The sequence below is a fragment of the Solea senegalensis genome, linkage group LG13 (assembly GCF_019176455.1).
Source record: "Solea senegalensis isolate Sse05_10M linkage group LG13, IFAPA_SoseM_1, whole genome shotgun sequence".
Taxonomy (NCBI): Eukaryota; Metazoa; Chordata; class Actinopteri; order Pleuronectiformes; family Soleidae; genus Solea; species Solea senegalensis.
Window position 1 is genome coordinate 17,239,732 of NC_058033.1, and position 113,383 is coordinate 17,353,114.

At 38.9% G+C, this 113,383-nt stretch overlaps 22 protein-coding genes across 27 annotated transcripts; 7 read left to right on the top strand and 15 right to left on the bottom strand.

Moving 5' to 3' along the window:
* Positions 1–7,456: 7,456 nt before the first annotated feature.
* waif2 (Wnt-activated inhibitory factor 2) lies at positions 7,457–9,536 on the top strand. Its single transcript, XM_044042668.1, has one exon. It carries the CDS (start codon positions 7,593–7,595, stop codon positions 8,766–8,768), a length of 1,176 nt encoding a protein of 391 aa, XP_043898603.1. The 5' UTR covers positions 7,457–7,592; the 3' UTR covers positions 8,769–9,536.
* An 11,489-nt stretch (positions 9,537–21,025) lies between these two features.
* Positions 21,026–21,271, top strand: LOC122780178 (cytochrome c oxidase assembly factor 4 homolog, mitochondrial). Its single transcript, XM_044043021.1, has one exon. It carries the CDS (start codon positions 21,026–21,028, stop codon positions 21,269–21,271), a length of 246 nt encoding a protein of 81 aa, XP_043898956.1.
* A 77-nt stretch (positions 21,272–21,348) lies between these two features.
* Positions 21,349–23,666, top strand: LOC122780174 (olfactory receptor 24-like). 2 transcript variants are annotated; one of them, XM_044043016.1, is made up of 2 exons: positions 21,349–22,140; positions 22,270–23,666. In XM_044043016.1, exon 2 carries the CDS (start codon positions 22,335–22,337, stop codon positions 23,289–23,291), a length of 957 nt encoding a protein of 318 aa, XP_043898951.1. In that variant the 5' UTR covers positions 21,349–22,140; positions 22,270–22,334; the 3' UTR covers positions 23,292–23,666. The 2 variants fall into 2 exon arrangements, with proteins under 2 accessions (XP_043898951.1, XP_043898950.1); XM_044043015.1 differs by having other exon boundaries at positions 21,349–22,089.
* Positions 23,667–25,309: 1,643 nt separating this feature from the next.
* Positions 25,310–26,619, top strand: LOC122780173 (olfactory receptor 1M1-like). The gene is made up of 2 exons (XM_044043014.1): positions 25,310–25,349; positions 25,477–26,619. Exon 2 carries the CDS (start codon positions 25,511–25,513, stop codon positions 26,519–26,521), a length of 1,011 nt encoding a protein of 336 aa, XP_043898949.1. The 5' UTR covers positions 25,310–25,349; positions 25,477–25,510; the 3' UTR covers positions 26,522–26,619.
* An 860-nt stretch (positions 26,620–27,479) lies between these two features.
* LOC122780177 (olfactory receptor 24-like) lies at positions 27,480–28,814 on the top strand. Its single transcript, XM_044043019.1, has one exon. The coding sequence runs from the start codon at positions 27,845–27,847 to the stop codon at positions 28,799–28,801; it is 957 nt and encodes a 318-aa protein (XP_043898954.1). The 5' UTR covers positions 27,480–27,844; the 3' UTR covers positions 28,802–28,814.
* Positions 28,815–29,477: 663 nt separating this feature from the next.
* Positions 29,478–31,503, top strand: LOC122780176 (olfactory receptor 5B2-like). 2 transcript variants are annotated; one of them, XM_044043018.1, is made up of 2 exons: positions 29,478–30,126; positions 30,256–31,503. In XM_044043018.1, exon 2 carries the CDS (start codon positions 30,321–30,323, stop codon positions 31,275–31,277), a length of 957 nt encoding a protein of 318 aa, XP_043898953.1. In that variant the 5' UTR covers positions 29,478–30,126; positions 30,256–30,320; the 3' UTR covers positions 31,278–31,503. The 2 variants fall into 2 exon arrangements, with proteins under 2 accessions (XP_043898953.1, XP_043898952.1); XM_044043017.1 differs by having other exon boundaries at positions 29,478–30,075.
* A 3,937-nt stretch (positions 31,504–35,440) lies between these two features.
* On the top strand, positions 35,441–38,958 carry LOC122779577 (olfactory receptor 1M1-like). Of its 2 annotated transcripts, none has more exons than XM_044042061.1 (2): positions 35,441–35,499; positions 35,586–38,958. In XM_044042061.1, exon 2 carries the CDS (start codon positions 35,622–35,624, stop codon positions 36,600–36,602), a length of 981 nt encoding a protein of 326 aa, XP_043897996.1. In that variant the 5' UTR covers positions 35,441–35,499; positions 35,586–35,621; the 3' UTR covers positions 36,603–38,958. The 2 variants fall into 2 exon arrangements, with proteins under 2 accessions (XP_043897996.1, XP_043897995.1); XM_044042060.1 differs by having other exon boundaries at positions 35,449–35,499; positions 35,582–38,958.
* Positions 38,959–39,021: 63 nt separating this feature from the next.
* On the bottom strand, positions 39,022–40,552 carry LOC122779578 (olfactory receptor 1361-like). Its single transcript, XM_044042062.1, has one exon. It carries the CDS (start codon positions 40,478–40,480, stop codon positions 39,509–39,511), a length of 972 nt encoding a protein of 323 aa, XP_043897997.1. The 5' UTR covers positions 40,481–40,552; the 3' UTR covers positions 39,022–39,508.
* Positions 40,553–42,897: 2,345 nt separating this feature from the next.
* On the bottom strand, positions 42,898–44,603 carry LOC122779569 (olfactory receptor 146-like). The gene has a single exon (XM_044042051.1). The coding sequence runs from the start codon at positions 44,494–44,496 to the stop codon at positions 43,510–43,512; it is 987 nt and encodes a 328-aa protein (XP_043897986.1). The 5' UTR covers positions 44,497–44,603; the 3' UTR covers positions 42,898–43,509.
* Positions 44,604–47,078: 2,475 nt separating this feature from the next.
* On the bottom strand, positions 47,079–48,171 carry LOC122779576 (olfactory receptor 150-like). Its single transcript, XM_044042059.1, has one exon. The coding sequence runs from the start codon at positions 48,112–48,114 to the stop codon at positions 47,131–47,133; it is 984 nt and encodes a 327-aa protein (XP_043897994.1). The 5' UTR covers positions 48,115–48,171; the 3' UTR covers positions 47,079–47,130.
* A 1,041-nt stretch (positions 48,172–49,212) lies between these two features.
* LOC122779568 (olfactory receptor 6C4-like) lies at positions 49,213–53,902 on the bottom strand. 2 transcript variants are annotated; one of them, XM_044042050.1, is made up of 2 exons: positions 53,000–53,902; positions 49,213–49,803 (listed from the first exon to the last, which is right to left on the bottom strand). In XM_044042050.1, exons 1-2 carry the CDS (start codon positions 53,810–53,812, stop codon positions 49,633–49,635), a joined length of 984 nt encoding a protein of 327 aa, XP_043897985.1. In that variant the 5' UTR covers positions 53,813–53,902; the 3' UTR covers positions 49,213–49,632. The 2 variants fall into 2 exon arrangements, with proteins under 2 accessions (XP_043897985.1, XP_043897984.1); XM_044042049.1 differs by lacking the exon at positions 53,000–53,902 and having other exon boundaries at positions 49,213–50,676.
* Positions 52,657–72,757, bottom strand: LOC122779573 (olfactory receptor 146-like). 2 transcript variants are annotated; one of them, XM_044042055.1, is made up of 2 exons: positions 71,678–72,757; positions 52,657–52,867 (listed from the first exon to the last, which is right to left on the bottom strand). In XM_044042055.1, exons 1-2 carry the CDS (start codon positions 72,620–72,622, stop codon positions 52,829–52,831), a joined length of 984 nt encoding a protein of 327 aa, XP_043897990.1. In that variant the 5' UTR covers positions 72,623–72,757; the 3' UTR covers positions 52,657–52,828. The 2 variants fall into 2 exon arrangements, with proteins under 2 accessions (XP_043897990.1, XP_043897989.1); XM_044042054.1 differs by lacking the exon at positions 52,657–52,867 and adding an exon at positions 62,287–62,406 and having other exon boundaries at positions 71,709–72,746.
* On the bottom strand, positions 55,450–57,027 carry LOC122779565 (olfactory receptor 1571-like). Its single transcript, XM_044042046.1, has one exon. It carries the CDS (start codon positions 56,914–56,916, stop codon positions 55,813–55,815), a length of 1,104 nt encoding a protein of 367 aa, XP_043897981.1. The 5' UTR covers positions 56,917–57,027; the 3' UTR covers positions 55,450–55,812.
* LOC122779570 (olfactory receptor 6C4-like) lies at positions 58,959–63,406 on the bottom strand. Its single transcript, XM_044042052.1, has 2 exons — positions 62,781–63,406; positions 58,959–59,777 (listed from the first exon to the last, which is right to left on the bottom strand). Exons 1-2 carry the CDS (start codon positions 63,318–63,320, stop codon positions 59,334–59,336), a joined length of 984 nt encoding a protein of 327 aa, XP_043897987.1. The 5' UTR covers positions 63,321–63,406; the 3' UTR covers positions 58,959–59,333.
* On the bottom strand, positions 66,233–67,294 carry LOC122779580 (olfactory receptor 51I1-like). The gene has a single exon (XM_044042064.1). It carries the CDS (start codon positions 67,209–67,211, stop codon positions 66,291–66,293), a length of 921 nt encoding a protein of 306 aa, XP_043897999.1. The 5' UTR covers positions 67,212–67,294; the 3' UTR covers positions 66,233–66,290.
* On the bottom strand, positions 70,382–88,548 carry LOC122779571 (olfactory receptor 6C4-like). The gene is made up of 2 exons (XM_044042053.1): positions 87,794–88,548; positions 70,382–70,676 (listed from the first exon to the last, which is right to left on the bottom strand). The coding sequence occupies exons 1-2, from the start codon at positions 88,456–88,458 to the stop codon at positions 70,550–70,552; spliced, it is 792 nt and encodes a 263-aa protein (XP_043897988.1). The 5' UTR covers positions 88,459–88,548; the 3' UTR covers positions 70,382–70,549.
* Positions 76,024–97,652, bottom strand: LOC122779575 (olfactory receptor 6C4-like). Its single transcript, XM_044042058.1, has 2 exons — positions 96,782–97,652; positions 76,024–76,204 (listed from the first exon to the last, which is right to left on the bottom strand). The coding sequence occupies exons 1-2, from the start codon at positions 97,590–97,592 to the stop codon at positions 76,032–76,034; spliced, it is 984 nt and encodes a 327-aa protein (XP_043897993.1). The 5' UTR covers positions 97,593–97,652; the 3' UTR covers positions 76,024–76,031.
* On the bottom strand, positions 79,179–96,622 carry LOC122779564 (olfactory receptor 6C4-like). Its single transcript, XM_044042044.1, has 2 exons — positions 95,719–96,622; positions 79,179–80,022 (listed from the first exon to the last, which is right to left on the bottom strand). Exons 1-2 carry the CDS (start codon positions 96,373–96,375, stop codon positions 79,579–79,581), a joined length of 1,101 nt encoding a protein of 366 aa, XP_043897979.1. The 5' UTR covers positions 96,376–96,622; the 3' UTR covers positions 79,179–79,578.
* LOC122779566 (olfactory receptor 8G1-like) lies at positions 82,169–83,651 on the bottom strand. Its single transcript, XM_044042047.1, has one exon. The coding sequence runs from the start codon at positions 83,559–83,561 to the stop codon at positions 82,581–82,583; it is 981 nt and encodes a 326-aa protein (XP_043897982.1). The 5' UTR covers positions 83,562–83,651; the 3' UTR covers positions 82,169–82,580.
* Positions 92,488–93,543, bottom strand: LOC122779574 (olfactory receptor 6C4-like). Its single transcript, XM_044042056.1, has one exon. It carries the CDS (start codon positions 93,480–93,482, stop codon positions 92,499–92,501), a length of 984 nt encoding a protein of 327 aa, XP_043897991.1. The 5' UTR covers positions 93,483–93,543; the 3' UTR covers positions 92,488–92,498.
* A 2,422-nt stretch (positions 97,653–100,074) lies between the features above and the next one.
* LOC122779579 (olfactory receptor 6C4-like) lies at positions 100,075–103,236 on the bottom strand. The gene is made up of 2 exons (XM_044042063.1): positions 101,888–103,236; positions 100,075–100,108 (listed from the first exon to the last, which is right to left on the bottom strand). Exon 1 carries the CDS (start codon positions 103,174–103,176, stop codon positions 102,223–102,225), a length of 954 nt encoding a protein of 317 aa, XP_043897998.1. The 5' UTR covers positions 103,177–103,236; the 3' UTR covers positions 100,075–100,108; positions 101,888–102,222.
* LOC122779567 (olfactory receptor 6C4-like) lies at positions 100,439–101,894 on the bottom strand. The gene has a single exon (XM_044042048.1). It carries the CDS (start codon positions 101,507–101,509, stop codon positions 100,439–100,441), a length of 1,071 nt encoding a protein of 356 aa, XP_043897983.1. The 5' UTR covers positions 101,510–101,894.
* Positions 103,237–113,383: the final 10,147 nt, after the last annotated feature.

Sequence of the window (113,383 nt, forward strand, 5' to 3'; positions counted from 1 at the left end):
ATGTAGGCAGAAACAAATTCAGCCACATTAACCCTTAGTGGATCTGTGGCACAGGTGCACCTGATGGTAAATTGTCGTGGGAATAATACACAACTCCTTATATGGACATCCCGGGGTGTATGGGTATAAGGCACATGTTCAGGCTTTAAAAAAATGCTTCTTATGTGTTGTTGAGACAAAGTTATCATTCATTTTACATCACATGTTTCGCAGTGATAATAAGTAGTAATAATTGTGCAGAAGTCACAAACGAGACCGTTTTTCTTTGCTTTTTGTTCATAAAAACGATAAAAGGTGAACTTTGAACTGTGAGGTATTTCCAAATTTCACAAATTTAATCTGATTTAAACTTTTTGAGTACTTTTTGCTCAGGTGTGTTTATATAGTTGGTGAAAATGAAACAAAGTTTCCTTATAGATTGTGTTCAAAAAAGGATATAAAACACTGTATATACTCTACGTTTCAACATAGTAATAGAACAAAGCAGCCAAAATGCTCTGTGCTCAAAGGGTTTTTTCTAACAGAGAAGTTTATAATATAAATGCACATTTGTTTATCCTGGAGTATCACAAGCCAACAACATTTGGGACTACACTACACACGACATTGTATTTTACAACATTTTTTTAAATCTTTGGTATTTAAACAGCAAATTTAACAGCTGTTATGTTTAATGTGGTAAAATACAGTATGTACATGGGTAAAAGCATATCCAATTGAAATTCTCAAGTGAAGCACAGAATACACCAGAATGCATTTATGTACAGTACTTAGGTAAATGTACAAAGTTAATCTCCAGCACATGTCCTGTGGCATCTTTCACCGCTCACGGTCCCAGAGATCTCGCCTCACACGTCTCACAGCAGCTGCAGCTGCATTCATTATTGAACAGATGAGAGGTGAGAGCACCACGCACACACTCCCTCTGGTCACTGTGTCCTGTGTGCAGAGCATATCAACAGCAGTTTGCCTCTGCTGTGGGCGGAGGTGATGAGCAGCCTCGCTGGTGATGGATGGAGGGGGAGTTCAACTGCTCTGATCACTTAACCCTGCCAAACACGAATACTCTCTCCCACTGTGGCCCTTTCAGCCACAGTGGGAGCTTGCCACTGCTTCATTTTACTACACAGAGCAGAGTCAGGATGTTAATCTTTTTTAAAAAAAACCAACAACAAATAAACGCTGTTCTGGCCCCTTTTTGTAAACTTTTATTCCCTGTAGTTGACTACATTTGCATACATCAAGGAAGGCATTTAACAATTAAGTAGCCAAAGTGTCAACAACGTTGTCACTTGATTATCTGATGACCTCTACAAACTCTGGAACCTAATGCCAATCCTGACCGCAGTCTTTAACTTAAAGCTGTAGTGCCTCATTTTGACACACACATTAAATCCACATGTCTCTCTCTGTGTATTTGTCAGTATCGCTGCGTTTAGTTTGTGTTGCGTGTTAACATTCCCGACACTGCACACAGGAAGCGGTTCGATTGATGTCAAAACGGATGGAGGCAACAGCAACATTGCACTAGTATAGTGAGAGAGCTACAAACAGGTTGGAATATGACTGAAAACACAAAGAAGTGCCAACAAGAAGGGTATTATTCTCATTCAGCAGCTATAAACAGGATAAACACTTCTTGCCCCCGCAAGTTCACGAAGAAAATGCAAATTAACTCAACATTAAAAGCTCAGAATATATAAACAAATTTCCTCTCTAACTTGTTTTAATCTGTAGCTTGTTTGAGTGACAGGGAAAGAGAAAGACGAGTGCAATCTGGTTTCTGCCGTGTCATTTTATAAAGAACAAAGGGAAGTAAATCCTATTTTCCTAAACATATTTCCAGGTCATCCAGCTCTAGGACTCCATTTTTCAGGACTGGTGTCAGACTGGTGTCTCGCCCTGACTCAGGTAGTTCACTTTCCAGGGTGTCACTCACACTCCGTACCAGCAGGAGTGTCTTAACTGTCACTGGGGCTTTGGTGTCATCAGGCAGTGACCGACAGAAGGACAGACAGCAGTCGCCCTGAACATCAGATATCAACCATTTTGTAATCCAATCTAAATCGAGACATCGAAGGCCAAGTATCCATATCGTCTGTATGTTATGTGATCGTTAGAAACATATTTTATGGTCCCAGAAGAGACGTAAACCAATCCAACTGGCTACTGGAGAAGTCGATGCTAACTGCGTGAAAGCATAAGTACGTCTGAGCCTTTAAAATGAATATCTGTTTATCACTCACGATTCCCATGATCAGATTTGTGTACATTCAAGTCCTCAGATCCTAATTTGTCACCACATAAACTCACAAAAATCTTAGGCATTAGGGGAAAAAATGTTTTTTATCTTATGTCATAAAAGTCCTGCACTTTTTTACCTCGGTATCCACATCCACAGACTGTTAAATGGCTGTTTCATATTCCGTGTTTGGTTCATTTTAACATCTGCTCCTAACTTCAAAATTTAAAACTTCTGAAGCCGTAAGAAGCCCAATCAAATAAGTGGAGGCCTAAGCTGAATCACATAAATATGCAATGAATTCAGTGCGCCTCATATCAATCTAGAGAGGAAAGTCTGCGAATATGATCGCCGCCGGTCGCCCAAACTATTGATTTCCAGATCATATTACACTGAGATTGCAAAACCTAAGACTTTCGAGGACTATAGTTTACCAATAGGTGAATTTGATATCTCAGAAGAAGAGTACATGTCCCGGAGCCAAGACGGCAGTGTGAAGAAAGATGGATGAATGCCCTAAAACATTTGAAAACATTCTTCACCTGCGACCCTGACAGGGAATATTAACTTTTTACTACATGAAGGGTAGTTGGAGGGCTATGGTTAATAGAATATTATATCATAGCTATTATATTGTTTAAATAAGTCATTTTTATATTACGTGAACTGAACAAAGTCAAAGTTGTGAACTTATGGAGCCTGGGACACTGGATTTCTCTTACTTTTTATGTTTTATTTTTCCACAAACTTAAGAAAATGCAACAAAATAAGCCGATATAAGTTTGTCTATGGCTGGTGTTGATCTTTGCAAATGGCTGACATATGTTTAATAATAACAAAGGAAAGGACAGCGTTGATTTATTTAAGTAAACATTTATTGGACAACTCTTACGGTGCATTTCTTCCATCTACATTTTTGTGTCTTATTAGTTTTATTTGACAGAGAGCAAGAGCAAGAACAAGAGCCTTCATCTCTGATTAGAAATTAGATTCCACTCGTGCATGTGCTCAATCATAAGTGGTTCCCCTCTTCACTCTATAGTTTACCCACTCATGGGCACACAAAGTGATCAGCAGCCACAGCAAACTCGTGTGACTGAGTGACTTGGCTTTGTGTGGCCGCCTGTGTCTGTCTGGCTGTGGCTCACTCCATTACAAGTCTAAATGACTAATTAATGGTCCCTGGACAGGTGACACCAGCTCCTCAAGATCCATTTACACCCTGATCCCCACAAGGCTCCGCCTGGACTCAACTGCACCTCTTCACTTCTCGTCCACCTCCATCCGCTCGTCTCCTCTCCTCCCCTCCCTCATCTCTTATTCATCCAGTGGCAGAGTACTGCTTAAGAAGCAGCTCTGCGGATAGACAGACAGTTGCACCTGACAAATGGAGGTGCGAGCTGCATCTGGGATGAGAAGAGGAGCGAAATGGAAAAGAGTGATGCACTTGACACGTTGCTTTCTTCAACGGCCTTTTGCAGTCGTTTGTGTGGAGCGAAGATGGATGGATTGATCTCCACCGCAGTATGAGCACAGCGAGCCTCACCACATGCTCTCTGAGTTAGATAGATTGTGTTAGATGCAGTGTGTTTGAGGAGTCCTTCATCTTCTCACCTCTGTAACATTTCATAAGTGAAGGCCACTATCAAACACATACACACTGCAAGGAGGCAGATTAAGGAAGATTTTTCTGTGGATTTACAGTCACAAATGCATTTTCCTCAAACAACAATCACACAGGAAAGTGTGAGTGTGTGTGTATCAGTCCATGATCCTACAGTATATAAATTATTGCTCTCTGTCCTGGAGGAAAGAAAAAAATCTCCACTTTTATTAAAGTCGGTCCTTCACCGCAACAACTGCTAATCTCACATCTTAATCTGAATGTGACATGAATTTTGAGAGACTTACCGATTACAACAGTAATTAAAATGTGACAAAAATGTAACGAAAAATGCGACGTTTACAAAAGGTCTTAGTCTACACACACCCGGCGGATAAACTAATGAGGAAGATGTAAGAAATTGCAGAGAACGTGGAGCTAGTTTGAGGGGGAAAAAGGGGGAGGTGAGCGGTAGAGTTTTGTTGCTCTCTGCAGTGTCACCATTAGATTTCACTAATTCTCCCACAGTGGGGCTTTAAGCACGTTAGCTCAGAGATTATCTGAGATTAAACTATTACTAGGTTTACAACCAAGCCGAGGGATGAAACTGATCGCAACAAGACTAATGAGACCCCCTTCTCCCCCCCCCAAAGAAACCTTTATTTAAAGGTTTATTTAAAAACAAGTTCAAAATGTCTGCTGGCAGTTACACTGTGATTGGGTCAAGGGAGTCCACTGCAGCTGGGATGATCAGGCCTCTTGTACTGGAACCTCCTGTGCAGGACCAATCAGCTCCCAGGATACACACTTACAGTACATGCAGACTTTTATACACACGAGGACAAGGTTCATGGTGGATTTTTAATATTATCTTTATGCAGAGGGATCACCGAGGTGCATGCATTGTTGCTGAGTCATGCTGGGAGATCTTTGTGATACTTTCATGCTTTAAAGACTGTTTCTGGAGTGTATGGTGTGTGTGCTGCATGTGTCCTTTACATGAGTCACATTGGATCATCATAAATCCTAATTCAAGCGTGAGTGTCAGCCGTGCGCCAGCTAAATCCCAGACTGGCTATATTCATAATGTTTGACATATGTTGTCAGTCAATGACGGAAAGTCTTATGTATACAGAGCAATATGGACGAGGTTATATGGATATGGGATGCATGGGGCAGGCTGTGCAATGTGTTGCTGTGTGCGAGCTGCTAAACTAATAAAGAACCACATGTTCCGTTAATAGTTGGTCTCACTAGACTTAAGCCACCGTGAATACATGACAAAAAAAACAAGGTTAATGTATGAGGAATGGTGCAGCGAGGATGAAGCAGGAAAAAAAAAGAAAAATGTGAAAGAGCAGCTTCCAGTGGCCATACAACACCACACACACTGCACAGTACACACCGCTGCTAATTTAACATGTTCACCAGAGCTGTGGGAAATAAACGACAAAACCGACCAAGGAAAAGTGCCCGAGCAAGGTTATTAGCAAATTGTGTGGTCACACACACTCACAGGTTTCGACAGACACACAATACATCCTGTAGTCGGGAGATAGGGATGGGCAGCCTTGAGTAAATCAATTACGAGGTTCAGTGTTAAGTTGAAGGCCACGAGGAGGGCACCATAACATCATCCCTGCCACAGTCTGTGAGTAGCCTCCACCACTAAATCAGCTGTGTGCACGTTTGATCGGGCAGACACCCGTGGAGGAGGTGCAGAGCTGCTGAGAGGAGCAGAGGAGGACTGTGGAGATGTCCTTGTTTGTTTGTTTGGGGGAAAGAAATACTATCCCATATGCCGTCGCAGGCGAAACAGCTTGACATTATTATGGCCCTTTCCTGCTTATCAGGAGCACCAGAAGTGAGGCTGTTCTCCATCATTCTCTATCTCATTCTACCCTTGTTTTCGCAGTGTCTCCGTTTTCTCATTCTCTCCCTCGCTCCAATATCTATATTTATGTTCCCACCAGGGCCATTTCTGTCCATCTGTCCAAGATGGATTCGACAAAAACACTATAGGCCTAAATGTCTCAAACAGTTTCCAATTGTCCTTGAAAAGGAATGTTTGTCCTTTGGGGAAACATACTTACTTGCTGTCTAGAGATCAATTCTCAGATTGTGTGATATAAAAGGCATAGTTCATACTTGTGCTGAAAGTATACATCATTTTGTTTGTCCTTGGCCTGGTTGTTTTCCATGGTTTAGTTCCAATAATGGAATGCTGCAACACATGTTCTCTGGTGTCATGAATAAATTAAATAATCCTTGTTTGAATTGGATAAACAGACAAGTCCTTTTTGCAGCCTCTCCAGTGCTGCTGTGGCTTAATTTGCACACATAAGATATCAAGTGAAAGAATGATCCGCTGTTACAGGTTTTATTGTTGTGGCTGCTCTTACTAGTTCTTGTGTAGCTGCTTCAAATAAATACCATCATTTGATTTTAAATGGTTTCATTGAATGGCCACTGTGGTCCTTTCCTTTCTTTCACGTGTCGTCTGTGGTCCTTTACTCTTGTGTGCACTCTCCATTGTCCTGAATCTTCATCTCTTTGAGCTGCAAATTCATTTTAGAGCTGTCCATGGTGCTGAACCTCCTGAAAACTGACTTTTATGATCGCCGTCTTTAGATATTTTTGTTCCTCCTCGTGTTAGATGTTAGATAAAGACATGCAGATGGCACCATGTCTCACTTATAAAAAGAGATTTTAATCTCTTCTTTCTTTTTTAAATTTTTTTCAATTTGTGGGACATGATAACCGGGAGACTGTCGAAATACTTTTCAGCTTTAAGGTGACATTTAATGATGAAACTGCAGATTGCAACAAAGGGAGGACTTCTGTTTCGTCCCTTTCACAATTGCATCTGGGAACTATGGTGGCCTGTGTGTACCAGACATGATGTCATACTTCTACATTTGAGTTGTAACTTCTAAATGTTCTGGGTGGTTTGTATGTACATGCTGCACCCTCATTGGCTTACTCTCATATAGTTTAACGTGTAAAATGATTGGTTTGCCTTGTTTTCACTGAAGCTATGAAGAGATAAAGTGGAGGCAGTCCTGCTCCACGACACAGTGTAAACCTCTGAGTTGGAAGAGGCCAACTGTGGACATGAAGCAAACACTCATGCTTTGGAAAAGGGATCAATTGGAAAGCGCTGAACAAGCCCCCCCCCAAACCCAATCAACATTTGCCCGCATGCAATTACAAGGAATGATTTACAGCAAACGTCGCAGGCTGCAAATTAAAGCTGCAATTATGGGAAGGAAACACCCGACTCTCGTGGAGTTACATGATCCTATAGTCATGATGAATTATGTTATTTGTGTTCAAACTGTAGAGGGGGAATGGCTTCACTATTACCTCAACACCTCTGAACTATACATGCATTCTTCTTTAAAAATGGGTTAAAAAATATATAATAAAATGTTCATTAATTAGGGTGAACTGAAAGTAGGCTACGTGCACTGCAGCTATCTCTCGCTCTCTCGTTCTCTCTCTGTGCGTGCGTGTGTGTGTGTGAGAGAGAGAGAGGGACAGACAGGGAGAGAGAGAGAGAGACAGGCGTCAGAAATACCACCCACGGTCCCGGAGCGCAGGTCAGCAGCTCTCCACGCAGCCACACTCGGCTGTTGTCTCACCGCCCGGATGCGTAAACATCCCCAAAAGGGAAACTCACCCTTTGTGTCCAAACGGAGACGCAGAGCGCCGTGATGACAGCGCGCGGTGCGTCCGTGCGTTCTGATGGTTCTAAGTAACCGATGCCGGTTTGATTTTGACTTTACAGACCCGAGAGGCGTGTGGTCGGGAGCCGGGCGCACATGCTCTGAGACTAAAATGAGGAGGAAGATGTGGATATTTCACAGTGCCAATAACTATTCGGAGCGCGTTTTCTTCGTGACTTGGAGCCGGTGGTGTTTGTGTTACTGCGCCGCAGTGGCGTGTCTGCTGTTGTCGCCTGTCAGGACGGATGATGTCTGCCTGTCGTCCTGCGTCTGTGCCAGAAACTCGGGGACGGTGACCTGCCGTGAGGGGGAGGACACGGAGGTCCCGGGAGACATACCGGAGTGGACGTCCACGTTAGTAATCACGGGGAGAAACATCTCAACTTTACAGCGCGGCGCGTTCATGACCAACGGCACGGACTTGGAAGTAACGACACTCTTACTGTCCTATAACGGGATACAGGTTATTGAGCCTTACGCGTTCCTGGGGCTGCCCCGGTTGCATTTGCTGGATCTGAGCCACAATCGGCTGGAGACTATCTCAGCCAGAGCTTTCCACGGATTACCTGAGCTGCGCTCTCTTTATCTCAACGACTCAGTGTTACCTGTGGCCACGACGCAGCTGTCTGCTGCCCTCAGCACTCAAAGTTTGAGCAACCTGCACAGACTGGAGTTGGCGGGAAACAGACTGATGTCTATTCCCCTCAGGGCGTTAGATATCTATAATCTCCACGCGTTAGTGCTGGTAAATAACTCCATAGAGACCATCGGGAGGGAAAATATAACAAATCTGTACCAGCAAAAGCGCCTGAGGGTCTACTTGTCCTTGAACCCGTTTCGGTGCAGCTGTGGACTGGACGCGCTCTACTACTGGTTGAAGAACTCGTCCCAGTGCCCAGATGCAAAGCATCTCCTGTGCAGCGAGCCAGAGGCCAAGAGGGGGACTCCAGTGGAGATGCTCCAAGGAGAGGACGTGGACTGTGGGACCGAGAACCTGGAGACAGTGTCTTACGTGTTCCTCGGCATTGTGCTGGCTCTGATCGGGGTGGTGTTCCTGATGGTGCTCTATCTCAACCGGGGAGGCATCAAGCGGTGGCTCAACAACATCAGAGAGGCGTGCAGGGACCAGATGGAGGTGTATCATTACCGCTATGAGCAGGACTCAGACCCGAGACTGGCCAACGTGGCTGTTTGATGTGCAGTAACCTGAGGCCTAAGTACTGCACTCTGGAGGGGACAAAGTTGTCTTTAAGTGTTTTTTAAAAACCAGTTCATTTTGAGCAGCTGGTCCATGAACTGCAAGTGTCATATCTCTCTGTCTCTCTCTCTCTCTGGAACAAGAGCCAAAGACAGTTAAGAGCCCATAACGTGTTCATCTTGTACAAATGAACACTTTAACCTTTAAGCAGTATGTCCTTGTTGAATGTTTGGATAAACTTCAGGAACACACAAGTCAATTAAGTTCATTCTAACTAAAGTTGACAAGTTATGTCAAATTACACCTTCAACAAACTTAACTTTGTCCAAACTTAGTTAATTTGTGTGTTACTTTTTTTTCATTTTAATCGTTTGTACATAGATGTATTGTATTGTATTTAATGCATCATGTTAACTCAGCAGCAGCTTAACTTAGAATTATTTATCTTATTTATTATAAGAGACAAATATAGAGTCCATGTATATATCTGATATGAAAAGATGGAATAAATCAGTGGTATTATTATTATTATTACGACAAACTGCAGCCCATATAAACAGTACAATAGGCTTCATTCAGGGAAAATAAGTGTTTTTTTCTATTGATAATCTTTACAGAGGTAGTGTATACGGCAAAGAACAGATTTTCATCCCTGGAAAAGAGTTTGTTTTCTGTCATTAAAGAGGACAAAAGAGGACGAGACAAACTCTGACCATGCGTGTGATTGTTGTAGACATGACACCGACCAAAACATTAATAAAAGGTCAAATAAAAAAGTGGTGAGTTAGCAGTGTTCTTCACTTATAAGTGCATTTCATCTTCACTGTCAGGGAATGTTAACTTCATGCAGTGCTGTGCCAGACAGGAAATGGTTCCATGTTGTATTTAAAAAATGAAATTGTGAGAAGAGGGAAGAGAGTTCGTTAGTGTGTGCAGTTTTCGACAGGATGTCACATCATCGCCCTCTGTAAATAAATAAATAAATCTCTCTCCGGAAGAGCAGCAGAGACCAGTGGTATAAATCTCATCAGGCCCATAATTACGATAATAAACCCTGGGGATTGATTATTGACCCACGAGTACAGTGTCTCTCTTTGGCCCAGAGCTCTTTGATCATGTTACAGTAACTAAGTGACCTGAGTTATGATCGCAAGAAATGTCAGGATCCAACGTCAAACATGGAAACTGAAAAGGGAAAGTGTGGGAAGTGTGTGTGTGTGTGTGTGATATCTTCAAAAGAAAGGTAAAGAATAGACAGACTTTTGTTTCATCAACCACTGAATGTTTGCCTGTCTTCTTTCCAGCAGTGGTGGAAGCAGGTGTTAACCAAAATCCTTGATTGTGATTTGCTCCCATTCAAACAACAAACAATAATCAAGAGTCAATGAGACAAAATGTGTGGTGATGAAAGATGTCTGTATATCATGTATGATTAACCCAGATTAACCCAGTGTCAAAACAGCATTAACTTCTACACAGCAGGGACTTATACACATTTATAGGAGATACATAAAAGATCAAAATATGCATCAGAAACTTCCCTTTGTGTAGTGTGTGTGTGTATGAGAGACGGCGAGAGATTGAAGTACAACCCAAATGTATGTGACGGAGAAATATTAACACATGACACACTATGCCAGTGAGCAACAATCATTCATTCATTCATTCATTCATTCATTCATTCGTCCCATGTAGCCGACATACTGTATGCCGAAAGGCGGGGTAAGACCCAATACAGGTCGCCAGTCCAAGAAGTTTATTTGCTTATTTTAAATAAATGATGTACACGTAATCATGTGTCCATAATGCATTTTTGTCTCATTTAATCACTGAATATCACAAAACTGATGTTACTTGTTGTGATAAATATAAACACTGTACACAGTAAGATATTAAAAAAAGAGGTGGGGTTTTTTGAGGATTGATTTCCAAACTATGCTGTTCTGAAACGCCTTAAAGGTGAATACATACTTCAGCAGAGCCACAGAAACACCACTGGTTAAATATCACATTTTGTCTCCTCCTTCTTTATCACGATCACACTTTAAATGTTCAAATAATACATCATGTCTAAAAGGTACAGTGTGTGACATTCAGAAATTGAATAAGAGATAAGAGGAGCTCCACGGAACGAGGACGAGGATAAAAGAGAATGGGGGAGAACTTTAAACTGTGTTGGAGAACTTTGAAGTGCGGAGGGCAGCATTGCAGCCTCAGTGTGCAGCCTGACGGAAATTATCATTATTATTTGAAGAAGAATTAAGCAGAATCAGGGGAGTTGCGATGGGGAACTTTGTGCTGCGTTTGACGAGCTGTGATTAAGAACTTTGAACCGTGGAGGACAGCATTACACCTCTCAGTGTACAGCCTGCCAAGGATTATAAGAAGTAGGGTATTATCACTTTAAAATAAAAATCATTTGTAGTCTTTTGTAGCTTTAGAATCAACCCTTTAAACATTTAACAGGTAAGGGCTTTTACAGATGCTGCAAACGTGGTGCCACAGGAGTTAACAAGAGCAGAGAAACAAGCAAATTACTAAACACTGGAAAACTGGGAAGTCTTCAAGAGAGCGAGCCGTGACGTTTACCACGCAGAGGCCTGTAACAGTCTGGCGATGAGTGACTGGAGAACCGGGACATAAGTAGGAGTGCTTGATGATTAGATTGGTAGCAGGTGTGCTCCCGCCGCAGGTGAACTGATTGCATGCAGAGACGAGTGCAGCAGAGGAGGGCGGAGCATGACACGGAGGGATCTCTACTATACAAACAAAAAGATGGATGTAATTCCTTCCCTCATGTGCTTAAGAGAGGGTCAAGTTGACATGAGTCAGATAAAATGACTGTACTTGTTGTAAATGTAAAATCTCCTCTGTGTCTCATCAAATACTGGCTTTTTCAATTTGATTTGGGATGCAAAGAAATGAATCACAAAGGAGACAATGTTCTGTTGTTGGTCAAAACAACTGAATTTGACTTTCAAAGCACTCGGGATTCAACTCCATTGCCCCATTCCCTAGTTTCCACATTTTTCTTCCTCTCTCTGCCATTTTCAATTGCCCCCTCTCCCTCTTCTTCATCCAGGTAAATGACTTTATTCAGCTGAGTGACTTTGTAAAGAATCAAGGACCGGGTTTAAGCTGAGCCCAGCAAAATGGAAGGATGGCCTAAAAAGAAGAGAAAGAGAGAGATAAAGTAAAAGGAGAGCAGAGAAAAGATTCATTAGAGTTCTTTAATTCAGGCACCCGCTGTCCTTGCCTCATTCAAAACGATGACTCATCCTCCTGCTCTATATATGAAAGTCTGGGAAACCAAATCCCAGAAGGATTCTCTCAAACCAATGGGCAAAATATTACATCTAATGTTTAACAGCTGCTGCTATGGAAGAATTCAATCACATTTGACCATATGTACTTTAAAATCACTTTTTTTTTTAAAAGGTTTCCATCTTTCCTCCACAGGGACACGTTTGCCCTGATGTGCTGTCTTGGCAGATAATGTCACACAGTCCATCAACCTCTGATTGAATAGTTATGGTTCCCTTGGTGTTGTAGGCTGGGGTTGCAATGAAGCCACCACGGGTGTGGTCACAAATGTCATTATGTAAATAAATGTTGATGGCCTACACCCAGATGGAATTGGTGTCGCAGGAAGCTGCATTTTTTTTAGGATGTGACTTATAGAGATGAAGTTTGCGGTCCACTGATCTCTGGTTATCGATCGTGGGATGTGTCGCTCCCGCTGTCTAAAGAAAACGGAGAGTGTCTGGCATTGTGAGAGAGGAAAAGGGGCAAGAGGAAGTTAAGAGTCAAATCTGTCTTTAGTGTCGAGAGGGGAACAGTAATGTATGTAGAGGGTTCAAAGATTATCTCTCAATATGAAGAAAACTATGGAGTGAATTCTCCCTCATCGCACATAAAGGGTTTTTTTTTTCACTCAAATTATACATATTCTTCACTTTGAAACACAAATCTTGACCACGCTGCCACGGCAGTTTGACATTTATTGCAGGTCTGAGTCATCATAAACTGAAATTGTTTTTGGATAGAAGGAGACAGCAGCTCTTCATATGATAGAAAATGGTCAACAGCGGACACAACACATATGAATACGAATCGTTTGATGCATCCTTTTTGCTTTCCTTTGTACTGTGCTCACAATGGACTGAACACCGGTGTACCTTCTAATGACCACAACAGGAAGGATTATTGTAGTGGCAACTTAAAACTTTAAAAAGGTAGCTTCCTTGCCACTGTTTCAGGACGTGAAGATTCTGACTTGATTCATCCAAGGAAGGCGAGACTGACGTAAAATTAGCAGTTTATTCCACAAAAGCCATCACAAACAAACAAGCCCCAAAACACTACAGTTATGGTTTGGTTGCTCCTCTTCCTGTTACATCCAAATTTACCTCAATTAATTGTACAGCAGGACAATTAAAGAAGCCTTAAACCATTTTTTTAACCGAAAATAACACAACAAAATACAGATTTTAAGTACTAAATTATTCTTTTTCTTTTAAAGTAAACATTCACACATCTTCCCACTGCCACACTCCCTTGTCCTGATACGTTTCAAGACGTTTCCTTTGTTATAAACTGTTGGTCCTTCAGTCTCCAAACAACTCCTGACCTGCAGCAAAGTCGGGAGCTCACTTCTTTACAAGAGGTCAATTGAATGGAAGACAGCTACGACATGCACTCCCTAGTCAATATTTCTATCTGCATTACAAATCATGGGAACCAATGCACTAAAGTTGGAAAATGTGGCCTCTTCGCACAAAGGCCATGGGGATTTGACCAGGAGCTGCACAGCTGTATCTGATCTATACTTAATTAATTATAATTAAGTCCACCAACCAACCTGCCTGTGTGTTTCTAAGAAGAAATAGTCAGCGCTTATTCTGACATTCTAGCATCTCTGACCTTGTAACATCCAGCACTGTAGGAGAAAATAGCAATTTTTTTTTGCATTTCACATATTAATTTGTGAGGACACCATGTGCACATTTTTGGTTCAATGATTTGGGAAACAATTGTAACCCTAATTTCAGGATGGTGTAGCATCCATCAACATGGACAGTTCCTATACATCCAATTTTATTTCAACTTCCACAGTCACCTTCAATAGGTTTCCCCCTCTGAACACGGTCAAGTAGGAACCACAGGTAAGAAGAATATAAAGAAGACGTTAACCTAAAATGTACACGTTAATATTATTATTACACATAATACATACTGTATATATGTACCTAATCAGCCTGTACCTAAATATACTGTATGATAATAAACTTGACTCCAGAATAGTATTACACAAGGGGATGCTGCTGTACAGGATATGATCCAAGTGTCCAAACCAATCCAACTTTATTTGTAAAGCACTTTAAAACAACCACAGTGGACCAAAGTGCTGTACAGAATAATTACTAAAAGACACAAATAAAAATCACCACGGCAGTTATCAAAATCTAACTATCAGAGGACAAATATTGCCTTAGAGACTTCTTGGATGGGCTTGAAACAAAGCTGTGATCCAAGTCGACAGCTGTAGTCTTGCAGTTCATGTTGACAGTGACCTATTCCCTCATCATCCATCCACTTTTTAAATTAATCTTGTCATCTCTGAACGTAGCAAAACAAATACTGTGGTGTATTGAATCTGTCGCCCGCTGTCTTACTTTGTACATTTTTTGGCACATTTTTACCTCCTAAAGATGGAACTGCTGCCTTTGTCTCTACTATGGCAAACTGCAGGTGTTTGCGAGTGTTGTTATATCTTAAAAAGCCTCACCCATAGTAGTTTTACTCAGTGTTTCCCATAATACTGGGTACTCAGTGCTGAGAGTTTTTTTAATTATGCTTTTATTGGCTACAATGCCTCGTCAAGGACAAGTACAAGTGCAAATCCCTCCATCAATTACTGAAAGAATCATTAAATGAATTAGGAGTTAGTGATGCGAGCATGTCAGCACATTTACTGTATGGTATGATATGAGTAATAATAATTTAATCAGTAAAAAAACACAACATTCAAGTGCTTGTTTCTCTAAACAAAATCGACTCATTTACTCATTACCTAAATGAACAGGGCACCACCTTGACTTCAGTTAAGAGTTTAGCTCTGTATAGTTTATTACAGTTTTTCCCCTTTTTATTACTGAAGCATTTAGACGGCTAATAACAATTACTCATCTAAATTACAAGTGCTAAGCGCTCATTAAATGTAATTCACATCAATCACACGGCCAATGTCTACCGCGGCGCTGCTAATTAGCTGCCAGTGAGTCTGAGCATGTTATTTGTTTGTGAGGGCAGCTTTTCCATTCAGCAACAGCTGACTCAGCACTTTTAATATTTCATGCTGCCCTTCAAGCCGCCGATCGTCTGACGAGTCATCACATCAGACCTCGGAGAGAAAAAACATCTGTTCTGACAAGCTGTCCGTCAATATTCGAGCACAGTCCAGAGCCAACTTGAATTTCTGCACAATGAGACCACTTCTGTCATCAGAAACATTGTGTTTGCACATGGACCCAGCACTAATGCGCAACAAGAGCTGTTAATGTGCACAATTGCACATTTGTGCATCCTTCTTGGCCTTCATCGTATGCATAAACGACCGTCCTGCTGTGGCTGTGTCTCTACAAAACAAATGTTTTGACAGCATGTCAAGCTCCATTTCATCACAATCTATTCACTTACCCCAGTTTTTAACCAACCGTGTTGTTGTTATGTCTTTTGCTGATGCTTTGATAATCGTCTCCTCCTCTTACTATTTACACAGCAGCACCACATTATAATCACCCCAAAGCAAAGTAAAGCAAGTGATGCGTTTAGAGGAACTGGTGCGACAGCTGTGCAGGAGAAAGTTTAATCATAGTTAAAGTTCCACGTCTTAATTTGGCACCAGCTCACTGTAGACTCGAGTGTTTTAACTTCTGATGCCCTTGGAGTGAAAATAATCATAAATCAATGTCAGGATGAGAGAAATGTGCCGCGGGGAGTGTCCCTCCTCAACCATGAATCACTGACAATGTTAGTGGCAACGGAAGAAGCAACTTCAAATGTTCTCTCTCTCTATAAAAGAAACACAAAAAGTTTTAGATTTTGGATAAAACTGTTACTCCACCACATCGACAGCTATTGGCACTCTTTTGTTTAATTTAAACTGAGCTATTGCAGTCTCCTGAGCTAATCATTAAATATAGACTGTAATTGACAAATGTTCTTGAGGATGAAGGGAATAACCTGCTTTGCCTTCTCTGATTCCCCTCTCCACTCAAAATAAAACAAATCTGGAGCCACAAAAACCCATTTGACTCGTAAAAATTATGATAATATCTCATATAGGTTTTATATACAGATATACTATATACAAAACAATGATAGTTTGTTGCATTAAGCACTACAAAAGTAAAACCGTTGACATGTCATTGCTGTTTATAGCCAACCTTTTATAAAGTGGAGAAATAAAACAAAGAATTATGTAGACCTTGTCCTTCCATTGTTACATTAACAGTAACCCACTTTGAAATTAATAAAGCAATATTTGGATTTTATGTAGTTGCCTGTAAATATGTTGATCAAAGATGGACAGGATGTTGTTTTAAACACATGTTTTGTCCAGTTTGGGTCGGTTTTCAACATCACACTTGACGCAGACATTGGATGTGATGCACACAATATTAAAACACTTCTATGGCTTTGACTTTTGTGGCTCTAGAGCCGCAGGTTGCAGACTTACTTAAGAGGTTTTCTCTGCGTTGCATTTGCCCAACCTGGGGTCATAAGTTTGCTTCTGCTCCATATTACAATTTGGCCACGGTCAATTTGCGTTCGTTTAAAAATAGGCTGGCCTCATTGTACAATACAGACGTTAATTATGTCAGGAATGAATTGGTCTTGTGTGACACAATCGTGAGCTTCCCTTTATAATTTACCGTCCAACTACCCCTGTCTGTCCATCAAGTTGTGGAAAATATACATCATGATCTCTAACTCACTTCCTGACCTTCCTTGGACATATAAATGTCATCACATCATCATCATTTTATCCCCATGAACATTGATTTTTGACTGTGTCATAATAAATGTATGTAATTTGAGTTACAGCCATGAATGTGTTTGACCTTCAGCCCCCCCCCCCTCGAGTTGTTCCACTGTTCTGAAAACACAACGACCCGGGAGAGTTCCGCAAATGAGTCCCAGTTGTGGTGGCCGTCACTGGGGAACGGTGTTTGATGATGTTGTGTATAAACAAACAAATCCTTTTACTGTTGAACCATAATTAATCTCTTCCCTTGATCATCAGAAGTGGAGGGGGGTTGGTGGGAACATCAACGTGTCAACGAGATGATACTGTACATTTTTAGACAAACATTCCACTAATGACCCGAACGCTTAATGTTGCACTTGCTCATAAATGTGTCTTTTCATGCTACTAAACTTATAATTTCAAATAAGATATGGTAAGAAAATAGACTTTGTTAAGGATAGAACTTCTCCAGAGACATTATAATATTATAGAGAGAGTGAAGAAACCCAGCAGTTCACAAAATAAGCAAGTACTAGACGTCAGTGGAGAGAAAGAAACTCTTTTAACAGGAAGAAATATCTGACAGAGCCAGACTCCAAGTGTGGAACATCTGCCTCGGCCAGATGGGGCAAAATTATGTAATTTAAAGATGCCAGAGTATGAATTCTATCCATCCATCCATCCATCCATCCATCCATCCATCCATATCCTCAAACTGGAGCAAAATATTTGGAAACTAGGATTCTTCTTTCTTGATTACCGGCTAAACATTGTGTTACTTTATTCATTAAATAAATGTTACAAAAATAAGTTCATCATCATTATTGTTATTATAAGGTTCAGTTCAATCTTTGCCAAAAAACCCAGCATGTAAAGGCATTATTATTATATTAACATTTAATAACAATAAATGTAGTAGCAGTAAATGAAGGTCTATTATCTATCTATCTATCACTTTAAATGCTAAATATAATCCCCTTGACGTATAAACACATTGTAGCAAAGTATTATGAAAGGAATTCAGGATGTTACGTTTGGGTGAGGTGGTTTTCAAAATTGCGAGAGAGTATGAATTATTGCAAAATATTATAAACCTATGTTTGTCTTAAAAACTTCAGCTCTCTTCTCATGAATCGCCATTTATATAATAATAACAATAATAATAATTTCCCCTTTTCAAAGTCCCAACAATATTTAAACACAAATGTATGAAGACACGATAAAGTTTCTGCCAAAATGTGCCCTAAATGTAACTGAAAATGTGTTATACGTACACATATAAACCTTTATTTTGCGGTTGTATTTATGTAATCTCACAGCACTGCCAAAGTGAAGCTTTTCATTTTCAGTGTAAGCCATTTTCTGCCACTGTACAAACATAACTTCTGGGCGTCGTATTAGCTGAAGTCTCCAATTCATTTAATGCATACTCAGCAAGTAAAAACACACACATGTTTAATGGCAATTTAAGCCCACTGTTTGTCACACTTAGCCCACTAATTACAGAAAATGACTTTAGAAAGGGCATTAGGAGGAGGCAGGAGCTGTGATCGCAGCCCTTCGGAGAAGAAGTGACTATTAGACAATTACTGGGTTTACTTTAAGAACACTAATGACTCGTTAGTATCAGTTACACCCTTACCATTACGCTCCAGTTTTAATTGCAGGAGCACAGTATCTCCTAATGGATGCAGATGAGATTAATTAGGCTTAAGTCTGAACAGTAAAAGGTTTGTTTGTTACAGGCAAGGTCATTAACCCACATCCTTTTGGTAATGACACCACAAATAGGGCTCATTAGCAGTGTTCCCGGGAGTCCAAGTGGCAGCAGAGAATCCCTTTGTCTGGGGTCACTATGTCCTGTTTCAAGGATAAAATCTTCCTCGGGGAATACGATTCACTGTCGGAGTCCTATTGTGCTATCAAGTCACTCCATACATGCCAATATTTTTATTACTCTGAAATTCATCTCTCATAATAATTTTATACTCGACATTTTGTAAAATGCAAACCAATATGTCAGAGCTTAAACATCTCATTTAACGCCCACAAAGGGAAGTTTGAGAACATCTCGGAAACTTCTGAACTCCTTTCCCTCGTGACTCTTTGGAAGCAGGAGTAATTTGAAGTCAATGGCAGCCTCACAAACAACCACAACTCCAAGTTTTTAATTATTTTTGCTCCTCGTTGGTGCTAATTAGCCTGATGTTTATGTACAGTAGTAAAAAACGGATTGCTTGTTAAAGACAAGGTCATTAACCCAAAATCTCTGGTGATGGCAACACAAATTAACCTCACTTTAATCATGTTGTTTTGTCCCAGTGTCTCTTTCAAATGCATCTTCAGGGAACATTATGCAACAGACGAGCCATTTGTGGAAACTGTGAGTGCACTGTGGAAAGTTGTTCAGCTACAAAGTGTGCAGCTCTGGAGGAAAAAACAAAACTAGATAGACCACAGGTTTTCTGACCAGAGAGCAATAGTCCATCTACAAATATATATTAGGCCTCTTTGTGAGTTGTCAATTCTTTATTATCTCCGTTATTCCATCTATCCATCCATTGCCAACTGCTTTGTCCTCAATATGAGTGTCACAAGGCTGTTGGTGCCAATGCCAGCTGACATAGGGCAAAAGGCCGGATACACCCTGGACAGGTCACCAGTCCATCGCAGGGCCAAAATATAGAGACAATAAATCATTCACTCAAACTTACTGGCTATTTAGAATGTTCCAATTAACCTCTGTGTGTTTTTGGACATGTGGGACACTGTGTGGCCCTATTCATTAATCTTCATTATATGAATGGGTTTTTGTATGTAAATGTAATTTCTCAAGAGTAGTGATTATTTATAATTTAAAAATAATTCAAAGTATGCACCGAAATTACTGACAGCTTTGGAGTGTCTGATGGGGAATTTTTCAAAAATCATGTGATTATAGATTATTTTGGTTGATATAGACTGATCATTGATGCCTCATTTATACGGTATGTTACAAGTCAAGATCTATTTGTCATTTGTCCACTTCTGTGCTTCACAATATGAAGTCCATGCTATTTTAGATAATACATTTTAACTAATGTGTAGTTGTTGTTTGTTTTGGTTAGTTAGTTTGGGGTTGGTAAATGCTGTAATTTGCAGATTTTTCCATAGCTGCCCTCTTGACTCTGCCTAAATGCAATGATGTAAATCCGTGTGTACATGTATTACACGCAATTGTGATATATTAACAAACATACATCTCTTGGAAATGGTGCTATTCAAAACAGAAGTATGTGTTACAGAAATTGCACTCAAATAGCCAGAAAAGTGATGTACTCTTTTGGTGTTGTTGTCCCTATGTATACTGTGAAATGAGTCGTGATGGTTTGTCCTGTTTGAATTTTAAACGGTTGGGAAACACGGAACAAAATGTCGTCGTCAAAATAAATGCTACTGCTTATGCAAGCGGAACTGATGTATGGTAGTCGGAACTATTTCACTGCTGCGCTTTGGTCCTCGCCTCTAACGTGTCCCCCGTGTAGCGCAGACGGAAGATTCCAAAGTCGAGCAGAAAACGACAAAACTGTGCGAAACAGAGTCGATAAGAGAGGGGGAAACAGAATAAAGAGGTGAGGACAACAGAAAGGACAAAACAGCAACCTGGACCTCTAACATGTACTGTTGTTTTAAGTTTAACCTTTAGTAAGAGACCTATAAAGCGAAGGCTCGGTGAATGACTATCTTATGACGATCTGGAATTACCATTACATATATCTGTGACGTCATTTTGTAGTCGGAATTTTATTGTGACTAGTATGTATTATAATTGCAGTTATGTGACGTCATAACTACAATTGCAGATCAGTAATTGTGTTTTTACGAGTGAGATTCAAACTTCATTTGCCGTTCATGTGTATGTGGGGTTTGTCATTATAGATATGCGTGCAACTGTAGTTCTGACTAATAACAATGGCATCACAGATATCAGTAGTGAGTATCCTGTCTTACGATTATGGCTTTCCATACTAGCTTCAAGTTTGTGTGATTGATACTTAAACTCAATTCTTACATGTTTTTATATATATATATATGTATATATATATATGTATATATACATATATATATATGTATATATACGTACGTATAAGAAGTATGTATATATATATATATATATATATATATATTTACTTCTTCTCATGTTTTCCCTCTACAGACTGTCTGAGTCAACGCTGTGCACAGGATGTCAACCCCTTCACCCCACGATCGCAGCCGCAATGACGATGAGGATGACCCCGTCGAACAGATGATATCACGGACCGGCTGTGCAGAGCTACATTATGCCGTACAAGAGTGCATGGCTGAACACCAGGACTGGCGAGCTTGCCAGAGCCAGGTCAGGACTTTCAAAGACTGCATGATGGATTTCCAAAAAGCCCGCAAAGAACACCTGATGACTCAGCAGTCCACCAAGCCCACAGCCAGCTGAATTCACCAAACACTACCTGATGTGGTTGAAGACTGCACCCAGTTATACCCAATAATTTGTGATGAAAGTAGAGAGCTGGCTATTATGAAATGTGAGTTCTTCACAGACTAATGTCACATTCACATTGTATTTTGGCATAAGGAAATATTGTTTATTGTACATCATTGGTCACTAAAAAATATATTTATTTTTGTTTATCAATAAAACAACTGGTTCTAAATCCTGAATTTGTAATTCAGTGTTTTATAATATTAAGTGATGTCTTTCTTGGACTTGGATGAGATTTAGTGTCTTTCAGAAATTCAGTGTGAGCTGCTGGTCCACTGCTGCCAATAAGTTTGTGTCACTTATCTAAATCCAAAAGAAGGGTTTCAAACACTAAAGTCACAATATAACACATACCATACCAGGGGACAAGTGTGCTCTCACATATATTTCTACTTTATCAAAGACATCATAATACTGAACAATATACTCTAGCTTCACATAGGTAGTTGTTGCATGCTATATTAACGTCCACAGACATAATCTCGGAGCTGTGACCTTTAAATGTCACTCTTTTGTGTGCTGTTAACTTTCACAACAATAATGTTCAGTGCTTTGTACAGTATCTTCATAATAGGTTTGACAATTTAATCTCAGTGGATCTTTCATTCCAGTCACACAGCTTCATTACTATTGTTTACATTTGTTACACTTTTAATTTTATCTCTGGAGATAAGGGAAGAAGGTATATTTTCCACGTTTGCAGGTGAGACAGTCAGTGGAAACTGCTGGTGTTGGTGTCACAAGGAGTGTCATGATCTTCAACAAACCAGGTGTGCTCAAAGTAAAATGAACTCTGCATTGGACTTGATCATCATAATATAGTATGTTCTGATGAGAAAGATGTGGTTATTGTTAAAGTACCTGATTATATGAGCTTGTTTATGATGTTTAGATGATTTATAAGACTAATACAGAAGGTAATGTGATGTATTGTTCTCATCCTTGTTCAGATTAGAGAGTTTTTACATGCTGTGGTTGAGAAGCTGACCTGGAGAACATTCTGTGGAGATCAACTATGTCCTCACACAAGGCAGATTTAAACGAGTCTGTCATCATTCATCCTCCAGGTTTCTATATCATTGGATTTCTGAATTTCCCCAACATCAGTGTCTATATAATCTTTCTAGGAGGCGTCTATGTTGTTTCCGTAGTGTTCAATATTTCATTGATGTGCATTATTGCTTTTGACCAGAGGTTACACTCTCCAAAATTTCTGGCTGTCGCTAACCTTGCAGTGATCGACGTAATCTTGAACACGAGCACGATTCCTGGCATGATCAAGACTTTCCTCCTGAAGGACAACTTTGTTCCATTCAACCTGTGTCTCGCACAAATGTTTTTCCACTATTTTGCACTATCGATGGAATCTTGTGCACTTGCCATACTGGCCTATGACCGGTTGATTGCCATATGTTTTCCTCTGCGTCAGTGTGTTTTCAACACGCTGCCGATCATGTTTGGTATTGTCTGTGTTTTTTGGGGTTATCATCTGGGATTGCTCGCGTACAGCACAATAATCATGACTCGACTGTCTTTTTGCAATTCTGTCAGAGTGTTTAGTTATTTTTGTGACTATGCACCCGTGTTCAGACTGGCATGTAATGATTACACCTTACAGTGGAAGATGGCTTCACTTTCTATTTTAATCCTAATCGGCCCCCTTACTTTTATTCTTTTATCCTATCTCAGCATCCTTGTGACCGTGTTCAGGATGAAATCAGTGGGCAGTCGGATGAAAGCGCTCACCACTTGCATTGAGCACTTGATTCTTGTTGCTGTGTTTTATATCCCTATAATGAGCATTTACTTTCTAGGACTGTTTATAAAAAGCATCGATCCAGACCAGCGTGTGCTGAGTCTGTCTCTGGCCTCTTGCCTCCCCCCCTGCATTAATCCCATTGTATATTCCTTGAAAACAAAGGAGATCAGAAACAGAGCCCTGGCACTCGTCGGGAAAAATCCAAACCCTTGACAACTTCTTGTCCTTTGGTGATTTTTGTTGTTGCCAATGTTGTTATTATTCTGCCTCTGTTTTCCCCATCTAACTGCTGAACAACCAGGCTTTCTGAGCAGTGAAAGTCACTTCTGAAACTTTTCATGGGTGTGTCTTTGTGTTTTAGTCACACTTCAGTCTTGGCATAAAACAAATCACGGAGCATCTTGCCCTTTGCCCTATGTCATATCGGATTGGCTTCAACTCGCCACGATTGTGAAGTGATATTAAAAGGATAGATGACTGTGTATAAAGTATATACTTGGATGTATATGAATGTAATTGTATACTTGTACATTTGACGGGTGGATGGTTGCGTATCCCTCCCTGAAATAAAACATGACAACAATGAAACATAAGGTCTGGTAATTGTGTTCACCTGAGGGTTTTGCATTCTGTAGTTCAACTGTAATATGTGCAAATAAATCTTTGATTTTAGTTGTATTTTCATTCACAAATGAAATGTAACACAAAGTGCTCCAATTCAATTTAAATAAAAAGCACTATAACCCCACACACAATCACACAGGCAATGTGACACACTTCAATATATACACGATTAATACATTAAGGCCAGAATCATTCATAATTTAACAATAATAATAAAAAAAAGGTTTCCCAATGAGGAAATACCAGAGGTAGATTTATAAATGAATGAATATATAATAATAAAATAAATAAATGATTCATTACTATGTTAAATTACCTTGTAGAAAAAGAAATAATTATAAAATATAATAAATAAAGCCAATTTAAAGTAAAAATTCATATAAAAAACTAAACTTATAAATCTAATAAACTAATAAATGAGCAAAAAATAAATGAAGTAGTGATTGAATGAAATTGATTGAAATGATTCCCCCCTCAGATATAAAGGGGGGAAAAATCAACCTCTCCGTCATAGATTAACTTATGTGTTGCTCTACTGTCGTTTAAAAAGATGATTGAATAATTAAAAGTGTATTACTGTACACTTTACTTTACTGTAATTGGGCCCAGGTATGCACGGTACACTGCCCTCGTATACGTTCATCAAGACAGACAGTTTGGTGCACAATAGGAACATGTGACAAGAACTAAATGAAAACCATGAGCATGCAGAGGTCCCATAATCCCAATCTAGTGACCCAGACATGACAAGTACATGAAATAAAAACATTACAAAAACATGCAGTTGTGGAGTCATGTGTTCTTGTAGCTCCTGTTTTTTTGCAGAAGAATGAAGAGAACAACGTGCATTCTGCATCTTATTAGAGTGAAATTTGTCACCTCAGACACCAAAAGGTTTGTCACTGTCCCACTGAGTGTACCATGAAAGGCTTCACACTGTGACTCAGTGTTGTATATCAGCTGTCAGATAAAATTCTGAAGACACATACTTTTTTACTGACAGTAAAAAAAAGACTTATTCAGTTAAAATGGTTACATTTATCTTTACAACATTGTTACATACAGTCGTACACTTTCGACTGTCGCACATTTGGTGTCAATTGAGCCAAAATGTGAGGAGAATTAGTTTTACAGTTTTAATTAAAACACACTGATAGACTGAGGATTTTCAAAAAGGAAGATGGTTGCTGCTGTGCCACCACCAGGACGACTGACCTGTGTTTGCAGCTGAGAAAGTTCAGCATGGGACTGGTTCCATGTGCAATGTTTGCTTTTGATATCGAATTTATGTAAAAATAAATCATAAATATGTATTTTCACATCCATTACTTAAGAAAAGAAAGTGTAAATTGTTGATTCAATGCTTTATCTCCTCTGATCAATGTTACTGTATGTTTTTATTTTGTGTTTTTAACAGAACATTTATTCTTCATTGAGGACAATAACTGGATATGTATTCTAAAGATGAGAGAAGTGCAGTGAGTTAAGGTCCAAATTATAATGAGTAGGCTTTTGCTGAATTACTTTGTGTGTCAGAGTAACTTTTCACCCCTGGAGATCAATTAAAAAAGGTATATAATCCCTCAGTCTGACTTTGCCACTGTACATGGACTGAGATTTAACAGTTGACCCTCAACAGAGCATCAGGTATGGGACAGTCAGATGTTGATCTTACTGAGAATGTATTTTATGTACTACTACATTTCATATGCTCATCCAACATGTGATTTAAAGCTGTTGTCGAGGACTAATGGAAAAACCCCTTTTCACACAGAGGCCATAACTTCAGCGGCCCCTGGAGCTCAACGATGTCTTCTCTCAGGAACTTTCTGAACGACTCCGTCATCGTTCATCCTCCCGGCTTCTACATCATTGGATTTCAGAAGCACCCGTTCATCAGGGTGTACTTCATCTTCCTGGCTTTTGTCTATGTCGTCACAGTGCTGTTTAACACGTTGGTGATCTCCATCATTGTCTTTAATCACTGTTTGCACACTCCAAAGTTCTTGGCCGTGGTCAACCTCGCCGTCATCGACGTGGTCCTGAACACGTGCACCATCCCCAGCATGATCAAGGTGTTCCTCGTCAAAGACAATTTCATCCCGTTCAACCTGTGTTTGGTACAAATGTTTTTCTACTACGCTTTTGCCACGTTGGAGTCGTATGCACTCGCCGTACTTGCGTACGACCGATTGATTGCGATATGTTTCCCTCTGCGTCAGAACTCGATCAACACACTGAGAAACATGTTTTGTATCGTTGTCCTGTCTTGGTGTTTCTCTACGGGAATAACAGCATTTACAATTAGTATCATGACTCGACTGTCGTTTTGTAAATCAGTTGAAGTCTTCAGCTACTTCTGTGACTATGCACCCGTGTTTAGACTCGCCTGCAATGATTACACACTGCAGTGGACTGCGACGTCTGTCCTCAGTGTCCTGCTCCTGGGTGGACCGTTCTCTTTCATTTTTCTGTCTTATGTCAGCATTCTGGTAACCGTGTTTCGGATGAAGTCACTGGCCAGTCGGATGAAGGCTTTGACCACTTGTGTTGAACATGTCATCCTTGTCGCTGTGTTTTACATTCCACTCATTGTCATTTTCATGATAGGCTTTTATCTGGGAGCCATTAACCCCGACCAGCGTGTGCTGAGTCTGTCTCTGGCCTCTTGCCTCCCTCCCTGCATTAACCCCATCGTGTATTCCCTGAAAACACAGGAGATCAAGAACAGAGCCCTGGCACTGTTCAGAAAAAACAGAGTTGACGTGCGACAAAAAGGCAGTTCTTGGAGGGTGGCAAAGAAAAAATCACAGCAATAATGAAGGAACTTTGTGCCCGTGGGAGAATGAACTGTGTGTCATCATTTGCTCGCGTCGTATGCTGTGGTTCAAACTCCACAATCTTTTATACACATATATATATATATATATATATATATATATATATATATATATAATTTTAGCCTGATGTGATTAAGTTACAGTTGCATGTGGATTTCACTAATGTGTGTACCTGTCAGTTTAGCTGTTCACCTCCTTTATGCAAGAACTATAACTGTGGTACATGCTGTATGTCCATATGTGTTAGAACATGTTCAGTTTAAACATGTCTTTTATTTTCCCATACGTTCTTACAGATATAGTTGTTATGAATGAACCCAATGTCTTATAACTGTAAATAAAGCATCATCCCATCAAAATGAATCTCTTTATACAACAAAGGTATACAGGTCATAAAGCTATTTTACTGAACTGCCCCTGTTTTGTGTTCACTGATACAACAATAAAAGGCTAACAATTAAGTCTCTAATGCAGGTTATTCATTTTAAATTCAAATCAATTACAGATGGCAGTAAAATAATATATATATATATATATATATATATATATATATATAATAATAAGTTGCAAATATGTATAAAACAAGCTCTCAAATGCAATCAAATAAACTTTATGTAGTTTGAATGACTACTGAATGATCACTCTAACAGACAGTAGGACTCTGGAATTGTAATAAAGTGTAAGCACAGTGTATATTTCAGGAGCTGACACATGAGACTGCAGTTTTCCTGCACCTCAGTCAATGATTATTTGAGGAGGTCGTTGTTGGCTGCTATATTAACGTCCACAGATATAATCTTGGACCTATGACCTTTAAATATCACTCTTTTGTGTGCTGTTAACTTTCACAACAATAACAATCAGTGTATTGTATCTTCATAATAGGTTTGAGGACAATTTAATCTCAGTGGATCTTTCATTCCAGTCATACAGCTTCATTACTATTGTTTACATTTGTTACACTTTTAATTTTATCTCTGGAGATAAGAGAAGAAGGTATATTGTCCGTGTGCGCAGGTCAGACAGTCAGTGGAAACTGCTGGTGTTGGCGTCACAAGGAGTGTCATGATCTTCAACAAACCAGGTGTGCTCAAAGTAAAATGAACTCTGCATTGGATTGATCATCATAATATAGTATGTTCTGATGAGAAAGATGTGGTTATAGTTAAAGTACCTGATTATATGAGCTTGTTTATGATGTTTAGATGATTTATAAGACTAATACAGAAGGTAATGTGATGTATTGTTTTTACATGCTGTGGTTGAGAAGCTGACCTGGAGAACATTCTGTAGAGATCAACTATGTCCTCACACAAGGCAGATTTAAACGAGTCTGTCATCATTCATCCTCCAGGTTTCTATATCATTGGATTTCTGAATTTCCCCAACATCAGTGTCTATATAATCTTTCTCGGAGGCGTCTATGTTGTTTCCGTAGTGTTCAATATTTCATTGATGTGCATTATTGCTTTTGACCAGAGGTTACACTCTCCAAAATTTCTGGCTGTCGCCAACCTTGCAGTGATCGACGTAATCTTGAACACGAGCACGATTCCTGGCATGATCAAGACTTTCCTCCTGAAGGACAACTTTGTTTCATTCAACCTGTGTCTCGCACAAATGTTTTTCCACTATTTTGCACTCGCGATGGAATCTTATGCACTTGCCATACTGGCCTATGACCGGTTGATTGCGATATGTTTTCCTCTGCGTCGGAGTGTGCTGAACACACGGCCGATCATGTTTGGTATTGTCAGTGTTTTTTGGGGTTATAATCTGGGATTGCTCGGGTACAGCACGATAATCATGACTCGACTGTCTTTTTGCAATTCTGTCAGAGTGTTCAGTTATTTTTGTGACTATGCACCCGTGTTCAGACTGGCATGTAATGATTACACCTTACAGTGGACTGTGGCTTCACTTTCTATGTTACACCTAATTGCCCCCCTTACTTTTATTCTTTTATCCTATCTCAGCATCCTTGTGACCGTGTTCAGGATGAAATCAGTGGGCAGTCGGATGAAAGCTCTCACCACTTGCATTGAACACTTGATTCTTGTCGCTGTGTTTTATATTCCTTTATTCAGCATTTACTTAATAGGACTGTTTATAAAAAGCATCGATCCAGACCAGCGTGTGCTGAGTCTGTCTCTGGCCTCTTGCCTCCCCCCCTGCATTAATCCCATTGTATATTCCTTAAAAACAAAGGAGATCAGAAACAGAGCCCTGGCACTTGTCCGGAAAAACCCAAACCCTTGACAACTATGTACTTGTCCTTCTGTGATTTTTGTTGTTGCCAATGTTATTATTATTATGCCTTATATCATATGTCAATATATACACGATTAATACTTTAAGGCCAGATTCGCTCATACTTTAAACAAAAAAAAGGTTTCCCAATGAGGAGAGTGATTTATAAATAAAGAGATTGATTTATAAATAAATCAATATATAGTAATAATAGAAACAGGGATTTATTACTACAACTTACAGTTGTGGATTTCAGTTTAGCTGTTCACCTCCTTTATGCAAGAACTATAACTGTGGTACATGCTGTATGTCCATATGTGTTAGAACATGTTCAGTTTAAACGTGTCTTTTATTTTCCCATACGTTCTTACAGTTACAGTTGTTATGAATGAACCCAATGTAAAACTCACTCAATAACCACCAATAAATCTAATTGTTGGCTATTACTATCTCCACAGTATATGCACTATTTTACAGTTGTGATGTCCAGTGTGGTTTGTGTTGATCCAACTCTTGTGGAGACTAAAGGGACAGTTCGTGGTTGTTGTTTTTTTTTAATCTTCACCAGCTCAGTCTTGAGAATATTTTTGCTGCTTTAGCTCAATGTTAGACGGCCTTTTTCCAAAAGGAAACTGAAGTTTGTTTCACTATTATTCACCGCTCACTCATCCACAGTGGAGGCCATTGAGAAATTCAGTGTGAGCAGCTGGTCCACTGCTGCCAATAAGGTCGTGTCACTCAGCTCAATCCAAATGAAGTCTTTCAAACACTAAAGTGACAAAATAACACATTATTAATCCCAGTGCTGTGTGGCAGTTATACATACTTACATAGCTTTCCCATATCATATGTAGCCCATGGACTGGACGGGCAGGGGACGAGTGTGCTCTCACATACATTTCTACTTCAGCAAAGACATCATAATACTCAACTATATACTCTACCTTTACTTACAAGGTCGTTGTTGGCTGCTATATTAACGTCCACAGACATAATCTTGGACCTATGACCTTTAAATGTCACTCTTTTGTGTGCTGTTAACTTTCACAACAATAACAATCGGTGTATTGTATCTTCATAAAAGGTTTGAGGACAATTTAATCTCAGTGGATCTTTCATTCCAGTCACACAGCTTCATTACTATTGTTTACATTTGTTACACTTTTAATTTTATCTCTGGAGATAAGAGAAGAAGGTATATTGTCCGTGTGCGCAGGTCAGACAGTCAGTGGAAACTGCTGGTGTTGGCGTCACAAGGAGTGTCATGATCTTCAACAAACCAGGTGTGCTCAAAGTAAAATGAACTCTGCATTGGACTTGATCATCATAATATAGTATGTTCTGATGAGAAAGATGTGGTTATAGTTAAAGTACCTGATTATATGAGCTTGTTTATGATGTTTAGATGATTTATAAGACTAATACAGAAGGTAATGTGATGTATTGTTCTCATCCTTGTTCAGATTAGAGAGTTTTTACATGCTGTGGTTGAGAAGCTGACCTGGAGAACATTCTGTGGAGATCAACTATGTCCTCACACAAGGCAGATTTAAACGAGTCTGTCATCATTCATCCTCCAGGTTTCTATATCATTGGATTTCTGAATTTCCCCAACATCAGTGTCTATATAATCTTTCTCGGAGGCGTCTATGTTGTTTCCGTAGTGTTCAATATTTCATTGATGTGCATTATTGCTTTTGACCAGAGGTTACACTCTCCAAAATTTCTGGCTGTCGCCAACCTTGCAGTGATCGACGTAATCTTGAACACGAGCACGATTCCTGGCATGATCAAGACTTTCCTCCTGAAGGACAACTTTGTTCCATTCAACCTGTGTCTCGCACAAATGTTTTTCCACTATTTTGCACTCACCATGGAATCTTATGCACTTGCCATACTGGCCTATGACCGGTTGATTGCAATATGTTTTCCTCTGCGTCAGTGTGTTTTCAACACGCGGCCGATCATGTTTGGTATTGTCAGTGTGATTTGGGGTTATAATCTGGGATTGCTCGGGTACAGCACGATAATCATGACTCGACTGTCTTTTTGCAATTCTGTCAGAGTGTTTAGTTATTTTTGTGACTATGCACCCGTGTTCAGACTGGCATGTAATGATTACACCTTACAGTGGAGTGTGGCTTCACTTTCTATTTTAAACCTAATGGGCCCCCTTACTTTTATCTTTTTATCCTATCTCAGCATCCTTGTGACCGTGTTCAGGATGAAATCAGTCGGCAGTCGGATGAAAGCTCTCACCACTTGCATTGAACACTTGATTCTTGTTGCTGTGTTTTATATTCCTTTATTCAGCATTTACTTAATAGGACTGTTTATAAAAAGCATCGATCCAGACCAGCGTGTGCTGAGTCTGTCTCTGGCCTCTTGCCTCCCCCCCTGCATTAATCCCATTGTATATTCCTTAAAAACAAAGGAGATCAGAAACAGAGCCCTGGCACTTGTCCGGAAAAACCCAAACCCTTGACAACTATGTACTTGTCCTTCTGTGATTTTTGTTGTTGCCAATGTTATTATTATTCTGCCTATGTTTGGTCTTCATGAACAGAAATGATGTAACATTATCTTCTCTGTCAAGCAATAACACTGTTTCCCTCAACAGTCGAAAAAAAATTGGGGATGCCACCTTTGTTGCTTATCTGTTTACTCTAGCCTTCAACTAGCTCCTTTTTTATTCCACCCTGTGGAATAAAAAAAATGTAATTTATTTATTAGTTTTAGTTTATTTTAAAGTAAAAGTAAACTGACTCTAGCCTTGTGTTGTGTTTGTTTGTTGTATTTGCATCTCTTTTCTTTTGTGTGTACATAGTGGGAGCACAGGTGGGCGGGAAGCATTTATCCCATCTAACAGCTGAACAACCAGTGAAAGTCACCTCTGAAACTTTTCACTGGTGTGTCGTTGTGTTTTTAGTCACACTTCTGTCTTGGCATAAAACAAATCACGGTGCACCGTGCCCTTTGCCCTATGTCATTTGTCACACATGCAACGTGACACATGTCAATATATACACGATTAATACTTTAAAGCCAGAATCAAAAAAAAAAAATACCAGAGTAAGATTTATAAATAAATCAATATATAGTAATACAATAAATTATTTAAAACTACAACTTAAATTTGTGGATTTCACTAATGTGTGTACCTGTCAGTTTAGCTGTTCACCTCCTTTATGCAAGAACTATACCTGTGGTACATGCTGTATGTCCATATGTGTTAGAACATGTTCAGTTTAAACGTGTCTTTTATTTTCCCATACGTTCTTACAGATATAGTTGTTATGAATGAACCCAATGTCTTATAACTGTAAATAAAGCATCATCCCATCAAAATGAATCTCTTTATCAGTTTAGTCTCATACAACAAAAGACATACAGGTCATAAATATCATTCACCGTTGTTTATTCAAGCTATTTTACCAAACTGCCCCTGTCTTTGTGTTCACGTATACAAAAATAAAAGTCTCTGATGCAAGATATTCATTTTAAATCCAAGTCAATTAAAGATGGAGGTTAAAAAGGTCTAGTTTGAATGACTACTGAATGATAAATCTGAAGTGTAAGCACAGTGTATATTTCAGGAGCTGACACATGAACATTACATTAATATGCTCAATTTAAAGTCGCCTGGTTGTCAAACTAATTATTAAAAGAAGAAAGCAAACCTCACACATATCCCTCACCCCATTTGTTGAATGTATGAACATCTGTCTTTTAATGTCTGCTTGAAGATATCGTCATTATTATCATTATTATTGTTATTATTATTATTATTATTATTTTTATTATTATTAGACTCGGAAATAACAGACACATTAAGGCTTCCAGGAGCCATATTATCAGTTGTTTTATCTTTTAAAACCCAGCATTATATCAAAGTGTGGCTTTATGTTCATGACTTAAAATTGTGGTCATTCTAGTTTTGAGACCAAGTAAAGCAAATAAAATACCTCACAGGAGGTTCATTTTAATGTGGGAGTTGGGTTGGAATCAAAGTAAAGAGAGAATATGACGTTGCTATTGCACTCCAGATTCAATAACTCAATTTGAGTATCAATATTTTGAGAAAATGACCTGTTAAGTGTCTGGACTCACTCCGACTTGACATTGAGCACCTCACTGTGTGAGGTACAGTCAAAGGACACAAGGAAGAGAACAATAAAATTCCAGTGTTTCATAAGGCTTTTCTCTGTGAGCCAGTACAAAAGCAGTAACTGTTTTTGGTTCACCCGCATCCCACTGTTGAGCAAATAAACTTCACTTTTCAACATAAATTCATAAATTCAAAGGGGGTCTAACAATGTCAATGGTAACCAGCTTGTAAATCAAATTTACATTAAATGGTTGAGGAGAATTGTGTTATTTGAAGGCCTTCAAAAACGAAGGAAAAGGGTAAAAGTTCTGTCCTAGCTCCACACACAAAGTATTGTACATGTTCACCAATATTTGTTTTAGTTTCGCCAAGTTTTTAATTGTGTTTATTCATAATTGGTGCAACTGGGATGGATTAGTTTGCTGTTTAAACAGAGAAAGCTTTGTTTGTTTGTTTGTTTCAGACAAGGACATTAATCATAACTCTCTGGTGAAGGAGATACATGTTCATGTGGCTCACCTGAGACTGTGTGATGATACAAACACACCTTTGGGGAATAATTATGCCTCTTGCACCGTTTACTATGTGTATCACAAGTTATTAAAATGTTTTGTAAGATCCCTGCAGGTTTATAAACTTTAGGTTTTCCCTCTTTGGAGTTCCAAGCAGAAGAGACCATGCTTTAGCATATTCACAAGGTGTCCCAGTTGATCAACGGCTAGAGTCAAATGTAGGAGCTTCTAAGGAAGATATTTCAGGGGCAAACTTCAAACAGAGGGTGATGAGGTTTATAAAGCCGTTGAATGCAACTTTTAAATGCAAATTAAATGTCAATTCCCGCTTCAACACTGCACTGACAAACCACTGGCAACAAAATGACTGGACTTTGGCCTCAAAGGAAGTCCACTGTGCTTCAACCATGATCTGGGCTCTTATAGCGGAAGTTCCTGTGTGCAGGACCAATCAGCTCCCAGAAGAGCAATCAGTCAATCATGCACACCTGCAGCCAATCACACACACACACACACACATGCAGAGACAGACACAAGGAAAGCAAAGTGTGACCCTGAGGTTGAAACACGTGACCTATTTTATAGTGTTTCAATTTTATATAGTACCCAACCCTTAGCAGTGTTAGGCATCTTACTTTAAAAAAGTAATTAGTTATAATTACAAATTACTTCTCCCAAAAAATAATTGAGTTGGTAACTCAGTTACCACATTGTAAAAATAATTAGTAACTGACATTATTTTTTAGTGCAAAAACGTTGTAATGTTTAATGCTACTGAATTTTATTTTGATACACCGGAAATAGGAAGTACGTCTTGACATGCTAGGATGTAAACAAACAACAACGTGTGGCTAGCAGAAGCTCCCAAGGAAACTGCGTGTATCTGAATGTATTGACGACATAACAAGTCACAACACACGTTACATATACATTCTTTCCTTTTACCTCGGTAAGGGAGAAGTAGTGTCGATATTTCCACTTAAAAAACCGTACGCTTCCCTGGCTCATCGCCATTGTCTCTGTCTTAGAGCACCCGTCCACACAGCCTATCATCATCGCATTTGCAACTGTGTCGTCATCAATCATCTCCACCCCTGCTCTCTCCCGGCAGCTGCGCTTCATTCAACCAAATTGAACTTTACATTCTCAGTAACGGTAACGGCGTTGCAACGATAGGAAAAGTAATTAATTAGATTACTCCGTTACTGAAAAAATAACGCCGTTATACTTAAACGCCTTTATTCCCAACACTGACCCTTAGAGGTAACAGAAAAAGCTTATTTAAATCAATTTATTTTGAGCACATATTAAATAAAAAACAGCAACAGCTGAGCTACAGCCGGTGTTTAACATTTCAGAGTTACTGGCATAAAATCTATGTGTTTGAATAAGTGTATAATCCCTTTCAAAATAAAAGTCACCATCATATAGTTTTTGTTTCCTCAATTTTGAAGTGAAAACTTAGTCTTGTTTATTTATTTCATTTCATTCACAAATAAAATAACAAAAAACTATTTAATACACGCATTTAATTGTCCAAGTTTGAATGAAAAGGAGCAGAAAGAAGTATAATCTTATTTACTCTTTAACCCCTTTATCCTGATTTACATAGTTTATGAAACAAAATGACTATAATATACACAAAATAAAACAAGTAAATAAAAAGTTATTTCATTGTATTTCCATTGAATTTCTAAATGTAATGTTTGATGTAGAAGATTCTTTGTTTTTTTGTTCAGGTTGTTCCATCGACTGATTCCTTTCAGAGAAATGCATTGTTCCATCAGTTTAGTCCTGTATCTTGTTTTGTTTTTTTGTTTGTTTTTTAAAGATTGCTTTCTCTTTTTAAAAATCTTTGCTGGATGTTGATCGGTAAGGGTTTTTTATGTTTCAGTTGCAGAAATAATAGACTTAGCATGCACTTTAACCTCCTCAGTATCAGAATGAGGAAGGGCTCCCTGGAGATTGACGGGGGGCAAGTATATCTACCAAAGAATCACACAAATTACCACCTTTATTGTGCAGCTGCTGCTGCTGCGGCTGCTGGAGTCAACATCATTAAGCTTTCATGGTAACCTGGTAATCAGGTGAGACCTGTTTCAGTGTAATCCTCTGGCTTAAATGTGATACTCTCCTCTATATGTGTATAAGGTGATTTTTCCCTCCAAGTCAGACCGAGGAGCTTTTCCAGATTCCCTGGAGCTCAACGATGTCTTTTCTCAGAAACTTTCTGAACGACTCGGTCATCGTTCATCCTCCCGGCTTCTACATCATTGGATTTCAGAAGCTTCCCTTCATCAGGGTGTACTTCATCTTCCTGGCTTTTGTCTATGTCGTCACAGTGCTGTTTAACATGTTGGTGATCTGCATTATTGTCTTTAATCACTGTTTGCACACTCCAAAGTTCTTGGCCGTGGTCAACCTCGCCGTCATCGACGTGGTCCTGAACACGTGCACCATCCCCAGCATGATCAAGGTGTTCCTCGTCAAAGACAATTTCATCCCGTTCAACCTGTGTTTGGTACAAATGTTTTTCTACTACGCTTTTGCTACGTTGGAGTCGTATGCACTCGCCGTACTTGCGTACGACCGTTTGATTGCGATATGTTTCCCTCTGCGTCAGAACTCGATCAACACACTGCGGAACATGTTTTGTATCGTCGCCCTGTCTTGGTGTTTTTCCACAGGGATTATTGCATTTTCTGCAGGTATAATGACTCGCTTGTCTTTTTGTAATTCAGTCAGAGTGTTCAGCTACTTCTGCGATTATGCACCCGTGTTTAGACTCGCCTGTAATGACTACACGATGCAGTGGTACGTGGCCTCTTTGCTTACGTTCTTGCTCCTTGTGGGGCCGTTCACCTTCATTTTGCTGTCTTACGTCAGCATCCTGGCGACTGTGTTCAGGATGAAGTCGCTGGACAGTCGCGTGAAGGCTTTGGCCACGTGTGTCGAGCATCTGATTCTTGTGGCTGTGTTTTACATTCCTATCATTACCATTTTTACCATTGGGTTTTATCTGCAACTTATTAACCCAGACCAGCGTGTGCTGAGCCTGTCTCTGGCCTCTTGCCTTCCACCCTGCATCAACCCCATTGTGTATTCTTTGAAAACCAAAGAGATCAAAAACAGAGCCCTGGCACTAGTTAAGAAAATATTTGGCACAAACCAACGCAAGAGCAAGCCTTGAAGTATTGTTCAAGTACATATATATATATGTATATGTATACATATATATATATATATATAAACCCAGAAAAACCCTCTCTAAGCGTCGATCCGTTGTCTACCACTTTATCCTCCACATAAGGGTCGCAGGTGATTGAAGCCGACCCTGATTTAGGGCAAGAGTGGCCCGAGTTCTGTGCCTCTGTTTTAGTCATTTCCGCTTAGGTTGAATTAAATGATGCACAGCTCAAAAATATAAACAACAAAATCACCAAAAATGTACAGTTTTTCCTTCTTGAAGGTTTTGTAAACTGTGTGTGTGCTGTGTGCTTTATTTCTGTCTCGATTTGGAGTGTTTACAGTGTTTTGAAAATGTGTTTTTAAATGTGAATATACCTGAACTTGAAAAATGTGTGAACAACTGAGTTTGCTGCATGGCCTAATGTAAGGTTCTGTTGTCGGAGCCATTAAATAACTTGCATTTACAAGAAGGGTAAATCTGTCATTTGAAGACCTATCGGTTTCATCTTGAGCCATAAAAAGTTTAAACGTAAACTTGATTCTTTCTCTGAATTGTGAAATGCTTTTGTAACCTCAACACGAGCAGAGACGAACATTAATTTAATAGTTAATACTACAAATCATCATTTATTCCCATATGAATGACGAATTTCCTTGTGTTTTGCGTTAACTCTAATAATTATGAAATGTTGAATGATATTGACACATGAAAGTGATATGGAAGTCATATGGCTATGGTCTATAGTGCAGTACATTTATATGATGTTTTCTGACAACAGTGCAACAAAATATAATAACAATGTACAATCAGATTGGCTAAATTATATTTGATTTCACTGCACTCTCATAATCCTATTTGATGCAGACACATGACACAGCGCATGACAATAATGGACACAGGCAAGAACATAATAATATGATGAGTGTCTGCCCTCTTGTGGAGTTTTGTACAAAGTACAAATGGCACCACGAGCTACAGCTGTGTAATACCACATGTTTGACATTGCAGTAGCCACTAATTAATCAATTGAAATCATTTCCTTTCCTTTCCTTATTTTTGCCAATACATAATATGTAGCCTAATTATGGTGCAGTTGCCTGTATCATTAATTAAATAAGTATAACATTATTGCAAGGGGGAAAAACAGTACAAACGTGAACACAATTGTTTTTATTGGGTTGAGATAATCAACTATGAATTATACTAACTGATATTCTTGAACAAGCTATTTTATCGTGGCTTTCAGTTTAGCCCATCATCATCATCATCATCATCATATGTCACCAGTGAAAACATGAAGAGACTGTCAGTAATGCAACGATCAACCATCATCACCACTGAAAGGCTGGCAGAGAATGCTCTTTGGCCTAAACTGAAGTCTGGCAGCATCATATGAATTATTTAGAACTATGTAACATGATGAAACTGGGCTGATGTCTTGAGTTTTTGGTTGATTCTTCTATGTTTCATCATCAAATTGTATAATTTATAAATTGCAGTTGTTTTTGCACATTTTATTTTTGTTTTGTTTTCTGATGGAGATAAGATCTCTCAAAATGTAATATGAATAAAGTAGTGTAGGAATAATTATGTGTCTACTGTTTATCACTGTGCTTTCAGGTCACTCTTCTTTATTTACGCTGATTTATAAGGCTCTTCCTGGCTTGGTTTCGTCTCATTTATGTTCTTTGCTGCAAAGAACCGAAAGAGCACTACATTCTTGCGGAATTTATCACTTGATTGTTCCCAGAGTTCTGACTGAATAAATTAGCATTCTATGAGCATTCTCGCTGCCCCCTCTGCTTGAAATACTCTACAAACTGAACTAAAAAAAATGATCTGAAGTCATCACACTTGAAGCTTTTCGCTCCATCTTAAATGTTAGACAACGAGAATCCATTAAACAGTGTCTTTACAGTGCCCTTGTAAAAGAGAGTTTCTGAAACATATAGTGTGACTTATATAATAGTATAAATATTTTGTTTGCTTTCCAATTATGATTTGACCAAGACAGAAAAGCCACCAATACCAGTTTAAATCTTGTGTCTGATCTAAGTTTGTTCTTCCTATATTGTACGATGATTCTGGTGATAGTGAGTGATTATCTTTCTCGTATGAAAACAGCTCTAACATGGAAAGAAGGAAAAATAAATTCCGTTATGCCCCAGTTAAGAAAAGAAGCAAAGCAAGTGTCACAGAAGTCAAAAATCTCTGTCTCATATCGGATTAAACTGTTTAGAGGATTTATCCATTATCATGTATGCACATTGTCCTTTGTATAGGAACTAAATTCCAAGTCATTGAGGGAAACAGTGTCAACCTACTCTGATCTCAAAAATCCAATGCAACAAAACGATCAGTACTTTGATAATTAATAATTACCGCCTATAAGAAATCATTTAAATCCATATATGCAGAGTTAGAGAGAAGACAATGAATCATTTATTCAGCTTTAGGATTGATGGCATGGAAAATGAACTTGACACCACACGAGTATCCACACTATGAGGCTGAGCACGGCGCTTCAACCCACTGACTTTTCATTAAATCTCCACCATGAGATTAAAAAGACTTCCAGTCACACTTAGTAAGGTAATAAGCAAAAATGTAAGCACGCTAACACATATAGTAAAACATTATAGCTGCTAAATGACTGCACATAATTGCTATTTTACCATATTTTACCGGTTAATTGTACGTCATATAACACACTGATTTAGATGTAAAGTAAAGACATAAAATGTGGAAACGTCAAATATTTATCCTCCATAAAACAGTATTCACAGTTCATGTATAGACACAGAGATAGATCTCATAGAAACTAATATCATGGTGCTATTCATCAGAGGACTGCGTGATTTCATGACCATAAGTTTACTTATTTGTCACAGTGCATGAACAAATGGTCACATTGTAATTATTTTGTTGGATTTCCCTCTGATGTTTAGCAGCTTTTTCAAAGATACTTTGATTTCTTGCGTCTGCAGAACGTAAACAATGGGGTTTAACATGGGAGGAAACACAGAGGTCAGAGACAGGTTAATAATCCTGGCATTAGGGTGTATTTTTTCCATCAGTGTAAATGTGACTAACAATGGGATGAAATAGATCGCTACCAGTAAAAGGTGACCGATACAGGTCTTAAAGGCCTTGAGTCCTTCATGAACCGTCGCCACTTTTGCCAAAGTGCAGCCAATATACAGATAGCTTAACAAGATAAAAGCAAGTGGAATCCAGAAGAAAAGAACAGGGTACAAACAACTGAGGACATAATTGGGATAATGGTCATTGCAAGACAGTCGGTATATCTGGCCATGATCACAGAAATAGCTGTTAACAAACGCAGGCGCACAGATAGAAAGTCTCGTAATGAGGCCAACAGCGATGAGAACGGCAATTATAGCAAAAGCCCAGAAAGCAGCGATCAAATACAGCATGAAATTCTGAGTCACTTTCACTTGATAGTGCAGTGGAAAAATAATAGCGATGAGTCTGTCGTAAGCGAGAGCCACCAGGTTGAACGACTGCATACAGAGGCAGGTGTAGCAGAAGAAAAGGAACGTCAAGCAGTCGTTGTAGGGGATGTTAGGATGGTTGAACAGGAAGATGTCAAGGACCTTTGGCACCAGGGCAGAATTACCAAACAGGTCCACAAATGCCAGGTTGAAAACTGCTATATATTTTGGACCTCTCAGATTGTGATCCAAGAATATTACAGCCATTACCGCTGTGTTTCCCACCACTGAAACAACATAGACAAACAGCAGAAAGACAAAGTAATGTTTCACATTTGGGATGCCAGAAAAACCAGTTATGATGAAATAATCAGGATGCCTAAATGTGATGTTCTTCCCCAGAGCCGAGTTGAATAAGTCCATTGTAAAAATTAAAAATCACTGTAGTTCACTAAGAGAAGTATACTCTTCTGTGTGTCAGCACTGTGTGGTCCAGTAGATGGATATAAGGTCTATCTGTCTCTGACAGATCTGTGTTTAGCTTTATCTGGTTGACAGAGGCAGCTCTGGATGAACCAGCCCTCCTCTGTCAATTAGGTTCTACACCTATTCCCCTGTGACAGTTGTTTGGAAGCCACATCATCATCATCATTGTCGTCATCAGATAAGACCATCTTACTTCACTTGCAATGGAAAAATTATGTTTATTTGGGAAAGAAGTAGGCCGACACACATTGAGATGACCTCATCCCAAACAGAAGTCCATTTTCTGCATCATTCAAGCATTGCTGTACTTAAACCCCCCACTACCCCAGCACATCCACCTGTAAGCTCAGATAGGGGGTTCAAAGTATGCTTATTACTCCTTTACGAAGCCCCAGACATGACATGGGGGGGAAAAGAAACTGTGATTTGTGGCCACGAAATATTAATTAGTTCCCACATATTCATGAATAATCTGGAGAGCTGTACAAGTAAAGCAAGCGAAGAGGGCGTAAGCTTTGTGATGGACAGAGACCATAGTGTGATTGAGTTTTATTTTAGGTTGGGAATGAGTTACAAAGATATTCTCAAATGCCAATGTCGTGCCAAGGTTAGTTATCCCCGACAGGATTTGTATCCCCTGCTGCCGGAGTGTGCATGCAATCAGCGAGGCAGGGCCACGTTGCTACCTGTAAAGTAACCTGGCTCTTAATATTCTGTTTAAATGCCTCTCGCTAATAATGATTCCTTGCAACACCAGGCTTTTGACAATATCTTTATTACCTGGTTGCAGTCAGGTCAAGTGATGCTTTGGTAAAACATGGATAACAACACATAACTTACCAAAGTATTTAAGTAGTTATTTTCTTCTCTGTCTTTCTCTATGTGCATATGTGACTATCGAGGGACAGGGGAGAAAAACTACAGGCCAGATCGGAACTGCAGTGTTGTGGTAATTACTCTAAGGTCCACAGGTGGAGACAGAGATTCTGCACTGAGATTCTTCTGCATTCTACACTGCTTTGAAACAACAATAAAACCATTGAGTGGTTTTATTGCAGTGCCAACTGGCGTATCATCGCAAAACGCTCTCACCAGGAGTTTGCCCTGTTTTGTATTATTTGAGCAATAAGTCGTACTTGGATAATATTCAACGTCCTCGTATAACCATCAAAACCAATTATGATGATTGGATATTGTTAGTTCACTGAGAGACGTGGAGAAGTGTGCCCGTCTGTGTCAGCACTGTGTCGTCCAGTAGATGGATATGAGTTCTTTCTTGTGTTGAACTTTATTTGATTTGACAGAGGTAGCTATGGATGGACCATCCCTCCCCTCTCCTCATCAGGTATACCGCTGTGACCATTGTTAGAAGCCACTCATCATCAGACAAGGCCTACTCATCATCACCATCATCGTCATACAAGGCTATTTTACTTAATTTACAGTGTAAATATGATTCTGCAGACTGCCATTCATTGAGTTCAGTAGAGTTGTACAGACTCTACAACCAAAAAAAAACACCCACAACCAAAAATGTGAGTGAGGGTCAAAAATGAGTTGAAGATACTCCAGCCAGCCATCATTAAAACGACAAATAAAGGTAAATAGTTTCATGACTGGGCCTAAAAATGAAATGAGACTCAAACATAAACTGACTTCAAATAACAGTAAAAAAAACACTACCTCTTGCCACACTTCCTTTCTGTTCCGCCAACAATAGCCCAATTTCCATCGGCACCCTGTTGGTCAATAGCACCAATGGCAGCCATGATTCCCCATTTATCCAGGCTTGGGACCGGCACTAGGATACCACTGGATGTGGCCCCTCCAGTGACTGGGTTGGGTTTAATCAATTACAAATTCACCATAAGTGTGAATGGGAGTCTTGTATCTGTGTGTTGGCCTTGTGATAGCCTGGTGAACTGCCTCCCCACCAATGTTAGCTGGGATTAGCTCCAGCTCCCCTACAGCCCTTGAAGAATAAGCTGTGTACATCATGGATGGACATCACTATTAGAGAAAGAAAGCAGCCACTTCTAAAAAGCCTAAAAAACAATAACCTTCCATGCTGTAACTCTAAAAATAGATGTTTATCAGATCAACCTGTGTACTTATAATATATAATAACTGGCCACAATTGGTGTTCAAATTAGTGTCATCATATTGCATAGGATGGACAGCACCTATGCTTGTAGACATTCACACAATGTCTACTGCAAACCAGTGGAGGTTTCAGGTCTTTGAAACAGGGGAAGCAGTTCATTTTAGGCCCAGTTATTGTCCATAAAATTTTACATAAATTCTGCAAAAAACAACTAGACACATGATAATTATGTAAAACTGAAATGCTATAATAGTGATTTTATTTACAATGTACATATGTAGAAATGACCGCAACCCTTGTGTGGAGGATAAAGGGGTAGAACATAGGACTGAGGCAGAAAAGGTGTCACAAGGTCTCAATTCTTGAAATATCACACAATGGTGTCAATACATACATTTATGTAGTCATAATTAAGGGATGCATGGAACATTAATACATATATTCTTAAGTAATGATTAGTGCCATTAAAGATTTTCAACTTTACAGACAGACGCTGGAAAAAATAAAGCCATTTACAGTTACCTATAGTGTTTAATGTTAATTCAAACTGTTATTATGACGATAACAGTAGTTTTATAGATCCTTTAATTATAATATGTGAATTAATAACGTCACTAACCTTAGTAACATGAATAAATGGTAAGTTAAACATTCAATCATGTTTATTCATTCAAAATGAAATTACATTACAAATACAAAATCGCCTTTTTGTATGTCTGACATTTAAAAGATAAAGATCATGAAATATATTCCAAGTGGACTGCATGAAGGACCATTAACAGAGAAAAAAATTAAATAATTTCCTGTATCTAAGTTTTACTATTTTCCTGCTATTGTTCATACTGTTTATAGACAGAAATGGTCATATAAACAGTACTTTCCTCACAGAAATCTTGGATTGTTTTATGATCATTAAAAGCTTTCTCAGTGATGTTTTTATTTCTTGTGTCTGCAGAACATACACAATTGGGTTTAACATAGGAGGAAATACAGAGGTCAAAGAAAGGTTAATAATCCTGCCATTTGGATGAATATTTCTTCCCAAGGTAAATGTGATTAATATTGGAATGAAATAGATGGCCACCAGTGAAATATGACCTGTGCAGGTTTTAAGGGCCTTCACTCTTTCCTGAGCTGTTGCCACTCTAGTCAAAGCAATGACAATACACACGTAAGTACCCAAGATGAAACTCAACGGGAACCAAAGAAGAATAACTATTAGAAATACAGCAAAGACACTTGTGGGTGTTATGTCATTGCAAGCCAGTTGGAATATCTGACCATGGTCACAGAAATAGCTGTTAACAACCACAGAAGACTTACAGAAGGACAGTCTTGTGAGGAGGCCGACTGCCGTGAGGCACACAGCAATGGCAAAGAGCCAAAAAGAAGCAATCAAAGAAAACATGAACCTGTGAGTCACTCTCACTTGATAGTGCAGTGGGTAAGTAATAGCAATCAGTCTGTCATAGGAGAGTGCAATCAGATTAAGAACCTGCATTGACAGGGTGACATAGCAGAAGAAAAGGAATGTCAAGCAGTCGCTGTAGGATATGTGGTTATTGTTAAACAGGAAGAGGTCAAGGACCTTTGGCACCAAAGCAGTGGTACCAAACAGGTCTGTAAAGGCCAGGTTAAAAACTACTATATATTTTGGAGTCCACAGATTACGATCCAAGTAAATTACAGTCATCACAACTGTGTTTCCCACCACTGAAATAACATAAACAAAAAAGAGAAAGATATAGTAATACATGGCATTAGGTATTCCAATGAATCCACTTATTATAAAATATGCAGGACGCACAAAGGTGATGTTTTTGCCAAGAGCGGAGTTGAATAAGTCCATTGTTAAATTTTTGTCAGTGTTCAAATCTCCAACGCACAAGGACTGATGTGGAGAACACCAATGTGCTCTGTTAAAAAGTGAGTTTGTTTCTCTCTTGCTCTGTTTTATTAAAGAAGACATGACAAGCTCCTCTGTTTGTGACAGATACGGTGACGGCCTGATCCCTTGAGTCTACATGCAAGCATCACAAAACTCAATTACCGATTGCAGCTGTTTCAGGTATTCAAAGAGGTCATTGTGCACTTTGAAAACATGTTTTTGTTTGTTTTCTTGTGGATCACAAGAAGAATAGTACAGTAGTAAATGACCATTAACTCAATTTACGTGATAGAAAACATTCTGGACACAATCAAATATAGACAAGACGCACAAATATTAATCATTCAATAGGTTGCCTGACCCAATCCCAGCCTAAACACTATGAACTAAACAATGTATTATTTACCTCCTAATTGTGGTATGATCCTATATTTTCCAAACACATATCAGACCAAAATAAACAAGACTTTAAGTTTCTTAATAGCTGCATTTCTTGGAGATTAATGTCTACCATTTTTGCACAGTTTCAAATGTGTAATGACTATCAAATAAGGAGAGGGACAACCAAAAAAGAAGCTGAAAATCCAGACGTAAATGGGGGCAGTGATGTACTAATACAGATACCAACTGTTGTAAAACACCAAAGTTGATGAAGAAAAAGATCTCACTCCTCGTCACAGCCACAGCCACAGAATCCTTAAGTTTTTGATCCTCTTTGTGAGCGACGCTTTATTTTGTAAGTTTTCTTATCATAGCCTGTTAGCTGATACCTTAGTTCAGATTTATAGCCCCTTTTGTTTTCCTCCTTGGGAGAGATTTTTGTTTGTTAATTTTCACAGCCTTTTAGGAACTCGAATCACTAGGATTGTGTCTTACCTTTTACTAGTTAGATCCGATCATTTAGATTGCGTTTTGTTTTTGATCCCATTGTTAGTTAGTTAAGGATCGCCAATCATTAGGATTGCGCTTTTGAGTTAGCTTTCGTTTTGAAGTGCTTAGAGCCTTGTTTTTCCTACGTTTGGAGAGTTTTCTGTTTTTTATGATAACCATAGTCTGAGTTTGTTTCCTCTTCAGAGTGATTTTTTGTTTCCGCGTTTATAGTTCCGCAACGTTTCTCTTGTAGAGCGTTGCGCTCGCCATTCGTTATAGGTTTTCATAGCCACGCTTTTGTTTTTCCTCAGTAAAGAGGACCTTCCTTGAGATTTGTTAAGAGTGCCAATAAAGACAATTAAAAGGCCTCTGCGTCTGAGTCCTCGCTGTTCCGTCTTGTCAAAAGACATAAAAAGAGAAAATTATCATGTGACTGATGTTAGGTTTTTTCTTAGCGACATATTACAGATGCAATCCAAACTGCTTATGTATATCACTGGAGCAGATGTTATACTGGCAACCATGCTGTGGTCAAGCATGTTCTGATTTGGTGCTGGACTAAGGCAGAAAAGAAGCAAAAAGTCTGTGTTTAGTTTCTGAGTCTGAATCTCAAGGCGCATCCTTGTCAATGTCTACTTTGCTTGAATTAGCTTTTGTTACCTGCAGCATATAGCGTTGGTGTGTAGTCTACTAGTAAACTGCATTTCTTTTCACCATTAACCAAAACATTGTTGCACTATATGTTGTGAATCATCTGCAGAGAAGAAACCACCATGATGTGTGGTTTTAAAACATAATCCATACGTGGACACAACTTGGAGAGTTTCACTGTTTACTTTGGGAGCTCCATATGGAGGAGAACCACTTCCAACGATTCTTTTGCATGACAAGCTCTATACAGAGCTCCCGAAGTAAACAGTGTTGTGTTCGCTGGTGTTATGAACAAAGTCACTTTTTAGGTCAGTGATGAGGCTTGGTGTCTCTTTAATATGTTACTGTAGAATGCATTGATGCAGCATATTATCACTGTTTTGTACGCAGCTATGACACTTTCAACACATTTTATAAAACAATGTGTGTGTAAATGTTGCAGTGTGTAACTATTTATTGAAAATAAATGTCTGTTAGATTCAAACATTGTCAAAATGATTTCACACTAATCTGTCAGCTCCATACAATTCTCACTGTGTTTCTCAGTCTTACAGTGTTTAGATCTCCCTCAGTCAGGTATGATGGCATATCATGACAGAGCCTTACAGATGAAGGACACAACATATGAATGATATTACATACCAAACAGAATCATGATAATAATAATAATAACAATAAGCCACAAAATGGCTTCAATAACCATTAAAGAAAACATTTGATCAGCATATATATTTTATGTTTGTTCTTTCAAAATTAAATGACACTACAAATACAAAATTACCTTTTTGTAAGTCTTAAATCATGAAATATATTCCAAGTGGACTGCATGAAGAGACACTGACAGAACTGAAATAGTTTGTTGTATCTAATGTAACTGCAGTCATCACACAAACACAGGAGGTACAAATAAAATCGGTTAGCAGAAAACTGGTCCTATGACTGTGTTGTACATACCATAAATTTCATCATTGATCTTTTCAAGTGTTAGGTGAGCAATAGCAACAAAAAATACCATTTTTTACCTTTACTGTTACTCTTTATACTGTTTACATTAATATATATAGACAGATATGGTCATCTAATCAGTACTTTCTTCACGGTAATCTTGGATTGTTTTGTGATCTTTAAAAGCTTTCTCAGTGATGTTTTGATTTCTTGTGTCTGCAGAACATAAACAATTGGGTTTAACATGGGAGGAAATACAGAGGACAGAGAAAGGTTAATAATCCTAGAATTTGGGTGAATATTTTGCATGGTAACTGAGATTAATATTGGAATGAAATAGATGGCCACCAGTGAAATATGAGCTGTGCAGGTTTTAAGGGCCTTCAGTCTTTCCTGAGCTGTTGCCACTCTAGTCAAAGCAATGATAATACACACGTAAGTACCCAAGATGAAACTCAACGGAAGCCAAAGAAGAATAACTCTTAGGAATACAGCTAAGACGTATGTGGGTGTTTTGTCATTGCAAGCCTGTCGGTATATCTGACTATAGTCACAGAAATAGCTATTAACTACCACAGAAGACTTACAGAAGGACAGTCTAGTGAGGAGGCCATCTAACAGGAGAGTCACAGTTATGGCAAAGAGCCAAAAAGAACCAATCAAAGAAAACATGAACCTGTGAGTCACTCTCACTTGATAGTGCAGTGGGAAAATAATAGCAATCAGTCTGTCATAGGAGAGTGCAATCAGATTAAGAACCTGCATTAATACAGCGACAGAGCAGAAGAAAAGGAATGTCAAGCAGTCGCTGTAGGATATGTAGTTATTGTTAAACAGGAAGAGGTCAAGGACCTTTGGCACCAAAGCAGTGGTACCAAACAGGTCTGTAAAGGCCAGGTTAAAAACAACTATATATTTTGGAGTCCACAGATTATGATCCAAGTAAATTACAGTCAACACAACTGTGTTTCCCACCACTGAAATAATGTAAACAAAAAAGAGAAAGATATAGTAATACATGGCATTAGGTATTCCAATGAATCCACTTATTATAAAATTTGCAGGACGCACAAAGGTGATGTTTTTGCCAAGAGCGGAGTTGAATAAATCCATTGTTAAATTCTTGTTAGTGTTAAAATCTCCAACACACAAGGACTGATGTGGAGAACACCAATGTGCTCTGTTAAAAAGTGAGTTGGTTTCTCTCTTGCTCCGTTTTATTAAAGACGACATGACAAGCTCCTCTGTTTGTGACCGATACAGTGACGGCCTGATCCCTTGAGTCTACATGCAAGCATCACAAAACTCAATTACCGATTGCACCTGTTTCAGGTATTCAAAGAGGTCATTGTGCACTTTGAAAACATGTTTTTGTTTGTTTTCTTGTGGATCATAAGAAGAATAGTACAGTAGTAAATGACTCAATTAACTCAATTTACGTGATAGAAAAGATGGACAAATATTAATCATTCAATAGGTTGACTAACCCAATCCCAGCCTAAACTATGAACTACACAATGTATTATTGACCTGCTAATTGTGGTATGATCCTATTTTAAGTAGTAGCATTTAAGTAGGTGGGAGAAGACCCATGAAAGGCCTTTTCAAGGCCAGGAAAGGAAGACATTGTACAAATCTATTAATTGTCCTGAGGACAGACCTCAGGAACAAAGGAATGGGAAACTTAAGAACTGCAAAGAAACTCAGAGAGCTCCGGCAGCTTGCAGGAAAAAAGACACAGTGGAAAGAAATGAAGAAAGAATGATTGCAGCCAGAGGCTGTTTCAACAACGACCTGAGCTGCAGAATACAGTGGATCATCATCATCATCATCAGCAGACCCATGAAGCACTTTGTAGTCTAGCATCAGTGATTTGAATTTCACGAGTGCGGCTCAGGGTATAGCCAGTGGAGCTCAATGAACAGAAGGGTAACATGTGCCCTTTAAGGCTGATTGAAGACCAGGCACGCCGCAGCATTCTGGACCATCGGTAGCAGTTTCACAGCACAGGTCAGGCGGCCTGTGAGTGTTGCAATAGTCAAGATGGGAGATGATTATCATGTTAAGTTACTTTTTAGGTCAGTAATGAGGCTTGGTGTCTCTTTAATATGTTACTGTAGAATGTATTGATGTTATCACTGTTTTGTACGCATTTATGAATAATAATAATAATCCACAAAATGGCATCAATAACCATTAAAAAACATTTGATCAGCATATATCTTTCATGTTTATTCTTTCAAAATTAAATGACACCACAAATACAAAATCACCTTTTTGTAAGTCTTAAATCATGAAATATATTCCAAGTGAACTGCATGAAGAGACATTAACAGAACTGAAATAGTTTGTTGTATCTAATGTAACTGCAGTCATCACACAAACACAGGAGGTACAAATAAAATCAGTTAGCAGAAAACTTGTCCTATGACTGTGTTGTACATACCATAAATTTCATCATTGGTCTTTTCAAGTGTTAGCTGAGCAATAGCAACAAAAAATACCATGTATGATCTGATTCATATCAAAATATTAGTAGTAAATTATTTAAAATAGTAAATGCATCATTGGTTTTACTACTTGACTGTTAATCTTTATACTGTTTACGTTTATATATATAGGCAGATATGGTCATCTAATCAGAACTTTCTTCACGGTAATCTTGGGTTGTTTTGTGATCTTTAAAAGCTTTCTCAGTGATGTTTTGATTTCTTGTGTCTGCAGAACATAAACAATTGGGTTTAACATGGGAGGAAATACAGAGGACAGAGAAAGGTTAATGATCCTGGAATTTGGATGAATATTTCCTCCCAAGGTTAATGTGATTAATATTGGAATGAAATAGATGGCCACCAGTGAAATATGACCTGTGCAGGTTTTAAGGGCCTTCACTCTTTCCTGAGCTGTTGCCACTCTAGTCAAAGCAATGACAATACACACGTAAGTACCCAAGATGAAACTCAACGGAAGCCAAAGAAGAATAACTCTTAGAAATACAGCAAAGACATATGTGGGTGTTTTGTCATTGCAAGCCAGTCGGAATATCTGACCATAGTCACAGAAATAGCTGTTAACAAACACAGAAGACTTACAGAAGGACAGTCTTGTGAGGAGGCCGACTAACAGGAGAGTCACAGTTATGGCAAAGAGCCAAAAAGAACCAATCAAAGAAAACATGAACCTGTGAGTCACTCTCACTTGATAGTGCAGTGGGAAAATAATAGCAATCAGTCTGTCATAGGAGAGTGCAATCAGATTAAGACACTGCATTATCAGGGTGACATAGCAGAAGAAAAGGAATGTCAAGCAGTCACTGTAGGATATGTGGTTAGTGTTAAACAGGAAGAGGTCAAGGACCTTTGGCACCAAAGCAGTGGTACCAAACAGGTCTGCAAAGGCCAGGTTAAAAACTACTATATATTTTGGAGTCCACAGATTATGATCCAAGTAAATTACAGTCATCACAACTGTGTTTCCCACCACTGAAATAATGTAAACAAAAAAGAGAAAGATATAGTAATACATGGCATTAGGTATTCCAATGAATCCACTTATTATAAAATATGCAGGACGCACAAAGGTGATGTTTTTGCCAAGAGCGGAGTTGAATAAGTCCATTGTTAAATTCTTGTTAGTGTTCAAATCTCCAAAGCACAAGGACTGATGTGGAGAACACCAATGTGCTCTGTTACAAAGTGAGTTAGTTTCTCTCTTGCTCCGTTTTATTAAAGAAGACATGACAAGCTCCTCTGTTTGTGACAGATACGGTGACGGCCTGATCCCTTGAGTCTACATGCAAGCATCACAAAACTCAATTACCGATTGCAGCTGTTTCAGGTATTCAAAGAGGTCATCGGGCACTTTGAAAACATGTTTTTGTTTGTTTTCTCATGGGTCACAAGAAGAATAGTAAAGTAGTAAATGACCGTTAACTCAATTTACGTGACAGAAAACATTCCGGACACAATCAAATATAGACAAGATGGACAAATATTAATCATTCAATAGGTTGCCTGACCCAATCCCAGCCTAAACACTATGAACTGCACAATGTGTTATTTACCTACTAATTGTGGTATGATCCTATATTTTCCAAACACATATCAGACCAAAATAAACAAGACTTTAAGTTTCTTAATAGCTGCATTACCTGGAGATTAATTTCTACTATTTTTTCACAATTTCAAACGTGTAATGACTATCAAATAAGGAGAGGGACAACCAAAAAAGAAGCTGAAAATCCAGAAGTAAATGGTGGCAGTGATGTAATAATACGGATACTAACTGTTGTAAAACACCAAACTTGATGAAGAAGAAGAAGAAGACATATAGTAAATTATCATGTGACTGATGTTAGGTTTTGTTTTAGCGACCTATTACAGATGCAATCCAAACTGCTTATTTATCACTGGAGCAGAAGTTATACTGGCAACCATGCTGTGGTCAAGCATGTTCTGATTTGGTGCTGGACTAAGGCAGAAAAGAAGCAAAAAGACTGTGTTTAGTTTCTGAGTCTGAATCTCAAGGCACATCCTTGTCAATGTCAACTTTGCTCGAATTAACTTTTGTTACCTGCAGCATATAGCGTTGGTGTGTAGTCTACTAGTAAACTGCATTTCTTTTCACCATCAACCAAAACATTGTTGTGGAATCGTCTGCAGAGAAGAAACCACCGTGATGTGTGGTTTTAAAACATCACCCATCGCCGGACACAACTTGCAGAGTTTTGCTGTTTACTTCGGGAGCTCCATATGGATGAGAACCCCTTCCAACGATTCTTTTGCATGACAGGCTCGATACGGAGCTCCCGAATTAAACAATGTTGTATTTGCTGGTGTTATGAAACCACACAAGACGGCAGTTTCTTCTCTGTAGATGTTTCCACAAGAAATATAGTGCCATAGAACTCCGAGTGTCCACACACAAAAATTATATGTTTACCCCTCCATTATGAGCTGAGTCTGGTCGCTGGCAAGTATGTGACATCATCTGGAGAATCTCCACGGTGGCTGTACTCGTGTCTTCCTGTGTCTAACAGGGCACCGGTATCGTTCCCATTAACTCGGACAGGGGAAGTTTGTCGGCTTCTATTAGGACAGTCTGACTTAAAAGGCTTCACCTCAGACACCTCTCTGGGCCTGACTGGGGTAAAAATGTTTTGGGAAGACATCCTAATAAGCTTGCTTGTCTTTAGACCACTCTCAAAACCCTCAGACATTCCTCTTGCCACAGGCCTTGGATGGAATACAACCCGGAAGTTCTTGTTGCTCCGCCTAGCAACATGAAGTTCTCCACCCGTTCTGCCGCATATGATGGCATATCATGACAGAGCTTTACAGATGAAGGACACAACATATGAATGATATTATTTTCCAAACAGAACCATAATAATAATAAGCCACAAAATGGTGTCAATAATCATTAAAAAAAAATATTTGATCAGCAAAAATCTTTCATGTTTATTCATTCAAAATTAAATGACACTACAAATACAAAATCACCTCTTTGTAAGTCTTAAATCATGAAATATATTCCAAGTGAACTGCATGAAGAGACATTGACAGAACTGAAATAGTTTGCTGTATCTAATGTAACTGCAGTCATCACACAAACACAGGAGGTACAAATAAAATCAGTTAGCAGGAAACTGGTCCTATGACTGTTTTTCTTTTCAGGTATTAGCTGAGCAATATCAACAAAAAACACCATGTATGATCTGATTCATGTCAAAACATTGATAGTTAATTATTTGAAATAGTAAATGCATCATTGGTTTTACTAGTTTACTCTTACTCTTTATACTGTTTACGTTTATAGACAGAAATGGTCATCTAATCAGTACTTTCTTCACAGTAATCCTGGATTGGTTTGTGATCTTTAAAAGCTTTCTCAGTGATGTTTTTATTTCTTGTGTCTGCAGAACATAAACAATTGGGTTTAACATGGGAGGAAATACATAGGATAGAGAAAGGTTAATAATCCTGGAATTTGGATGAAGATTTTGCATGGTAGTTGAGATTAATATTGGAATGAAATAGATGGCCACCAGTGAAATATGACCTGTGCAGGTTTTAAGGGCCTTCACTCTTTCCTGAGCTGTTGCCACTCTAGTCAAAGCAATGATAATACACACGTAAGTACCCAAGATGAAACTCAGTGGAAGCCAAAGAAGAATAACAAATAGAAAAAAAGCAAAGACACGTGTGGGTGTTATGTCATTGCAAGCCTGTGAGTATAGAGGAGTATGGTCACAGAAATAGCTGTTAACAAACACAGAAGACTTACAGAAGGACAGTCTTGTGAGGAGGCCGACTGCCGTGAGGCACGCAGCAATGGCAAAGAGCCAAAAAGAAGCAATTAAAGAAAACATGAACCTGTGAGTCACTCTCACTTGATAGTGCAGTGGGAAAATGATAGCAATCAGTCTGTCATAGGAGAGTGCAATCAGATTAAGAACCTGCATTAATACAGCGACATAGCAGAAGAAAAGGAATGTCAAGCAGTCACTGTAGGATATGTGGTTATTGTTAAACAGGAAGAGGTCAAGGACCTTTGGCACCAAAGCAGTGGTACCAAACAGGTCTGCAAAGGCCAGGTTAAAAACTACTATATATTTTGGAGTCCACAGATTATGATCCAAGTAAATTACAGTCATCACAACTGTGTTTCCCACCACTGAAATAACATAAACAAAAAAGAGAAAGATATAGTAATACATGGCATTAGGTATTCCAATGAATCCACTTATTATAAAATATCCAGGACGCACAAAGGTGATGTTTTTGCCAAGAGCAGAGTTGAATAAATCCATTGTTAAATTCTTGTCAGTGTTCAAATCTCCAACACACAAGGACTGATGTAGAGAACACCAATGTGCTCTGTTAAAAAGTGAGTTTGTTTCTCTCTTGCTCCGTTTTATTAAAGAAGACATGACAAGCTCCTCTGTTTGTGACAGATACGGTGACGGCCTGATCCCTTGAGTCTACATGCAAACATCACAAAACTCAATTACCGATTGCAGCTGTTTCAGGTATTCAAAGAGGTCATTGTGCACTTTGAAAACATGTTTTTGTTTGTTTTCTCATGGATCACAAAAAGAATAGTAAAGTAGTAAATGACCGTTAACTCAATTTACGTGATAGAAAACATTCTGGACACAATCAAATATAGACAAGATGGACAAATATTAATCATTCAATAGGTTGCCTGACCCAGTCCCAGCCTAAACACTGTGAACTACACAATGTATTATTGACCTACTAATTGTGGTACAATCCTATATTTTCCAAACACATATCAGACCAAAATGGCCAAGACTTTAAGTTTCTTAATAGCTGCATTTCCTGGAGATTAATTTCAACCATTTTTGCACAATTTCAAATGTGTATAGACTATTAAATAAGGAGAGGGATAACCAAAGTAGTAAATGGGGGCAGTGATGTAATAATATGGATACCAACTGTTGTAAAACACCAAAGTTGATGAAGAAGAAGACATAAATATAGTAAATTATCATGTGACTGATGTTAGGTTTTGTTTTAGCGACATATTACAGATGCAATCCAAACTGCTTATGTATCACTGGAGCAGACGTTATACTGGCAACCATGCTGTGGTCAAGCATGTTCTGATTTGGTGCTGGACTAAGGCAGAAAAGAAGCAAAAAGTCTGTGTTTAGTTTCTGAGTCTGAATCTCAAGGCACATCCTTGTCAATGTCGACTTTGCTTGAATTAACTTTTGTTACCTGCAGCATATAGCGTTGGTGTGTAGTCTACTAGTAAACTGCATTTCTTTTCACCATCAACCAAAACATTGTTGTGGAATCGTCTGCAGAGAAGAAACCACCGTGATGTGTGGTTTCAAAACATCATCCATAGCCGGACACAACTTGGAGAGTTTCGCTGTTTATTTTGGGAGCTCCATATGGAGGAGAACCACTTCCAATGATTCTTTTGCATGACAGGCTCGATACGGAGCTCCCGAATTTAACAGTGTTGTGTTTGCTGGTGTTATGAACTAAGTCACTTTTTAGGTCAGTGATGAGGCTTGGTGTCTCTTTAATATGTTACTGTAGAATGCATTGATGCAGCATATTATCACTGTTTTGTACGCAGCTATGAAGCTTTCAACACATTTTATAAAACAATGTGTGTCTAAATGTTGCAGTGTAACTATTTATTGAAAATAAATGTCTGTTATATTCAAACTTTGTCAAAATGATTTCACACTAATCTGTCAGCTCCATACAATTCTCACTGTTTCTCAGTCTTACAGTGTTTAGATCTCCCTCAGTCAGGTATGATGGCATATCATGACAGAACTTTACAGATGAGGGACACAACATACAAATTATAATACATACCAAACAGAACCATAATAATAATAATAATGATAATAAGGCACAAAATGGTGTCAATTACGTTTAAAGAAAACATTTGATCATCATATATCTTTCATGTTTATTCATTCAAAATTAAATGACACGACAAGTGGACTGCATGAAGGGACATTAACAGAACTGAAATAGTTTGCTGTATCTAATTTAATTGCAGTCATCACACAAACACAGAATGAAAAAATAAAATCGGTTAGCAGAAAACTGGTCCTATGACTGTGTTGTACGTACCATAAATTTCATCATTGATCTTTTCAAGTGTTAGCTGAGCAATATCAACAACAAATACCATGTATGATCTGATTCATGTAAAAACATTATAAGTAAATTATTTAAAATAGTAAATGCATCATTGTTTTACTACTTTACTGTTACTATTTATACTGTTTACGTTTGTATATATAGACAGATATGGTCATCTAATCAGTACTTTCTTCACAGTAATCCTGGATTGGTTTGTGATCTTTAAAAGCTTTCTCAGTGATGTTTTTATTTCTTGTGTCTGCAGAACATAAACAATTGGGTTTAACATGGGAGGAAATACAGAGGACAGAGAAATGTTAATAATCCTGGAATTTGGATGAATATTTTGCATGGTTGCTGAGATTAGTATTGGAATAAAATAGATGGCCACCAGTGAAATATGAGCTGTGCAGGTTTTAAGGGCCTTCACTCTTTCCTGAGCTGTTGCCACTCTAGTCAAAGCAATGATAATACACACGTAAGTACCCAAGATGAAACACAATGGAAGCCAAAGAAGAATAACTCTTAGGAATACAGCTAAGACGTACGTGGGTGTTTTGTCATTGCAAGCCAGTCGGTATATTTGACTATAGTCACAGAAATAGCTGTTAACAACCACAGAAGACTTACAGAAGGACAGTCTTGTGAGGAGGCCATCTAACAGGAGAGTCACAGTTATGGCAAAGAGCCAAAAAGAAGCAATCAGAGAAAACATGAACCTGTGAGTCACTCTCACTTGATAGTGCAGTGGGAAAATAATAGCAATCAGTCTGTCATAGGAGAGCGCAATCAAATTAAGAATCTGCATTATTACAGCGATATACCAGAAGAAAATAAATGTCAAGCAGTCACTGTAGGATATGTGGTTATTGTTAAACAGGAAGAGGTCAAGGACCTTTGGCACCAAAGCAGTGGTACCAAACAGGTCTGCAAAGGCCAGGTTAAAAACAACTATATATTTTGGAGTCCACAGATTATGATCCAAGTAAATTACAGTCATCACAACTGTGTTTCCCACCACTGAAATAACGTAAACAAAAAAGAGAAAGATATAGTAATACATGGCATTAGGTATTCCAATGAATCCACTTATTATAAAAAATGCAGGACGCACAAAGGTGATGTTTTTGCCAAGAGCGGAGTTGAATAAGTCCATTGTTAAATTCTTGTCTGTGTTCAAATCTCCAACACACAAGGACTGATGTGGAGAACACCAATGTGCGCTGTTAAAAAGTGAGTTAGTTTCTCTCTTGCTCCGTTTTATTAAAGAAGACATGACAAGCTCCTCTGTTTGTGACAGATACGGTGACGGCCTGATCCCTTGAGTCTACATGCAAGCATCACAAAACTCAATTATCGATTGCAGCTGTTTCAGGTATTCAAAGAGGTCATTGTGCACTTTGAAAACATGTTTTTGTTTGTTTTCTTGTGGATCACAAGAAGAATAGTACAGCAGTAAATGACCGTTAACTCAATTTACGTGATAGAAAACATTCTGGACACAATCAAATATAGACAAGACACACAAATATTAATCATTCAATAGGTTGCCTGACCCAATCCCAGCCTAAACACTATGAACTGCACAATGTATTATTGACCTACTAATTGTGGTATGATCCTATATTTTCCAAACACATATCAGACCAAAATGGCCAAGACTTTAAGTTTCTTAATAGCTGCATTTCTTGGAGATTAATTCCTACCATTTTTTCACAATTTCAAATGTGTAATGACTATCACATAAGTAGAGGGACAACCAAAAAAGAAGCTTATAATCCAGAAGTAAATGGTGGCAGTGATGTAATAATACGGATACCAAATGTTGTAAAACACCAAAGTTGATGAAGAAGAAGAAGAAGAAGAAGAAGAAGAAGACATAAATATAGAAAATTATTTACCTCTTCAACCAACCCATTTGCCGGCCTAATCCACTTTTGGAACAAATCCTTAAGGTGGGTGTACAGTTAACATGTAGTTTCTCCAGGCCTGACCTCAGGTTCATGGAAGCTCCTCCAGTGATCTCGTACTTGTTGAATATGGCTTCCTTCACCCACTCATAATCCATGACATGTTCCATGTCCATTGCCATGTAGGCACTCCATACTTTGCCAGTGAGGTAGGGCACTATTAACACTGTCTACTAATGAAGTTCTGTCAGTTCTGTATAAGGAGTAGGTTGTACAAGCTGCAAAGCTAATTTTCAACTGTAGTCCCTGGGCAAAGGTGTGGAGATGCCAATAAAAGACATATACATTAGTAAATAAGTAAAAGTTAGTACATTTCATAAATATCAACAGCACACTTGGAAAGAACTCCACTAGATAGGAACAGTGGACTGATAGAGGGTGAGAGTGCCGAGGTGGATCCAAGTGCAGGGGAGGGGGTAAGGTGATTGCTAGGGCAGAAGATGCTCTTGGAGGAGCTGGGTTTTCAAGAGTTTCTTTAATATGGACGACCCTGATCTGCTAGCGCTCAGTAGGTCATTCCTCCAGCGTGGAACGACACATGAAAAGAGTCTGGATTGTTGTGTGAGTGGTGTTGGCACCGCCAGACGACAATCCTTTGATGAACAGAGTAGTCGACGGGTAACATAAGCCTTGAGGAGAGCATTTAAGTAGGTGGGAGCAGACCCATGAAGCACTTTGTAGGCTAGCATCAGTGATTTGAATTTCACGAGGGCGGCTAAGGGTAGCCAGTGGAGCTCAATCAACAGAAGGCTGACATGTGCCCTTTTAGGCTGATTGAAGACCAGGCATGCCGCAGCGTTCTGGACCATCGGTAGCAGTTTTACAGCACAGGCCAGGAGGCATGTGAGCAGGGCGTTGCAATAGTCAAGATGGGAGATGATTATCATGTTAAGTCACTTTTTAGGTCAGTGATGAGGCTTGGTGTCTTTTTATTATGTTACTGCAGAATGCATTGATGCAGCATATTATCACTGTTTTGTACGCAGCTATGAAGCTTTCAACACATTTTATAAAACAATGTGTGTGTAAATGTTGCAGTGTGTAACTATTAATTGAAAATAAATGTTAAATTCAAACACTGTCAAAATGATTTCACACTAATCTATCAGCTCCATACAATTCTCACTGTGTTTCTCAGTCTTAAAGTGTTTAGATCTCCCTCAGTCAGGTATGATGGCATATCTTGACAGAGCTTTACAGATGAACAACACAATATATGAATGATATTACATACCAAACAGAACCATAATAATAATGATAAGCCACAAAATGGTGTCAATAACCATTAAAAAAACATTTTATCAGTATATATATCGTTCATGTTTATTCATTCAAAATTAAATGACACTACAAATACAAAATCACCTTTTTGTAAGTCTTAAAACATGAAATATATTCCAAGTGGACTGCATAAAGAGACACTGACAGAACTGAAATAGTTTGCTGTATCTAATGTAACCGCAGTCATCACACAAACACAGGAGGTACAAATAAAGTCAGTTAGCAGAAAACTTGTCCTATGACTGTGCTGTACATACCATAAATTTCATCATTGGTCTTTTCAAGTGTTAGCTGAGCAATAGCAACAAAAAATACCATGCATGATCTGATTCATGTCAAAACATTAGTAGTAAAATAGTTAAAATAGTAAATGCATCATTGGTTTTACTACTTGACTGTTAATCTTTATACTGTTTACGTTTTTATATATAGACAGAAATGGTCATCTAATCAGTACTTTCCTTACGGTAATCTTGGATTGTTTTGTGATCTTTAAAAGCTTTCTCAGTGATGTTTTGATTTCTTGTGTCTGCAGAACATAAACAATTGGGTTTAACATGGGAGGAAATACAGAGGTCAGAGAATGGTTAATGATCCGGTCATTTGGATGAATATTTTGCATGGTAGATGAGATTAATATTGGAATGAAATAGATGGCCACCAGTGAAATATGAGCTGTGCAGGTTTTAAGGGCCTTCACTCTTTCCTGAGCTGTTGCCACTCTAGTCAAAGCAATGATAATACACACGTAAGTACCCAAGATGAAACTCAATGGAAGCCAAAGAAGAATAACTATGAGAAATAAAGCAAAGACACGTGAGGGTGTTATGTCATTGCAAGCCTGTGAGTATAGCGGCCTATGGTCACAGAAATAGCTGTTAACAACCACAGAAGACTTACAGAAGGACAGTCTAGTGAGGAGGCCATCTAACAGGAGAGTCACAGTTATGGCAAAGAGCCAAAAAGAAGCAATCAAAGAAAACATGAACCTGTGAGTCACTCTCACTTGATAGTGCAGTGGGAAAATAATCGCAATCAGTCTGTCATAGGAGAGTGCAATCAGATTAAGAACCTGCATTAATACAGCGACAAAGCAGAAGAAAAGGAATGTCAAGCAGTCGCTGTAGGATATGTGGTTATTGTTAAACAGGAAGAGGTCAAGGACCTTTGGCACCAAAGCAGTGGTACCAAACAGGTCTGCAAAGGCCAGGTTAAAAACTACTATATATTTTGGAGTCCACAGATTATGATCCAAGTAAATTACAGTCATCACAACTGTGTTTCCCACCACTGAAATTATATAAACCAAAAAGAGAAAGATATAGTAATACATGGCATTAGGTATTCCAGTGAATCCACTTATTATAAAATATGCAGGACGCACAAAGGTGATGTTTTTGCCAAGAGCGGAGTTGAATAAGTCCATTGTTAAATTCTTGTTAGTGTTAAAATCTCCAACACACAAGGACTGATATGGAGAACTCTCTTGCTCCATTTTATTAAAGAAGACATGACAAGCTCCTCTGTTTGTGACAGATACGGTGACGGCCTGATCCCTTGAGTCTACATGCAAGCATCACAAAACTCAATTACCAATTGCAGCTGTTTCAGGTATTCAAAGAGGTCATTGTGCACTTTGAAAACATGTTTTTGTTTGTTTTCTCGCAGATCACAAGAAGAATAGTACAGCAGTAAATGACCGTTACCTCAATGTATGTGATAGAAAACATTCTGGACACAATCAAATATAGACAAGATGGACAAATATTAATCATTCAATAGGTTGCCTGACCCAATCCCAGCCTAAACACTATGAACTGCACAATGTATTATTGACTTGCTAATTGTAGTATGCTGCTATATTTTCCGAACACATATCAGACCAAAATAAACAAGACTTTAAGTTTCTTAATACATGCATTTCCTAGAGATTAATGGCTACCATTTTTGCACAATTTGAAAATTGTAATGACTATCAAATAAGGAGAGGGACAACCAAAAAAGAAGCTGAAAATCCAGAAGCAAGTGATGTAATAATATGGATACCAATTGTTGTAAAACACCAAAGTTGATGAAGAAGAAGACATAAATATAGTAAATTATTATGTGACTGATGTTAGGTTTTGTTTTAGCGACATATTACAAATGCAATCCAAACTGCTTATGTATCACTGGAGCAGAAGTTATACTGGCAACCATGCTGTGGTCAAGCATGTTCTGATTTGGTGCTGGACTAAGGCAGAAAAGAAGCAAAAAGTCTGTGTTTAGTTTCTGAGTCTGAATCTCAAGGCGCATCCTTGTCAATGTCTACTTTGCTTGAATTAGCTTTTGTTACCTGCAGCATATAGCGTTGGTGTGTAGTCTACTAGTAAACTGCATTTATTTTCACCATCAACCAAAACATTGTTGCACTCTATGTTGTGGAATCGTCTGCAGAGAAGAAACCACCGTGATGTGTAGTTTCAAAACATAATCCATACATGGACACAACGGAGAATTTTGCCGTTTACATCGGGAGCTCCGTATGGATGAGAACCACTTCCAACGATTATTTTGCATGACAAGCTCTATACGGAGCTCCCAAAGTAAACAGTGTTGTGTTCGCTGGTGTTGGTGAACTAAGTCACTTTTTAGGTCAGTGATGAGGCTTGGTGTCTCTTTAATATGTTACTGTAGAATGCATTGATGCAGCATATTATCACTGTTTTGTACGCAGCTATGAAGCTTTCAACACATTTTATAAAACAATGTGTGTCTAAATGTTGCAGTGTAACTATTTATTGAAAATAAATGTCTGTTATATTCAAACATTGTCAAAATGATTTCACACTAATCTGTCAGCTCCATACAATTCTCACTGTTTCTCAGTCTTACAGTGTTTAGATCTCCCTCAGTCAGGTATGATGGCATATCATGACAGAGCTTTACAGATGAGGGGCACAACATACAAATGAGTTTACATACCAAACAGAACCATAATAATAATAATAAGCCACAAAATGGAGTCAATAACCATTAAAAGAAATGTGATCAGCATATATCTTTCATGTTTATTCATTCAAAATTAAATGACACTACAAATACAAAATCACCTTTTTGTAAGTCTTAAATCATGAAATATATTCCAAGTGGACTGCATGAAGAGACACTGACAGACCTTAAATAGTTTGCTGTATCTAATGTAACTGCAGTCATCACACAAACACAGGAGGTACAAATAAAATCGGTTAGCAGAAAACTGGTCCTATGACTGTGTTGTACATACCATAAATTTCATCATTGATCTTTTCAAGTATTAGCTGAGCAATAGCAACAAAAAATACCATGTATGATCTGATTCATGTCAAAACATTGATAGTAAATTATTTGAAATAGTAAATGCATCATTGGTTTACTCTTACTCTTTATACTGTTTACGTTAATATATATATATAGGCAGATATGGTCATCTAATCAGTACTTTCCTCACGGTACACTTGGATTGTTTTGTGATCTTTAAAAGCTTTCTCAGTGATGTTTTTATTTCTTGTGTCTGCAGAACATAAACAATTGGGTTTAACATGGGAGGAAATACAGAGGTCAGAGAAATGCTAATAATCCTGGAATTTGAATGAAGATTTTGGATGCTAGATGAGATTAATATTGGAATGAAATAGATGGCCACCAGTGAAATATGAGCTGTGCAGGTTTTAAGGGCCTTCACTCTTTCTTGAGCTGTTGCCACTCTAGTCAAAGCAATGATAATACACACGTAAGTACCCAAGATGAAACTCAACGGAAAATAAAGAAAAACAACATATAGAAATACAGCAAAGACATTTGAAGGTGTTTTGTCATTGCAAGCCTGTCGGTATATCTGACGATGGTCACAGAAATAGCTGTTAACAACCACAGAAGACTTACAGAAGGACAGTCTTGTGAGGAGGCCGACTGCCGTGAGGCACACAGCAATGGCAAAGAGCCAAAAAGAAGCAATCAAAGAAAACATGAACCTGTGAGTCACTTTCACTTGATAGTGCAGTGGGTAAGTAATAGCAATCAGTCTGTCATAGGAGAGTGCAACGAGATTAAGAATCTGGATCATCAGAGTGGCATAGCAGAAGAAAAGGAATGTCAAGCAGTCACTGTAGTATATGCGGTTATTGTTAAACAGGAAGAGGTCAAGGACCTTTGGCACCAAAGCAGTGGTACCAAACAGGTCTGCAAAGGCCAGGTTAAAAACTACTATATATTTTGGAGTCCACAGATTATGATCCAAGTAAATTACAGTCATCACAACTGTGTTTCCCACCACTGCAATAACATAAACAAAAAAGAGAAAGATATAGTAATACATGACATTAGGTATTCCAATGAATCCTATTATAATAAAATATCCAGGACGCACAAAGGTGATGTTTTTGCCAAGAGCGGAGTTGAATAAGTCCATTGTTAAATTCTTGTCTGTGTTCAAATCTCCAACACACAAGGACTGATGTGGAGAACACCAATGTGCGATGTTAAAAAGTGAGTTTGTTTCTCTCTTGCTCCGTTTTATTAAAGGAGACATGACAAGCTACTCTGTTTGTGACCGATACAGTGACGGCCTGATCCCTTGAGTCTACATGCAAGCATCACAAAACTCAATTACCGATTGCAGCTGTTTCATGTATTCAAAGAGGTCATCGGGCACTTTGAAAACATGTTTTTGTTTGTTTTCTTGTGGATCACAAGAAGAATAGTACAGCAGTAAATGACCGTTAACTCAATTTACGTGATAGAAAACATTCTGGACACAATCAAATATAGACAAGACGCACAAATATTAATCATTCAATAGGTTGCCTGACCCAATCCCAGCCTAAACACAATGAACTGCACAATGTATTATTGACCTACTAATTGTGGTATGAGCCTATATTTTCCAAACACATATCAGACCAAAATGGCCAAGACTTTAAGTTTCTTAATAGCTGCATTTCTTGGAGATTCATTTCTACCATTTTTTCACAATTTTAAATGTGTAATGACTATCACATAAGTAGAGGGACAACCAAAAAAGAAGCTTATAATCCAGAAGTAAATGGGGGCAGTGATGTAATAATATGGATACTAACTGTTGTAAAACACCAAAGTTGATGATGAAGAAGAAGACATAAATATAGTAAATTATGTGACTGATGTTAGGTTTTGTTTTAGCGACATATTACAGATGCAATCCAAACTGCTTATGTATCACTGGAGCAGAAGTTATACTGGCAACCATGCTGTGGTCAAGCATGTTCTGATTTGGTGCTGGACTAAGGCGGAAAAGAAGCAAAAAGACTGTGTTTAGTTTCTGAGTCTGAATCTCAAGGCACATCCTTGTCAACATCATCCAACTTGGAGAGCTTTGCTGTTTACTTCGGGAGCTCCATATGGATGAGAACCACTTCCAACGATTCTTTTGCATGACAGGCTCGATACGGAGCTCCCGAATTAAACAGTGCTTTGCAAGTGAGATAGGGCACTATTAACACTGTCCACTAATGAAGTTCTGTCAGTTCTGTATTAGGACTAGGTTGTACAATCCCTTAGTGATTTGCACTCTTGAGGTGTGAGGTGGGTTGGAGCAGGCATCCAAGGGGTTTCCGGGTAGGATTCATGGTATTGTTTATGGGACAGAAGGGTTCAGGGCCTCATGGGGGTCATCGGGTGGGCACCATCCTTCTCTGCTGTTTCGGTGACAGGCCCACAACACCTCCAGAAGGATCATCGACAACACCTGGTGTCCCAGATGTGCCCCCCTCAGCTCTTAGCCCTTCTGTAACAAGGAAGCTATTTTGGAGCCCAGGTGGCATCTCTCCTCTTCACCCAGAGCCATCAGCTTGCCTGTTCAGCTGCATGTGAGAGGGCTTTGATGGCTTGGCGTTGGGCTTGGCCTCGAATTCCCAACCCGAGACAACCCTTGCACACACGGGGAGAATATGCCAACTCCATGCAGTAAGGCCCTTGTTCCAACACAGGCTTGTACCCGGATCTTTTATCCAAAGGGACTTACAAAAGAGGAATACGTTACATAGAAGTAGTCTTGGTGAACTCCACTAGATAGGAACAGTGGACTGATAGAGGGTGAGAGTGCCAAGGTGGATCCAAGTGCAGGGGAGGGGGTAAGGTAAGTGCTAGGACAGAAGATGCTCTTGGAAGAGCTGGGTTTTCAAGAGCTTCTTGAAGATGGACGCAACTGATCTGGTAGCGTGTTGGCACCACCAGATGACAATCCTTTGATGAACAGCATAGTCGAGGGGTAACAAGCCTTTAGGCATTTAAGTAGATGGGAGTAGACCCATGAAGCACTTTGTAGAATAGCATCAGTGATTTGAATTTGACGAGGGCGGCTAAGGGTAGCCAGTGGAGCTCAATGAACAGAGGGGTGACATGTGCCCTTTTAGGCTGATTGAAGACCAGGCACGCCGCAGCGTTCTGGACCATCGATAGCTGTTTCACAGCACAGGTCAGGAAGCATGTGAGCAGGGCGTTGCAATAGTCAAGATTGGAGATGATTATCATGTTATGTCACTTTTTTGTCAGTAATCAGGCTTGGTGTCTCTTTAATATGTTACTGTAGAATGCATTGATGCAGCACATTATCACTGTTTTGTACGCAGCTATGAAGCTTTCAACACATTTTATAAAACAATGTGTGTGTAAATGTTGCAGTGTGTAACTATTTATTGAAAATAAATGTCTGTTAGATTCAAACATTGTCAAAATGATTTCACACTAATCTGTCAGCTCCATACAATTCTCACTGTGTTTCTCATTCTTACAGTGTTTAGATCTCCCTCAGTCAGGTATGATGACATATCATGACAGAGCCTTACAGATCAAGGACACAACATATGAATGATATTATTTTCCAAACAGAACCATAATAATAATAAGCCACAAAATGGAGTCAATAACCATTAAAAAAAACATTTGATCAGCAAAAATCTTTCATGTTTATTCATTCAAAATGAAATGACACTACAAATACAAAATCACCTTTTTGTAAGTCTTAAATCATGAAATATATTCCAAGTGGACTGCATGAAGAGACATTAACAGACCTTAAATAGTTTGCTGTATCTAATGTAACTGCAGTCATCACACAAACACAGGAGGTACAAATAAAATCAGTGCAGCAGAAAACTGGTCCTATGACTGTATTTTTTTTTTCCAGGTATTAGCTGAGCAATATCAACAAAAAACACCATGTATGATCTGATTCATGTCAAAACATTGATAGTAAATTATTTGAAATAGTAAATGCATCATTGGTTTTACTAGTTTACTCTTACTCTTTATACTGTTTACATTTATATAGACAGATATGGTCATCTAATCAGTACTTTCCTCACGGTACACTTGGATTGTTTTGTGATCTTTAAAAGCTTTCTCAGTGATGTTTTATTTCTTGTGTCTGCAGAACATAAACAATTGGGTTTAACATGGGAGGAAATACAGAGGTCAGAGAAAGGTTAATAATCCTGGAATTTGAATGAAGATTTTGCATGGTAGTTGAGATTAATATTGGAATGAAATAGATGGCCACCAGTGAAATATGACCTGTACAGGTTTTAAGGGCCTTCACTCTTTCCTGAGCTGTTGCCACTCTAGTCAAAGCAATGACAATACACACGTAAGTACCCAAGATGAAACTCAACGGAAGCCAAAGAAGAATAACATATAGAAATGTAGAAAAGACATTTGAAGGTGTTTTGTCATTGCAAGCCTGTCTGTATATCTGACGATGGTCACAGGAATAGCTGTTAACAACCACAGAAGACTTACAGAAGGACAGTCTTGTGAGGAGGCCGACTGCCGTTAGGCACAGAGCAATGGCAAAGAGCCAAAAAGAAGCAATCAAAGAAAACATGAACCTGTGAGTCACTCTCACTTGATAGTGCAGTGGGTACGTAATCGCAATCAGTCTGTCATAGGAGAGTGCAATCAGATTAAGAATCTGCATCATCAGAGTGGCATAGCAGAAGAAAAGGAATGTCAAGCAGTCACTGTAGGATATGTGGTTATTGTTAAACAGGAAGAGGTCAAGGACCTTTGGCACCAAAGCAGTGGTACCAAACAGGTCTGTAAAGGCCAGGTTAAAAACTACTATATATTTTGGAGTCCACAGATTATGATCCAAGTAAATTACAGTCATCACAACTGTGTTTCCCACCACTGAAATAATATAAACAAAAAAGAGAAAGATAAAGTAATAAATGACATTAGGTATTCCAATGAATCCACTTATTATAAAATATGCAGGACGCACAAAGGTGATGTTTTTGCCAAGAGCGGAGTTGAATAAGTCCATTGTTAAATTCTTGTCTGTGTTCAAATCTCCAACGCACAAGGACAGATGTGGAGAACACCAATGTGCTCTGTTAAAAAGTGAGCTTGTTTCTCTCTTGCTCCGTTTTATTAAAGTAGACATGACAAGCTCCTCTGTTTGTGACAGATACGGTGACGGCCTGATCCCTTGAGTCTACATGCAAGCATCACAAAACTCAATTACCTATTGCACCTGTTTCAGGTATTCAAAGAGGTCATTGTGCACTTTGAAAACATGTTTTTGTTTGTTTTCTTGTGGATCACAAGAAGAATAGTGCAGTAGTACATGGCCCTAAACTCAATTTACGCGATGGAATGCATTCTGGACACAAATCAAATATAGACATGATGGACGAATATTATTAGTCAATAGGTTGCCTGACCCAATCCCAGCAACCATGTTGTGGTCATGCATGTTCTGATTTAGTGCCATTATAGTGCCACAGTGCCATTATAAGCTGAGAAGGGTCAATGGCGTCATCTGGAGAATCTTAACGCTGATTGGCCATCGTGTCGACCGTACTGCTCGGCTGATGCCAAAATAGCATCTGTGCATTGACTTAGTATGTAAACAAAGATTTTAGCTTGCAACCTGTACAAAGTCCCTTTTCTCCACTATGTGCGGCTGTAATATTGTCTTCCTGTGTCTAACAAGGCACTAGTATCTTTCCCATTAACTAGGACAGCGGAAGTTTGTCGCCTTCTCACCAAGCCTGTATCCCCCTCTCCTGGTCGCAGCATACAGCTATGGCTTGAATGATTTGGCATTCTATTAGAACATTCGGGTTTAAAAGGCTTCACCTCAGACACCTCTCTGGGCCTGACTGGGGTAAAAATATTTTGGGCAGACATAATAGGCTTGCTTGTCTTTGGACCACTCTCAAAACCCTCAGACTTACCTCGTGCCACAGGCCTGAATGGAATACAACCCGGAAGTTATTGTTGCTCCGCCTAGCAACATGAAGTTCTCCACCTGCTCTGCCGCCCTCTGGCCATCCTGAGGGCTGTGTTTCCTCACCCAGACTTGGATGTCTGGTGCTTGACCTCTTCAACCAACCCATTTGCCAGCCTAATCCACTTTTGGAACAAATTCTTGAGGTGGGTGTACAGTTAACATGTAGTTTCTCCAGGCCTGACCTCGGGTTCATGGAAGCTACTCCAGTGATCTCGTACTTGTTGAATATGGCTTCCTTCATATACTCATAATCCATGGTATGTTCCATGTCCATTGCCACATAGGCACTCCATGCTATGCCATTGAGGTAGGGCACTATTAACACTGTCTACTAAAGAAGTTCTGTCAGTTCTGTATTAGGACTAGGTTGTACAATCCCTTAGTGATTTGCACTCTTGAGGTGTGAGGTGGGTTGGAGCAGGCATCCGAGAGGTTTCCGGGTAGGAGTCATGGAATTGTTTATGGGACAGAAGGGTTCAGGGCCTCATGGGGGTCATCGGGTGGGCACCTTCCTTCTCTGCTGTTTTGATGACAGGCCCTCAACACCTCCAGAAGGCTCATCGACAACACCTGGTGTCCCAGATGTGCCCCCCTCAGCTCTTAGCCCTTCTATGCCAAGGAGGCTATTTTGGAGCCCAGGTGGCATCTCTCCTCTTCACCCAGAGCCATCAGCTTGCCTGTTCAGCTGTATGTGAGAGGGCTTTGATGGCTTGGCGTTGGGCTTTACCTCGAATTCCCAACCCGAGACAACCCATTCACACACGGGAAGAATATGCCAACTCCATGCAGTAAGGCCCTTGTTCCAACACAGGCTTGTACCCGGATCTTTTATCCAAAGGGACTTACAAAAGAGGAATACGTTACATAGAAGTAGTCTTGGTGAACTCCACTAGATAGGAACAGTGGACTGATAGAGGGTGAGAGTGCCAAGGTGGATCCAAGTGCAGGGGAGGGGGTAAGGTAAGTGCTAGGACAGAAGATGCTCTTGGAAGAGCTGGGTTTTCAAGAGCTTCTTGAAGATGGACGCAACTGATCTGGTAGCGTGTTGGCACCGCCAGACGACAATCCTTTGATGAACAGAGTGGTCGAGGAGTGACATAAGCCTTTAGGCATTTAAGTAGGTGGGAGTAGACCCATGAAGCACTTTGTAGACTAGCATCAGTGATTTGAATTTGATGAGGGCGGCTAAGGGTAGCCAGTGGAGCTCAATGAACAGAGGGGTGACATGTGCCCTTTTAGGCTGATTGAAGACCAGGCACGCCGCAGCGTTCTGCACCTTCGATAGCTGTTTCACAGCACAGGTCAGGAGGCATGTGAGCAGGGCGTTGCAATAGTCAAGATTGGAGATGATTATCATGTTATGTCACTTTTTAGTCAGTAATCAGGCTTGGTGTCTCTTTAATATGTTACTGTAGAATGCATTGATGCAGCACATTATCACTGTTTTGTACGCAGCTATGAAGCTTTCAACATGTTTCATAAAACAATGTGTGTGTAACTGTTGCAGTGTGTAACTATTAATTGAAAATAAATGTCTGTTAGATTCAAACATTGTCAAAATGATTTCACACTAATCTGTCAGCTCCATACAATTCTCACTGTGTTTCTCATTCTTACAGTGTTTAGATCTCCCTCAGTCAGGTATGATGACATATCATGACAGAGCCTTACAGATAAAGGACACAATATATGAATGATATTATTTTCCAAACAGAACCATAATAATAATAATAAGCCACAAAATGGTGTCAATAACCATTAAAAAAACATTTGATCAGCAAAAATCTTTCATGTTTATTCATTCAAAATGAAATGACACTACAAATACAAAATCCCCTTTTTGTAAGTCTTAAATCATGAAATATATTCCAAGTGGACTGCATGATGAGACATTGACAGACCTTAAATAGTTTGCTGTATCTAATGTAACTGCAGTCATCACATAAACACAGGAGGTACAAATAAAATCAGTTAGCAGAAAACTGGTCCTATGACTGTATTTTTTTTTCCAGGTATTAGCTGAGCAATATCAACAAAAAACACCATGTATGATCTGATTCATGTCAAAACATTGATAGTAAATTATTTGAAATAGTAAATGCATCATTGGTTTTACTAGTTTACTCTTACTCTTTATACTGTTTACGTTTATATATATATATAGGCAGATATGGTCATCTAATCAGTACTTTCCTCACGGTACACTTGGATTGTTTTGTGATCTTTAAAAGCTTTCTCAGTGATGTTTTTATTTCTTGTGTCTGCAGAACAAACAATTGGGTTTAACATGGGAGGAAATACAGAGGTCAGAGAAGGGTTAATAATCCTGGAATTTGAATGAATATTTCCTCCCAAGGTATATGTGATTAATATTGGAATGAAATAGATGGCCACCAGTGAAATATGACCTGTGCAGGTTTAAGGGCCTTCACTCTTTCCTGAGCTGTTGCCACTCTAGTCAAAGCAATGACAATACACACGTAAGTACCCAAGATGAAACTCCAAAGAACCAAAGAAGAATAACTATTAGAAATACAGCAAAGACATATGTGGGTGTTTTGTCATTGCAAGCCTGTGAGTATAGAGGAGTATGGTCACAGAAATAGCTGTTAACAATCACAGAAGACTTACAGAAGAACAGTCTTGTGAGGAGGCCGACCGCCGTGAGGCACACAGCAATGGCAAAGAGCCAAAAAGAAGCAATCAAAGAAAACATGAACCTGTGAGTCACTCTCACTTGATAGTGCAGTGGGAAAATTATAGCAATCAGTCTGTCATAGGAGAGTGCAATCAGATTAAGAACCTGCATTAATACAGCGACAAAGCAGAAGAAAAGGAATGTCAAGCAGTCACTGTAGGATATGTGGTTATTGTTAAACAGGAAGAGGTCAAGGACCTTTGGCACCAAAGCAGTGGTACCAAACAGGTCTGTAAAGGCAAGGTTAAAAACTACTATATATTTTGGAGTCCACAGATTATGATCCAAGTAAATTACAGTCATCACAACTGTGTTTCCCACCACTGAAATAATATAAACAAAAAAGAGAAAGATATAGTAATACATGACATTAGGTATTCCAATGAATCCTATTATAATAAAATATCCAGGACGCACAAAGGTGATGTTTTTGCCAAGAGCGGAGTTGAATAAGTCCATTGTTAAATTCTTGTCAGTGTTCAAATCTCCAACGTACAAGGACTGATGTGGAGAACACCAATGTGCTCTGTTAAAAAGTTAGTCTGCTTCTGTCTTGCTCCGTTTTAAAGAAGACATAACAAGCTCATCAGAATAAGTTAATTGTGCACTTTGAAAACACATTTTTGTTTGTTTTTTTGTGGATCACAGGAAGAGTAGTAAATTATTTTAAAAACTTGTATTTATCATTGCATCATTGATTTTACAATTTTACTGTCACTGTTTATACTGCTTACTGTTTATATGTAGAAAGAAATTATCATCTAATCAGTACTTTCCTTACCATTATCTTGGATTGTTTTGTGATCTTTAAAAGCTTTCTCAGTGATGTTTTTATTTCTTGTGTCTGCAGAACATAAACAATTGGGTTCAACATGGGAGGAAATACAGAGGTCAAAGAAAGGTTAATAATCCTGGAATTTGAATCAAGATTTTGCATGGTAGCTGAGATTAATATTGGAATGAAATAGATGGCCACCAGTGAAATATGACCTGTACAGGTTTTAAGGGCCTTCACTCTTTCCTGAACTGTTGCCACTCTCGTCAAAGCAATGACAATACACACGTAAGTACCCAAGATGAAACTCAATGGAAGCCAAAGTAGAATAACTATTAGAAATAAAGCAAAGACACGTGTGGGTGTTATGTCATTGCAAGCCTGTGAGTATAGCGGTCTATGGTCACAGAAATAACTGTTAACAGCCACAGAAGACTTACAGAAGGACAGTCTTGTGAGGAGGCCGACTAACAGGAGAATCACAGTTATGGCAAAGAGCCAAAAAGAAGCAATCAAAGAAAACATGAACCTGTGAGTCACTCTCACTTGATAGTGCAGTGGGAAAATGATAGCAATCAGTCTGTCATAGGAGAGTGCAACGAGATTAAGAACCTGCATTATCAGGGTGACATAAAAGAAGAAAAGGAATGTCAAGCAGTCGCTGTAGGATATGCGGTTATTGTTAAACAGGAAGAGGTCAAGGACCTTTGGCACCAAAGCAGTGGTACCAAACAGGTCTGCAAAGGCAAGGTTAAAAACAACTATATATTTTGGAGTCCACAGATTATGATCCAAATAAATTACAGTCATCACAACCATGTTTCCCACCACTGAAATAATATAAACAAAAAAGAGAAAGATATAGTAATACATGGCATTAGGCATTCCAATTAAACCACTTATTATAAAATATGCAGGACGCACAAAGGAGATGTTTTTACCAAGAGCGGAGTTGAATAAGTCCATGTTAAATTATTGTCAGTGTTCAAATCTCCAATGCGCAAGGACTGATGTGGAGAACACCAATGTGCTCTGTTAAAAAGTGAGTTTGTTTCTCTCTTGCTCCGTTTTATTAAAGAAGACATGACAAGCTCCTCTGTTTGTGACACGGTGACGGCCTGATCCCTTGAGTCTACATGCAAGCATCACAAAACTCAATTACCAATTGCAGCTGTTTCAGGTATTCAAAGAGGTCATTGTGCACTTTGAAAACATGTTTTTGTTTGTTTTCTCATGGATCACAAGAAGAATAGTACAGTTTATGTGATAAAATATATTCTGGACACAATCAAAAGTAGACAAGAGGCACAAATATTAATCATTCAATAGGATGCCTGACCCAATTCCAGCCTAAACACTATGAACTAAACAATGTATTATTGGCCTGGTAATTGTGGTATAATCCTATATTTTCCAAACATCACATATCAGACCAAAATAAACAAGACTTTAAGTTTCTTAATACCTGCATTTCCTGGAGATTAATTCCCACCATTTCTGCACAAGTAAATGGGGGCAGTGATATAATAATACGGATACCAACTGTTGTAAAACACCAAAGTTGATGAAGAAGAAGAAGACATATAGTAAATTATGTGACTGATTTTAGGTTTTGTTTTAGCGACCGATGCAATCCAAACTGCTCATGGATCACTGGAGCAGAATTATACTGGCAACCATGCTGTGGTCAAGCATGTTCTGATTTGGTACTGGACTAAGGCAGAAAAGAAGCAAACAGTCTGTGTTTAGTTTCTGAGTCTGAATCTCAAGGCACATCCTTGTCAATGTCTACTTTGCTTGAATTAACTTTTGTTACCTGCAGCATAAAGTGTCGGTGTGTATGTGGCAAAATGGTAGGAGGTGAGGACAAACCGACAATGGGCTAGCGTTAGTGGTAAGGTAAGTGCTCGGACAGAAGATGATCTTGGTAGAGCTGGGTTTTCAAGAGCTTCTTGAAGATGCACGACCCTGATCTGGTAGCGTTCAGTAGGTCGTTCCACGACACATGAAAAGAGTCTGGATTGTTGTGTGCGAGGTGTTGGCACAGCTAGACGACAATCCTTTGATGAACAGAGTAGTCAAGGGGTAACATAAGCCTTCAGGTGAGCATTTAACCCTTACGAGTTCCCAGTCCATTTTTCAGCCATTCTGTTTTTAATTGTTAAGCCATTTTGGCTGTGTTGAATGAATATAGCTCAAATTTTCCAGAGGCTATAAACTTTTCTTTAACTTTAGAACTGTCTCTGTTTCTCAAATTAGCTTAAAATGGCTAAGCTATTTAAGAAATTCCTAATGTGTTCCTCGTGGCAGAAAACGCCACCTTCCCAGAAACAGCTGTAAAAACATTATATAGTAGATACAGTATTAAAGTCTTTTAAAGCTACTTCTGCCTGAAATATACATATAAAATACTAATAATATTTTTGAAAATTTAAACCTTTAAAGGCCTGTTTGTTTTCACAACTCACAACTTTTCTATCTAAAAAAAACCAAAGAAACGACGATAATTTCCGTAAACTACAATTCAAGTAGTATTTGGTTATTATCAATATTAGGCCTTAAGATGGGTCAATAATTGGCAGCAACATTAATTTTCTTGCATTGTTGGTTTTTCTGCAGTGCCAGATTTCAAACAAACTTACATCATTTGTTCCTAGGGCCAAAACACACCCCATTGAAAACCATTGAAAATGTCCAAATAAAAAATGGACCTGACTATTTTTGATCCCACATTCATCTTAACATAAAATAATGCATTTTATGTTAAGATTTCATGTTGGACTACTAGCATTAAATAAATGTTTCTATAATTGTCCACCAGGTGGCACTACTTTTTTCCCATTCAAAGCATGCAGCAAATTTTCACGGTTTTCTGTACACGTTTCTTGCTACTTAAAGGATATGTGTGTTCCACCATTGATGTTGGATAATGGTGTATGTATTAAAAAATGTGTGAGCATGTATTTTATGTTCAACTTCATAAGAAGTTTTTCTTCGAAGACCATACTCTGCATTATAAACCTATTCAATAATAAAAAAAAACAAGTAGCCTCTCAGCACTTCAAAGATGCCTCAGCAGCAGCTTAGGTAGTTCTAGTATGTAGGTGCACTGCAGCCATGGTTATAAGTATGAGCAGTAGTGTAGGAGTAATCATTTTGGAGATGGAAAGACTTTACATCACACAGGAGACTTTGCAAATGACTTTTGGAAGTAATTATGAATGAATGAAGCCTCAGAAGTAGAAACAGACAAGCTGTAGTCCAATTCCAATTCATCTGAAGATGAGTGTGAAGTGGAGGAGGATGATTATTTTGTGAAGATACACACACTGGTCTCTTACATCCCCTGTGGAGCCAAGAATGTGCTACTCCAGAAACTAGCATTGAAAGTCCATCAAATATTACAATAGATGCAAAGGTGTCGATAACCTTGATCAGGTAGGTGCCATTACGCATCAGTTATACATCCATTTATTTATTATTACTCTAATGTTCTAAAATATATGTAGGTTTTTTTGTTGCAAATTTGCATTTTTGGTATAAAATAAATAATATGTGTATCATGAGAAAGAATACTTTGATACATTTTTTTATATTATTGTTTTGAGTGTTATTGGTTGTTTTTTTTAGGTTGTAATAGCGGCCACTGGCCCTTTTCACAATCTGGTGGACATTTCACTGTACAACACCTTTTGTACAGTGAAACCTCTCCTCTTGTACACATCAAGAGGAGAGGGCACCTTCCCTGCTCATTGGCTGCTGCAGGAATGGTTGCATATCTGCAGGGTGCTGGTGCTGCTGCTGCTGCTGCTGCTGCAGGCCCTTTTCTCATTAGTAAATGTGCAGTGCCATTTTTGCACTGAAAGAAAGACCAGAGTTGGCAGCACCTGCTGCAAATGTGGGGAGTTTACATGCAAAGACCACAGCCTGACAATTTGAAGTCTCCCCTCCACCTGAGCTGGACTCTCACACTCACACAGACACATGCTGCTCACTCACTCAGACACTCGGTCAGTAACTCACTCACTCACTCAATCACTTACCATCAGCCATCTGTATCTTTTGCCATCTTCCCAAACTCAACAATACACCTAACTGCCCAATGTTTCATATTCAATGTTTATATTTCAGTGTTCATCATTCAATGTTCGTCTTTGCAAAATTAATGTTTTTTTTTTTTTTCTGGTTCAAACTATTCTTTTATTTCTTGTTTATCTTAGAATAAAATAGGGTAATACTTATTTAGTAGGAAAGAAAAATATTTTCCTTGCAGTAGCAGGTGTAGTGAAAATCATTGTATATCATTATAGGTAGTACTTTACTCTTCCTCTTTATACTGTGTACTTGTATACTGTATGTATATAGACAGATATGGTCATCTAATCAGTACTTTCCTCATGGTAATCTTGGATTGTTTTGTGATCTTTAAAAGCTTTCTCAGTGATGTTTTTATTTCTTGTGTCTGCAGAACATAAATAATTGGGTTCAACATGGGAGGAAATACAGAGGTCAGAGAATGGTTAATGATCCTGGAATTTGGATGAATATTTCCTCCCAAGGTAAATGTGATTAATATTGGAATGAAATTGATGGCCACCAGTGAAATATGACCTGTGCAGGTTTTAAGGGCCTTCACTCTTTCCTGAGTTGTTGCCACTCTAGTCAAAGCAATGCAGACTAGAGTAAGTACCCAAGATGAAACTCAACGGAAGCCAAATAAGAATAACTCTTAGAAATACAGCAAAAACGTATGCTGCTGTATTGTCATTGCAAGCCAGTCCGTATAGCTGACCATAGTCACAGAAATAACTGTTAACAACCACAGAAGACTTACAGAAGGACAGTCTTGTGAGGAGGCCGACTAACAGGAGAGTCACAGTTATGGCAAAGAGCCAAAAAGAAGCAATCAAAGGAAACATGAACCTGTGAGTCACTCTCACTTGATAGTGCAGTGGGAAAATAATAGCAATCAGTCTGTCATAGGAGATTGCAATCAGATTAAGAATCTGCATTATTACAGCGACATAGCAGAAGAAAAGGAAAGTCAAGCAGTCACTGTAGGATATGCAGTTATTGTTAAACAGGAAGAGGTCAAGGACCTTTGGCACCTAAGCAGTGGTACCAAACAGGTCTACAAAGGCCAGGTTAAAAACTACTATATATTTTGGAGTCCACAGATTATGATCCAAGTAAATTACAGTCATCACAACTGTGTTTCCCACCACTGAAATAATATAAACAAAAAAGAGAAAGATATAGTAATACATGGCATTAGGTATTCCAATGAATCCACTTATTATAAAATATGCAGGACGCACAAAGGTGATGTTTTTACCAAGAGCGGAGTTGAATAAGTCCATTGTTAAATTCTTGTTGGTGTTCAAATCTCCAACGTACAAGGACTGATGTGGAGAACACCAATGTGCTCTGTTACAAAGTGAGTTTGTTTCTCTGTACTTTGCTTGAATTAAATTTTGTTACCTGCAGCATATAGCATTGGTGTGTAGTCTACTAGTAAACTGCATTTCTTTTCACCATCAACCAAAACATTGTTGTGGAATCGTCTGCAGAGAAGAAACCACCGTTATGTGAGGTTTCAAAACATCATCCATAGCCAGACACAACTTGAGAACCACCTCCAACGATTCTTTTGCATGACAGGCTCGATACAAAGCTGGTGTTATGAAAACACACAAGACGGCAGCTTCTTCTCTGCAGACAAGAGATGTAGTGCCATAGAACTCTGAGTGTCCACAAAAAAAATCATAGGTTTACCCCTCCATTATGAGCTGAGTCTGGTCGCTGGCAAGTATGTGACATCATCTGGAGAATCTCAACAGTGGCTGTACTAGTGTCTTCCTGTGTCTAACAGGGCACCGGTATTGTTCCCATTAACTAGGACAGGCGAAGTTTGTCGGCTTCTCACCAAGCCTGTATCCCCCTCTTCTGGTAGCGGGACACAGCTATGGCTTGAATGCTTTGGCTTTCTATTAGGACAGTCTGACTTAAAAGGCTTCACCTCAGACACCTCTCTGGGCCTGACTGGGGTAAAAATATTTTAGGCACACATCCTAATAGGCTTGCTTGTCTTTAGACCACTCACAACCCTCAGAGCTACCTCTTGCCACAGGCCTTGGATGGAATACAAGCTGGAAGTTCTTGTTGCTCCGCCTAGCAACATGAAGTTCTCCATCCGTTCTGCCGCCCTCTGGCCATCCTAAGGGTTGTGCTTCCTCACCCAGACTTGGATATCTGGTGCTTGACCTCTTCAACCAACCTTTTTGTTGATCTAATCCACTTTTGGAACAAATCCCTGAGGTGGGTGTACAGTTAACATGGAGTTTCTCCAGGCCTGACCTCGGGTTCATGGAAGCTCCTCCAGTGATCTCGTACTTGTTGAATATGGCTTCCTTCACCCACTCATAATCCATGGTATGTTCCATGTCCATTGCCACATAGGCACTCCATGCTTTGCCATTGAGGTAGGGCACTATTAACACTGTCTACTAAAGAAGTTATGTCAGTTCTGTATTAGGACTAGGTTGTACAATCCCTTAGTGATTTGCACTCTTGAGGTGTGAGGTGGGTTGGAGCAGGCATCTGAGGGGTTTCCGGGTAGGAGTCATGGTATTGTTTATGGGACAGAAGGGTTCAAGGCCCCATGGGGGTCATCGGGCGGGCAACCTCCTTCTCTGGTTTCGCTGACAGGCCCTCAACCCCTCCAGAAGGCTCAACGGCAACACCTGGTATCCCAGATGTGCCCTCCTCAGCTCTCCTTGGCACAGCCCTGTCTGCCAGAACAGCCATGCACACACACCGAGAATATGCCAACTCCATGCAGTAAGGCACGAACCCAGGTCTTTTATCCAAAGTGACTTACAAAAGAGGAATAAGCTACATAGAAGTAGTCTTGCAGAACTCCACTAGATAGGAGCTGCACGCTGCAGCGTTCTGGGCCATCGGTAGCATTTTCAAAGTACAGGTCAGGAGGCCTGTGAGCGTTGCAATAGTCAAGATAGGAGATCATTATCATGTTAAGTCAATTTTTAGGTCAGTAATGAGGCTTGGTGTGTCTTTAATATGTTACTGTAGAATGCATTGATGCAGCATATTATCACTATTTTGTACGCAGCTATGAAGGTTTCAACACATTTTATAAAACAATGTGTCTAAATGTTGCAGTGTGTAACTATTGAAAATAAATGTCTGTTAGATTCAAACATTGTCAAAATGATTTCACACTAATCTGTCAGCTCCATACAATTCTCACTGTGTTTCTCATTCTTACTGTGTTTAGATCTCCCTCAGTCAGGTTTGATGGCATATCATGACAGAGCTTTACAGATGACGGACACAACATACAAATGATATTACATATCAAACAGAACCATAATAATAACAACAATAATAATAATAACACTAATAATACTAATAATAATAATAATAATTATTAGTATTATTATCAGCCACAAAATTGCATCAATAACCATTAAAAAACATTTGATCAGCATATATCGTTCATGTTTATTCATTCAAAATTAAATGATACTACAAATACAAAATCACCTTTTTGTAAGTCCTAAATCATGAAATTACATTCCAAGTGGACTGCATGAAGAGACATTAACAGACCTGGAATAGTTTGTTGTATCTAATGTAACTGCAGTCATCACACAAACACAGGAGATACAAATAAAATCAGTTAGCAGAAAACTGGTCTTATGACTGTGTTGTACATACCATAAATTTCATCATTGATCATTTCAGGTATTAGCTGAGAAATAGCAACAAATACCATGTATGATCTGATTCATGTCAAAAAATTAGTAGTAAATTATTTTAAATAGTAAATGCATCATTGGTTTTACTACTTTAATGTTACTCTTTATACTGTTTACGTTTTTATATAAAGACAGAAATGGTCATCTAATCAGTACTTTCCTCACGGTAATCTTGGATTGTTTTGTGATCTTTAAAAGCTTTCTCAGTGATGTTTTGATTTCTTGTGTCTGCAGAACATAAACAATTGGGTTTAACATGGGAGGAAATACAAAGGTCAGAGAATGGTTAATGATCCGGTCATTTGGATGAATATTTTGCATGGTAGCTGAGATTAATATTGGAATGAAATAGATGGCCACCAGTGAAATATGAGCTGTGCAGGTTTTAAGGGCCTTCACTCTTTCCTGAGCTGTTGCCACTCTAGTCAAAGCAATGACAATACACACGTAAGTACCCAAGATGAAACTCAACGGAAGCCAAAGAAGAATAACAAATAGAAATAAAGCAAAGACACGTGAGGGTGTATTGTCATTGCAAGCCTGTGAGTATAGGGGCCTATGGTCACAGAAATAGCTGTTAACAACCACAGAAGACTTACAGAAGGACAGTCTTGTGAGGAGGCCGACCGCCGTGAGGCACACAGCTATGGCAAAGAGCCAAAAAGAAGCAATCAAAGAAAACATAAACCTGTGAGTCACTCTCACTTGATAGTGCAGTGGGAAAATAATAGCAATCAGTCTGTCATAAGAGAGTGCAATCAGATTAAGAACCTGCATTGTCAGAGCGACATAGCAGAAGAAAAGGAATGTCAAGCAGTCGCTGTAGGATATGTGGTTATTGTTAAACAGGAAGAGGTCAAGGACCTTTGGCACCAAAGCAGTGGTACCAAACAGGTCTGCAAAGGCCAGGTTAAAAACTACTATATATTTTGGAGTCCACAGATTATGATCCAAGTAAATTACAGTCAACACAACTGTGTTTCCCACCACTGAAATAATGTAAACAAAAAAGAGAAAGATATAGTAATACATTGCCTTAGGTATTCCAATGAATCCACTTATTATAAAATATGCAGGACGCACAAAGGTGATATTTTTGCCAAGAACGGAGTTGAATAAGTCCATTGTTAAATTCTTGTTGGTGTTCAAATCTCCAACGCACAAGGACTGATGTGGAGAACACCAATGTGCTCTGTTAAAAAGTGAGTTAGTTTCTCTCTTGCTCCGTTTTATTAAAGTAGACATGACAAGCTCCTCTGTTTGTGACAGATACGGTGACGGCCTGATCCCTTGAGTCTACATGCAAGCATCACAAAACTCAATTACCGATTGCAGCTGTTTCAGGTATTCAAAGAGGTCATTGGGCACTTTGAAAACATGTTTTTGTTTGTTTTCTCGTGAATCACAAGAAGAATAGTACAGCAGTAAATGACCGTTAACTCAATTTACGTGATAGAAAAGATGGACAAATATTAATCATTCAATAGGTTGCCTGACCCAATCCCAGCCTAAACACTATGAACTACACAATGTATTATTGACCTCCTAATTGTGGTATGATCCTATATTTTCCAAACAACACATATCAGAACAAAATGGCCAAGACTTTATGTTTCTTAATACCTGCATTTCCTGGAGATTAATGTCTACCATTTTTGCACAGTTTCAAATGTGTAATGACTATCACATAAGGAGAGGGACAACCAAAAAAGAAGCTGAAAATCCAGAAGTAAATGGGGGCAGTGATGTAATAATACAGATACCAACTGTTGTAAAACACCAAAGTTGATGAAGAAGAAGACATAAATATAGTAAATTATCATGTGACTGATGTTAGGTTTTGTTTTAGCGACATATTACAGATGCAATCCAAACTGCTTATGTTATCACTGGAGCAGACGTTATACTGGCAACCATGCTGTGGTCAAGCATGTTCTGATTTGTTGCTGGACTGAGACAGAAAATAAGCACAAAGTCTGTGTTTAGTTTCTGAGTCTGAATCTCAAGGTACATCCTTGTCAATGTCCACTTTGCTCTAATTAGCTTTTGTTACCTGCAGCATAAAGCGTTGGTGTGTAGTCTACTAGTAAACTGCATTTCTTTTCACCATCAACCAAAACATTGTTGCACTACATGTTGTGAATCATCTGCAGAGAAGAAACCACCGTGATGTGTTTCAAAACATATTCCGTAGCCGGAAACAACTTGGAGAGTTTCGATGTTTAATTCGGGAGCTCCATATGGATGAGAACCACTTCCAACGATTCTTTTGCATGACAGGCTTGGTGTCTCTTTAATATTTAATACTTGAGAATGCATTGATGCAGCATATTATCACTGTTTTGTACTTACTTATGAAGCTTTCAACACATTTTATAAAACAATGTGTGTGTAAAGGTTGCAGTGTGTAACTATTTATTGAAAATAAATATTTGTAAGATTCAAACACTGTCAAAATGATTTCACACTAATCTGTCAGCTCCATACAATTCTCACTGTGTTTCTCAGTCTTACAGTGTTTAGATCTCCCTCACTCAGGTATGATGGCATATCTTGACAGAGCTTTACAGATGAATGATGTTACATACCAATCAGAACAATAATAACAATAATAATAATAATAATAATAATAACAATTGTTATTATTATTACTATTATCATTATTATTATTATTATTATTATAAGCCACAAAATGGCGTCAATAACCATTAAAAAACATTTGATCAGCATATATCTTTCATGTTTATTCATTCAAAATTAAATGATACTACAAATACAAAATCACCTTTTTGTAAGTCCTAAATCATGAAATATATTCCAAGTGGACTGCATGAAGAGACATTAACAGACCTGGAATAGTTTATTGTATCTAATGTAACTGCAGTCATCACACAAACACAGGAGATACAAATAAAATCAGTTAGCAGAAAACTGGTCCTATGACTGTGTTGTACATACCATAAATTTCATCATTGATCTTTTCAGGTATTAGCTGAGCAATAGCAACAAAAAATACCATGTATGATCTGATTCATGTCAAAACATTAGTAGTAAATTATTTAAAATAGTAAATGCATCATTGGTTTTACTACTTTAATGTTACTCTTTATACTGTTTACGTTTTTATATATAGACAGATATGGTCATCTAATCAGTACTTTGACGGTAATCCTGGATTGTTTTGTGATCTTTAAAAGCTTTCTCAGTGATGTTTTGATTTCTTGTGTCTGCAGAACATAAACAATTGGGTTTAACATGGGAGGAAATACAGAGGTCAGAGAATGGTTAATGATCCTGGAATTTGGATGAATATTTTGCATGGTAGATGAGATTGATATTGGAATGAAATAGATGGCCACCAGTGAAATATGACCTGTGCAGGTTTTAAGGGCCTTCACTCTTTCCTGAGCGGTTGCCACTCTAGTCAAAGCAATGATAATACACACGTAAGTACCCAAGATGAAACTCAACGGAAGCCAAAGAAGAATAACAAATAGAAATAAAGCAAAGACACGGGAGGGTGTATTGTCATTGCAAGCCTGTGAGTATAGCGGCCTATGGTCACAGAAATAGCTGTTAACAACCACAGAAGACTTACAGAAGGACAGTCTTGTGAGGAGGCCGACTATCACAAGCATCACAGTTATGTCAAAGAACCAAAAAGAAGCAATCAAAGAAAACATGAACCTGTGAGTCACTCTCACTTGATAGTGCAGTGGGAAAATAATAGCAATCAGTCTGTCATAGGAGAGTGCAATCAGATTAAGACACTGCATTATCAGGGTGACATAGCAGAAGAAAAGATATGTCAAGCAGTCGCTGTGGGATATGTGGTTCGTGTTAAACAGGAAGAGGTCAAGGACCTTTGGCACCAAAGCAGTGCTACCAAACAGGTCTGTAAAGGCCAGGTTAAAAACTACTATATATTTTGGAGTCCACAGATTATGATCCAAGTAAATTACAGTCATCACAACTGTGTTTCCCACCACTGAAATAATATAAACAAAAAAGAGAAAGATATAGTAATAAATGACATTAGGTATTCCAATGAATCCACTTATTATAAAATATGCAGGACGCACAAAGGTGATATTTTTGCCAAGAGCGGAGTTGTATAAGTCCATTGTTAAATTCTTGTCAGCGTTCAAATCTCGAACGCACAAGGACTGATGTGGAGAACACCAATGTGCTCTGTTAAAAAGTGAGTTTGTTTCTCTCTTGCTCCGTTTTATTAAAGAAGACATGACAAGCTCCTCTGTTTGTGACACGGTGACGGCCTGATCCCTTGAGTCTACATGCAAGCATCACAAAACTCAATTACCGATTGCAGCTGTTTCAGGTATTCAAAGAGGTCATTGTGCACTTTGAAAACATGTTTTTGTTTGTTTTCTCATGGATCACAAGAAGAATAGTACAGTAGTAAATGACCGTTAACTCAATTTACGCGATGGAATGCATTCTGGACACAATCAAATATAGATAAGATGGACGAATATTATTAGTCAATAGGTTGCCTGACCCAATCCCAGCCTAAACACTATGAACTGAACAATGTATTATTGACCTCCTAATTGTGGTATGATTCTATATTTTCCAAACACATATCAGACCAAAATGGCCAAGACTTTAAGTTTCTTAATACCTGCATTCCCTGGAGATTAGTTTCTACCATTTTTGCAAATAACACGGATACCAACTGTTGTAAAACACCAAAGTTGATGAAGAAGAAAACATAAATATAGTAAATTATCATGTGTCTGATGTTAGGTTTTGTTTTAGCGACATATTACAGATGCAAACCAAACTGCTTATGTATCACTGGAACAGAAGTTATACTGGCAACCATGCTGTGGTCAAGCATGTTCTGATTTGGTGCTGGACTAAGGCAGAAAAGAAGCAAAAAGTCTGTGTTTGGTTTCTGAGTCTGAATCTTTTTGCTGGTCAAATCCACTTTTGGAACAAATACTTGAGGTGGGTGTACAGTTAACATGGAGTTTCTCCAGGCCCGACCTCGGTTTAAAGAAGCTCCTCCAGTGATCTCGTACTTGTTGAATATGGCTTTCTTCACCCACTCATAATCCATGACATGTTCCATGTCCATTGCCCTCAAGGCACGCCATGCTTTGCCAGTGAGGTAGGGCACTATTAACACTGTCTACTAATGAAGTTCTGTCAGTTCTGTATTAGGACTAGGTTGTACAATCCCTTAGTGATTTGCACTCGAGGTGTGAGGTGGGTTGGAGCAGGCATCCGAGGGGTTTCCGGGTAGGAGTCATGGTATTGTTTATGGGACAGAAGGGTTCGGGGCCTCATGGGGGTCATCGGGTGGGCACCCTCCTTCTCTGGTGTTTCGGTGACAGGCCCACAACACATCCAGAAGGCTCATCGGCAACACCTGGTGTCCCAGACATGCCCATTACATTACATTACATTACATGTCATTTAGCAGACGCTTTTATCCAAAGCGACTTACAAAAGTGCATTTAAACATTTGGGTACAAATAAGAGCTAGAAGTAAGTAAGAGCTTCAAGTAGAACAAACTATGAAGTGCTAGTCATAAGTGCAATATATATATATATTATTTTTTTTATTTTTTTTTTGTCGTCTTAGTCGAGGTAGAGTCGGAACAAATGTGTTTTTAGTCGGCGTCGGAAGATGTGGAGGCTTTCAGCTGTCCGGATGTCGATGGGGAGATCGTTCCACCATTTGGGAGCGAGGACAGTGAACAGTCTCGAGTTCTGCGAGTGCCTCTGTGATCCTCTCAGTGAGGGAGCAGCAAGCCGGTTTGTCGATGCAGAGCGGAGTGGGCGGGCTGGGGTGTAGGTTTTGATCATGTCCTGGATGTAGGCTGGACCGGATCCGTTTGTAGCATGGAACGCAAGCACTAGAGTCTTGAAGCGGATGCGAGCAGCTACCGGAAGCCAGTGAAGGGAGCGGAGGAGGGGTGTAGTGTGGGAGAATTTTGGTAAATTGAAGACCAGTCGAGCTGCCGCATTCTGGATGAGTTGCAGAGGTCGTATAGCGCATGCAGGAAGACCAGCCAGGAGGGAGTTGCAGTAATCCAAGCGTGAGATGACAAGAGCCTGGACCAGAACCTGTGCCGCCTTCTGGGTTAGGAGAGGCCGAATCCTTCGGATGTTGTGCAACATGTATCTGCAAGATCTAGCTGTTGCAGCAATGTTGGCAGTGAGGGAGAGATGGTCGTCAAGTGTCACACCCAGGTTCCTTGCGGTGTGAGAAGGAGTTACCACAGAGTTGTCAAGGGTGATGGTTAGATCTGTGGTGGGAGAGCCCTTTCCTGGGAGAAAAAGAAATTCAGTCTTGTCGAGATTGACAAGACTGAATGCCCCCCTCAGCTCTTAGCCCTTCTGTACCAAGGAGGCTATTTTGGAGCCCAGGTGGCATCCCTCCTCTTCACCCAGAGCCATCAGCTTACCTGCATGTGAGAGGGATTTGATGGCTTGGGGTTTGGGCTTAGCCTCGAATTCCCAAATCCTTAAGCAGCCTGATCGTTGCTTGTCCCACAAAGCCTCTGCAGCCGACTTCCACTGGGCAAACCTTGGTTTTCTAGCCACGGTGAATAAAGAGTGACCAATTTACCTAATCCCCATAGAAGCCAGAGAACCCTTAGACAACCCATGCATACACACCGAGAATATGCCAACTCCATGCAGTAAGGCCCTTGTTCCAACCTGGGCTCGAACCCGGGTCTTTTATCCAAAGTGACTTACACAAGAGGAATAAGCTACATAGAAGTAGTCTTGGAGAACTCCACTAGATAGGAACAGTGGACTGATAGAGGGTGAGAGTGCCGAGGTGGATCCAAGTGCAGGGGAGGGGGTGAGGTAAGTGCTAGGACAGAAGATGCTCTGGGTTTTCAAGAGCTTCTTGAAGATGGACGCAACTGATCTGGTAGCGTGTTGGCACCACCAGATGACAATCCTTTGATGAACAGAGTAGTCGACGGGTAACATAAGCCTTGAGAAGAGCATTTAAGTAGATGGGAGCAGACCCATGAAGCACTTTGTAGGCTAGCATCAGTGATTTGAATTGACGAGGGCAGCTAAGGGTAGCCAGTGGAGCTCAATGAACACAGGGATTACATGTGCCCTTTTAGGCTGATTGAAGACCAGGCACGCCGCAGCATTCTGGACCATCAGTAGCGGTTTCACAGCACAGGTCAGGAGGCCTGTGAGCAGGGCATTTCTATAGTCAAGATGGGAGATGATTATCGTGTTAAGTCACTTTTTAGTCAGTAATCAGGCTTGGTGTCTCTTTAATAAGTTACTGTAAAATGCATTGATGCAGCACATTATCACTGTTTTGTACGCAGCTATGAATCTTTCAACACGTTTTATAAAACAATGTGTGTGTAAATGTTGCAGTGTGTAACTATTTATTGAAAATAAATGTCTGTTAGATTCAAACATTGTCAAAATGATTTCACACTAATCTGTCAGCTTCATACTATTCTCACTGTGTTTCTCAGTCTTACTGTGTTTAGAGCTCCCTCAGTCAGGTATGATGGCATATCTTGACAGAGCTTTACAGATGAATGATGTTACATACCAATCATAGCCATAATAATAATAATAATAAGCCACAAAATTGTGTCAATAACCATTAAAAAACATTTGATCAGCATATATCTTTCATGTTTATTCTTTCAAAATTAAATGACACTGCAAATACAAAATCACCTTTTTGTAAGTCTTAAATCATGAAATATATTCCAAGTTGACTGCATGAAGAGACATTAACAGAACAACTGAAATAGTTTGTTGTATCTAATGTAACTGCAGTCATCACACAAACACAGGAGGTACAAATAAAATCAGTTAGCAGAAAACTGGTCCTATGACTGTTTTTTTTCCAGGTATTAGCTGAGCAATATCAACAAAAAACACCATGTATGATCTGATTCATGTCAAAACATTGATAGTAAATTATATGAAATAGTAAATGCATCATTGGTTTCACTACTTTACTCTTACTCTTTATACTGTTTACGTTTATATATATATAGACAGAAATGGTCATCTAATCAGTACTTTCCTCACGGTACACTTGGATTGTTTTGTGATCTTTAAAAGCTTTCTCAGTGATGTTTTTATTTCTTGTGTCTGCAGAACATAAACAATTGGGTTCAACATGGGAGGAAATACAGAGGTCAGAGAATGGTAAATGATCCTTGAATTTGGATGAATATTTTGCATGGTAGTTGAGATTAGTATTGGAATGAAATAGATGGCCACCAGTGAAATATGAGCTGTGCAGGTTTTAAAGGCCTTCACTCTTTCCTGAGCTGTTGCCACTCTAGTCAAAGCAATGACAATACACACGTAAGTACCCAAGATGAAACTCAATGGAAACCAAAACAGAATAACTATTAGAAATACAGCAAAGACACTTGTGGGTGTTTTGTCATTGCAAGCCTGTGAGTATAGCGGACCATGGTCACAGAAATAACTGTTAACAACCACAGAAGACTTACAGAAGGACAGTCTTGTGAGGAGGCCGACTATCACAAGCATCACAGTTATGGCAAAGAGCCAAAAAGAAGCAATCAAAGAAAACATGAACCTGTGAGTCACTCTCACTTGATAGTGCAGTGGGAAAATTATAGCAATCAGTCTGTCATAGGAGAGTGCAATCAGATTAAGAACCTGCATTAATACAGCGACATAGCAGAAGAAAAGGAATGTCAAGCAGTCGCTGTAGGATATGCGGTTATTGTTAAACAGGAAGAGGTCAAGGACCTTTGGCACCAAAGCAGTGGTACCAAACAGGTCTGCAAAGGCCAGGTTAAAAACTACTATATATTTTGGAGTCCACAGATTATGATCCAAGTAAATTACAGTCATCACAACTGTGTTTCCCACCACTGAAATAATATAAACAAAAAAGAGAACGATATAGTAATACATGGCATTAGGTATTCCAATGAATCCACTTATTATAAAATATGCAGGACGCACAAAGGTGATGTTTTTGCCAAGAGCAGAGTTGAATAAGTCCATTGTTAAATTCTTGTTGGTGTTCAAATCTCCAACACACAAGGACTGATGTGGAGAACACCAATGTGCTCTGTTACAAAGTGAGTTTGTTTCTCTCTTGCTCCGTTTTATTAAAGAAGACATGACAAGCTCCTCTGTTTGTGACAGATACGGTGACGGCCTGATCCCTTGAGTTTTCATGCAAGCATCACAAAACTCAATTACCGATTGCAGCTGTTTCAGGTATGCAAAGAGGTCATTGTGCACTTTGAAAACATGTTTTTGTTTGTTTTCTTGTGGATCACAAGAAGAATAGTACAGTAGTAAATGGCCCTAAACTCAATTTACGCGATGGAATGCATTCTGGACACAATCAAATATAGACAAGATGGACGAATATTATTAGTCAATAGGTTGCCTGACCCAATCCCAGCCTAAACACTATGAACTAAACAATGTATTATTGACCTCCTAATTGTGGTATGATCCTATATTTTCCAAACACATATCAGACCAAAATGGCCAAGACTTTAAGTTTCTTAATACCTGCATTCCCTGGAGATTAATTTCTACCATTTTTGCAAATAACACGGATACCAACTCTTGTAAAACACCAAAGTTGATGATGAAGAAGAAAACATAAATATAGTAAATTATCATGTGTCTGATGTTAGGTTTTGTTTTAGCGATATATTACAGATGCAATCCAAACTGCTTGTGAATCACTGGAGCAGAAGTTATACTGGCAACCATGCTGTGGTCAAGCATGTTCTGATTTGGTGCTGGACTAAGACAGAAAAGAAGCAAAAAGTCTGTGTTTAGTTTCTGAGTCTGAATCTCAAGGCACATCCTTGTCAATGTCTACTTTGCTCGAATTAACTTTTGTTACCTGCAGCATATAGCATTGGTGTGTAGTCTACTAGTAAACTGCATTTCTTTTCACCATCAACCAAAACATTATTGTGGAATCATCTGCAGAGAAGAAACCACCGTGATGTGAGGTTTCAAAACATCATCCATAGCCGGACATAACTTGGAGAGCTTTGCTGTTTACTTCGGGAGCTCCATATGGAGGAGAACCACTTACAAAGATTCTTTTGCATGACAGGCTCGATACGGAGCTCCCAAATTAAACAGTGTTGTTTTTGCTGATGTTATGAAACCACACAAGACGGCAGTTTCTTCTCTGCAGATGTTTCCACAACAGATATAGTGCCATAGAACTCCGAGTGTCCACACAAAAATCCTAAGTTTATCCCTCCATTATGAGCTGAGTCTGGTCGCTGGCAAGTATGTGACATCATCTGGAGAATCTCAACGGTGGCTCTACTAGTGTCTTCCTGTGTCTAACTGGGCACCGGTATCGTTCCCATTACCTAGGACAGGGGAAGTTTGTCTGCTTTTATTCGGACAGTCTGACTTAAAAGGCTTCACCTCAGACACCTCTCTGGGCCTGACTGGGGTAAAAATGTTTTGGGAAGACATCCTAATAGGCTTGCTTGTCTTTAGACCACTCTCAAAACCCTCAGACATACCTCTTGCCACAGGCCTTGGATGGAATACAACCCGGAAGTTCTTGTTGCTCCGCCTAGCAACATGAAGTTCTCCACCCGTTCTGCCGCCCTCTGGCCATCTTGAGGGTTGTGCTTCCTCACCCAGACTTGGATGTCTGGTGCTTGACCTCTTCAAGCAACCTTTTTGCTGGTCAAATCCACTTTTGGAACAAATACTTGAGGTGGGTGTACAGTTAACATGGAGTTTCTCCAGGCCTGACCTCGGGTTCATGGAAGCTCCTCCAGTGATCTCGTACTTGTTGAATATGACTTCCTTCACCCACTCATAATCCATGGTATGTTCCATGTCCATTGCCACATAGGCACGCCATGCTTTGCCAGTGAGGTAGGGCACTATTAACACTGTCTACTAATGAAGTTCTGTCAGTTCTGTATTAGGACTAGGTTGTACAATCCCTTAGTGATTTGCACTCGAGGTGTGAGGTGGGTTGGAGCAGGCATCCGAGGGGTTTCCGGGTAGGAGTCATGGTATTGTTTATGGGACAGAAGGGTTCGGGGCCTCATGGGGGTCATCGGGTGGGCACCCTCCTTCTCTGGTGTTTCGGTGACAGGCCCACAACACCTCCAGAAGGCTCATCTGCAACACCTGGTGTCCCAGATGTGCCCCCCTCAGCTCTTAGCCCTTCTGTATCAAGGAGGCTATTTTGGAGCCCAGGTGGCATCTCTCCTCTTCACCCAGAGCCATCAGCTTGCCTGCATGTGAGAGGGATTTGATGGCTTGGGGTTTGGGCTTAGCCTCGAATTCCCAAGACCTTAAGCAGCCTGATCGTTGCTTGTCCCACAAAGCCTCTGCAGCCGACTTCCACTGGGCAAACCTTGGTTTTCTAGCCACGGTGAATAAAGAGTGACCAATTTACCTAATCCCCATAGAAGCCAGAGAACGCTTAGACAACCCATCCATACACACCGAGAATATGCCAACTCCATGCAGTAAGGCCCTTGTTCCAACCTGGGCTCGAACACGGGTCTTTTATCCTAAGTGACTTACACAAGAGGAATAAGCTACATAGAAGTAGTCTTGGAGAACTCCACTCGATAGGAACAGTGGACTGATAGAGGGTGAGAGTGCCGAGGTGGATCCAAGTGCAGGGGAGGGGGTGAGGTAAGTGCTAGGACAGAAGATGCTCTGGGTTTTCAAGAGCTTCTGGGTTTTCAAGAGCTTCTTGAAGATGGAAGCAACTGATCTGGTAGCGTGTTGGCACCGCCAGATGACAATCCTTTGATGAACAGAGTAGTCGACGGGTAACATAAGCCTTGAGGAGAGCATTTAAGTAGGTGGGAGCAGACCCATGAAGCACTTTGTAGGCTAGCATCAGTGAATTGAATTTGACGAGGGCAGCTAAGGGTAGCCAGTGGAGCTCAATGAACAGAGGGGTGACATGTGCCCTTTTAGGCTGATTGAAGACCAGGCACGCCGCAGCGCTCTGGACCATCAGTAGCAGTTTCACAGCACAGGTCAGGAGGCCTGTGAGCAGGGCGTTGCAATAGTCAAGATGGGAGATGATTATCATGTTAAGTCACTTTTTAGGTCAGTAATGAGGCTTGGTGTCTCTTTAATATGATACTGTAGAATGCATTGATATTATCACTGTTTTGTACACACTTATGAAGCTTTCCACATATTTTATAGAACAATGTGTGTCTAAATGTTGCAGTGTGTAACTATTAATTGAAAATTAATGTCTGTTAGATTCAAACATTGTCAAAATGATTTCACACTAATCTGTCAGCTTCATACAATTCTCACTGTGTTTCTCAGTCTTACTGTGTTTAGATCTCCCTCAGTCAGGTATGATGGCATATATTGACAGAGCTTTACAGAAGGACACAACATACGAATGAGCTTACATACCAAACAGAACCATAATAATGATAATAAGCCACAAAATGGTGTCAATAACCATTAAAAAACATTTGATCAGCATATATCTTGCATGTTTATTAATTCAAAATTAAATGACACAACAAATACAAAAACACCTTTTTGTAAGTCTTAAATCATGAAATATATTCCAAGTGTACTGCATGAAGAGACATTAACAGAACAACTGAAATAGGTTGTTGTATCTAATGTAACTGCAGTCATCACACAAACACAGGAGGTACAAATAAAATCAGTTAGCAGAAAACTGGTCCTATGACTGTGTTGTACATACCATAAATTTCATCATTGATCTTTTCAGATATTAGCTGAGCAATATCAACAAAAAATACCATGTATGATCTGATTCATGTCAAAACATTGAAAGTAAATTATATGAAATAGTAAATGCATCATTGGTTTCACTACTTTACTCTTAACGTTTATATGTATATATATATATATATATATATATATATATATATATATATATATATATATATATATATATATATATATATAAAAATACACACATATATATACATATACACACACATATATATACATATACATATACATATACATATACATATATATATATATATATACACACACACAGACAGAAATGGTCATCTAATCAGTACTTTCCTCACGGTACTCTTGGATCGTTTTGTGATCTTTAAAAGCTTTCTCAGTGATGTTCTTATTTCTTGTGTCTGCAGAACATAAACAATTGGGTTCAACATGGGAGGAAATATAGAGGTCAGAGAATGGTTAATGATCCTGGAATTTGGATGAATATTTTGCATGGTAGTTGAGATTAGTATTGGAATGAAATAGATGGCCACCAGTGAAATATGACCTGTGCAGGTTTTAAGGGCCTTCACTCTTTCCTGAGCTGTTGCCACTCTAGTCAAAGCAATGATAATACACACGTAAGTACCCAAGATGAAACACAATGGAAGCCAAAGAAGAATAACTCTTAGAAATACAGCTAAGACGTATGTGGGGGTTTTGTCATTGCAAGCCTGTGAGTATAGTGGAGTATGGTCACAGAAATAGCTGTTAACAACCACAGAAGACTTACAGAAGGACAGTCTTGTGAGGAGGCCGACTATCAAGAGCATCACAGTTATGGCAAAGAGCCAAAAAAAAGTAATCAAAGAAAACATGAACCTGTGAGTCACTCTCACTTGATAGTGCAGTGGGAAAATGATAGCAATCAGTCTGTCATAGGAGAGTGCAATCAGATTAAGAATCTGCATTATTACAGCGACATAGCAGAAGAAAAGGAATGTCAAGCAGTCATTGTAGGATATGTAGTTATTGTTAAACAGGAAGAGGTCAAGGACCTTTGGCACCAAAGCAGTGGTACCAAACAGGTCTGTAAAGGCCAGATTAAAAACTACAATATATTTTGGAGTCCACAGATTATGATCCAAGTAAATTACAGTCATCACAACTGTGTTTCCCACCACTGCAATAACATAAACAAAAAAGAGAAAGATATAGTAAAACATGGCATTAGGTATTCCAATGAATCCACTTATTATAAAATATGCAGGACGCACAAAGGTGATGTTTTTGCCAAGAGCGGAGTTGAATAAGTCCATTGTTAAATTCTTGTTGGTGTTCAAATCTCCAACACACAAGGACTGATGTAGAGAACACCAATGTGCTCTGTTACAAAGTGAGTTAGTTTCTCTCTTGCTCCGTTTTATTAAAGAAGACATGACAAGCTCCTCTGTTTGTGACAGATACAGTGACGGCCTGATCCCTTGAGTCTACATGCAAACATCACAAAACTCAATTACCGATTGCAGCTGTTTCAGGTATTCAAAGAGGTCATTGTGCACTTTGAAAACATGTTTTTGTTTATTTTCTCATGGATTACAAGAAGAATAGTACAGCAGTAAATGACCGTCAACTCAATTTACATGACAGAAAACATTCTGGACACAATCAAATATAGACAAGATGGACAAATATTAATCATTCAATAGGTTGCCTGACCCAATCCCAGCCTAAACACTATGAACTAAACAATGTATTATTGACCTGCTAATTGTGGTATGATCCTATATTTTCCAAACACATATCAGACCAAATTGGCCAAGACTTTAAGTTTCTGAATACCTGCATTTCTTGGAGATTAATTTCTACCATTTTTGCACAGTTTCAAATATGTAATGACTATCAAATAAGTAGAGGGACAACCAAAAAAGAAGTTGAAAAGCCAGAAGTAAATGGGGGCAGTGATGTAATAACACAGATACCAACTGTTGTAAAACACCAAAGTTAATTAAGAAGAAGAAGAAGAAGAAGAAGACATAAATATAGTAAATTATCATGTGACTGATGTAAGGTTTTGTTTGGTGATATATTACAAATGCAATCCAAACTGCTTATGTATCACTGGAGCAGACGTTATACTGGCAACCATGCTGTGGTCAAGCATGTTCTGATTTGGTGCTGGACTAAGGCAGAAAAGAAGCAAAAAGTCTGTGTTTAGTTTTTGAGTCTGAATGTCAAGGCACATCCTTGTCAATGTCTACTTTGCTTGAATTAACTTTTTTACCTGCAGCATATAGCGTTGGTGTGTAGTCTACTAGTAAACTGGAGTGGAGAGTTTCACTGTTTACTTATATTATATTATCACTGTTTTGTACGCAGCTATGACACTTTCAACACATTTTATAAAACAATGTGTGTGTACATGTTGCAGTGTGTAACTATTAATTGAAAATAAATGTCTGTTAGATTCAAACATTTTCAAAATGATTTCACACTAATCTGTCAGCTCCATACAATTCTCAGTGTGTTTCTCATTCTTACAATGTTTAGATCTCCCTCAGTCAGGTATGATGACATATCTTGACAGAGCTTTACAGATACAACATATGAATGATATTATTTTCCAAACAGAACCAAAATAATAATAAGCCACAAAATGGTGTCAATAACCATTAAAAAAACATTTGATCAGCAAAAAATTTTCATGTTTATTCATTCAAAATTAAATGACACTACAAATACAAAATCAACTTTTTGTAAGTCTTAAGTCATGAAATATATTCCAAGTGGACTGCATGAAGAGACATTAACGGACCTTAAATCGTTTGCTGTATCTAATGTAACTGCAGTCATCACATAAACAGAGGAGGTACAAATAAAATCAGTTAGCAGAAAACTGGTCCTATGACTGTGTTGTACATACCATACATTTCATCATTGATCTTTTCAAGTGTTAGCTGAGCAATATCAACAAAAAATACCATGTATGAGCTCATTCATATCAAAACATTAGTAGTAAATTATTTAAAATAGTAAATGCATCATTGGTTTAACTACTTTACTGTTACTCATTATACTGTTTATGTTTATATAAATAGACAGATATGGTCATCTAATCAGAACTTTCTTCACGGTAATCTTGGATTGTATTGTGATCTTTAAAAGCTTTCTCAGTGATGTTTTTATTTCTTGTGTCTGCAGAACATAAACTATTGGGTTCAACATGGGAGGAAATACAGACGTTAGAGAAAGGTTAATAATCCTGCTATTTGGATGAATATTTCCTCCCAATGTAAATGTGATTAATATTGGAATGAAATAGATGGCCACCAGTGAAATATGACCTGTGCAGGTTTTAAGGGCCTTCACTCTTTCCTGAGCGGTTGCCACTCTAGTCAAAGCAATGATAATACACACGTAAGTACCCAAGATGAAACTCAATGGAAACCAAAGATGAATAACTATTACAAATAAAATATAGACACTTGTGGGTGTTATGTCATTGCAAGCCTGTCTGTATATCTGACCATGGTCACAGAAATAACTGTTTACAACCACAGAAGACTTACAGAAGGACAGTCTTGTGAGGAGGCCGACTAACAGGAGAGTCAAAAAAATGGCAAAGAGCCAAAAAGAAGCAATCAATGAAAACATGAACCTGTGAGTCACTCTCACTTGATAGTGCAGTGGGTAAGTAATAGCAATCAGTCTGTCATAGGAGAGTGCAATCAGATTAAGAACCTGCATCGACAGGGTGACATAGCAGAAGAAAAGGAATGTCAAGCAGTCGCTGTAGGATATGCGGTTATTGTTAAACAGGAAGAGGTCAAGGACCTTTGGCACCAAAGCAGTGGTACCAAACAGGTCTACAAAGGCCAGGTTAAAAACTACTATATATTTTGGAGTCCACAGATTATGATCCAAGTAAATTACAGTCATCACAACTGTGTTTCCCACCACTGAAATAATATAAACAAAAAAGAGAAAGATATAGTAATAAATGACATTAGGTATTCCAATGAATCCACTTATTATAAAATATGCAGGACGCACAAAGGTGATGTTTTTGCCAAGAGCGGAGTTGAATAAGTCCATTGTTAAATTCTTGTTGGTGTTCAAATCTCCAACGCACAAGGACTGATGTGGAGAACACCAATGTGCTCTGTTACAAAGTGAGTTTGTTTCTCTCTTGCTCCGTTTTAAAGAAGACATGACAAGCTCCTCTGTTTGTGACACACACGGTGACGGCCTGATCCCTTGAGTCTACATGCATAGTGTAGACATAGTACATAGTGCACTTTGAAAACACATTTGTTTGTTTTCTTATGGATCACAGAAAGAGTACTAAATTATTTTAAAATCTTGTATTCATCATTGCATCATTGGTTTTACTATTTTACTGTTACTGTTTATACTGCTTACTGTTTATATGTAGAAAGAAATGATCATGTAATCAGTCATTTCCTCACCATTATCTTGGATTGTTTTGTGATCTTTAAAAGCTTTCTCAGTGATGTTTTTATTTCTTGTGTCTGCAGAACATAAACAATTGGGTTTAACATGGGAGGAAATACAGAGGTCAGAGAAAGGTTAATAATTCTGGAATTTGAATCAAGATTTTGCATGGTAGATGAGATTAATACTGGAATGAAATAGATGGCCACCAGTGAAATATGACCGGTGCAGGTTTTAAGGGCCTTCACTCTTTCCTGAGCTGTTGCCACTCTAGTCAAAGCAATGATAATACACACGTAAGTACCCAAGATGAAACTCAATGGAAGCCAAAGAAGAATAACATATAGAAATGTAGAAAAGACATGTGAGGGTGTTTTGTCATTGCAAGCCTGTCGGTATATCTGACCATGGTCACAGAAATAGCTGTTAACAACCACAGAAGACTTACAGAAGGACAGTCTTGTGAGGAGGCCGACTGCCGTGAGGCACATAGCAATGGCAAAGAGCCAAAAAGAAGCAATTAAAGAAAACATTAACCTGTGAGTCACTTTCACTTGATAGTGCAGTGGGTAAGTAATAGCAATCAGTCTGTCATAGGAGAGTGCAATCAGATTAAGAATCTGCATCATCAGAGTGGCATAGCAGAAGAAAAGGAATGTAAAGCAGTGGCTGTAGGATATGCGGTTATTGTTAAACAGGAAGAGGTCAAGGACCTTTGGCACCAAAGCAGTGGTACCAAACAGGTCTGTAAAGGCCAGGTTAAAAACTACTATATATTTTGGAGTCCACAGATTATGATCCAAGTAAATTACAGTCATCACAACTGTGTTTCCCACCACTGAAATAATATAAACAAAAAAGAGAAAGATATAGTAATACATGGCATTAGGTATTCCAATGAATCCACTTATTATAAAATATCCAGGACGCACAAAGGTGATGTTTTTGCCAAGAGCGGAGTTGAATAAGTCCATTGTTGAATTCTTGGCTGTGTTAAAATCTCCAACACACAAGGACTGATGTGGAGAACACCAATGTGCGATGTTAAAAAGTGAGTTTGTTTCTCTCTTGCGCCGTTTTATTAAAGAAGACATGACAAGCTCCTCTGTTTGTGACAGATACGGTGACGGCCTGATCCCTTGAGTCTACATGCAAGCATCACAAAACTCAATTACCAATTGCAGCTGTTTCAGGTATTCAAAGAGGTCATTGTGCACTTTGAAAACATGTTTTTGTTTGTTTTCTCATGGATCACAAGAAGAATAGTACAGCAGTAAATGACTGTTAACTCAATTTAGGTGATAGAAAACATTCTGGACACAATCAAATATAGACAAGACGCACAAATATTAATCTTTCAATAGGTTGCCTGACCCAATCCCAGCCTAAACACTATGAACTGCACAATGTATTATTGACCTACTAATTGTGGTATGATCCTATATTTTCCAAACACATATCAGACCAAAATAAACAAGACTTTAAATTTCTTATTACCTGCATTTCTTGGAGATTAGTTTCTACTATTTTTGCACAATTTGAAATTTGTAATGACTATCAAATAAGGAGAGGGACAACCAAAACAGAAGTGAAAATCCAGAAGCAAGTGGGGGCAGTGATGTAATATTACAGATACCAACTGTTGTAAAACACTAAACTTGATGAAGAAGAAGACATAAATATAGTATATTATGTGACTGATGTTTGGTTTTGTTTTAGCGACATATTACAGATGCAATCCAAACTGCTTATGTATCACTGGAGCAGAAGTTATACTGGCAACCATGTTGTGGTCAAGCATGTTCTGATTTGGTGCTGGACTAAGGCAGAAAAGAATACAAAAAAGTCTGTGTTTAGTTTCTGAGTCTGAATCTCAAGGCACATCCTTGTAAATGTCTACTTTGTTTGAATTAGCTTTTGTTACTTGCAGCATATAGCATTGGTGAGTATTCTTCTAGATAATGTTAGTCACGTGTTTCATGGAGTATTTCTGCTCAAAGTGACAAAGTCATGTTGCATGTGAGGAGGACGATTGTCATTCATACAGAGTGTAATGCTGCATTCACCCAAGACTCTTGGCATCGCTTTGCACCTTTCACATCACGCCTGTCATGTTGCGGGATCATTTTATACATTTTGTGACATGTTGTGTTGGGCTTGGCCTCGAATTCCCAAGTCCTTAAGCAGCCTTGTCCCACAAAGCCTCTGTGGCTGACTTCCACTGGGCAAACCTTTGTTTTCTAGCCACAATCAATTTAGAGTGACCAATTTACCTAATCCCCATATTGCATGTTTTTAGACTGTGAGAGGAAGCCGGAGAAACTGCAGACAACCCATGCACACACGTCAAGAATATGCCGACTCCATGCAATAAGGCTCTTGTTCCAACCCGGGCTCGAACCGGGTCCTTTATCTAAAGTTATTTACAAAAGAGAAATAAGCTAAATAGAAGTAGTCTTGGAGAACTCCACTAGATAGGAACAGTGGACTGATAGAGGGTGAGAGTGCCGAGGTGGAGCCAAGTGCAGGGGAGGGGGTAAGGTAAGTGCTAGGACAGAAGATGCTCTTGGAAGAGTTGGGTTTTCAAGAGCTTCTTGAAGATGGACGACCTGATCTGGTAGCGCTTGGTAGGTCATTCCACCAGCATGGAACAACACATGAAAAGAGTCTGGATTGTTGTGTCTGTGGTGTTGGCACCGCCAGACAACAATCCTTTGATGAACAGACTAGTCGAGGGGTAACATAAGCCTTTAGGAGAGCATTTAAGTAGGTGGGAGCAGACCCATGAAGCAATTTGTAGGCCAGCATCAGTGATTTGAATTTGAAAAGGGCGGCTAAGGGGAGCCAGTAGAGCTCAATGAACAGAGGGACTGCATATGCCCTTTTAGGCTGATTGAAGACCAGGCATGCCGCAGCATTCTGGACCATCAGTAGCAGTTTCACAGCACAGGTCAGGCGGCCTGTGAGCAGGGCGTTGCAATAGTCAAGATGGGAGATGATTATCATGTTAAGTCACTTTTTAGATCAGTAATGAGGCTTGGTGTCTCTTTAATATTTTACTGTAGAATGCATTGATGCAGCATATGATCACTCTTTTGTACGCAGCTATGAAGCTTTCAACACGTTTTATAAAACAATGTGTGTGTAAATGTTGCAGTGTGTAACTATTTATTGAAATTAATGTCTGTTAGATTCAAACATTGTCATATGATTTCACACTAATCTGTCAGCTTCATACAATTCTCACTGTGTTTCTCAGTCTTACTGTGTTTAGAGCTCCCTCAGTCAGGTATGATGGCATATCTTGACAGAGCTTTACAGATGAATGATGTTACATACCAATCATAATAATAATAACAATAATAATAATAATAATAATAATAATAATAAGCCACAAAATGGTGTCAACCTTTAAAAAAAACATTTGATCCGAATATATGAGTCATGTTTATTCATTCAAAATTAAATGACACTACAAATACAAAATCACCTTTTTATAAGTCTTAAATCATGAAATATATGCATGAAGAGATATTAACAGAACAACTGAAATAGTTTGCTTTTTCTAATATAACTGCGGTCATCACACAAACACAGGGGGTACAAATTAAATCAGTTAGCAGAAAACTGGTCCTTTGATCGTGTTGTACATACCATGTATTCCCCATATATTTTTTCAGTGTTGCTTGAGCAATAACAATAATTACCACGTATGATCTGACTCATGTCAAAACGTTTGTGGCAAATTATTTTAAAATCTTGTATTTATCATAGCATCATTGGTTTTACTATTTTATTGTTACCATTTATTTATTGTTATTTATTGTTTTGTGATCTTTAAAAGCTTTCTGAGTATTGTTTTTATTTCTTGTGTCTGCAGAACATAAACAATTGGGTTCAACATGGGAGGAAATACAGAGGTCAGAGAAAGGTTAATAATCCTGGAATTTGGATGAATATTTCCTCCCAAGGTATATGTGATTAATATCGGAATGAAATAGATGGCCACCAGTGAAATATGACCTGTGCAGGTTTTAAGGGCCTTCACTCTTTCCTGAGCTGTTGCCACTCTAGTCAAAGCAATGATAATACACACGTAAGTACCCAAGATGAAACTCAACGGAAGCCAAAGAAGAATAACCATTAGAAACCTAGAAAAGACACTTGTGGGTGTTTTGTCATTGCAAGCCTGTCGATATATCTGACCATGGTCACAGAAATAGCTGTTAACAACCACAGAAGACTTACAGAAGGACAGTCTTGTGAGGAGGCCGACTGCCGTGAGGCACACAGCAATGGCAAAGAGCCAAAAAGAAGCAATCAAAGAAAACATGAACCTGTGAGTCACTCTCACTTGATAGTGCAGTGGGTAAGTAATAGCAATCAGTCTGTCATAGGAGAGTGCAATCAGATTAAGAACCTGCATCGACAGGGTGACATAGCAGAAGAAAAGGAATGTCAAGCAGTCGCTGTAGGATATGTGGTTATTGTTAAACAGGAAGAGGTCAAGGACCTTTGGCACCAAAGCAGTGGTACCAAACAGGTCTGTAAAGGCCAGGTTAAAAACTACTATGTATTTTGGAGTCCACAGATTATGATCCAAGTAAATTACAGTCATCACAACTGTGTTTCCCACCACTGAAATAACATAAACAAAAAAGAGAAAGATATAGTAATACATGACATTAGGTATTCCAATGAATCCACTTATTATAAAATATGCAGGACGCACAAAGGTGATGTTTTTACCAAGAGCGGAGTTGAATAAGTCCATTTTTAAATTCTTGTTAGTGTTCAAATCTCCAACGTCCAAGGACAGATGTGGAAAACACCAATGTGCTCTGTTAAAAAGTGAGTCTGCTTCTGTCTTGCTCCGTTTTAAAGAAGACATGACAAGCTCATCTGTTTATTACCAATACAGTGGCGGCCTGATCCCTTGAGTTTACATGCAAGCATCACAAAACTCAATTACTGATTGCAGCTGTTTCAGGTATTCAGAAAGACGTCATTGCGCACTTTGAAAAACATGTTCTTTGTTTGTTTTTCGTGTGGATCTTGTGGAAATATTTTTCCCTGTATGGCAGATCAATGTGTTTATATGGAGAACACAGAGCACTGAAGAGAGTCTCAGACAATAAGGTTATTGACTCTTAAAATGCAACAAAATGATGTCAATTACCATTAAAAAAACATTTGATCAGAATATATTGGTCATGTTGTTTCATGTTTATTCATTCAAAATGAAATGACACTACAAATACAAAATCACCTTTTTGTAAGTCTTAAATCATGAAATATATTCCAAGTGGACTGCATGAAGAGACATTAACAGACAAACTAAAATAGTTTGCTGTATCTAATGTAACTGCAGTCATCACACAAACACAGGAAGTACAAATTAAATCAGTTAGCAGAAAACTGGTTCTATGACTGTTGTACATACCATAAATTTCACCATTGATTTTTTTCAGTTTTGCTTGAGCAATATCAACAATAATTACCACGTATTATGTGACTCATGTCAAAACATTTGTGGCAAATTATTTAAAAATCTTGTATTTATCATTGCATCATTTGTTTTACTATTTTACTGTTACCATTCATTTATTGTTTTGTGATCTTTAAAACTTTTCTCAGTGATGTTTTTATTTCTTGTGTCTGCAGAACATAAACAATTGGGTTCAACATGGGAGGAAATACAGAGGTCAGAGAAAGGTTAATGATCCTGGAATTTGAATGAATATTTCCTCCCAAGGTATATGTGACTAATATTGGAATGAAATAGATGGCCACCAGTGAAATATGACCTGTGCAGGTTTTAAGGGCCTTCACTCTTTCCTGAGCTGTTGCCACTCTAGTCAAAGCAATGATAATACACACGTAAGTACCCAAGATGAAACTCAACGGAAACCAAATAAGAATAACTATTAGAAATACAGCAAAGACATATGTGGGTGTTTTTTCATTGCAAGCCTGTGAGTATAGCGGACCATGGTCACAGAAATAGCTGTTAACAACCACAGAAGACTTACAGAAGGATAGTCTTGTGAGGAGGCCGACTAACAGGAGCATCACAGTTATGGCAAAGAGCCAAAAAGAAGCAATCAAAGAAAACATGAATCTGTGAGTCACTCTCACTTGATAGTGCAGTGGGAAAATTATAGCAATCAGTCTGTCATAGGAGAGTGCAATCAGATTAAGAACCTGCATTGTCAGAGCGACATAGCAGAAGAAAAGGAAAGTCAAGCAGTCATTGTAGGATATGTAGTTATTGTTAAACAGGAAGAGGTCAAGGACCTTTGGCACCAAAGCAGTGCTACCAAACAGGTCTGCAAAGGCCAGGTTAAAAACTACTATATATTTTGGAGTCCACAGATTATGATCCAAGTAAATTACAGTCATCACAACTGTGTTTCCCACCACTGAAATAACATAAACAAAAAAGAGAAAGATATAGTAATACATGGCATTAGGTATTCCAATGAATCCACTTATTATAAAATATGCAGGACGCACAAAGGTGATGTTTTTGCCAAGAGCGGAGTTGAATAAGTTCATTGTTAAATTCTTGTCAGTGTTCAAATCTCCAACGCACAAGGACTGATGTGGAGAACACCAATGTGCGATGTTAAAAAGTGAGTTTGTTTCTCTCTTGCTCCGTTTTATTAAAGAAGACATGACAAGCTCCTCTGTTTGTGACAGATACAGTGACAACCTGATCCCTTGAGTCTACATGCAAGCATCACAAAAGTCACTTACAACTTTCTGTTGGAGCAACTTTGTGTTTGTCCCGTTTTCACCTTGTTTTGATTGCAGCTATTTTAGGTATTCAGAAAGAGATCATTGTGCACTTTGATGACAAGTTTTTAGTTTGTTCATTTTCTGAAGGATCACAGAAAGAATAGCTATTGCAGTGCAGTAAACTCAATTTAGTCAATGCAGTAAACTCAGTTTACATGATAAATGCATTCTGGATGCAATAAAATATAGCCAAGGGGGAAAATATATTAATCATTCAATAGGTTGCCAGAAACAACAATAGCTAAAGTTACTAAAGACCTTCTCTTGGCCTCAGATAATGGTCTAGTATCTATACTTGTCCTGTTAGATCTTAGTGCTGCATCTGACACTATTGAACATGATATTCTATTACAGAAGAGACTGGAGTAGACTCTTGGGTTCTGTGGTACTGCCCCCTGCTGGTTTAAGTCATACTTATCTGATAGATTCCATATTTTTCATGTTAATTATCATGCCATACAAATTATGGAGTTCCACAGGGCTCTGTGCTTGGGCCTATACTTTTTATTTTGTATATTCTTCCTTTAGGGAAAATGAATAGAAAGCACAACATACACTTCCATTGTTATGCAAATGAATCACAGCTATATTGCTATATTTATCAATGAGTTCGGATGAAATTAATCAGGTTGTTCAACTACAGGAATGTCTCAGAGACATTAAGTTCTGGATGATCTGCAACTTTCTACTTTTAAACTCAGACAAAGTGGAGGTCATTATACTGGGCCCTAAACACCTTTCCAACCACATTGTCGCTTTAGACGATAGATCCTGGTCTCTCTCTTCTCTCTATACCTCACCTCCTTTCTCTCCCCCTTTTCTCTCCCCCACCTCTTCTGTGTCCCCCATTTTTCCTTTCACCCCTAGCGGTCCAGGTAGATGGCCACACATCTTTTGGCACGGTTTAGGTTGCATCTCCACTACAAAAAAAGTACCTACTCAACATAGGCGGAGTCATCACTGCACGGCTGCGTGAAACTGCGGTGACTTTGTTTTATACGCGACACACACACACAAACGAGTGACTAGTGATTTTACACCAGACTCCTGGTAGTTGTTGGAGATTAACCCATGTCCTCATTCCCCGGTCCTCATCATTCACCTGTCCTCATCCATTCACCTGTCATTCATTCACTTGTCCTCCTCTTCAACATTTACCTGTCCTCGTCATTCATTCATTCACCTGTCCTCGTACTTCATTCATTCACCTGTCCTCGTCATTCACTGCCAAAGTTTACAGTGTGTGACTCATTTTTTTTCCCCAACAGTTTTTTTACTCAGTTACGGATGTGATTTCAAATGTAGTTTGCAAAAAAAAACATACTTTGAAAAAAAATAATAATAATTTTGACTACAGTAATGTAAACTTTGGATTGTTAAATATAATCAAAACATAAGATTCCCGTTGATGTACAATCAAAATATTCCCAATGCCAGACTGACCTTGTAATCATTGGTATTTTCAAATACCTTGAAAATCAAAACTTCTGTCTGACTGTTTGCTTTGTTCACCTCATGAGTACAAAGTTCACAACTTGACTTTCATTCCCCCGTTGGAGGCTGGAACAGATCTGCCTAATGAGGCTGTTAATGAGTTGTTTGTCTGGATGATGACACACACATCCAGAACACTAAGGTAAACACTTTTGACCAACACTTCAGGGAACAGTCGGGGACGGGAGCCAAGGGAGTGAGTTAAGTAAGATTGAAACAAGTTACGAGTTAAGAAACTTTACAGGACACAAACAAGAAACACAGAAAATGTCACGAATAATTCAACAACCCCACTTTCTTATTTGGGACGGTAATCTGAAAATACAGAGCTGCATTAAAAGGTTCACTTTTGTAACAAATATAGACTTAGATCTGTCTGTCCATCTATCTACCTAAAATAAAATTAAATAAAAGCTAGCAAAGATTTTTATATTTATTTTAGATTTTATGACCATTAATGCTGAAAAATATTAGTGAAAACTACTGTAAAATAAAACTGCAGCCAGTGTTGGGTAAGATTAAGTTCAACATAACTGAACTCTTGTATATATAGGCAAGAGTATGTATGTATGTATGTATGTATATATATATATATATATATATAAAAAATAATTCCTAGGGCCGTTTTTCTTTGTAATTAATTTCGTTTGCTTTGAGACCACTGCACTATTAGAAGCGACTCAAGAGACTATTGAAGCCTATTAGATGGGGGTATTACCTGCAGGGATTTGTGATTAAGACACTGTGGCCAAATGAATAAAAATTAGCTCCCTGGGTGAACTGCAGGTGTTCAGTGTCTCCCACAGAGACACAACTCCTCTGAAAAAAAATAACAAAAAAGACAAAATGCTGCCCTCAGGTCTTCGGGGAACCTTTAATTACATCACTCTACGCAAAAAGATCACAGATTTGCCACTTGAGGAAACTCACATGTGAATTCACTGATTTCCTTGAATAGTCACAAAACGGTTGATTGTTTTTATTCATTTCAGTTTTAATCTTTAGGACATTTTAATATCATACAGCCTACAAAGGAAATGCCCAACAAATGCCTCCTATTTATTTTATTTTGTACAGTTGTGTGGCTTCAAATGCAGTATATTGATTATAGTAACAGAAAGAAAAAAAAACGTGTTGATGCTCTGAAATTCTCAGGTGCTTCTCAATGTTCAGAATAAAAAAAATTGCTGAGACGGATGTGTTTTGCTTTTAATTAGTTATTCTTTTGTGTCAGGAACACAAATAAATATATTTATGTGAAAATAAGGCTCTACCTGTTCTGTTCTGAAATCTTTTGACCCTTCACACCTTTACCACACACCTGTATTGTGTAGTATTCTAAAACAAAAATCTGCATCTCCTCTCAGTGAATGACTTTGAGGCTCTCAGTACTGACATATGTGTAAAAGTAACAAGTTATACCAAAAAGCTCAAAAAGACAGAGCAAACAATACACCTGAGGACACCTTTAACCCTAGAACACTCGGAACACGTGATTTTTATTATGTTGCATGTCGTTTACTCACAATATCGAAGGTAGGAGTGTTTCCCTGACCCCATCACAGTTTTGTTTTTTTCAATAGACATGTGTTCGGGTGATTTTCACCCGACATTTGTGATAGGGGGTAATATTTTTTCGGGTGGATTTTACCTGAAGTTAGGCTCACATGTCCCAGGAATGCGTAGACCAAAAAAGTTCCTAGCTCCATTATTTTTTGGCAGGGATATTTGCCTTATTTTTCACAAATTTTGTTTATAGGGTCCCCCAATTTGCCATGTATTGTTTTACTTTAATAAAGTCAGATTTTTTTTCCCCTCGGTATATTATATCAGGTATAATATACCCGGCGTTAGTGATGGTGTTACAAAAATGACCGTTAGTGTTTGTATCAGTGTAGTTTTTATTTGCCAAAAGGCCGAGGACTGTCAACAACAAGAATAATGGCAGAAATTGGTGCATCTCTGGTGTTTCAACGTTAAAATATCTCTAGACTTGGATTTCACACACACACACACTCATGAGCCGAAGACGACGGCCTCGTTTTCTGCCATTACAAACATGTCTTTCTTCAGCCTTCCTGGAGGCCGACCCACGGGAATCGAGGCACAGCACCACAGCACAGCGCCCAAGAGACCTCAAGACTGTTTTTCTCCTCTATTTCCCAGAAGACATGCACTCCCGCTCCAACCTGACTAATAAGTCCTGAGAGCATTTTGTGCTCGTGCCCTCGCTGAGGCACACGGAAACAAATATTTAAACAAACAAAAAAAACAGGTTTCTTGATGTCAGTCTCATATAAAATCCCCTTGGGGACATTTCATACTCTCCATGTTCTCTGTATTACAGTATCTCTGGTATTTGACCAAGTTGTACTTTCTTTTGTTTGTATTTTGTTCAAAACTTAATTACCTGAGTGTATTAACAGGTTTGCCCCCTGAGTGCTTCTAAAAAAAAAGTTTCTTGGAACTTGGGTCTGTGGAGGCAAAGACTTGTCTGTAAAAAGTAGTATTTATCAAATGAACCATCAGTGCATTTACATTCTCTCACATCTCTTATGTAGTCTGAGAGGCCAAAAAGAAAAGACAGAGTTAAAGACACTTTTTGAAGTGTCAGGACCAAACTGAAGTTGTTTGTTTTTAAATCTTTCAGGAATAAAGTCATATCATGAGATTAAATTTGTAATTATTATTCAAGCAGTATCTCAGACGATCAGCTGCGACCTGGCTAAATGAATAATAAAATATTGTAATGCTTTTATACTTAATTAAAGGTGACATAGAATGCTTGTATCACACATATGTTAGTTATGGAGGTCTACTTACATATATTAACTTGTTTTCATGATTAAAAACCTCCTAATCGCTGCAAACGAGCCGATCAAAATATCTCCTCACTGACGCTCTCGTCAGCCGAGCAGTTTCAGACCAAAACCACACCCCTAGAATGTGGACTGTGTTGTGATTGGCCAGCCAACAAGAGCTTTCCCACTGTCCTGTGATTGGCCAGGTACCTGGAAGTGATGCAATAGATAGGCCAGCTCTTAGATACACAGCTCCCCCTCTGGCACGGTGGATGCTCTGCATCTCAGCAGCTACAACGAGAGTAGTTCTTCTTCTTCTGCGGTTGAATGTACGCAACCGGATGTGCCCGGACTAGTGCCCGCACCAGGAGGCGCTACGGTGGTGAGAGGAGTGGTGAGGATTTCTGATGACGACATCAAATTAAGGAAGTGCCGATCCGCTTCGCAGAGCCCAGGAAAACAATACAACACTATTTTCTCAGCAGTGGCTGAAAAATTTGTTCTGAAACTTTAGGGTTTCATAAACGAGGTAATGACGCAGATACACACACAAACGCAGCGTTAATTGGAGCTTCCGGTCTATGTGGCCTTTAATGTTAAAGTGCATGTGTAAACAACGGCCGTGTGGAGAATCTGAACCCTGAACTTTTCAAGCTGCAGGCAACTTCATCTAAGCAACGTCCTCCAAGCTGAAAACCAGACATGTGATCTCAGGGACAGATGATGGAAATCCATCCATATATACCGTCTACTGCTTTATCCTCCACAGGAGGGTCACGGGGGGTTCGCTGTGCCAATCTCAGGTGACATAGGATGACAGGCGGGGTCACACCCTGGACAGTTCATCACAGCGACACTCACTCTCACACTTATGGACAACTCACAGTGTCCACTTTATCTAATCCCCATATTAGTGGACAGTAGGAGGAACTGCTGTCATCCTCAAAGCAGAATAAAGAGGTTCATTCATTCATTCATTCATAGTCTGCCTCTTTGTCATGAGGGTCAAAAGGGAGAAAGGGTGGGGTACCACCTAAACAAGTTGCCAGTCCATCGCAGGGCAAACATACAGGGACAAACAAGCGGAGTCCCCGGAGAAAACCCATGCACACATATGAAAAACATTGCAGACCACACAGAAAAGCCCTCGATTGAGCCTTTCCCTTCCCTTACATCACTCACTCATTCCAATCTCAGCTTCCATAGGCGTGGTACAACCCAGCCAGGTCGCCAGTCCATCACAGGAGCCACACAACCATTTACTCTTACTTTCACACCAATTCAGAGTGTCCAATTTACCTTATCCCCAAATCTGCATGTTTTTGGACTGTGGGAGGAAAGCAGAGAACACGGACGGACACACGGACACACGGGGAGAACATGCGTGCGTGATGAGCTGCTTTACACTACAGTTTTGCCACTCACACATGTCTCATACCCATTCACACATGCTGCAACAGGAGTGGCTTTTTTGCACCATCAAGTAAAGGGTTATTCCACCCAATCACAAATTACTTACTTTTGAAGGTTTATTTCACCCAAATACTAATAATCAAACAAAAGAGTTGAATCATTTTCACATAAAGTCAAAATCTTAAACTATGAAATTTACATTACTACTTACTACTGTTACTACTGGTGCCTGGAACTGAAGGCACTCCCTTCTCCAAAAAATCTATACATTTACACATAATCTGATGTAAATAAACATATTTTAAATAAATGTTATGTTTAAACACAGTTGAAGAGGTAATAGTACTTAGTGTTTTTTTTGTGTGTGTGTTGTACCAGTTTATTAGTTTTGATAGAGCATCCAATTAATATTATTTTTGTAAATATTTCATGTAATACTGGAATAAATGTGATGTGTCTCAAACATGGACAAGTCAAACAATTGACCTTAAATGTTGCTAACCTGGAATAATAGTTAACCATTTATGATTCGAAACAGAAAGAAAAAATCATTACTTCTACAACAATATGTAAGTAGACTCTATAATTATCGATTATTCACAGCAGATACGTGTGAACAAACACAGGTTTGACCAGGTCAAATAAACCTGGTTAAGCTAAATAATAATAATTCAATAATATGAAGAATCAGCTGAAATGACGAAATAATATCTGATCAAATCATGATGACAGCTACACCATTGTTGTATTAATAAAGTTTTTAGCCTCCACTGCGAAGGATACACAATTGTATCCTTCAAAAACGGGCAATTGGGACACGCCCACGACGGGCCCACCGCTGTGACACAGTTTGGCAACATCCAGACAACGAATCCACACTTCCAATCCAATGAGACACACAGTGTGTGTGTGTGTGTCTTTTCCTAACACTGCACACTAATGCAGCACAGTGACAAACACAGGTGTCACCAATCACATTAATTAAGCTTCCACTCCAGGTTTGAGAGAGTGTAAGAGTAGGTCACACTAAATACTTGACACTTTAATATGGGGGGGAGCTGTTTTTGTTTGGGGGGTTTTCCCAAAATATAAAAATTAAAAACTGCATACATGATTCCAGTATGTTCTGGATGTGTTCCAATACTAATAATTATACTGTCTTGTCATTATAAACCAACAAATCTAACATTGACATCAGAAAAAAAAACAACTATGTGACTGGCAGCTAGAAACAATGGAAACAGTTTGTGAATGACTCACTTTCACGACATAGTAGGAAAATTAGTGTTGTTTAGCTTGTGTGGACTTGAAAATAGGATAGTTTAACATCAAATGAACTTACTGTTGGAGGCAGTGGAGGACAGACTTTGGTGGTGCGGTGTGAACCATTTTCCAAAAATCCTCAGTTTCCTGTCAGCGGTCTTCTTTCATTCTGCCCCTGCTGGCAGCCATGTTTTCAGTGAGAGCGAGTGTCCAGGGGAGTATGTAGTCACCACTGACTGCCAAGGTTATTGTAGTTCACGAAAACTAACCAAATTACAAAAACTTTATTAACCGAAATAATAAAAACTAGTGTTTAAAAAGAGAATAAAAACTAACTCAGTGTTTCCCAACCCTGGTCCTCAGGGAACACTGCCCTGTATGTTTTAGATGTTACTCTGCTCCAACACACCTGATTCAGATGAACAGCTCGTTATCAGGCTCTGTAGAAGCCTGATAACGAGCTGTTCATGTGAATCAGGTGTGTTGGAGCAGGGGCAAAACTAAATTAAAACTCAGCATTTACACACAAAAAAAGTCAAAACTAAATAAAAACTAATACTAATGAAAAACCCAAAATTATTATAACCTCGCTGACAGCATCTCTGTATGTATAACACACATTATGTTGCTTGAGTGGACTACTTTACTTTTTTGTATCAACTCTTAACTTAAAATTAGATACGTTACCTGTTTTGAAACAAACAACATCAAATATGTCACCCATTGTTGCTGCAGCCTAATCGATATTTTTAATAGAGTTAATAATAATCTGCCTCATTGCAGTAATATTACAGTCTGGTAAATGGTCACAAGATGGCAGCATCCTCCTGTAATGCCACACTGAGCAACATCATGTACAGTGTTTATACTGTATGTGGTTCTGTCTGAGGGATTTGACCCTGTAGTTACATATTAGCCTACAGTTTAATGATTGGCTTTATGAAAGTGGTTACCCACACACGCCCAATATGACACTTCTGTCCATTTTACTCTGAAAAAAGATACATGAAATAGTAAGTGTTTCACTCATGTTTATGGAATTTAAGGATGTCAGTCAGTCAGTCATCATCTAACCGCTTTATCCTCCACCAGAGGGTCGCGGGGGGTGCTGTGCCAATCTCAGCTATATCGGGTGATAGGCGGGGTACACCCTGGACAGTTTGCCAGTCCATCGCAGGGCCACACACAACTAGAGACAAACAACCATTCACTCTCACACTCACTCCTACGGTCAATTTAGAGTGTCCAATTCACCTAATCCCCACACTGCATGTTTTTGGACTGTGGGAGGAAGCCGGAGAACCCGGAGAGAACCCACGCACACACGGGGAGAACATGCAAACTCCATGCAGAAAGGCCCTTGTTAATTTTTATTTCCCTTACTGTGTTTATTTCCCTTACTGTGTTTGTGCCGTGCCTGTGCAGCAGAGGTGAAAAGAGTACTGAAATATTCTACTCAAGTACAACTATTTTGAATTTTTACTTAAGTACAAGTAAATGTACTGGTCTAAAAATGTAAAAAAAAAAAGGACGCTTGTTTAAAATGTACTCAGAGTAAAAGTTACTTAGTTACTTTGTTAACAAGGTTCTTTCTTGTGTCATGCACAAAGGGACAAGGTGACACAAATCTCAAGTGAATTGTTTTTAATTAAAGACAAACTGTTTAAAATTAAAGTGCTGGCAAAACAAAATATGTTAACACATAATGTATCAGTCAAAATGGGTCAAAAGTCACAAATGCTTTTTAAAATTAACCTTCTCACTCACTCAGGGACCTTAGTGAACACCAGTTCACCTGTCCTCGTCATTCATTCACCTGTCCTCGTCGTTCACCTGTCCTCCTCATTCACCTGTCCTTGTTGTTCACCTGTCCTCGTCATTCACCTGTCCTCATCATTCACCTGTCCTCATCGTTCACCTGTCCTCACCGTTCACCTGTCTTTACCGTTCACAAAAAACTACTCAATTACAGTAAAATGTCCCTTAAAGGATGCTCATAGAGATTTGACTTGACTCACACTCGTCTCACAGTGCAAAAAGATGTGTATTGTGCATTGTTCTGAGTCCTGAGACAAATAAAAAGTCCTGAGCGTCCTGAGTGGCACTACTGTGACCACAATGCTCTCTGCCTGCCCACATACTCGTTCATATTCACATGCATGTAAATCGCAGAAGAATAGTTGTATTCATGTTGAATATCTGGCCCATATTATGGTCACTGTGCGGTGGACACAGCATGACTGCAGGGAGGAGGAGGAGGAGAGGAAAAAAGTACACAGGCGTTCAGTGAAGGAAACAGTACAGTACAGTCAGAGCCTGTAAAAGCAGAACTCATCTAACGCTGTGGCCGTCAAAGCCTCCTGTCTTTTATGAGCAGAACATGCACACAACAGTGTGCTAAACTGTAATCTATGTTCCACCCTGTGTTTTTCCTGCTGCACTTTGGCACACTGACTGTTGTGCAAACTGGGCAATGTGACTCCATGGCAAAGAAAATCACACACTTGGCTTTTTTTTTTTGCTTGCATTAACACTTAAATGTTGGAGGAATGGCAAGAGAGAGCTTCTGTCCTCTGCTTATTCATCCACGTGGATTTGTTTCCATATATGTTATCAATGTTCAACTACGAGCTTACTTTAAGATGCATCACATGCATTACACTCTGCTACACAGGTACTGTTTTTCAGTTGCTTGAACCACTCTTGATCTGAAAAGTGACACGGAAACACTTAAGTAAAGTACAAGTACCCCTAAGAAGGTAATGTATGTACTTTATTATAATAGCTACCCAAAAAGGCAATGTAAATGGTATAGAAAGTGAAAATTTTTAAGCACTAAAGAAAGTTACTGTGCTCACAACGCCCTCTGCAGGACAACTTGGAACATTTTGAATAGCGAAACTATTTAATAACCAGGCAAAATTAAATATCTTTGTGTGAAATGATATCAAATCTAGTGTTTGAATATGAAAAGAATTGAATATTGAATATGA

Excerpts from the sequence above, each read along its gene's own strand:
- waif2 (XM_044042668.1), top strand. The coding sequence starts at position 7,593 with ATGGTTCTAAGTAACCGATGCCGGTTTGATTTTGACTTTACAGACCCG.
- LOC122780178 (XM_044043021.1), top strand. The coding sequence starts at position 21,026 with ATGTCAACCCCTTCACCCCACGATCGCAGCCGCAATGACGATGAGGAT.
- LOC122780174 (XM_044043016.1), top strand. The coding sequence starts at position 22,335 with ATGTCCTCACACAAGGCAGATTTAAACGAGTCTGTCATCATTCATCCT.
- LOC122780173 (XM_044043014.1), top strand. The coding sequence starts at position 25,511 with ATGTCTTCTCTCAGGAACTTTCTGAACGACTCCGTCATCGTTCATCCT.
- LOC122780177 (XM_044043019.1), top strand. The coding sequence starts at position 27,845 with ATGTCCTCACACAAGGCAGATTTAAACGAGTCTGTCATCATTCATCCT.
- LOC122780176 (XM_044043018.1), top strand. The coding sequence starts at position 30,321 with ATGTCCTCACACAAGGCAGATTTAAACGAGTCTGTCATCATTCATCCT.
- LOC122779577 (XM_044042061.1), top strand. The coding sequence starts at position 35,622 with ATGTCTTTTCTCAGAAACTTTCTGAACGACTCGGTCATCGTTCATCCT.
- LOC122779578 (XM_044042062.1), bottom strand. The coding sequence starts at position 40,480 with ATGGACTTATTCAACTCGGCTCTGGGGAAGAACATCACATTTAGGCAT.
- LOC122779569 (XM_044042051.1), bottom strand. The coding sequence starts at position 44,496 with ATGGACTTATTCAACTCCGCTCTTGGCAAAAACATCACCTTTGTGCGT.
- LOC122779576 (XM_044042059.1), bottom strand. The coding sequence starts at position 48,114 with ATGGATTTATTCAACTCCGCTCTTGGCAAAAACATCACCTTTGTGCGT.
- LOC122779568 (XM_044042049.1), bottom strand. The coding sequence starts at position 50,619 with ATGGACTTATTCAACTCCGCTCTTGGCAAAAACATCACCTTTGTGCGT.
- LOC122779565 (XM_044042046.1), bottom strand. The coding sequence starts at position 56,916 with ATGTCTTCTTTAATAAAACGGAGCAAGAGAGAAACTAACTCACTTTTT.
- LOC122779570 (XM_044042052.1), bottom strand. The coding sequence starts at position 63,320 with ATGGACTTATTCAACTCCGCTCTTGGCAAAAACATCACCTTTGTGCGT. Across the intron at positions 59,778-62,780 it reads CCTTCTGTAAGTCTTCTGTG|GTTGTTAACAGCTATTTCTG; the intron begins GTTGTTAACAGC and ends AAGTCTTCTGTG.
- LOC122779580 (XM_044042064.1), bottom strand. The coding sequence starts at position 67,211 with ATGGACTTATTCAACTCCGCTCTTGGCAAAAACATCACCTTTGTGCGT.
- LOC122779573 (XM_044042055.1), bottom strand. The coding sequence starts at position 72,622 with ATGGACTTATTCAACTCCGCTCTTGGTAAAAACATCTCCTTTGTGCGT. Across the intron at positions 52,868-71,677 it reads AGCTTTTAAAGATCACAAAA|CAATCCAGGATTACTGTGAA; the intron begins CAATCCAAGATA and ends AAGATCACAAAC.
- LOC122779566 (XM_044042047.1), bottom strand. The coding sequence starts at position 83,561 with ATGGACTTATACAACTCCGCTCTTGGCAAAAATATCACCTTTGTGCGT.
- LOC122779571 (XM_044042053.1), bottom strand. The coding sequence starts at position 88,458 with ATGGACTTATTCAACTCTGCTCTTGGCAAAAACATCACCTTTGTGCGT. Across the intron at positions 70,677-87,793 it reads TGGTTTCCATTGAGTTTCAT|CTTGGGTACTTACGTGTGTA; the intron begins CTTGGGTACTTA and ends TTGGAGTTTCAT.
- LOC122779574 (XM_044042056.1), bottom strand. The coding sequence starts at position 93,482 with ATGGACTTATTCAACTCCGCTCTTGGCAAAAACATCACCTTTGTGCGT.
- LOC122779564 (XM_044042044.1), bottom strand. The coding sequence starts at position 96,375 with ATGTCTTCTTTAAAACGGAGCAAGAGAGAAACAAACTCACTTTGTAAC. Across the intron at positions 80,023-95,718 it reads CCTTCTGTAAGTCTTCTGTG|GTTGTTAACAGCTATTTCTG; the intron begins GTTGTAAACAGT and ends AAGTCTTCTGTG.
- LOC122779575 (XM_044042058.1), bottom strand. The coding sequence starts at position 97,592 with ATGGACTTATTCAACTCCGCTCTTGGCAAAAACATCACCTTTGTGCGT. Across the intron at positions 76,205-96,781 it reads AATCTCATCTACCATGCAAA|ATATTCATCCAAATTCCAGG; the intron begins ATCTTGATTCAA and ends CCTTGGGAGGAA.
- LOC122779567 (XM_044042048.1), bottom strand. The coding sequence starts at position 101,509 with ATGTCTTCTTTAAAACGGAGCAAGACAGAAGCAGACTCACTTTTTAAC.
- LOC122779579 (XM_044042063.1), bottom strand. The coding sequence starts at position 103,176 with ATGAACTTATTCAACTCCGCTCTTGGCAAAAACATCACCTTTGTGCGT.